The 144,179-nt window shown below is 41.8% G+C and overlaps 5 protein-coding genes across 6 annotated transcripts; 2 read left to right on the forward strand and 3 right to left on the reverse strand.

Moving 5' to 3' along the window:
• The first annotated feature begins 10,762 nt into the window (after positions 1–10,762).
• On the forward strand, positions 10,763–18,782 carry LOC138974908 (gamma-soluble NSF attachment protein-like). Its single transcript, XM_070347630.1, has 10 exons — positions 10,763–10,863; positions 11,973–12,040; positions 12,451–12,535; positions 13,026–13,043; positions 13,639–13,779; positions 14,418–14,484; positions 15,334–15,404; positions 15,935–16,093; positions 17,179–17,308; positions 17,767–18,782. The coding sequence occupies exons 1-10, from the start codon at positions 10,799–10,801 to the stop codon at positions 17,902–17,904; spliced, it is 942 nt and encodes a 313-aa protein (XP_070203731.1). The 5' UTR covers positions 10,763–10,798; the 3' UTR covers positions 17,905–18,782.
• Positions 18,783–27,753: 8,971 nt separating this feature from the next.
• On the reverse strand, positions 27,754–70,501 carry LOC138974886 (uncharacterized). Its single transcript, XM_070347611.1, has 22 exons — positions 70,466–70,501; positions 61,403–62,726; positions 58,550–58,769; positions 56,763–56,900; positions 55,987–56,213; positions 54,807–55,057; positions 53,400–53,691; positions 52,824–52,991; positions 50,343–50,496; positions 49,328–49,508; positions 41,597–41,692; positions 41,138–41,275; positions 40,435–40,566; positions 39,323–39,450; positions 38,582–38,817; positions 37,903–38,041; positions 37,260–37,503; positions 36,693–36,813; positions 36,262–36,412; positions 35,581–35,693; positions 35,015–35,222; positions 27,754–34,622 (listed from the first exon to the last, which is right to left on the reverse strand). The coding sequence occupies exons 2-22, from the start codon at positions 61,500–61,502 to the stop codon at positions 34,058–34,060; spliced, it is 4,002 nt and encodes a 1,333-aa protein (XP_070203712.1). The 5' UTR covers positions 61,503–62,726; positions 70,466–70,501; the 3' UTR covers positions 27,754–34,057.
• A 339-nt stretch (positions 70,502–70,840) lies between these two features.
• LOC138974922 (D-aspartate oxidase-like) lies at positions 70,841–101,160 on the reverse strand. Of its 2 annotated transcripts, none has more exons than XM_070347641.1 (11): positions 101,096–101,160; positions 84,364–84,587; positions 83,853–83,973; positions 83,037–83,116; positions 82,570–82,635; positions 78,720–78,774; positions 77,543–77,644; positions 76,932–77,002; positions 76,104–76,221; positions 75,111–75,209; positions 70,841–74,388 (listed from the first exon to the last, which is right to left on the reverse strand). In XM_070347641.1, exons 2-11 carry the CDS (start codon positions 84,555–84,557, stop codon positions 74,269–74,271), a joined length of 1,026 nt encoding a protein of 341 aa, XP_070203742.1. In that variant the 5' UTR covers positions 84,558–84,587; positions 101,096–101,160; the 3' UTR covers positions 70,841–74,268. The 2 variants fall into 2 exon arrangements, with proteins under 2 accessions (XP_070203742.1, XP_070203737.1); XM_070347636.1 differs by lacking the exon at positions 101,096–101,160 and adding an exon at positions 92,460–92,683.
• Positions 101,161–112,805: 11,645 nt separating this feature from the next.
• Positions 112,806–129,404, forward strand: LOC138974937 (dynein regulatory complex subunit 4-like). Its single transcript, XM_070347648.1, has 10 exons — positions 112,806–112,956; positions 115,337–115,456; positions 119,716–119,913; positions 120,533–120,739; positions 121,160–121,420; positions 121,892–122,059; positions 125,312–125,398; positions 125,829–126,038; positions 127,197–127,262; positions 127,539–129,404. The coding sequence occupies exons 1-10, from the start codon at positions 112,954–112,956 to the stop codon at positions 127,686–127,688; spliced, it is 1,470 nt and encodes a 489-aa protein (XP_070203749.1). The 5' UTR covers positions 112,806–112,953; the 3' UTR covers positions 127,689–129,404.
• Positions 129,405–135,733: 6,329 nt separating this feature from the next.
• Positions 135,734–136,900, reverse strand: LOC138980022 (uncharacterized). Its single transcript, XM_070352846.1, has one exon. The coding sequence runs from the start codon at positions 136,898–136,900 to the stop codon at positions 135,734–135,736; it is 1,167 nt and encodes a 388-aa protein (XP_070208947.1).
• Positions 136,901–144,179: the final 7,279 nt, after the last annotated feature.

Genomic DNA, 144,179 nt, shown 5'->3' on the forward strand with positions numbered 1-144,179 from the left:
GATTATGAGGCCATTTTAAGCATTTCAGATCATTATGTATCATCTCTTTCAAATAAGTTCAATAATATCAAGGATTCCACCTGTAATATTCAAGTGTACTATGCTAGTGTTTTGTTTTGAAAGAATCCAATTCGCAAGTACTGTTTGGCCCATGCTATTTGCTTTGTGGTTTTCAACAGTGTACTAAAGTATTGAGAGAACACATGGGTACCGTTCAGCCCTTGGCGGTTTGCTTTGTGGTTTTAAACTGTAATAAAGTGTTCAGAAAACCCACCAGTACTGTTCAACCCATGGCTGTTTGCTTTTTTTGGTCATAGGAGGTTTGCTTTGTGGTTTTAAACTGTAATAAAGTGTTCAGAAAACCCATGAGTACTGTTCAACCCATGGCTGTTTGCTTTGTTTGGTCATAGGAGGTTTGCTTTGTGGTTTTAAACTGTAATAAAGTTTTCAGAAAACCCATAAGTACTGCATGTTCAGCCCATGGCTGTTTGCTTATTTCAGCCCTCAGCTGTTTGCTTTTCAACAGAATACTAAAGTTTTGAGAGAACCCACAAGTACTGCTCAGCCCTCGGCTGTTTGCTTTTTAACAGAGTACTAAAGTTTTGAGAGAACCCACAAGTACTGTTCAGTCCTTACTGCTTTCTTTACGCATTTTAACAATGTACTTTAAAAAAAAAGTTTAAAAAAAAAGTTTAAAAAAAAAGCCCATTACCATAATGTATCTAAAACGGTCCTGTAACCTATTACAATAAGTTCTAATGCAACACTGCCTACCCCCCCTCCCCCTACACACACATATAGCTATCTTAAAAAAACTGTCTGAAAGATGACATACAAGAGACCTAAAAACCAAAAAAATCAAACACAAAGATGACTTACAGGGTTTAGGGACAACAAATACAAACAAAAACAAAACAATCGGAACAACAAAAAAGACAAACAAAAAAAACAATCACACAAAAAACGAGGTTTAGGGGATTCAATTTTGAGATGGGACCCAAGAAGAAAAACAAAAATTGGTTTACAGGAATCAAGGACATTTAACAAACACAACAAAACCAACAAATTACACACATACAAACACAAAACGAGGTTTACGGGATTCAACGCCACGCCAGGGACCTTAAACAGCAACAAGAAATAAAACAAAAAAACGGTTTACAGGAATCAAGGACCTTTAACAAACACAAAAAAACCAACAAAGTACACACATACAAACACAAAACGAGGTTTACGGGATTCAACGCCACGCCAGGGACCTTAAACAGCAACAAGAAATAAAACAAAAAAACGGTTTACAGGAATCAAGGACCTTTAACAAACACAACAAAACCAACAAAGTACACACATACAAACACAAAACGAGGTTTACGGGATTCAACGCCACGCCAGGGACCTTAAACAGCAACAAGAAATAAAACAAAAAAACGGTTTACAGGAATCAAGGACCTTTAACAAACACAACAAAACCAACAAAGTACACACATACAAACACAAAACGAGGTTTACGGGATTCAACGCCACGCCAGGGACCTTAAACAGCAACAAGAAATAAAACCAACAAAAAAACGATTTACAGGAATCAAGGACCTTTAACAAAAACACCACAAGAAGGGCAAAGCCCATACGACTCACATGCTTGACCTCGACCTTTACATGACCTTGACCTTCAGGGTCAAATAACTAAACCTAGCAATGACATCATACACTAAGAACTGCTTTACACATTTTTCCTACCAAAATACATGTGACCTTGACCCAAGGTCAAGTTTATCCAACACAAAGCTGTTAATTCAAGACATAGGAAGTACAATGGTGCTTATTGGCTCTTTCTACCATGAGATATGGTCACTTTTAGTGGTTCACTACCTTATTTTGGTCACATTTCATAAGGGTCAAAGTGACCTTGACCTTGATCATATGTGACCAAATGTGTCTTATGATGAAAGCATAACATGTGCCCCACATAATTTTTAAGTTTGAAACAGTTATCTTCCATAGTTCAGGGTCAAGGTCACTTCAAAATATGTATACAATCCAACTTTGAAGAGCTCCTGTGACCTTGACCTTGAAGCAAGGTAAACCAAAGTGGTATCAAAAGACGGGGCTTACTTTGCCCTATATATCATATATAGGTGAGGTATTCAATCTCAAAAACTTCAGAGAAAATGGGAAAAATGTGAACAATAGCTGTTTTTTAGACAACATTTATGGCCCCTGCGACCTTGACCTTGAAGCAAGGTCAAGATGCTATGTATGTTTTTTGGGGCCTTGTCATCATACACCATCTTGCCAAATTTGGTACTGATAGATTGAATAGTGTCCAAGAAATATCCAACGTTAAAGTTTTCCGGACGGACGTCCGGACGGACGGACGACTCGGGTGAGTACATAGACTCACTTTTGCTTCGCATGTGAGTCAAAAACTAACAAAGTAAACACATACAAACACAAAACAAGGTTTACGGGATTCTTAGTAATACAAACCATCTGTGGTTAGCCACTAAGTTTGTACAGAATGCCAGATTGTTTGGTTTGTAATACTTGTGATCGTCTCTTCAGCTGATATTGCTATTCGAATCGAGACCGATTCAATGGGTTGGTTGGTTGGGTTGGTAATGTTTGTGATTGTCTCTTCAGCTAATATTGTTATTCGAGACCGATCCAATGGGTTGGTTGGTAATATTTTTGATCGTCTCTTCAGCTAATATTGCAATTCGAGACCAATCCAATTGGTTGGTTTGTAATATGTTGATCATCTCTTCAGCTGATATTGCTATTCGAGATCGATCCAATGGGTTGGTTGGTTGGGTTGGTAATATTTGTGATTGTCTCTTCAGCTGATATTGCTATTCGAGATCGATCCAATGGGTTGGTTGGTTGGGTTGGTAATATTTGTGATTGTCTCTTCAGCTGATATTGCTATTCGAGACTGATCCGATGGGTTGATTTGTAATATGTTGATCATCTCTTCAGCTGATATTGCTATTCGAGATCGATCCAATGGGCTGGTTGGTTGGGTTGGTAATATTTGTGATTGTCTCTTCAGCTGATATTGCTATTCGAGATCGATCCAATGGGCTGGTTGGTAATATTTGTGATCATCTCTTTAGCTGTTATTGCTATTCGAGACCGATCCAATGGGTTGGCTGGTAATATTTTTGATCGTCTCTTCAGTTCATATTGCTATAGGCTGGTTAAGCCGGTAGCTCCAGTGCGGAGGAGGGTAAGGGGATGAGGGACAGGCCGATGCCTTACAACAGACTTGTAACTGTAACGTTGGCATGACTGATCACCATAGAGCACTGTCTTGTGTGACTGTAACGTTGGCATGACTGATCACCATAGAGCACTGTCTTGTGACTGTGATGTTGACATGACTGATCACCCACCATACAACACTGTCTTGTGACTGTGACGTTGACATGACTGATCACCCACCATACAACACTGTCTTGTGACTGTGACATTGACATGACTGATCACCATAGAGCACTGTCTTGTGACTGTGACGTTGACATGACTAATCACCATACAACACTGTCTTGTGACTGTGACGTTGACATGACTGATCACCATCGAGCACTGTCTTGTGACTGTAACGTTGACATGACTGATCACCAAACAACACTGTCTTGTGACTGTGACATTGACATGACTGATCACCATAGAGCACTGTCTTGTGACTGTGACGTTGACATGACTGATCACCATAGAGCACTGTCTTGTGACTGTGACGTTGACATGACTGATCACTATAGAGCACTGTCTTGTGACTGTAACGTTGACATGACTGATCACCATACAACACTGTCTTGTGACTGTGACGTTGGCATGACTGATCACCATTCAACACCGTCTTGTGACTGAAACATTGGCATGACTGATCACAATACAACACTGTCTTGTGACTGTGACGTTGACATGACTGATCACGATAGAGCACTGTCTTGTGACTGTAACGTTGACATGACTGATCACCATACAACACTGTCTTGTGACTGTAACGTTGGCATGACTGATCACCTTACAACACTGTCTTGTGACTGTGACGTTGGCATGACTCAGATCACCATACAACACTGTCTTGTGACTGTAATGTTGGCATGACTGATCACCATACAACACTGTCTTGTGACTGTAACATTGGCATGCCTGATCACCATACAACACTGTCTTGTGACTGTAACGTTGACATGAGCGGTTTTCTTTCAGTTTCAGTGTGGTACACAACAAGATGATATAATGTTTATTAGACCCTGTCAACCAATTGGTCATCTCAGGGTGACATTGTGTTCTTTTCTTTTTGTTATCAGTCCGTTTTCAGTGTGATGTGACCACGTGTGTAAAATCGGGAACAGTTGATAATGATGCCAAATTCACATCTCTCCTTTTGAGAGAAGACAGTCTCAGGACTGTCAGGCTATGTCACTGTCAGATGCAACACGGTCCAGCCCGCCCTCAAGCCCATCCAAACCAGCAGATATAATATTTATAACACCTTGTCAAGATGATATGGTATTTATAACACCCTGTCAAGATAATATGATATTTTTAACACCCAGTCAAGATGATAACATGTACAGTATTTATAACACCTTGCCAAGATGATATAATATCTACAACAGTCCCTGTCAAAATGATACAAGGGTGCATCTGAGTAAATATAGAGTGAAATAGATATTAAATGGAGCAGCAGGGCATTCTGTAAAAGCCCACTGTTAAAGTTTGGGAATCAATCATTAAAAGAAAATCATAAATTCTGATTTAAGTCACATCTGACAAGTTTGAAGTTTACTGCAAGTTTGGAACACCCACTTCCCCACGTTCTTGAAAACTGGTCCAAGATGAAATATTTTAGTAATGTACATGAATGCATACACACTTGCTGAAAATCAAGTATTCTTCATTTATTTATTTATTATATTTTGATATATTGATAACACCCTGTTCTGGTCATTTCAAGGTAACATTTTTCTTTTGCATTTTTTGTTTTTTTCCCCTCTCAAAATGAAGACTTTATTAGTCTGTTTTCTCTCTGATGTGACCTGAAGTGTGTATCGTATGGGATTATCACTGTTCTTCATGCCCGGTGTGGTACTTTAAGCAAACAGTCAAGAAAGCTGTTGTTGACCTCGGTATGAGATAACAGGGTCGAAGTACGTATAAACATTTTTTTAATTTCATTTCATAAGTAGGTGACTCATCATGTGTTCTTTCTTTATTTGGTGTTTAACGTCGTTTTCAACCATTCAAGGTTATATCGCGACGGGGAAAGGGGGGGGGGGGGAGATGGGATAGGGAAAAGGGGGGAGATGGGATAGAGCCACTTGTTAATTGTTTCTTGTTCACAAAAGCACTAATCAAAAAATTGCTCCAGGGGCTTGCAACGTAGTACAATATATTACCTTACTGGGAGAATGCAAGTTTCCAGTACAAAGGACTAAACATTTCTTACATACTGCTTGACTAAAATCTTTACAAACTTTGACTATGTTCTATACAAGAAACACTCAACAAGGGTAAAAGGAGAAACAGAACCATTAGTCGCCTCTTACGACATGCTGGGTAGCAACGGGTAAATTCTTTCTCGTCCCAACCAATATGGGACTCCCCCTAACCCGCGGGGGGTGACTCATCATGTGTGGCATCAATAGTTGTTGCTTTATATTTTTCCCTTCCACATAAGTTATGACATTGATGATTGTAGCATAAGACCATGACAATTACGACTGTATTACTTTTTGGTGATTATGAGGCCATTTTAAGCATTTCAGATCATTATGTATCATCTCTTTCAAATAAGTTCAATAATATCAAGGATTCCACCTGTAATATTCAAGTGTACTATGCTAGTGTTTTGTTTTGAAAGAATCCAATCCGCAAGTACTGTTTGGCCCATGCTATTTGCTTTGTGGTTTTCAACAGTGTACTAAAGTATTGAGAGAACACATGGGTACCGTTCAGCCCTTGGCGGTTTGCTTTGTGGTTTTAAACTGTAATAAAGTGTTCAGAAAACCCACCAGTACTGTTCAACCCATGGCTGTTTGCTTTTTTTGGTCATAGGAGGTTTGCTTTGTGGTTTTAAACTGTAATAAAGTGTTCAGAAAACCCATGAGTACTGTTCAATCCATTTGATGGCTGTTTGCTTTGTTTGGTCATAGGAGGTTTGCTTTGTGGTTTTAAACTGTAATAAAGTTTTCAGAAAACCCATAAGTACTGCATGTTCAGCCCATGGCTGTTTGCTTATTTCAGCCCTCAGCTGTTTGCTTTTCAACAGAATACTAGAGTTTTGAGAGAACCCACAAGTACTGCTCAGCCCTCGGCTGTTTGCTTTTTAACACTCCTTTCCCCTGCCTCACTGTCCTCTACACTGCCCTTCCCCTGCCTCACTGTCCTCTACACTGCCCTCCCCTGCCTCACTGTCCTCTACACTGCCCTCCCCTGGGGGCGCCCGTCCATGTTCCTCTACGTTTCTTAGCAGGGCTGTCACTCTCATCACTCCTCCTCTTTCTTCTAACAACTACCTGCTCCACCTCCTCACCACCAACTCCACCACTATGTAGTTTAAAAAAGTTGTCAAATTCGGCGATCAACTCAACAGTACAAAGTTTGACATTGAGCGGTAGCAATATACTTATCTGATTTAAACACTCCAGACTTTTACCTTTTTTATGATCTATAAAGATGGCTTACAGGGTTCAGAGACAAAAAATACAAACAACAAGAAATTCCTCCGAGGTAGGAAAAACACCCCCGTTGGTCAAAGGGAAATAACCATTCTCACTGCCACCAACTGAGAAGGTTATTTCCCTTTGACCATTAATATGTCCCTCTATAAGTCCTTGTAGAATCTTAATCCACCAATAACTCCCTAACCGTGTGTTTGACTGGTCCCAATTTTTGTAAGGACCGTCTCAGGAATGTATAGAACCTGTTCACCAAGTTTGGTGACGATCGGTCCGTTCATTCTTGAGATCTATATGCGAACACAAACAAACAAACAAACACATCGACCGAATCCTATACACACCCCTATACCGGGGGTGTAAAAACAACCTGAACAACAAACAAGTCGTGTAAGGCGAAAATACATTTACTATAAATTTAGTCAAGTAGCTGTCGAACTCACAGAATGAAACTGAATGCAATGCAACGCAGCAAGACGTATACTCGTAGCATCATCAGCTAATGTCCACCGCGCACGGCAAAGGCAGTGAAATTGACAAGAAGAGCGGGGTAGTACTTGCGCTGAGAAGGATAGCACGCTTTTCTGTACCTATCTTCGTTTTAACTTTCTGAGCGTGTTTTTAATCCAAACATATCATATCTATATGTTTTTGGAATCAGGAACCGACAAGGAATAAGATGAAGGTGTTTTTAAATTGATTTGGACAATTTAATTTTGATAATAATTGTTATATTTTTAATTTTCAGAGCTTGTTTTTAATCCAAATATAACATATTTATATGTTTTTAGAATCAGAAAATGATGAAGAATAAGATGAACGTAAATTTGGATCGTTTTATAAAAAAAATATTTTTTTTACAATTTTCAGATTTTTGATGACCAAACTCACTCATTAGTTTTTAAGCCACCAAGCTAAAATGCAATACCAAACCCCGGCCTTCGTCGAAGATTACTTGACCAAAATTTCAACCAATTTGGTTGAAAAATGAGAGCGTGACGTACAGTGCCGCCTCAACTTTCACGAAAAGCCGGATATGACGTCATCAAATTCAAAGACATTTATTGAAAAAATGAAAAAAACGTATGGGGATTTCATACCCAGGAACTCTCATGTCAAATTTCATAAAGATCGGTCCAGTAGTTTAGTCTGAATCGCTCTACACACACACACAGACAGACAGACAGACACACATACACCACGACCCTCGTCTCGATTCCCCCCTCTACGTTAAAACATTTAGTCAAAACTTGACTAAATGTAAAACGCAGACAACAACAAACAACAAAACAATCACACAAAAAAGAGGTTTACGGGACCTAAGAAGAAAGAAAAAAACAGTTTACAGGAATCAAGGACCTTTAACAAACACAACAAAACTAACAAAGTACACACATGTATACAAACACAAAACGAGGTTTTCGAGGTTTACGTGGACGCCAGGGACCTTAAGGGAAAGTAACGTTGCGCACAAAAGAAAATATTAGCTCCCAAACATTGCCTCCACGCACAATGTAAGGCATGGACTTAGAACAATGGCCGCAAGAACCGAGGGAACCGTGTTTTTGACTCGTTTCGGGAACCAAATCCTCTCAAATGTGTTCGTGTGCACACTATTGAAACTACAGAATATGAATCAAGTTTACTTATCACTGATATCTCTCGTCTGCAGCTGGATATATCCAAAGAAATATGACAGAAAAGCACTTCAAATCAGTGTCAGAGAGCAAGCGAACAACAACATACACATGTAGTACGGGATGATGGCTGACAATCGCGCGAGGTCACGCTGACCGAGCGCGGTACCCCAAGAGTTCACACGAGCGCCCTCGCTTCGCATCTCTTCAATATGTCTCTGTTAGCGCCTAGTATTGAGTAAACGCTGTTCCTCAACATTTAAATCAAAGTTATCAAAATGATTTCTCAGAATTTGTTTGTATGTTTGTGTTATTTTGTTGTTGTTGTACAGTTGTGCAACTTGTAGACATCTTCATCAAAGGGAATATTACTAGATATGCTGAGAGACAGCTAAAATGTTGATTTCATACTCTAATTGCCACTGGAGTATCTGGATGGCCCAACCCAAAGAGAAATTTGGAAAGGTCTGCATTGCTTGACACCGAACTCCTTTCTTTTTCAGATTGCTTTGATCAGTAAATATGACTGGCTACAATGACTTCTCACTTTGCGCTCTTTTAAGAATGTGTGTTCATTCACTCTCACTGCGGTTATTGGCCGTTATAAAGGTTTAAAACAAAATTACATTCTGCAAAATGTAAATGTACTCAACTATGGGAGCAAATGAACCATAAAAATCAATCTAAAAATACAAGCGAAGGTTTTTTGTTTGTGATTTGTTTTTAAACTTTAGTTGATCTGGCACTGAATCTTACACACGTAGGCTATGGAAACCCGATGTCTCATGTGGAAAATGTTGAACTGAGAATATAATAAATGAGAATCCGTCAATTAATTTCACAACAAATGTTCTTTGTAATTACAGGGACCTGTATTAAAAATAAGTAAAGAATGGCACTGGATTCTGAGCTATGAATCTAATTTTTAACACACTAAAAGTTCAAGATTACCATGATTTCCTACCATGCAAGACGGTATCATTGATCTAGCCCACCGTGACAATGCATGGTGGTTTTCATGCTGTGGCCACTCCGATGAATGATGGGACCATAACTCAAAGTAGGATTCAAAAATCTGATGGCAGTCACTAGCTGCCAGCATGTCTCTGCTGCCAGCGAGGAGTTCGCAATGAAAATATCTTTCTGAAGCCGGTAGGTGTACTGATAAATACTGTGCCTTACCTGTAATTGTTCCTTGAAGATTTTTCCTGTACTTACAGCCATCAATGTTTTTACACGTCTCGCACCCGCGGTCATTTCACACTGCAAATTGACGCTGTGCGCTTCAGCTGAGTGACTATCGCTCTCTAAGCCATGAGCTAAAGTTGCCAGTGACATGCGCGAAACTGAGTCACGTGCGACAAGGCAGTTAGAACCGAGTCATGTGTGAGTTGTGGTTCGGTGTCAAAAACCACCAAAGTGTGAAGCCTCCCCCCCCCCCCCCCCCCCTCTTTCTCTTCTTTACATTTAGTCAAGTTTTGACTAAATGTTTTAACAATGATAGAGGGGGAATCGAGACGAGGGTCGTGGTGTGTATGTGTGTGTGTCACGGGTGTGTGTGTCGGTACGTGTGTGTGTGTAGAGCGATTCAGAGTAAACTACTGGACCGATCTTTATGAAATTTGACATGAGAGTTCCCAGGTATGATATCCCCAGACGTTTTTTTTCTCTCATTTTTTCGATAAAATAATGTCTTTTATGACGTCATAAAAGTTGAGGCGGCACTGTCAGTCACACCTTCATTTTTCAATCACTGTCAGGGGCAAACGGTCCCATCACGATCACAGAAATGGAAATTTCGGCAATCACGGTCACAGAAAGGTAAAAAAAACACCAATCACGATCACGATTTAAAACCCTCTGGGGCCCTCGTGTGTGTGTGTGTGTGTGTATGTGTGTGTGTGTGTGTGCCGTCACTGTGTGTGTGTGTGTGTGTGTGTGTGTACGGTGCCGTGTGTGTGTGTGTGTGTACAAAGCATATCTAAAAAAAACCTATTGGACGTTTTATTGTGGGTGAAAATTGGTTTACACGTTTTTGAGAGCCACATGTACTTGCGCGTGTGTGTGTGTGTGTGTGTGTGTGTGTGTGCCGCGGCGTGCGTGCGGTGTGTGTGTGTGTGTGTGTGCCGTGTGTGTGTGCCGTATGTGCCCGGCTGCCGGTGTGTGTGTGTGTGCGTATGTGCGTGCCTTAGTGTACCCCCCCCCCCCCAATTCAAGACTTCCCCTGTATAAGACCTTGCTTTTTCATATACCTTATTCATGACCTGTGAAAAGGGTATACTTTTTTGTGCCAGTCGAAGGGTTGCCATTTCTAGAACGAGGCAGCTCGTTTCCGGAAATGCGACGCTTTGTTGGAAATCAAAATGAGGTTTCGGGAAATCCCGATTATTCCATCTCTGCCCCGGATTCTTACTTTGCGCCCAACAAAAAATGTGCGAGAATTCGCGAGAGGTTAGCAGACGAGCTTTCAAAATGGCGTCATCCAGCGACAAGAAGCTGTGTGAGGGACTGGAACATCTTCGCTTGGCTGACAAATGGTTCGATCCTTTACATTAAAAGGGATTTTAAGACATTGCCGACAGCAGATTGTAATTTAGAAAAGTTTTAGCTGTACAGATCTGGAATAAAGTTTTGCAAAGTCAAAAGTGAATGGAAGGAGGTGGTCACAGTCACAGTCACAGTGTTTTCATCAATGGTGTAACAAAATATTAAAAATAGGAGTGATTCATACAAATCCCTCTTAATACATGGTAAGACTAAGAATGTCAAGGCATTAAATGCACGTAGCAGGTTAAAAGTAATAATTTTACACGTGAACTGGAATGAATGTAACGCTGTGCCTGAAGCTTTTTCGTGAGTTAATAATGTTCTGCAATAATTAAGCTGTGATTTAAAAAAAAAAAAAAAAGACCATTTGCATGGTGCACATCAGACACACACAAAAATCACTCAAGTGAAGCAGACATTTGTATTTAAACTCATACAACCGCTGCTATTTGTGGATAAAATGATCCCTTCAGTTCTAATCCCACGGTTGACACATTTCTTAATTTTCTAGTATTCTACTCTTTGGTTATTTTGTGAGGGAAGCTAGGTAGCCCAGATGCTAAAATGTTCACTCGAAGTTCTGTGTGTTTGCCTGTCTGTTAGTTTCTCTTTCTCTCTGTCCCTCTCATTTCTTTTATTACAACTATACAACCAGGTACATCACTACATGCCATTTACTTGGACAGTATTTTTGTTTTTGTTTTATACTAAATAATATACCACATACATCATGTACTATTATTGTAAAATATATTTGAGTAAAACAAAACCTACAGACTTACCACGGAATATGTGACTTTCAGATTACTAATACTCTATGAAGGATCGAAGAGATGATATATTTGAACATTTTCAGATTTGACAATGGATGACATCAGTGTTACTTGTTCCGAGCCTCAGAGCACAAAAGATCTGTTGGACCTTGATTCAAAATATGTATAGGTCTGAATGTCTGGCGTTGCCCTAGTTTTACCAAATTGATGGTCAGATCTCCAACATGTCAATACTATTGGATGGTCAACCCGCCTGTTTTCAGCTGCAAATGTGTCATTATTGTTAATAAATCAATGTGTAAAACATTTCCTTCTCTGTTTTTCAGTATGAAAACATCATTTTTTAAATGGAAGCCAGATCTGGATGGCGCTGCAGATGAATATGCAAAAGCAGGTAAATCTCCTGACAGAGACATATTTTCAAGTGATCACTTTCTGTTTATTTTAACAAGAAACAAATGATTTAATTATTTTGGGCAACAAATTATGTTTACTGTTAGCTAAATGTGTGCAAAACATTCATTCAAATGAAAGGACCAAGATAAACAAGAACTGCAAAATGACACAGGCCTGTATGCTGAGTTAGTGATTGGCCAAAAAGACACGCCAGGCTTTTTACTGAGAGCTGGCTGATTTTTCTTCAAGCATTGCTTTCCAAGTTTGATCAGAGAGGTATTCATGAAATCTTTTCAATAACAATAATTCCTTGCAATATATCTTTCTTTTACCTTATTTTTTCTAGTCAGGAAAGATAATACAAACGAACTGTTTTTACTATCAGAAAATGTTTTGTTTCACTTTCAGCCACAGCATTCAAAAATGCAAAAGCTTTGGAGCAAGCCAAGGAAAGTTACATCAAAGCAGCTGAGACGCAGAAGGCAATGAACTCGTATCCTTTGTGTTTAAATTAGTGTGTGTGTTTGTGTGTGTGTGTGTGGAAATCAGAAATGTAAGTGGTGGGTGGAAACAAACGCACAAAATAAAAATAAATGCCTTTCTTAACTGATTAAAGTTGCTCTCCTGTTCAGTGTTGTGAGTTTGCATAATATTGGTATTAACGGTAACCTGTAAATGCAACACAGTCAAACATGCCCTAGCGACCACCTCTCGATAACGTCCACCACTTTCATTTATCACTACCCAGAGGATCCCCGACAAGCTTGTTTTCTGTATAATTTACCTTTCCATTGTGACGTACCCCCTGTCCATAACAACCTCTTTTTATCGTTCACTTAGGTTGTCATTATAGACAAGTTTGACTGTGGATGTCATTGAGTAGTACTTAGTCTGATAATAGTGGTATTTAGAAAATGTGATTCATTATCTGCAGTTTTAAAGGAACAACTCTGAAAAGCCTACAACTCCTTAACCGATTCCAGACCATTCCATGCTGCAAAGTAAGTAATACTTTTCTACACATACCACATGTATAATTTAAAACACCACAAGAAAAGACTAAGCTAAATCTGACAACTGAGAGACATAATTTCCTAATCATAGACAATTGTAAAAGTGGTTTTTTCTTTCAGAAAACAAACTTTGATGAATTATTTGATTTAATTCCAACCAACGTTTAAAAACAAAATTACGTTTAAAGACACCATAACAGTTACAAGAACCGAAGGAACTTTAAAGGTGTCTGTAACTCATTGCAAAGAGGTTTCTCTTTCTGGAAATTAAGTACTTTTGATGGTTTGAAGGTATTTTAGCACAACAGAATTAAGAATATGCAGCAGTAATTTTTTTGTCGGGACATCATCAGCGTATACCGTCATGGTTGTAGTGAACCGACCCTACCCCCACCTCCCATTTTAAGACTCCCTGGATTTTATATTTACACCCTTTGCAGATTTTTACAAAAAAATCCATTTGTAACCTCAGTTGATTTTCCTCCATTTTAAAACTCCTTCATTTCTGGGACCTGATTTTCTCCGATGTTTGAAGGGCTTGAAAGGGGGGTTCCACTGGACACTGATTTCATTCTTTTTAAAGGAGTTACGAGCAGGCGGGGTTACTATGCAAAGAGAACAAGGAGTATGATAATGCAGTGAAACTGATGGAGCTGGCAGCCCTGATGTTCCAAGAACACGGCACACCAGACACCGCCGCTCTCTGTTTGGAAAAGGCTGCCAAGTAAGTTTTGTTGATGATGTTTTAATGGTGTACGTGCTATTGTTTTTGTTAGTTTGTTTCTTTGGCTACTTCTCGTACATTGGCTTTATAAGAGTCACAATTCGGTACCGTCCTCAGTCACTGCCAGTGTCCAACCCATCTGATTCCCCTCTCTTCCTTCCTGAAGAGTGACTTTAGTGTGTTAAGGGCGCCAGTTCAGAGTGAAGAGAAGCCAGAGTTTTCTCACACATTGTACAGAAACTATAAGATGTCGCATAGAATTTATGTGTTTGTATTTCCTTTCCCATTTGAATGTGCGTGCATTTTACCTTCTTATTATATTTTAAGCATCTCCCCTTGCCATTGAGTGTTTTTTTCAAGTAACAATGTGCCGTGTGTTATGGATTTTGGTCATAGCTAGAAATCAGTATTTTACTTGTGCAGCTATCTCTTGTATAGCCCTGTAGAAGTGATGTCTCATACTAAAGGAAGAGTGAACATTTTGAGATTCATATTTTTGTTCAGTGTGACTGTGAGCCACAATTTACTGACAAAAATCAGGCTCTTGTACAATGATGACTATGCTTGCCCTGCCTTTTTTCTCCCAAATTAATGTATCATTCCTAAAATGGTAATCTGGATGGATGATCTCTTTTCAGGATGGTAGAGCAGGTCCACCCGGGCAAAGCCATCATGCTGTACAAGAAGGCCTGTGAAGTGGGAGAGGTCAGTTTTGTGCCTTGTGTTGAGTTTTGCTTTGTTAAATCCAACAACAACAAACTATTCATTTAAGTTCTGAATGTGCTTTCTTGGATTCAGAATTTACCAAAACCGAGAGCAGAAAGTCTTGGCATCAGTCGTGTTGATGTAATAAAAGTGACATTTGAAATGTTAACGGTTTTGTGGGTATCGGAGCACAATGTGTCAAAACTGCTTTGTTTTGTTTGCTTGTCTTTTTTGTGTGTATATGTGTGTGTGTGCAATATTTGAATTCTGAGCATGCAGTGATATACCTTTACTGATACCGATCATGTGACATGGGATAAGGAAATCTACAGATCAGTCCTGAGACATCCTGCTTGCTGGCTCGCGTACAGAGAAAATTTTTCCCTCTTTATCTTCACTCTCGCTTGCTGCAAAATCCCTCACGCGGAGTTGTTTTTTTGACAGGCCAGGCACTGGTTTTCCCTTGACTGAGATGTTTGTTTGACTCAGTGACTGACTGATTGAACAGTGGAATCCTACCTCCTTTTAAGACCCCCAATTTAATACTTTCTCACTTTTTAAACCCTGCTTTCTCAGTTTTTATGTTCATAACCTCTGTAAATTTGCCCACATTTAAAGACTCCCTCCTTTTTCAGACCTGATTTTCTTGGATTTATGGAGGTCTTAAGTATAAAAAAAAAAAAGGTCACTTATATAAAGGCTGTATAACGTCTTCTTATTTACAGATTTCTTTTGTTTTTCAACTTCGTTCATCTCACCCACAGTCATTTTGTCATTTTGTTGTTAAAATTTTTAGTCTTTCTTATTTGTTGTTATTGTGTAAAAGACTGCTTGCCTGTTTCTTATCAGTGTGAGGATCGACCAAGGCAGTCCGCGGAGGCTATTGGGAAAGCAGCCCGGTTGTTGGTAAAGGAAAACCGGTAAGACAATTAAAACTCAAACTGCCATAGTTATACATTATCGTAAGGTTGAAATAACATGTCTGTAGTGTCTGCTGATGTGAAAGAAATTATGAGTTGAAAAAGAAACAAGGGGAGAAGGGCTGTTTGGATACTTGTTATTGCAGATTTTTTTTCTCAATTTAAAATTATTTAAGGAGTTCCATTTTTATTTCGATGCAGCTATTTCATTCATTTTTTTGTCCTGTAAAGTTCTTATCAGGTTGCTGTCAAGGTTTACATCTAACAGTATGATACAGAACCTTGGTGTTGTTCTTGGAAAATAGGTTGGACATGGATTAAAAAAATGTATAGGTCCAAATGTTCCAGCTACGAAAACATTGTTCTGGCAGAATTCCTCCTTCATGTCAAAACTATCGGACGAGTCAAAACAATGTGTCAGATCAAACAAGTTAGGCATCAGTGACCACAGACTGAGACCTGAGAACAACACTGGAACCTCATAACATTATTCGCAGACCATGAAATTGCTCATTGGTTCTGTATTGCAGGTTTGATGAGGCGATTGAATGCCTGAAGAAAGAGATCGGGTACTATGCTGAAGTGGAGGGCTACGCACAGATCCGCAAACTGGTCATGGGCATCATCCTTATACACCTGCACCAAGAAGACTTTGTTGCTGCTGACCAATTCTTCAGAAGTGCTCTCAGGTAAGCTGAGCATGTTGCTCACTGGACTGTAAAATCTTTAATCTAGGTACTTAAAGACAGCTTCTTTTGAACTAGAGTTCTCTAGACCTGCCATTTTTTTTTCTTTCGGCATAGCAAATGATGTTTTAGTTTAGAACTGGCTAAAATGTATTCGCTCATCCACATTTAGGCTATTTTGCACAAGAATATATACATTTTTCAAAAGTTAATTCAGAAAAAAACCATAAAGGCCAACAAAGAGTGTCTGCAGTGTTGCTTTTCAGTGTGGACAGTGTTTTATTACACACATTCTGACAACTACACGGAGTGAGAATCAGTAATGAGTAGCAGGACTCAGAAGAAAGAGCAAACTGTTGTATGCTTGTGATTATGTGTTTGAGCGTATCATATCTAAGTGTGGCGTAACAGCATGGCAATTTGTGTTAGAATGTAGCATGCTGGTTGCTACGCTGAAAACATAACAGTTGGCAGCTCTGTCTGTTACCTGATAATTTGCCAAGTTCTAATCATTGAAGCTGGTTTTTCCAATAAAACATAAGACTCCCAAATTTCAGCTTTACCTGTGAGCACTTCAATGCTGGAAAAAATATACACTATCGGAGGATAAAAGTCGCTTGTTCATTTTAAACTTTGTTATTCTCTCAGGTGCAATAAGAGTAGTTCCGCAAAACTCTCACCTAGTTGTGTTGCATATGTCGTTTACATTTAGAGTGCTTACGTCCCTCTGTTTCTCATGTGCACGTTTTACCTAAAAGCTGCATTTTCACTCAAATTTCTATTAAACTAATAAATAATCAAACTGATAAACTGAAACACTTTGTTGACTTACACTCAATCAGAGTAAGTGTGTGTTTCTTCTTCTTCTTCTTCTTCTTCTGCGTTCCCGTTGCCATGCTAGACTGTCAAAGTTGTTGATGTGGTGAAGTCTGCAGTTTTTGCCTCAGGAACTCCACTAGGCCCCGCAGTTTCTCCTTCAGGTCCACAAGTGTGTGTTTGATTTTAAGGTGTACTATGGAAATTGATAGTTTTAGCTGTTGGTTAACCAGTTTTCTAAGCTTACTAAATAAAATGTGTTTGTGTTACAGTTTCCCAGAGTTTGGATACAGTGAAGAGGGAGGAGTCTTGCAGGACTTGTTGAAAGCTTACGATGACGGGGACGATGATGCTGTGCGCACAACACTGTCTCTCCCCCTCTTCAAGTACATGGATAATTCCGTGAGTACATTGCTTGTTTTTCTGGTGATGGTTTGGTGACCTCCAGAAATGCTGCGAGAATGTTTGACCCTTGTCAAATTTTATGGTGACACTGACAGTGGGGTTGTGTTCTAGTCAAAAACGGAAAATACGATTTTTCTCAAACGTTTTTGTAGCTACAACCTTGAAACTTCACACACGTTGGTGGTTTGATGACCTACTAACATGCTGCGAGTCTAGTCGACCCTTGGCTGATTTCAAGGTCAAAGTGGAGCTGCATTTGGGTGAGAGAAAATAAGAAGAAAAGATTATCCATTCAGTGAGCATTTGCTTTTCTTGTTAACTTTCTTATGTGCTTCAGTTATTTTAAGTCAACAGTTTTCTTTGCTTATTAATACCTCAGTACTCATATATACTTCAATGTGAAGCATTTTCTATCACATACTGTTGTTCAAAATTTAGTGTTGTTCTGTCCACAGTTTTCCAAGCTGGCGCGGGACATGAAGGTGCCCATTGGTCTTGGAGGTGGAAGTGGAAGCAAGTCACCAATGGGTACAAACAGCAGCTCTGGTCCAGCCGAAGATAATGAGGATGAGTTTCCTGATGGACTGTGCTGAGAAAAAAGCAATAAGAACTTTCCTTGGTGTGAGCAGAATCGCAGTAGTCTACAGGGAGGAGAACTAGCTGTGTGTGTTAATGGTTTGAAAAGACATTGTGTTGAGAGAACTATATCTGCACTGTATGAGTTTCAGAAGTGGAACTGTATGGTGCTGATAGCTTAAGCTGTAGAAACGGACCAATGTGCAATGGGAGTCTTATTTGTGATGATCTCTTAACCAGGTGTTTCTATGAACAAACTTTTTCCTAATGACAGATGCCATTTTCAAATTTAAAAACATTTGATAAACAAATGGCTAAGTATTACTGATTATAGGAGGACATGGTGTTAGTGCAGGCATATGGAAATTAATCCCTGTAGGAAGTCATCACTGCTGATTTCAGCAAGGTTTGTGAATACATATAGATTTAAGAGTATTTGCATTAAGGGTTGACTTATTTAGTTCCTTGACAGATTTCGTTTCCAGGATACAAGTATCTACAATCATGCATTGTACGTATAGTTCATCTTCCTGCAAGAAGAAAAGCTGTAGTATTGTATATGCACGTTTGCTTGCTCAGGTTTGCTGTCAACAGTTTAGTTCATAATATCTTCACAGCTGTGTACAGTTGCACTGTAGTTGTCGCAAGTAACATGCAATTTACTGACACCATATCACAAATCTTCCTGTCCTTACGTCCGGTTCAAATTGTTGAAAAGTCTGTGATGGCTGAGATAATAATGAAGTCCATGTTAACATCATAGTCAAAAGTCCACAGAGTTTGCTCAAACTGTCTCTGGTCCCATTATGTGTATACTTTGCAGAATTGTTTAACAAGATGAAGACATTGGTTACCGAGTTACACAATCTTGAAACCATTTTTTCTTCACAAACACAAATTAAATTACATATCTTACCCAACTCACATATAGCAATTAACCCATAGTTCAGTGCTGATACCGCTGTACGCGTCCCCTTAGCAACAAGGAAGACGCCTCTAAAAAAGAGTGACCGAGACCCGTAAGGGTATCCAGGCCAGCCCGTAAGGGAGGCTGCCTTCCATATGCGCGCGCATATGCCGCCATCTTGTCATTCTACTCTCAGCGCTCAGTGGAGCTGGTCGTGTTTGGTACGCTCCGGCTGTGTTTTCAGCCTACTTGCTTGGTCTTCCAGACCTGGTTTGTGTTCCCCTTGGTGTCTTCTTGTCACCGGACTTCGCATTTGCTGTTGAGGTGAGATCTTTCCATTTTTTACCTGAATTTTGGCGGCATTGTTGGCTTGTTTTCGGACTTACAAAATTTTTTCCAAATTTGTTTGTGAGTTGTTTTCATCATGGCCGACAATGCGGACGGGAAGAGGTCAACATCTAAACATGTAGCTGCTTCGCCCTCTCCTGTTAAGAAAAGCTCTAGAAGTTCTAGAAGTTCTAAAACGCACGGCGATACGCCCGTGTCTCTTTCGGGTTCAGAATCCAAAAAATGTAGTGATGTTGTTGTTGGCGTGCCCGGAGTTTCCGGTTCGTCTGCTAAACCTACGGAGAAGCCCTTGCTCGGGGTTAAGCATGTTGTAGGGGATGTCTCGCCTGTAGGTTCTGGGCTTGCATCTGCGGATTTTGCTTCTTTGCTTTTGACATTAAGCTCTCAGGTTTCGGCCTTAGCGGCTGAAGTTTCGTCAACTAAGGCGGAGATACGTGCGCTGCCGGCAGGTGTCGGTGGTACGTCGTCGCTGGCCAGTGTGCGTTTGCCTCCCTCTGCTACTGTTACGAGGGCGGACGTGCATGCGTCTCAGGATGGGATTTCTCAGGCTCCCGTGGGGTCTCCGGCCGGTGTCCGTTCTTCTTCACAAGGTATGTGCACTCCACGTGAGCGTTGTCTTGAGGGAGTAGCCTCGGGTCTCATCCCAGGTGAAAGTTCTGAAACATCGGCTGATATCCACCGCTTAGTCGGGGTGTCAGTGGGTGCGAAGGGCCCTGACAAGCGAACAGATGTTCCTATTCTTCCTGACCGTAGTCAGGTTGAAGGGCATCTGCTTCCGCCCAGGGGGCAGGAAGTTGGTGGTAGTATGGCTGGCTCTGGACTTGACTCTGTTAGTCAGTACGGGGACCAGTCTCCGGAGTGCATGGAAGGGCACGAAGGCTACCTGGATGACGGTGCCGCCTCTCAGGCTGAAGGTGCTGGATTCTTTTTGCCACGGCAGCTGCCAGATGCGGTGGCTCTGGCGGCTGGAGTGGCTTCGAAATATCTCGAGGAGGAGGTGGCGGTGAACAAATCTCAGTTTGTCCATCCTCCTTCTGCCTTAGGGGATTTCAGGAGTGCTAAGGAACCGAAAAGTTCGTTCCGATTCCGGGAGTCCCCCTCTGTGGCGGTCGAGATGTCGAAGGTTTTTGCGAAAGGTCGAGCTATGTCCGATGCCTTTCCGCTGTTGTCACAGCATGGGGAGGCGCCGGAGGTGGTGGGCCCTTGGTTGGCTAAAGCGGGTCAGCACGTTCCTTGTTCTGCGCTCTCAAAGAGCTCTAAACTGTCGGTTCGTCCCGTCGCTCTACTTGACTCTTTCGCTTTGCCGAGATCAGTTCTACCGGTGACTCCGGAACTGCTTTCTCTGCGGGAGGACGGGTATGCCAGGGATAGATCAGTCCCTTACACGGAGTCTGCTCTTCAGGCTTTGGAGGAGACGGGTAGATCTCTGCTCGAGTTGGGTTCCGTCTCTAGTTCTCTCCAACGCTCTTTGTCTAGGTCTATCGCTTCATCGTTAGACCCGTTTGAGTTCCGTTACGACGCCTCCCAGGAGGATGTGACAACTCTGTTGGCGACGCTTGCCAAGGTCTCTCAGGAACAATTGAGCTTGGCAGCCAGGCTTTACGGGCATGCTGTACATTCCCGCAGAACTGCCTTTTTGGCGGGTTCAAAGATCCGAGACAGGGGTACCATTGACAGACTTAAGGTATCCCCGTTTACGGAAGGGTCGCTGCTGGGTACTTCCTCTTTGGACGCTTTGCAGAAGGAAACCCAGGACGCTAGGGATCTGGCTATTGCAAGGATTGCTCACCAAGGCTTTCAGAAGGTTCAGAGCAAGCCTACCTCCCAGAGTAAGGCTCAGCCTTCTTCGTCTGGGGGGGGCAAGATGCAAAATCAGTCCACCTCTTTTCGGGGTAGGGGGCGAGGCGCGCCTTACCAGAAGAGAGGCTCCTTTGGGGGTTCTCGGGGGTCGGGGCACAAGCCTCACCCCCAATGAGGGTCTCCCGAGCCACTATTCCCAGTAACCCCCGCCGTGGTGGCGGCGGGTGGCCCCTCCAGGGCCTTGGCCGCCTGGACACGCCTGGTGTCCAGCCGGTGGATTTTGGGAATAGTGCGTTCGGGATTCCGTCTCCTCTGGGCAGAGGGGAAGGCACCTCTGTCCAGGATACCTCCGCCTTTCAGATATCCCGCGGACCCGGAAGCCAAGTCAGCCGTTCATGCGGAGGTGGCTTCCCTACTCCTGAAGGGTGCGATAGAGGAAGTTCGAGATCGAGAGTCCCTCGGCTTTTACGGCAGGCTGTTCGTGGTGCCCAAAGCCTCAGGGGCATGGAGGCCTGTTTTGGACCTGTCCACCCTGAACAAATACCTACGGGTAGTCAAGTTTGTCATGGAGACTCCTCTCTCTGTAAGGGAAGCTCTGCGTCCGGGAGATTGGGCCACGTCGGTGGATCTCACCGACGCATATTTCCATGTGCTCATGCATGTTCAAGACAGGAAATGGCTGCGCTTTCTGTGGGGCGAGAAAGTGTTTCAATTTCGGGCACTCCCCTTCGGGCTTTCCCTGGCCCCCTGGATCTTCACGCTGGTCGTTCGCCAGCTTTGCTCCCTTGTCAGACAAGAGGGGGTACGCCTACGGGCGTATTTAGACGATTGGTTGAATCTGCATCAGGACCAGTGCATGTGCAGAACTCAGACTGCGAGGGTTCTCGACCTGGCGGCTCAGCTGGGCTTTACAGTCAATCTAGGGAAGTCAGAGTTAGAACCATCCCAACGCTTCACTTACCTGGGCATGGATTTCGATACGGTGGAGTGGTTAGTCCGTCCCTCTCAAAAGAGGGTGGACAAGCTTCAGAACTTGGTTCGCTCGTTGAAAGGAAAGAGTGTGTCCACGGCCCGGGAGTTGTCCTCCCTACTGGGGCAGATGGAATCGATGGCTCCCCTTGTGCCTCTAGGCAGGGTCCACAAGAGGCCGTTTCAGGCGGCTTTGAGGAGGCAGTGGGACCAAGCCTCTCAGGGCTGGAATGTTCGCATAGGACTGGGGAGTTGGTTCAGCAACACTACAAGTGTCTGGCTGCTCCCCTGGGTCTCTCAGGGTGTTCCGATCGTTCCTCCGGCGCCGGAGAACATTCTTGTTACAGATGCATCCATGACAGGCTGGGGTGCTCATCTGGCCGATCAGACAGCCTCAGGTCTGTGGGATCTCTCCCTAGCTCCACAGCACATAAACGTGCTGGAGCTGGAGGCTGTGTCTCTGGGTTTACAGGCTTTCCTGCCGCTTCTGGGGGGCAGTCATGTTCAAGTCCACACGGACAATACGACTGTGGCCGCTTACATAAATCGGCAGGGGGGCACACGCTCGCAGAAGCTGTCGGAGAGCGCTTGCCGTCTGTTGGTTTGGTGCAGCTCGCACAACATACTTCTCTCAGCGAAGTACCTGAAGGGCACGCTCAATGTTTTGGCGGATGCCCTCAGTCGGGGGGACAAGGTTCTGCACTCAGAATGGACCCTCTCCCACCAGGCGTTGGACCGCCTTTGGGTTCAAGTAGACAAGCCTTGCATAGATCTGTTTGCAACGAGATTCTCCACCAGGCTTCCCCTTTTCGTCTCACCGTTCCCGGACCCTCTGGCGTGGGCGGTGAACGCGTTGGATCTGGATTGGTCAAATCTGCAGGCTTACGCTTTTCCTCCGTTTTGCCTGCTAGGGAAGGTAGTAAGAAAAGTGGATCTGGAAAAGCCAGCGCTGGTGCTGGTTGCTCCTCTTTGGCCCAGCCAGCACTGGTATCCGGACCTTCTGCGGCTGGCAGTGCGCCCACCCATTCCTCTAGGCGTTCGAAGGGGCGACCTGTTACAGCCCAGGTCAGGGGTCCCGCACGAGAATCCGCAAGCGTTGCAGCTTCACGGCTGGATTCTGTCAGAATCGCTCTGCGTCGTGCCGGGGCCTCGGCCACAACTTTGAAACTGGTACAGAAAGCACACAGAGACTCAACTAGCTCCGTTTACTCTTCTCATTGGGCTGCATGGGCCAAGTGGTGCTCTGAGAATAAGGTTCAACATCTTTCCCCAAGGTCCATGGAGGTAGCCAACCACCTCTCTTGGTTGGCTAGTAGGGGGGTCTCTCCTTCTTCACTGCGAGTTAGAAGGTCTGCGATTTCTTCCACTCTTAGACAGCTCGGTCGCAAGATCAATCTTGACGGTGTCATTTCAAGCGTGCTTAAGGGAGCTGCCCTTGACGCAGCTCTCTCAAGATCACAGCTCCCTGCCTGGGATCTGTTTGTGGTTCTCCGTTTCCTTGCATCGGAGGACTTTGAGCCTCTCCGGTTGGCTAGTTTACCTAATTTGACGAGAAAAACTCTGTTTTTGGTCTTGCTTGCCACGGCTAGGAGGGGTAGCGAGGTGCACGCACTTTCTGGTCTCGCTAAAGATATTTCCCTGGAGAGGGATGGCTCCTACTCTTTGAGATTTACGTCTAATTTTCTCGCTAAAAATCAAAAGCCCGGTCAGGCTTCGCCTTGCATTCGTATTCCACCCTTGAGCGATATACTCGCTCCTGGAGACCCCGATCTGTCAAATTGTCCTGTCAGGGCGTTAAGCAGCTACCTGTCTAGGTCTTCGCCGATTCGCTCGGAAACTCAGAAATTATTGTTTATATCCCTCAACACTGTGCGAGCGAAGGATATCTCGAAGGTCACCTTGACTAAATGGGTTTCACTGACCATTAAGCAAGCGTATGGATGGTGGCAACGCCAGTCTGGCGAGGTCAGGGCGGTGCTTCCTCTTACGTCAGCCAGGACGCACGAAGCGAGGGCTTGGGCGTCTTCTGTGGCCGTGCTTCGCTCAGGGCGCCTATCAGAGGTCCTGGCGGCGGCTTATTGGAAATCTGAGGACGTGTTCATCAATTTTTATTTGAGAGACATTGCTGCAAGGCGGCAAGATGGCAGTGCGGCTTTGCCGGCTCTCGTGGCTGCAGGGCAGGTCCTGCGGTCTTAAGTTGGTAAGTACCCTCCTCCTATAGTAGCAATCTGCTATATGTGAGTTGGGTAAGATATGTAATTTAATTAAAAATTTTAGTAATAAATTTTCATTTGATTAATATACTTACCCAACTCACATCGTTTATTCCCTCCCGCCTCCCCGCTGTGGGGGGTATGGGGGTCTAAAAAAGTAGTGAGTTGGGCTTCGTGTAGAATGACAAGATGGCGGCATATGCGCGCGCATATGGAAGGCAGCCTCCCTTACGGGCTGGCCTGGATACCCTTACGGGTCTCGGTCACTCTTTTTTAGAGGCGTCTTCCTTGTTGCTAAGGGGACGCGTACAGCGGTATCAGCACTGAACTATGGGTTAATTGCTATATGTGAGTTGGGTAAGTATATTAATCAAATGAAAATTTATTACTAAAATTTTTAATTACTGCTCTTACCAAGTTTGGTGACACTGTTGCATCAAGTAGGCCCAAAAAGTCAAAGCATGCAGTAATTGCATTGTACATGTACTCAAATGGGAAAAAGAGGTGAAGAAAAATATGAAGTGGTAGGAAATTCCAGTTGCTGATTTGGTTTTGTAGTTTTCAGATTTTAGTTCGAAGAACATTGTAAATTACTGATTAATGATAGGGTCCTTGCTTACAAATCCCTGATTTACTAGTACAACAGCCCGAACTCCCACTGTACCACGTTTTTCTTTTTCACAACAGAATTGTTTGACCTCGGAAATAAATGGGTCTTAAATTACTTTTTTTCAGAGGAGCGTTCTTGTATAATTTCTTATAAAGCAGTAGCAACAAGAAGTTTGCTGTCAGGAAAGAAAAATTGCTAGCATTTGCTAAAACTACAGTTTGAATATTACCATCCTGAAAGATAGAAGGCAAGGAAAACAAATCATACCAGACAGTGTTCTCAGCTGGACAAACTGTGTGCCATTTCTTTACCTCTTTACTCATGGTTTGTACCATTGTATTAGTGAACATTTATCCTCGCATACAATTCTTTTTTCATATGTAGTTTGTGCTTAGATGTTGCAAAGTTAGTTACATTTTGAGAGAAATTGAAACATAATGTTTCCCACTCATACCTCTCTGTTCATTTGATTCTGTGTGTGTTTCAATTCCATATGTAAAATCCACTGAATCAAATCTCCTTCCTTGGCATTATAGCGACACTTCTGTTGGTGACTTTGGCCTCAATGATTGATTGATTGATTGATGTTTTAGGAATTGTTTAAAGTGTGTCGTCTCTTATCTATAGCTGCTGAATTTTTAGGGATTGATATATTTAGATTACCTGTGAGTTTAAACTTTATGAATGTGGTACATGTTTACATAAACCTCAACGTTTTCAGCAACTGAAATTGTTTTTTTGTTGTTTTTTTGTAAAGAGAATTGTCCTGCCCATCTATGAAGTAAGGGTCTCCCAATAAGTGAACGGTTGGCAAAGAGGGGTATGAAGAATGTTGGTTTTGGAGGATCTAGGAATACACGCATGCAGGAGAGAAAAAAAAGGGTAGCCCCGTACTGTCTGGCAGCCCGCTTCCCCCAATGAGAAAGCAGCCTGAATTTTCATGAGGGTAATCTCGCAGGACTCTATGATACCTTTTTCTCATTATTTTTCAAAAACATGTTTTCATAATGCTTGAGGTGAGTGAACTTTTCAAGAACGGATGGTAACAGTTTCTGTTTGAGAAGAAGAATAAAAGCTTAATCGTTTTGGGTAGGTCAATGAAAAGGAGAATATGTACAAGCTGACAAATGATCCAAGTTCAATATCGAGCTTCAATTGCTAACAGCTCATTTTGTTCTGCTTTTCATTTTTATTGCATTCTGCCTGAGTTTATCGTCAACGTTTTTGCCTGAACAGATGCATGTTGGAAGATTTGCATGTGCAAAACTTAGGGTTAGGGACGATAAGGATGCCAAATGTGCTTCGAAGACTTGATAAGTTTTGCGCGGAAAAAAGCTGCTATTTCGTTATTTTCAGTGTTTTTTATTTTTTATTTTTACTGGAGCATCATGCACATCTAGAAAATAGGAAATACACCAAACTAATTTGTTAAAATTGATACACCAACTTCTAATCAGCCAGTGAAGGCAACTTTAGAAAAAAAGATTTTTAAGTTTTTTAAAACATCGGAGAAAAAAGAAAGAACAGAATTTCGGTGTATAAGTGTCAGCTAGTCTTTCCGATTATAATAGCTTTCTACGTGTAATTGTGTAGCTTTTTGATGAATTGTACATTTCGTTTGTCATTCAATTTAAGCATGTGTGTATAATAAAATCTGTAAAATTGTACATAGTTTTCAAGTGGATGTACTCCAAATGTTTGGTGTAAAAATCCTTGGTGTACATTTTTAGGCCAGGCTGTGATCAGTGACAGTGTTTTAATATGTGGTTAGTTGAAAATCCTGGTTATTTTGTTCTGTTGTACAAGAGAAATGTGGTTCTAACAGTTTCAGGTGTGTGTGGGTGTGTGTGTGTGTGTGTGTGCGCACGCATACTTGCATGTGTGTATGAGAAAGAGAGAGAGAGTTTGTTTCCTAACTTATTGCTTGTTTGTTTCAGACATGCTTCTGGTATATTAAAATATGTTCTTGGATGTTTCTAATGGGTTTTTCCTTCTTAAATACCAACAATGGTTTTGTGTCCTCAATGAGTATTCTGTTATAGCTATGCATTTGTTCATCCTTTGTTTTAACATGTTCCGAGGCAGGTGTGCATGTGTATCAGTTGTTGATAAATAGTTCAGTCTATGTACCTTTGATGTACCGGTTTCCCACTTGTCATTCCAGTCTATTTACATGTACATGCAATTTCTCTAGTCTCTTAATTGTTTCTTGAAGTCTGCTTCCTTTCCTTTCACACAGTATTTAGTTTTTTCTTTGTATGTGTGTAGTTACTTTTATTTTTTGTTAATGAACAAAATGACATTATTACAAGTTCTTGTATGTTGCTGATTCTACAAAAGATGTTTTCAACTTACCCAGAAAATGACCAAACTGTACAAATGTTCTTTTATTTTATTTTATTCGTGTATTGATTTATTTACATATTGATTGATTTATTGTCAGTTCCAATTCCCTGTTCATGTCTTTGTGTATTCATTTACTTGTTTATTCCTGAAATTGCAGAATGCAGTGACTTTTGTATGGCTGCTTATCTTAAACATCTGAATTGAAGTGCATCTTTCATTGATTTTTGTGTAGATCATAAAACTTAGCAAGACATGTAGGTTGCTCTTGCTCATTTCTGTTTGTATGCAAAGGAGGAACATTTAATATAACATTTACAACAACTTTGTAGTTTATAGAAACAATAAACATTGCTTTTTCATGCCATAATCACGTGCTTTATTTCTATTTTGCATGACACTGGTGTGCTTAGTTTCCAGTGTGTGGAAGACTTGTTCATTTCTTCTCTACGGTCGAACCTCTTTATACCAACACCTCACAGGACTGGACGATAAGCGTCATCATAAGAAGTTGGTCATTATAGAGTATCTTTTTCATAAACCTCGCTAATTGACTGATACTACTACTCTGGTTTACAGAAAACACATCTCTCTTTCTTTCTCCCACTCTTACCCCCCCCCCTCCCCCACACACACAGTTTCCCTCTAATGCTATTAGTATTAGTCAAACACATGGTCCAGTTTTCAAGTTGAGACTTTACTAAGACAACTGGCGCCTCTGGTCAGCGGTGACATGTTATGGCAATAAATAATAACACATGCCTGCTGCAGCTACATCGTCACTTTATATGGGTATTGTTATTCCACTGTACAACTTGTTCACAACTTATCAATAAACATAATCAACTCAGCCTATCTTCAAATACAGAAGAACCCCCCTTTTAAGGAGTAAAAAATCGGATCTTACAAGTAAGGGAGTCTTAATATAATGTTCTTTCTTTCTTTATTTGGTGTTTAACGTCGTTTTCAACCATGAAGGTTATATCGCGACGGGGAAGATGGGATAGAGCCACTTGTTAATTGTTTCTTGTTCACAAAAGCACTAATCAAAAAATTGCTCCAGGGGCTTGCAACGTAGTACAATATATTACCTTACTGGGAGAATGCAAGTTTCCAGTACAAAGGACTTAACATTTCTTACATACTGCTTGACTAAAATCTTTACAAAAATTGACTATATTCTATACAAGAAACACTTAACAAGGGTAAAAGGAGAAACAGAATCCGTTAGTCGCCTCTTACGACATGCTGGGGAGCATCGGGTAAATTCTTCCCCCTAACCCGCGGGGGGTAGTAAGGGAGTCTTAACATAATGTACATTTAGTTAAATTAACAGACATTGTCAACAGAATGTCTGAAAAAGTACGGTCTTAATGGGGGGGAACCATTTTTTCACACAATAAAGAGATAGTTATGTACTACAGGACTGCAACTATCAGGGAAGCTGATTAATCAAAATTCGGGTTTTTAAATTGATGGCACAATGAATGATACAAGTTTGTATGCTTTTAACAACAGCACATTTTCACATGTTTTATCCCCGATATGGGAAACAAAAATGGTAGGTATGCAAACTTACAACTGAAGGTGGACAGCAGAAACATGCTTAAATTACATACACTTAAAAAATCAACACTTCAAACTATCTACTTTTTTTGGTCTTGTTTCTTCCTTCCTTTATCTCCAGAATTTTTAACAACATTTTTAATCTTCCTTCTTTTTTTTTTATATATACCGAGAGGCATAAATTCCGCAAACTGAACTTTAAAAAATCACAAAAAATCAACTCAGTGGTGAATGTTTTCAATGTTTGAATATTTTATTTATTGGCCATTTTAGTGTTTATAAACCTTCGCTTTATTGATTTTGAATAGAACATCATGAAATGACAATTTTTCAAAAAAAGTGACTGAGTCCAAGCGCAATGATTTCGGAAAACGTTCAGTGTTCATCACGTTCAATGCTTTGGCCAGCTCAAAGCATCCCAATCGCTTGCTGTCTCTCTCCTTCATCAAGTCGTGGCATGATTGCGATATCTGATACAGCCAAACAGCCAGTTGCATTTTATAGGGCCATACACTATCTTTTTTACGTTACTGTCTCCCGTTCAGCCCATTGTCTTTATTAGCACAGTGAGCTGTGGCTGGATCAGCAATACTGCAAAGCGCACGCTGACAGCGTGAAACATTTGCTCCGACACTCAAGATGTCAACTACAAATTACAGGTTCAATCTGATTTTTGTTTGAGAGCAAAATCGTTCAATGTACTATTTGCAGAATTTATGCCTTTCAGTATACATATTTGAAATATCATCTCAGACAAAGGTCCCCGAAAATAATGAAGTTAGGATTACATGTACATGTATACTTACACTAGTATTGTAACTGTTCTCTCTCCTCCCTCAAACAGACAGAAAGGGAAAAGTAAGTTCCATTCAATTGCAATTCTTTGGAATCTAATCTGTGTCTACAAAATATTAAAAAAATAAAAAAATTAAAAACTCCGAACTGTTCATTATCGGTAAAAATAGAACTTGCAAATATTTTCAGTTAACAAATCGGCTACTATTTTTTTTTTGAAAGAAAAAAGATAATCTGCCCAAACCTACACAAATTCCACACTGTTGTTTATTTCTTGTTCCTATTCTCAGCAAATGCCAACTTCCTTCAAATCCTCGTAACTTCAAATCTTTCAAAGAAAATCTAAAACAGTAAAAGCCATTTAAATCAAACAGTTAGGCCTGATTCAATTGATTTGAAGCAACTAAATTGAAGTTAACAGTCTTCTTCAAAAGAGCCCGCAAAAAGCGCCGCGTTAAGTGACAACTATTTTCATTCTGTCATACTGGCATTTGGATGTTTTCATTAAACAATCTTGCACTGGGACAACCCTTCTGCCTTATTTCGCGCAACAAGTACATGACATCAACATATTTAAAACAATATAAATGCCACACTTTAAGACTGTCCAATATAATAAAGCTTCACACAACCACTTCATTCATATCTTGGAACCACCTGATTGGTAAAAAATTCCTTTACATATACTCACAACAACAGTAAGTGTGTGTAAAATCAATGGATTGAAGACATAAATCTGTTACCTTTAATAATTACATGTGTATCCAAAAAAAGAACTCATTCTCCTTCCCATTCCAGTTATATCCTTATCCACTTAATTGTTAAAACGGCAAAATTTACAACAAAAACACTCATCACAACCAGTACAATGCCTCCAGGAACAAACAGCAACTGTGATCACACAAGCATACCAACATAAACAGGATAAAAACCTCTGTATAACTATGTACATGCAGAGTAAATATCCTTAAATGAATGATGAGTTTGCAAAATAGTCTGGCTTTCAATTTCATAAAATTAAAGCAAACCATTTAAGTAAGGATACACGCTTCTGAATGTGAAGTAGTTCTTTCTTTCTTTATTTGGTGTTTAACGTCGTTTTCAACCACGAAGGGTTATATCGCGACGGAGAAAGGGGGAAGATGGGATAGAGCCACTTGTCAATTGTTTCTTGTTCACAAAAGCACTAATGAAAAATTTGCTCCAGGGGCTACTTTATTTACCACTCAAACACTCTGTAAGTGTTTATGTCACAATATATTTATCACAGCTTTCAGCTTTGGTATAATGTGAAATGTTGAACTCTAAGAAAATTGACCAAGGCAGGGCAAAATGAACAAGTGTGTGTTTAAATCAATGTGTATCTGCACACACAGCCAGCTCAAAATACATGTTACAAGGCACAGAAATTAAAGGCTGTGAGGAAATTTGACCAAAAAAAGGTTGCAAAAATGAAAAAGAAGAGCAAATAAAAACAAAAACAAACAAGTCGCGTTAGTCAAGCTGTCGAACTCACAGAATAAAACTTGAACGCACTGCATTTTTTCAGCAAGACCGTATACTTGTAGCATCGTCAGTCCACCGCACGTGGCAAAGGCAGTGAAATTTACAATTCAGAATAGCGCGGTAGTGGTTGCGCTGAGCAGGATAGCACGCTTTTCTGTATCTCTATTCTCTTTAACTTTCTGAGCTTGTTTTTAATCCAAACATATCATATCTATATGTTTTTGGAATCAGCAACCGACAAGGAATACGATTAAATTGTTTTTAAATCGATTTCGGAAATTTAATTTTAGTCATAATTTTCATATTTTTAATTTTCAGGGCTTGTTTTTAATCCGAATATAACATATTATATGTTTTTGGAATCAGAAAATGATGAAGAATAAAAGAAAATTGTTTTTGGATCGTTTTATTAAAAAATAATTTAATTACAATTTTTTGATTTTTAATGACCAAACTCATTAATTAATTTTTAAGCCTCCAAGCTAAAATGCAATACCAAAGTCCGGCCTCCGTCGAAGATTGCTTGGTCAAAATGTCAATCAATTTCATTGAAAAATGAGGGGGTGACCAGGCATGGGAATTGAAAGAAGTAAAGAAGGCTGAAAATCTGTAAGTAATAGCTAAGTCGACGGTGCGAATCGCCTTGCCTTACTAGGGGGGTCTGGGGGCATGCCCCACCCCCCCCCCCCCCCCCCCGGAAATTGTTTCTCTCCTAAGAACCCAAATGGTGCAATTTGGTGTCATCTGAGCTCCAAGTTTGCCATTAAATTCAGTTTTTAGAACCATTTTTGCCTCCCCCATTTATTTTTTCGGCGGACACTTTTAAGAATAATAAGAATAAGAATAAGAATACTTTATTATCTCATAGAGAAATTCAGGCGTGGTACATAACAATAGTACAAACAAGACATTGATTTTACATAAAACATATAGCACTATATAACAGGGCAGGTTATTGAAACACCTTCCACATACCTCTCTGGACATTCCTTGCATTGTTCTTACGCATTCAGACATGAACACATCCATGTCTCATTTACACATCGCACACATGGACATTCTTATACGCTCAACTTACCCATTCACACATGGACATTCCACCACGCTCCACTTACACATTCTTATACGCTCCACTTACACATTCACACATGGGCATTCTTATATACTTTTGCTTTTTCGGCGGAATAAAAAAATATTTCGGCGGAAATTTGCCTTTCGGCGGACAATTCCCATGCCTGGGTGACATTTTTACAAAAAGCCGGATATGACGTCATCAAAGACATTTATCGAAAACATTAAAAAAAAAACATCTGGGGGTATCATTCCCAGGAACTCTCATGTAAAATGTCATAAAGATCGGACCAGTAGTTTACTCTGAATCACTCTTCACACACACACACACACACACACAAACATACACCACGACCCTTGTCTCGATTCCCCCTCTATGTTAAAACATTTAGTCAAAACTTGACTAAATGTAAAAACAGTAATTTCTGACCTTGAATATCAAACCAAAGGGATGATATTGACAATTTTTGGCAGAAGATAAGCAAACATCAATTGGGCATCTTATTCCTTTCTCTCAAATTTGTTAGTTTTCTGTCACCCTCTCATGATCGATCTACAAAACCAAAACAGTGAAACCAGATGTCCATTATGTTTACCTGAATACAATGTTTGAACAGAAAATATTGTGACCTCAATCAGCTTTTCAGCTTTCTACAAGTAATGCCGGGCACCATACTAATCCTGCTTTATCAGCACATACTCCTTTGCAGTCTGCTTTAGATTTGACTGCCTCCTCGTGTGTACCACTACCAAACTACCAGTCTTATCCATCTAAAACATGTTCAGCATGTTTGGTAAGTGTTAGAGTACACATATTGCAAACCTTTCATCATTCCTTGACAAAGCTAGCAAGTACCTGTATAATAAACCTCTATGTAGGCATATATATATATATATATATGTGTGTACATGTACACATGAATTAACAAGTGCAACAACATTAAACACAAATTTACAAGTTGATTTTACATCACAACTCCTATAGTTGTGAAAGATTGAGTTGTGAAGGAATCTGGATTTAGTATTAAGTAACACCAAAAATAAGTTATAAAATATGAGCCAAAATTACAAACATTAAGACTTAAAAATATATCCATTCATTTACATAGCACTGGATATATATATATATGCCAAAACTGGAGTCAAAGTTTACAGAAAAATACCCTGTCATTTTGAAATAACATATATCAACAAGCACTGAACAATTGAAAAATCAACAAAAGAGCCGGACATTTGCTTTGGAACAGGTACCAATCAACAACATCACTATCAACAACAGAAAACATGAAAAAAAAATTTGCAGTGAAGTGAAGAAAAGTGGTCTAAATCTGTTTAAACACATTCAACATTTAGATCACTGACCAACTTAACATGCAGCAGTAACCACTTACAACCATAATCAATCTTATTTTCTGTACCGTGGGTTCAAATGACAAAACAGCTCATACCCATAATAAACAAACCACTGTTAAAACCTTCACTTGGAATGACATACTCAGCTATCTCAGTAACTTCCTGTCCAATGTACAACAAGAGCCCAAATCACAACATCATAAACACTATTTTAAGTAAAATGTATTAATTCAAGATAGCCGCTACGAACTTTAAGGATACCAGTAGTCACCTCCAATACTTTGATGCGCACTCACACAGATACTGCTGACACATGTCATACGTACTGTGGAACCATTGCTAAATTCATGCTGTAGTTGTCTGTAAAGCTCCCCAAACATGCACTAAAGCAAGCACGAAAGAGCTCCAACAGTCCAGACTATCTCACTCAGCACTTAAATGCACGTCTTGAGAACAGCCGATTTCTTCACTCACATATATGGTGGGTAGGGATTCAAACCACGGTGTACTGTACGTCCGACACAATCCTTGGACTTCTTTATCCTTCTTCACACACTTGCTTGCATGCCACTGCTAATGAAACACACATACACATAGTTTTATTACAGTCTCACACACACATCCTCATCAATCTCTCGGAGGTAAGGACCGGGTGATATTGTGACTCCAACAAGGGATGTGAAACAAACTCATACAGTGGTGATGGTCTGACACAGCTCTTTGGAATAGTCACTGAAGTAGTCACTGTCACCCCTCTCCCCGCTGTCCCCTCTATCACTGGTGCCTACAGAAGACAGCTGCTTCAAACACGAAGTACTTCGAGTCAAGTCCACATCCTCTTCACACAACAGCGACTCTGAAGCAGCGCCTGACTGCATCGCCCCTACGCTACTGCTGCGTACACGGTCCAGCACAGGAGTCGTCAAAAACGATTTGCTCCGCTCTTTAGGGCCGTGGAATTTCCCAAAGCCCGGCACAGAAAAAGTTTTCCTGGCTGCTGAAGCCAGTTTGTCCTGCCAACTGCCTGACCTTCGTGACAGGTGGGACTGAGCTGTGCCAGGGCTCAAGGACGTGTGACATGAGGAGGGCAAGGCCATCTCCAAGGAGTCTGTGTCCCCCATGACGACGGCAGATGTAGGAGCGTCAATGCAGGGGACGAGGAAGTAGCGGTTGTAGTCCAGGTAATCTAGAATGTCTTCGAGGTCAGGGCGGAATCCTTGGTCGTAGAACATACACCAGTGGATGAAGGAACACCTGAAGAGAGAGATGTACACAAAGTGTTCAGCATCGTAGATGTTCACACAACAGAAAATATTATTAGATACATATAGTCTTTCCCACTGTTCATATCACTGAGTTTTGCTACAACATTCTCAGTGGCTTGAAGCTCTTACATACTAATCCCTTCAGAATAAGAACAAAACAAGCAAGCAAACAACACACTTAACAATAGATTAAATCTTGAAAATCACAATCACTGATACAAGTTTAGCATAACAACGTTATAAATGTTACTTAATTACATCTGTTCAAGTAAAGAACACAAACTGCCTGCAGCATCCAATGTTAGAGACCAGCTACCCTCCCAACATGAAGATCACTCAAATATCAAGTTCCATCCCATAGCAGACAAAAACTGAACTCACAAATCATTAGGGCACTTGTCGGGAAGAGTGAGGCGGTTGCCAGCCTTGACGTACTCCAAGACCTGCGTGTTGGACAGACCCTGGTAAGGGAAGCTGCCGAAGGTGACGATCTCGTAGACCACAACGCCGAACGACCAAATGTCAGACTTGAAGGTGAAAATGCCATCTACTAGACTCTCCGGGGACATCCACCGGACTGGCAGCATACCTGAAATACACAGCATTTAACACAAATTTAAACAAGTCGCGTGAAGCAAAACTGATACATTTAGTCAATCTGTCAAAATCACAGAATAAAACTGAAAGCAATGCAGAATTTTACAACAAAATTTGACTAAATGTAAAAAGAAACAAGAGTTGTTTCATTCAAATTTAAGTATACTGTTTTTCCATGGCTTTCGTGTGTGTGGAAAAAATATGCCTGAAAACATTGTTACATTGCTTTGATACAAACACTGTATAATGTTATGTACATTTCTAAATAAAAACAAATACCATGTTTGCTGAACAGAATAAAAAGAATTATTCTCGAAGATCAGACTTGTAAGTATCAACTGTATGCTTACCTTTGCGATTGAAGCGATAGTAGTCGGAGTCAGAGACGTGGCGTGTCATGCCAAAGTCTGAAATCTTCACCGTCTTGTTGGCGTGCACCAGGCAATTCCTGCAAGCCAGGTCTCTATTGGAGGAAACATTTTTTTTTTTAATTATCAACAGTACCAATTGATATACAACAATCCCAAAAATCAATAAGACATGTTTAATGTTAGGACAGAATCCTCCTTTCAAACACACCAAGACATCCATGAACACACACACCACCTCCACACACCACACACCAAACAACCACTCATGTGCATGCACAAACATCAGTCTTCTTCTTCTTGTCGATCACTCAGATGGAAACGCCGGTTCTCCGCGCAAATGTTGCCGTGCGCTGTAGGTCGTCCAGACTGCCATAGAGCTTCCCTTGCACCGTGGTCGCCTCCGCCCAGATCTGGCTCCTGAGGCCATCGTGTAGTGGACAAACATCAGTGAGCAGTGGGGAGCAAAACAGTCAAGAAGCCTCTTACAGTTACAGAATACAGAATATTTATTGCCCAAGGTTGGGAATTTGCCCTGGCATTGCGGTTAAGATTTTAATTCAATCCCGCCAAGCTAGCACACCAAAACACACTCATGTATAAACCGAATCAACAATATCAAATAAAATACATGCACAAAAATGATCAACACAATACACTGACCTGTGCACGTATTTGAGATGATGCAGATACTGCAGGCCACTGGCAATGTCAATGGCCATCTGTGTCAGGTTTTCAGAGTTCAAATCTTCTCCCTCCTTGATGTTCTGTCCCACCAAGTTGCGGCGAGACAACAGGTAGGTCTTCAAGTCACCTGTAACGAGCACACAGGTATACAGCACAGGTGTTTCAGTTACCTGAACTTTCCTTCAAAACCAGGCTACTGGAGAACGCACTCACAAAAATTACAGGCAAAAAGTACTTGTAAAAATATCAGACAGAGCCATATCCATGGCTGTAACAATTTGAAAGCCTGACCTTGTGTGACTGTGCGCGGCAAGTATATACAGAAGAAAAGTCAAATTTTGTCAGCTTTGTTATAGAAAAGCAACATAAATGATAAGAAGAAAAAGAAGAAGAAGAAAGACACTCACCATGAAGCTGGAACTCCATGACAGCGTAGACAGGTTCACTGCGTGTACATACTCCAAGCAGTGGAACAATGTTCTTGTGGTTGAACCTCTTCATCATTCCCACCTCACTGAAAAAGTCCAGCTGCAACACACACAATGAATTACAATCTTTTTCCAAATACACTTTCTGAGTTTGTAAACTTAGTCCAGTCAGCAGTCTGCTTCATCATCCCCACTTTCTTAAATTAAAGGCAAATCACCTATCAAATATAAACCAGGGTTTATCGATACCTCACATTTGACAAAGTCAGTGCAGTCTTCTGCCATAAGGTAGCTTTGTTGGCTGAAAATATGCACCATGATTCTGCTTTTGCTTGCGTAATAACTTTACTTATAAGCTTATCGCAACATGCTTGCAAAGTAAATAATACATTGGCCCGGGCTGGAACTCTGCAGTTTTTTAAAACAAAGTCTGCTCTGCTTATCACTATTAAAATCGATAATGGGGAGTCTGAAGAATGATATAAACACAATGTCAGCAGATAATGCAGATATTGATAAGCACACAAAGCAAACGCGAACACCAACCTTTTCCTCCATAGAATGACGAATCTTAAGAGTTTTGACAGCAATGGCCACCCATCCCTCCGTTTCATTGCCCATCTCCCCTCCACAGACTGTGCCAAAGGCCCCCTCTCCCAGCTTGCGGTTGAGCACCACGTTTTTGCGAGGAATCTCCCATTCATCCAGCGTCAGGCAGTGAGAATAGTTGGGCGACAGCAGACCCAGCTCCTTCATACGGTCACGGGTTGCTCGCACTTTCGCATCATACCTGCAGCATCAAAATCTCCCTGTCAGTATACCTATCCTTGACAGCAAAGCATGAGCGTTCTACTGATTCTCGTTTTTGAATAGATTTTTTTCCATGAATCGCAATCAAAATAGGTTAAGTTTTGTTTTGTCTGTACTAGACGTTTCATAAACTTCCCTCTTTTGGTTTTTATTCTTGATTTTGGAACCAGTCGATCTGTTTCAGATCTAAACGTGCATAAAAAAAGAAGAAGAAGGAAGCATGTTTCACAATGTGCCTTGTTTGGTCTGTCACAGTTTCACTGTCTCGTTGCTTTCGCTAATCTGGGTGAAATTACTTTTTGTTTAGAATCTGATGAGGTGAAAACAGCATTTCATGCTAACAATACCTGTTTGCTAAAAGCTCACATATTCGTCTTACCTGCACTTGATGACGACGAGACAGATGATAGCGATAATGATGAAAGCTACAAATCCCATGACGTTGGCGATAATGATGGCAGTCTGACAGCCCACACCCAGAAAAGCTCTGAAGTCTTCCACCGCGCATGATTGCACAGCTGCAACAGGCATCCAAACAAAGTTCAACAAACAAGTCTGTGAGTCTTACTTTCAACCACTTTTTATACTCCCCTTCAACAACCATCATTAAATTGATACGCTGCACAGCTAGACAGCATGAACATTCATGAATACTCATTCTATATGTGTATATTTGCATTTGATTTTGTCAAGCTAGTGAGGCACTTACAACTGTACTAGGATTTGTGTCACATAAATATCCTTATCATTATTTTATAATTATCATCATAAAATACCAGTTATCATTCCTAACAAGAATTTCCACCAGCAAAGCCAGCAACAATACACAATCTCTCCACATTGAAGCAGCTTAAGTGAAAGCAACTGCATCTTCTTTTTGTAAACTAGTTGCAGTCCCCACACCACCTCATCCACCATGGAGTTTATGTTCAGATCTCTCTCAAGCCCTTTCTGATCTTGACTAATCCTTTTCAGCGCCATCGATTCTACTTCTAGATTCCTAGCAGACTTTTGTACCACTACCTGCCCCACAAAATCTTAGACCAACACAAACTCACCATGTGTCTGGACCTGAGAGCCAGGCCCCATAGCTGAGAGCCATCGTATCTTGTCCTTGTCAATTTTAAGCCCTCCTTTTTGTCCGGATTTCAGCGGCATGTATTTTCCCACGTTCACCGTCTCATTATGGAAAAACTGCTGTATGGTCACTGCTCCCAAACGATCGCTGCCGTCAAAGCGGATGTAACCAGACACGCCCTGAAAGTGAGTCTCGTTGATGGCTGAAACGAATGCCCTGGAAAAAAAAAAAGAATGTTGATATTTTCAATTACACCAGAACAAAAACAACTAACAACACAATTTTCAAAGAGGCTCGCCTAATTTTCCTCTAAATTAACATACTCTGATAAGTTTTTCATTGATGTTTACACAAAATAAGCTAGTGTTCGGCTGATGATTCAACAACACTGAAGCTGTCATTATCTGACTGTTGAAACTATGCACAGAAATATTTGAATATTTGACAAAGACAGAGCTCAAACATGTAACAAAAACAGAGATCTCACTGATGATGTCGCATAGTCATCCACTGTTATGTGAAGCATATGCAAACTGGTAAAGCGGAACCCCCCTTTAAAGACAGCCAAACATCTGATATTAAAAAGGTGGGAGTCTTGAATGGAGAAAACAGAAAATCTGGAAAACTAGGGTTGCAAAAACAGATGGTCTTAAAACGGTAGGACTTAAAAGGATGGGGGTTAGTTCCACTGTATTGAGAAAAGCCTATGCAATATTAGCACCTTGCTGTCTTCTCCTCACTGAGCGAGTCCAGAGCAGCAGGGTTGGTGGACAGCAGTTTCTGCAGACCCTTGGCAAACACCCACACCGCATCGTACACGAAGCTCGCAAAAGGGGTCTCCTCCACGTACTGGGCAATAGAATTAAAATTCATGCATAATCCAAAAGCAATCACTTATCTCAGTTCTCACATGTTGCATTAACTAGGCAATGGAAGGAAAGTTATCACTCAGAATTTGTGCTTGAGAACAGTCAAATGTGTTCTGAAAGACTTGCAAATTGACTCCCTTGCTCATACTGGGGCACTTAATTATTAAGACACTCACATTCTCAAAATCATATCAGCACAAGCAGTTTACTTTCAAATTAGCACCATTGGTTTACTCTCAAATCAGCAAAAATAGTTACTCTCAAATCAGCACAAGTAGTTTACTATCAAATCAGCACAAGAAGTTTACCAGTCACCATACTATGGTGAGCACAACATTTACTGTTTCAGCACATTGCTTGAATCGTGTGATCACACATTCATTTCCACGACCTGTATCTTTATCAGCAGTTACTTGCAGGTAATGGACACATTCTATACTCTTAACAACCAAAAGAAACAGTAGCTTGTAAAATCACTATAACCATTCTTCTTCTGCATTCATGGACTGCAACTCCTCCGTACAGTTGTTTTTGCATGAGCCGTTTTTTCTCATTATTTTTCATTTTCATTTCTTTATTGTTCCATTGCTGGGAAATTCGGGTCGCTTCTTCCCAGTGGAAAGCTAGCAGAAACAGAGTCGCGCTACCCAGGTGTGTGCATGTTTAGGTGTAATCAGCCACCTGCACTTATGGCAGAATGGCCGAGGCCTTGTACGTGCCACAGTGGTGAGGCGGGGTGGAACATGGATGCCGTCTCTAATTCTGCACATAAAGTTGACCCGTGTCCGTCGAGGCCCGAATTCAAACCCATGACCCTCAGATCACAAGTTCAGTGCTCTACCAACTGAGCTACCAAACGTGTATGACTGTTTTTACCCCGCCATTTTATTAACCATAAGAATGTTACTGCTGCTAAATTCACAAATGCTAACTGAAGCTTCAAGAAGTGAAATGTGAAACTCACAGCTTTGCCAACTCGTTCAGCATACTCCTTTTTGTAGTCACTGATGGTGATACCGCCTGCTGCCACCAGGTCATTGCTGTCTGTGAAACTCTTGGCCACTATGAAGTGCCCCTCTATGGCATACTCCATTTCCTATTCACAAACAACAATTGTAAACCTGTGTGGTGGACAATCAATATTAGCTACATGTATTGTATAATGCCCATACAGTCTGTCAAAAGCTTTTATAGCTTAGTCCATTTCCTACTGAAAGTAAACAATAGTAAACTTGTTTTGTGGACAATCATTGTCAGCAAGTGTAAAATGTGTAAAGAACCCTGAAGCTAAAGGGTTTCGTTTCCTTGTTAGCCAAAATCAGCACTAAAAAGTAGGTATGAACCCCAGCTTTTGCTCGCCATAAGTAATTACAATTAGCACAGTTATCGCTTACATTGGGCATAGCAGATCTGCACGAATGTCAAGAAAAAGTCCTGGGGCTGTGAACTTTTTTGAAAAATCATGAATTTACAAAAGAAAATGTATACCTGAAATGTTGCAAGTAGCACAGGTTGGGGCGTATTCAAGTAAACCTTTGTGATGATGGGTAAGTATGGGGATAAGAAGACGGATATCTAGTTGGCTAGAGAAGAGAACTCTGACTGACTAGTTGATTCTTACGTCCTCTTAGCACCCATGGCCTATCATGGGACAGAAAGAGACTGACCTCTGTGGTGCAGGGGATAGACTCCTGGGGACGGGGGTCAGAGCTGCCTGGATCACTGTTGTAGAAATCCACATCCCACCAGTCTGGGGCGTACCACGAAGACAGGAACCAGATGTAACCTTCATGGCCCGTCATTTGCTGTTACACACACATACATATTTTATGCTTCAGGGAACACTTTTGACCCCAGAATTTAAAACAAATTCTTACTTTCCGACACTGAGCTTGGAACACGAAGAATTAATGCAATATCAGTCTAAATATGCTTCTCTCAGTATCCTTTTCAGAAGTCAATCACACTTCAAGTGTAGAAAAGGGCAACCAACACATGGTCAGTTTAAATGTTTCATCTTTACATATGCGCAGTTCTATCTCATAAAATATTAAGTACTCGTACAAAGTGCCACTTTTGGAGAAAAAAAAATAATTAAACAAAAAAATACGCTTGAAGAATCTGACCTGTTTGTAAGCCTCACACATGACTGCTCGTGCCACATTAGAAAAGAAGTCAGCAATGATGATCCGCACATTGTGTTCCCTCAGTTCTCGAAACACCTGAAATCATACACATTTTCTGTACAACTCTTTTGCTAACTAACAGGGATATTGATCCTAAACTAGCTGACCAACTGCGACTGATTGGAGGGATGATAAGACATATTTCTCTAATAAAATGGGCTCATACAATCTAAATGCTGTTGACATGGCAGACTTACAATTAATTTTTGATCCACCAACTTTCAAGCGATTGTTGTCAGAACCAAGTCAGTTGAAAATCGCTGTCCATGTGAACAGCGCTAATGGGTAGTAATGCTCAGACTAGTTTTAAAGGTGGTCGTCTACATTTTTGCTTTTTTTCAATAATCTTATGGTTAGATTTCGCTAAAAAGTTATGTCAGATGATGAATGAACCATGGGGAAAAAAGTTATAGAAAAAAAAAATGTGTGAAAAAAGATTTTATTTTTGGGTAGCGTGACTCACGCTTCCAATATTTTGTTTTCTGTTTGCTGAGAACATGTGCTTTGCCTAAAAATACTGACCAATCAAATTCATGTCACTATGCTTATAGCCACGCCCAAACAAGTGCAGCAACAGTTTGACACTGGAGCGCTGTCCACGCTTTTTTTTAAACGCACGAAATGCACGGGATTTGAGAGGAGTTTTGCGCTTGGCATTTTCCAAATAAGGATATCCTACTATGAGTACTACGCTGGAATACTACAATGAATTTTCAAACGGCTACACTGGCTTCATCTTTCCTGATCGAAAGGGGGTGTATTGTTGATATTTGTAGATAATAGACTCTGCATTTTAATGGTCAAATGGCGATTTCGGTATAAAAATGTAGACAAGGATCTTTAAGCAACAATTCTCAGCTGACTTGCACATTCAGACTTGTTCGGTCGCGTTCATTGTTTCCCAGCTAGACCTAACCCAATCTGGAAGTGCGATAATAAGTTGTACAGCGCTGGGGAGTCAAACAGCGCTCAACAGCATTCAAACTGAGTTGGGAAACTTCAAAGAATGCCATATGAACAACCCTTTACTCTTTCCGCATGTGTTTTACATGGATGTATGATTCTATAAGACTATGATTCAAAATCTAACTGAACATTTCACAAGACTTACATATATCACCTTTTAAAAAATGTAAAAAACATATTCACTATTTCCCTAAAATTTGAGTACTTCAAATGAGTATCATCATAAAGTTAGGGGTATTTCTCCTTGTAAACTGTTTTAATGTGAAGACCAATCATTGTAGACGGACTGGGATATGATTCTTTTTTTAAAAATATTTGCATTGGCTTTATACTTTTGTACATACAATATTAAGGGTGTGGCTAAAAATATGTATTTTTTTACAAGTAAAATGACTATTTCTAAGAATACTCACCTCAATTTAACTAATAGGAGTTATCTTACTTACGAGTGCTAGACTGAGAAGCGTCCTATGTTACAAGTACTAGACTGTAAACAAGGTTGCTAACTCTAGATTTCTGTCAGTATATCATTTAGGGGAGTAAGTCTCCCCTTGTAGGTAGTACCTCTCTGCGCATGTGCCAATGCCCATAATCCCCAGTTTCAATTCGAAGCTATTAAGTCAATAGCGGGGTTGGTGGGAGGGTCTCTGGTTAAATTGAGGTGAGTATTCTTAGAAATAGTCATTTTACTTGTAAAAAATACATATTTCTTTCGAATACATCACCTCAATTTAACTAATAGGAGAATAGATAACAGGCTGGAGGGTTGACTTTCGATCGGTAATCTAGTGTCACCTCACCCGACTCAGCCCATTTGTCCAGAATCCCCCCTGTAAATCGGGGGAAGAAAAGGATAGATCATCGGACTGAGAAGCAAGAATCCCTGAGTCGGGCGAGTGGCAAGTTGCATTGTTGCCACTGTGTCAACTTGCTCCAGAAAGGGACTATCAAAAGAAAGTCCCACCTGTCAATGTAGAGCTGGTATCTACTCGGTGGTCGTTACTATTCCTCTGATCGCTTTGTCTTTATCAATTTTGGGTTATGGTTATGACTCGCCATTATGCGCCTTGGGCGACCCAACTCCCCAGCAACGTAAAGTTCTGCAGGCGGATCAGGTGAACGACCTAAAAAGATGAGGAATGGTCTGTGGGGCAATCAGAGATACAATTCCTCTAATACCTTGAACTTATCACCAAGGTGCGTCTCTGCGACTGATCCTCTATTAAGGGAGATTGACAGAGTTCCCAGAGATCCTGTAGAATTCTGGTCTGAGGCACCACTTTCCATGGCTATCAAATTGTGCCAGTCGCATGAATGAATATATATATTCTCTCTGAATTTACCTCTCTAATGAAGATGGTAGGCTCAGATACCAGTGTAAATTCAGGCTGACTTAGCTGTCCCTCCTGCGTGACAGGAAGTAAGCGCAAGTGCGCTCAGCAGTACAGTCACTGTCTGCACCTTTCCTGTGCCTGTCTCAACGCATGTGGGGGCTATAAGCCTACCCTTAATGGTTATAGGTATCATTTGTCCTAGAATAGCCAGTGACAGACAGCCAGCTGTATTGCCTTTACCCAAGGGGAAAACCTGCTTCTTACTTTGAAATTCCACACTTATAGCGTGAGGGGGTCCCCAGTGACCATGGGCATCTCTGAGCCCTTATTGGCTGAATGACCGCTCTTGTCTTACTCAAGAGGGTGCCATGCCTGGCATGCAACTCACTGAGAGGTCCCATTTGTGATTTCAGCAGGACCGTCTTCTGGCTTGATCAGCCAGGTCCTTGATCTAGGTTTTCTGTAAACATGGTTGTAGGCGGCAACTGCTGGGTTGTCTTCCCAGCATAGGTTTTGTGGGGTTCTGGGACACTCCAGATTTCTGTAGAGCTCACAAGTTCTTGGATGACTATGCAGTGATGTTCTCCGGCATAGGCCGGAGGTGCACTATCTTGGGCTGATGCATAGTTCTGCCCCCTGGTAGTTGAACTCACAAAGAGGTCTATGTTGTGATCTCAGTAGTACTTCTGCCTAGATCACCCAAGTCCATATCTGGATTTTCAGTAGGCGTGGCTGTGGGCGGCAAGTGTTGCGTTGTCTGACCAGCATAGCTTTGTGAGCTCTGGGGCACTTCAGCTGTTTGTGGAGCTGAGCTCTAGGGTGACTATGCAGAGTTGTTCTCAGGCCCCTGCCTGAGGCAGGAGGTGTACTCTCTTGGTCTGATGCATAGTTCTGACTTGACAAAGGTCTTAGTCAGCACCCGAGTTGCCACGTTTCTCACCCAAAAACGACGCGTAGCCGTAGACTGGGAGTGAGTGAGATAGGCTGGTGTGGTATTCCTGGCTCCAGCTAGGATCTCACTGTGTCTCTACCTCAAGCTCTTCGAGCGAGGGAGAAAGGCTGGTGTGGTATTCCTGGCTCCAGCTAGGATCTCACTGTGTCTCTACCTCAAGCTCTTATAGTGACACAACTTTTACTCACCCAATAACCTTGTGTCACCGTAGACTGGGAGCGAGGGAGATAGCCTTGTGTGGTATTCCTAGCTCCTGCTAGGATCTCACTGTGTCTCTTACCTCCAGCTCCTTTAGCTCTTGAGTCCAGGCATCTGAGAGTCTACATATGGATGGGATGGACACATTCACCCACTGTCAAAGGTATTGCCGCACTCATTATGCCTTTAGGGGGAGGAATACCTCTAGGTCTTATCTCTGTGGTCCAGGGATCTTAGAGCGCCAGTTGTAAGAGGCAAACGAAGCTTGTCCAATCCAAGGGTCGGTTGGAAGGGGTGGCTGAGCCTTCCCAAATCCAAGTGTGTCTGTGGCCGTACCCAATACCCCTATAGGCAGAGGAAGCTCTTCTTGTTCCAGGAAACTTTGACTCAATGATGGAGGGACGTATGGTTTTACCCAGTCCATGATGTCTGGCAGCACTAATTAATCCGCATGGGCTGAGAGGTCCTCCTTGATCTTTGAAATCTGGCCCATGGATCTCATAGTGCGGATGGCTGGCCAAACCTCAGACTATCTCCCAGTGTCCTTCCTGGAAAGTCCGTGGAAAACGGGCGGAGTCACCTCGGGAGACCTTCCCTCTTTAGTCAAGTCTGTCCGTCTCTGAAGCATGACGTAGGTTGAGTGCTGTCCCTGTTGAAGGGTTTTGCCTTGACTTGGTCCAAGGATGATCTCCATGAGGTTTTGTAGCCTAAGGACTGCCTGACCCTGGGGTAGGTTGTCATCCAAAAGCTGCTGATCATCTCAGGGGCACCTGCCCAGTGATCTTAAACGGCCCTCCCCTTCTCTAGGACGTCTACTGTCGTCTCTCCTGTTGATGCTTCTGCCAGAGTTGTTACCATTATCAGTCGAGATGTGACCTGTTACGGGTGTCGGACATCCTCTGTGGAGTGTCGACTGTACAATCTGGCATTTCTATCATCATCCCCTGGCTGAGGCGGGTGTCAGATGACATTCGGGAAGAAGGGGCCACTCTTACAAGTTGTTACGCTGGGTCCGTCCACAGGTCATGAAAGCATTCTGTACTTGACGTTCTCAGAGCACTTCTTCCCCCGTCTCTGCGTTATCTCCAACAGCTCCCCGCCTTGTGATGTAGCCAGACCATGCTCACCCGTGTTGCCCGACGCTTGCATGGCAAGATTCTTGGGCCTGTTACCCTGTTGAACAAGCTCCATTCCAAGTGTGAGTGATCTTCAGAGTAGTTTCCTCAGGCAAATGTCTTGAGACACTTTGATTCCTCTTATCTTGGTCCGCAGTGTCTGTCTTGTAGCTGTGTATCCGAAGGAGACATCTAGAGAGCTTGCAGTATGCATGGAAACTGATGTGACTACCATACCCTCTTCAGTTGTCCACAGTTGTTTGACTGGTGATCTGTATGCAGATTGCAGGTGCCATCTTGTTACAGGTGGGGCGGCTCCCCGCTGTAAAGGTTGTAGCCTCTAACCATTTGCTCTCCATTCCAGGTGATGAAGATAACTAGGAGGCTCTAGGCATTCTCCTCACACTCCCAGACTTCTGTGTAGCCGGGCACTGCTGAATATGGTCAGGCGTGAAGTGTTGGTCTAGTTCCAAGAGCGTTAAACATTAGGTCTTCCTCAGTCCGTCAGGAGGTGGTAGACAGGAAAGGGGGGGGGCGGGAGCTGTCCTTCCGGTGCTGATGCATCGCTACAGGCAGTTTGCAGCACTGAACACTGGTAGTCAATATGCATGAAGCCACCATCATGTTGGGGATCCCTGGCAAAGATAGTGGTGGGAGGGGCCCAGTCCTGTCACCAGCCGTGTTTCGGGGTCACCTCAAGGGAGAGGTTGCAGACGAGGCTGTAGCCACCTCAGGGAGATTCTACTCATGTTACGCCCAGTGGACGTCTTGCCTGACAGCTGGAGAGTCTGTCATAAGCTGTCGCAACGATCCTGGGAGTTATCAGGGCGAAAAGAAAGCCTATCTCTCCCTGTGCTTTCTGGAGGTATTCCCCCAGAGCGCCCGACATTGTCTGTTTGGTAATGTCTACGTATATATAAATACATGTCAATATGACTTAATTCCCCCTCGTACCGATAACGGCATGGTTGTGCCAAGAGTTTATCCAGTACCTTTCTCATGAGAGTAGCCGCTCTGTCTAGGAGGCAGAGTTAATTGTGTGTTGTAACAACATCCGTATAGCAAATATGTTATATTTTCCATAATATGGAATGATAAACATTGTATCCCTTGTATGAACCGGACTAGAGCCAGTGTTATTTATGGGCGGCCTCTTATTGTTAGGTCCTGTTGTCTACTTCTGAGACCTAGTCGTAGGATTAGGTGACAACAGTAGAGATGTGGCGGTCAAAGGATTAGGTTTTGCCTACGAACCAGGAATAAGTAGAGGCATGACAACATTATAGAAAGCTCACCTGTGAGTATTATTCAGAGCCTTGCTCGATCTTGCATGTTGTGAAAACTCAGCTGAGTGTAATACTCATGTGTTAACAACCAAGTTTATTCATGCCCCTAAGGCATGGTTTCAACTGTATATTATTCATAACATGCCATTCAAAGTGTAATGTACATCAAATTGTTGTGCACTGGAACAGAACATAAGTATATATGTGCAGCCTGTTCTATTTGAATTTGAAGAGCTGTCTACTGGCACAGTGGTATCAACAGATTTTAGCTGAGTGTAAATCTCAAAGTGTAAACACTTGAGTTTATCATTAAGTTTAATCTTTTACCACTCAGATAGCTGATTTAAACACTCTCCATGAAAATGGAATTTGTAAGATCAACTGACTTCTTTGCCGGATACCCTTTGCCAAGAAAAGGATTATATATCCCAATAAAGATGTCCCATCCTGTGTTTGCATACACTTTAATTCTTCCTTGGCAATTTAATATTTTTTAAATTTTTTTTTATAAATGTGTATGTATGCACGCATTCAAGTTAATCAAGTTAAAGTTGGTAAGAAAAAATTCTTTATCCAATTTGAAGGAGTACCACCACGTGGTCTCTGCCGAGTCCACCATGATCATGTGATAAAAATACCAAAACCATAGTCTGCCAACCGCAGAAAAACACCGTTTCCCAGAAACATGGTGAAACTGATCAGAAATGAAAATAAGGAAAATGAGGCCGGGGTCCAGGGGCCGCCCAGGTCCTGGTGGGGTGCAGGGGCAACGCCCTGCTAGGGGGCCCAGGGGGGCGAAGAAAATGAAAAATCAGGCTTTTAAGGGTAAAAGTAGGCCTTTCCTGGTATCTCAAACACACAATTTTGCACATTAAACAATGGTAACAAATGCCAAGCTGTAGTCCTATCATTCGCGCGCCCAGTGAAACAAAGACTCAGTGATGTCCGGTCACTGTATTAGGGGAAATACGGATCGGATCGCCTGCGAAAAAGAAAAAAAAAAAAAAAAAAAATTTTTTTTTTACAGATTTTCAAAATAAGGAATTCCTTATTTGACCAATTTCATTTGGCGGATTTCCGCCCTGAGGCGGAAAAGTTTCACCCATGCAGAAACATACGAGAGAGAATTACTTGCCTTTCTCTGAGAGTAAAGGAAGTTCCCTCCGTAATACTCCCGGAGGCGCATATCTCAATCTCAGTGTTTGGTTTTCTTTCCAAGCGGGCGAGGTTTGTTGTTGTTATTCTTCGATACAACCGCTTTCAGTTCTATCAGCGTTCAAGCGTACTGCGTTCCATAGCTACGCTGCCCGCAAAAGTCATCGCAGTTTGTAATGACCGAAGTATTCATACGCCGTATGTAACCTTCGCGGGCGCTCGGTACTTTGAACGCGGTATCCCATAAGCCTAAAAATTCGGATCGGAAATGCTCGCGCTTCCGGTTGGGATAACGCACATGGCAAACCTCGCTGTAGTCGATATAAATGCTGTTAAAACGCAAAAAACGTCCGGGTAATTGCGAAGTTGAAGGTCTTGTTCGTATTCCTACATTGATGTGTAGGGTGACCTGCCGTTGCTTTCCATTGAAAGCGGCAAGGTAAGTTATCGTTCGCGGAGTTCTATTGCGCCAGTGGAACCGGCCAACACCAACCGCTGTAAATATCTGTTCGATATGATGGATTTGTAAAGCGCCATGAGACAGTTATCTGGCGGTGAAGAGCGCTATAGAAGAATGTTTTATTATCATTATTATTATTGTTATTATTACTATTATTATATACACTTGTGTGATAGTCGAATCTTCCTATTTATGTGCTACCCACCTGAGAGAGATCCATCTGCTTAGGGTTGTGGAGCATCTTTCTCTTGACCAGCACCGAGATGCCCTGTTCCTGCAGGTAGTCTTGAAGCTCCAGGTGATACTCTGGCAGCTCCTGACCTCCCTCTGCCAGCGCTCCAATCTTGTTCCACTGCATCTCCTTGAAAAACTCAGCATACACATATCTGCAAAACAGGAGTCATTTCCTTTACTACTGGCACTGTACTTTTAAAATGTCCAGGAGCAGTTGGATTTAGCACAGGTTTGTAATGCATCCAGAATCATGAACAACCTTGTTTTGCATACAAAAAACCCCAAACAAATCTTAGTTACAAGACTCACAGCATGCAAAGTATGAAACTATTGTGAAGAAATGCCAACAGCTATGACCAAGTCACGCTTTGCTGCATGAAGATTATATATCTTATGAGAAAAGTTGTGCACATTTTGAAAGTGGAAAATTGAAATTTGACAATTGTTTGAGACTGTTATCTCCACCCTACTCCTTTTTCTCTCACGTTCCCATTACTATTTTAACCAAGCGGAATTTGACCCAGACAAGGTATGTACACAAGCAAAATTTGGTCCTTTCTTTATTTGGTGTTTAACGTCGTTTTCAACCACGAAGGTTATATCGCGACGGGGAAAGGGGGGAGATGGGATAGAGCCACTTGTCAATTGTTTCTTGTTCACAAAAGCACTAATCAAAAATTTGCTCCAGGGGCTTGCAACGTAGTACAATGTATTTACCTTACTGGGAGAATGCAAGTTTCCAGTACAAAGGACTTAACATTTCTTACATACTGCTTGACTTAAATCTTTACAAAAATTGACTATATTCTATACAAGAAACACTTAACAAGGGTAAAAAGAGTTGTGAGAAACAGAATCCGTTAGTCGCCTCTTACGACATGCTGGGGAGCATCAGGTAAATTTTTCCCCCTAACCCGCGGGGGGAAAAATTTGGTCCTGTAGGACCTGTTCAAGGGTACGCTGCAGCATTGAGGGAAGAATTGTACCTGTAATGATTGACCTGAGGGATGGTCCTGAAGAAGTAAGGGTACTTGTCTCTGTCAGAGAGGGAGGCAGCCTCTGCTCCATAGCTCACCATCATGGTGTGGAAGTGGCGAGTCAAGGCCGCTATAGGTTCTGCTGCATCCGAACATGCCGGACCTGACCAACAAAATGATGGAACGATAAGTGGCTGTGCTCTGATATGCTGGGTTTGCCGTTGTTATCTTTGTGTGTGCATGTGAGCAGGCATGCGTTTTACAGAAATCAAGAATAAATGAGCTACCAGAATTAAAAAACAAGTCGCGTAAGGCGAAATTACTACATTTAGTCAAGCTGTGGAACTCACAGAATGAAACTGAACGCACTGCATTTTTTCACAATGACCGTAGTCCGCCGCTTGTGCATAACGGAGTGAAACTGACGAGCCTGTTCAGCGCGGTAGTATAGTGGTTTCGCTGTGCTGCATAGCACGCTTTTCTGTACCTCTCTTCGTTTTAACTTTGTGAGCGTGTTTTTAATCCAAACATATCATATCTATATGTTTTTGGAATCAGGAACCGACAAGGAATAAGATGAAATTGTTTTTAAATCGATTTCGGAAATTTAATTTTGATCATAATTTTTATATTTTTAATTTTCAGAGCTTGTTTTTAATCCAAATATAACACATTTATATGTTTTTGGAATCAGGAAATGATGTAAAATAAGATGAACGTAAATTTGGATCGTTTTATATATAAAAAAAAATTTATTACAATTTTCAGATTTTTAATGACCAAAGTCATTAATTAATTTTTAAGCCACCAAGCTGAAATGCAATACCGAAGTCCGGCCTTCGTCGAAGATTGCTTTACAAAAATTTCAATCAATTTGATTGAAAAATGAGGGTGTGACAGTGCCGCCTCAACTTTTACAAAAAGCCGGATATGACGTCATCAAAAGTATTTATCGACAAAAAGAAAAAGAAGTCTGGGGATATCATTCCGAGGAACTCTCATGTCAAATTTCATAAAGATCGGTCCAGTAGTTTGGTCTGAATCGCTCTACACACACACGCACAGAAACACAGACACCACGACCCTCGTCTCGATTCCCCCTCTATGTTAAAACATTTAGTCAAAACTTGACTAAATGTAAACAAGTCGCGTAAGGCGAAAATACAACATTTAGTCAAGTAGCTGTCGAACTCACAGAATGAAACTGAACGCAATGCAACGCAGCAAGACCGTATACTCGTAGCATCGTCAGTCCACCGCTCATGGCAAAGGCAGTGAAATTGACAAGAAGAGCGGGGTAGTAGTTGCGCTGAGAAGGATAGCACGCTTTTCTGTACCTCTCTTCGTTTTAACTTTCTGAGCGTGTTTTTAATCCAAACATATCATATCTATATGTTTTTGGAATCAGGAACCGACAAGGAATAAGATGAAAGTGTTTTTAAATTGATTTCGAAAATTTAATTTTGATCATAATTTTTATATTTTTAATTTTCAGAGCTTGTTTTTAATCCAAATATAACACTATATTTATATGTTTTTGGAATCAGAAAATGATGTAGAATAAGATGAACGTAAATTTGGATCGTTTTATAAAAGAAATAATTTTTTTTACAATTTTCAGATTTTTAATGACCAAAGTCATTAATTAATTTTTAAGCCACCAAGCTAACATCGAACGCAGAAGAAGAAGAAGCCACCAAGCTGAAATGCAATACCGAAGTCCGGGCTTCGTCGGAGATTACTTGACCAAAATTTCAACCAATTTGGTTGAAAAATGAGAGCGTGACAGTGCCGCCTCAACTTTCACGAAAAGCCGGATATGACGTCATCAAAGACATTTATCAAAAAAAATGAAAAAAACGTCTGAGGATATCATACCCAGGAACTCTCATGTCAAATTTCATAAAGATCGGTCCAGTAGTTTAGTCTGAATCGCTCTACACACACACACAGACAGACAGACAGACAGACAGACACACATACACCACGACCCTCATCTCGATTCCCCCCTCTACGTTAAAACATTTAGTCAAAACTTGACTAAATGTAAAAAGAACAGTTATGAACTTTGAAGACAATCTTGTTTTCATGCTCCCTTCAGAAAAAAAAAACCCAGTTAAAGATTGTGTTTATGCACCTTAGAGCCCATAGAACCGAACCTCTGAGAATATATGCTACTAATCCTTCAACGTCTAGACTTGAAAATAATTTTATTACAAACAGATTTCATCCACACAAAAGTTCCTGTGGTGCATTTCGACAGTTGCTTGCACTGATGTTCCCATCTCACTCCCCTTCTCTCTCATTTCTCTTCAAAATATTGCAAACTCATTAACCTCATGCATGTACAAATCACCTCCTATGATCTTTTCTGACATAAAACATCTATGAAGAACATAAACACCTCTCTGCCACTCCCCCTTCTCTGTTTGCTATACAAAAATCCCCCACCCCTCCCCCTCCTATTCAAATTCTGATCACACAACCCACCCAGTATGCCAAGGATCTTGAAGGAATGATCCTGCATGAGCATGAGCTTGATGAAGTTGTTCATAGCAACGTCAGCCTGGCACTGCGTGTCGTTGACGATCAGCGCCAGTTCATATGACGGCAGTATGCTTGGGTCACTGTTCACTCTATCAATGGCCAGTCTAGCACCTGTAAAAAAGGCAAAACAAGCAAAACTGAATCACGTGGACATAAATTCATAACTTATTGTTTATGCTTTTTACATTGCAGCATACAACTCAGCACCCAGCAATGTTAGAACACTCTGTTTTAAATGTAATAAGAAAGTTTGCTTTGAGATCAAATAAACTTCATAGACTTCACACATGTGTCTGTTAGCCTGGAGATGACTGAAACATTTGGGTTTTTTTTAGCTACAAATACCATTGTCCACAGGATTATTGTTAAGCTGCCTTGGTAAAAAAAAACTTTTTTTCTGGCATGAATACAAATCAAATTGTTGAAATTATGGTTTCTCTATATGCTTTCAAGTAAACCATGCATTTGCTAATCATACTTCTTTCCTGCAAAAAAAGAGAAAAAATTTGAGCTTCTTACCTTCCACAAGCCCAGGCTGAGTCAAGTACCCCCCAGACAAGGGGAAAAGCCCTGCCAGGTACAGCTTGGGTTTCTCCGTAAAAGCCGGCGGGAGCCAGTCCTTCCAGGTGTCCCTGTTTTCACGGACCCAGTTGCATGCGATCCGCTCGGAGCTCAGCTGAGGCTGCTCTCTGGCAGAGACCAGCAAGGTGTAGTAGGTCTCCTGGGTCAGGCTCATCTTGGAGATGACGTGGAAGGCATCAGCTGCCCCTAATGCCACACGGTACCAGGCCACCTTGGAGAACTGGTTCACCTGGTCAAACAACACACCCTAGGCTGTTAATTCAAGAAGGACAGTGACACTGATGGGATGTAGTGTATTATATCATTCAGGCATCTCACAAAATCATTCACTGATGCTCATAGCAAGTTGTAGTTTGTTGTGTTTGAATGTATTGAATGTACGCAAGCAAAGCAACCTCCTAGTGTACTGCACATGGTTGAAATAAATCTCTGTCTTATCTTTAGCCACTAACTGAAAATGCACACAGATTTGAAGCCCCTACCTGTGTCAGGATGCTGTACAAACATGTCTTCAAAACACTAATTCTCCAACCCATTCCTAACAAGAAGGGCAAAGCCCATACGACTCACATGCTTTACACATTTTTCCTACCAAAATACATGTGACCTTGACCCAAGGTCAAGGTCATCCAAGGTCATGCAACACAAAGCTGTTAATTCAAGACATAGGAAGTACAATGGTGCTTATTGGCTCTTTCTACCATGAGATATGGTCACTTTTAGTGGTTCACTACCTTATTTTGGTCACATTTCATAAGGGTCAAAGTGACCTTGACCTTGATCATATGTGACCAAATGTGTCTCATGATGAAAGCATAACATGTGCCCCACATAATTTTTAAGTTTGAAACAGTTATCTTCCATAGTTCAGGGTCAAGGTCACTTCAAAATATGTATACAATCCAACTTTGAAGAGCTCCTGTGACCTTGACCTTGAAGCAAGGTAAACCAAACTGGTATCAAAAGATGGGGCTTACTTTGCCCTATATATCATATATAGGTGAGGTATTCAATCTCAAAAACTTCAGAGAAAATGGGAAAAATGTGAAAAATAGCTGTTTTTTAGGCAACATTTATGGCCCCTGCGACCTTGACCTTGAAGCAAGGTCAAGATGCTATGTATGTTTTTTGGGGCCTTGTCATCATACACCATCTTGCCAAATTTGGTACTGATAGACTGAATAGTGTCCAAGAAATATCCAACGTTAAAGTTTTCCGGACGGACGGACGGACGACTCGGGTGAGTACATAGACTCACTTTTGCTTCGCATGTGAGTCAAAAATACACTGTTGCTGGAAAATCTGCCTCTGCACATCAAGTCCAATAGTCCAATGCCTGAATACCTGAAATTCGCTCCTGATAGGATGTCTACGCTGAAGCAAGTGTCCAGTCTCATGGTGCTGATCAGGAAAATGGATGCGTGTGAAGTTACCGCTGAGCGTCAACTGACTAGGCACCCAGCTGAAGAAGAGGATGTGTTGTTTGGCCGCCGTCTGGTTGAGTACAAAGCTGTCCAGCGCCGCACCCAGCCACACAATGTCCACAGGCAGCTCTAGTGACTCTATCTGGTGTTTCAACAGCCCGCTGTCTAGACCTGTCAGAAAAGGAAGTCTCATTACTGATTTTGCTCCTGATACTAACAAAACAGAACAAATAGAGTGCACAGACAATGCCCTAAACTCTCTAAGATCATCCTACTCACAACAAAACTCTTTTACGTAAGACCATAGTTTTTAAAATCTTCTTTTTACAAAGGCTGGAAGTTACCTCAGTTTTAAGATTCCTCTTTCGTGAGATTTCTGAAGATCTTTAAAACTTGAGGAAACCCTTCAAACTGATATGAATGCATGGCCAGTCTTCCATATCATTCCTACATTCAACCTTCCTTCTATTTCACACTCCTCTGTTCAGCCTTCACACACCTACGTGGTACAGTGATACCTGCGACATGACGCCCCTCTGATGTGAAAAGAGGACACCTCCCATAAAAGTACACTTTTTGTTGTCCCATTATCTTGACCATAACATGCCTGTCATGACAGCCCACCTGCAAAGTACTGACACTTTTGGGTGCTCCAAAGGGTGTCCTTTCTTCTTCTTCGTTCATGGGCTTAGACTCCCGCGTTCACTCATGTTTTTAGCACGAATGGATTTGTACGTGTATGACTGTTTTTACCCCGCCATTCAGGCAGCATACGCCGATTTCAGGGGAGGCATGCTGGGTATTTTTATGTTTCTATAACCCACCGAACTCCGACATGGATTACAGGATCTTTTCCGTGCGCACTTGGTCTTGTGCTTGCGTGTACACAAGAAGGGGGTGAAGTCACTAGTAGGTCTGCACATAAGTTGACCTGGGAGATCGGAAAAATCTCCACTCTTAACCCACCAGGCGGCAGCAACCGGGATTCGAACTCACGACCTCCCGATTAGGAGGCCGATGTCTTACCACCACGCCACTGCGCCCGTCAAGGTGTCCTTTCAATTTCAGGTACCACTTTACAAAACCCTGCATGCTCTAACCTTCAACACTGGAGAAGAGAGTAGCACAGTTCTTCCTGCTTTTGGTGCAACGAGAACTTTTGTAGGCCGACGCTTCACAGTGCGGACACAGCTCTCTCCATTCTGAGCGCCCCCACCATGAGAACTGTCGAGCCACAGGTTGGATACGCAGGGACCTCCAGTGGTCCGCCGTGATGTTGCGCACCCAGAATTCATCCACTATTGATGACGGCATGAACCAGCCCATCCTGGAACAGAAAGTTTTCAAGTAACTTTGTATACACGTCTTAATGTTTTTCACCCCTTTCTCACTTCTCAAATATACAGTTTTATTTTTCTCAGCAAAATTATTAATAAAATCATTAACAAAAGTTAATTAATGTGAACACCAACATGTGACCCCACCCCCCAAGCATGTTTATAAACAGTGCCATGTGAAAACACTGCCTATAGCTTATCAATATCAAAGGGGTGGGACTCTCCTCAGTACCAAAAAGAGTAAAGTCTCCTCCCCTAGCTGAAAACACACCCTTCAAAGCAAACAGGCAATACCATGTCCATGGGCTTCAACCTTCCTAATAAAGTCCCAAAGAAATTCTTCTCCAACCCTTGCCTCTGCCCACTCCTGTTTTATGTTCTACTCCAGTGTAGAAAATTTGTCTCATTTGATAATGTCACGTACCAAAGGAATCGTAGAGGCAGAGCCTGTACCAAATACAATTCCAGGAGATTTGAGAAATGGAGACCATTTGATATTCTTAGACATGAAAAAATCTCCTGATATTAGCAACACTGACCTCCCATATGGCCCCAAAGGCCCAATATCAGTGAGTCTCTTGGTCTCTACCCAGGGCGCCTTGTCAAATCCTGCCTCCATCCATGTCTCCAGGTTGACCATGGTGGCAGGCACCGAGTCCCTTCCCACACCACTGCACCTGATGAAAAGTGGTCACACACAAATATTAAAACACACAGTTAATAATTTCAACCCAAAGAAAGTATCAGTCGCCTCCTTTCACTTGAATACAAACAAGCTCATGATGTCTCCTGGGACAAAAACTGTGAATATTCAAATGCCCAACTACCTTTGTGGGTGATCCATGCAGCCAAAAGTGACATGTTTGTGTTTTTTCTTCCGGAAATATCTTCTTTGTTATCTTTTTTAACTTTAATAAATCTGACCCCCCAACCCCCCACCCCCCCCCCCCCCAAAAAAAAAAGTTTACCATGAATTGCTAATTTTCTGAAAGGCAGGTCAATTTTAGCACTTACATGCGAAGTTACCCTGATGTAATCTGAATCTCGAGCCTTTCATACAGATTAGTGACACAGTGTGGATGCTTTTTCTTCCATTTTGGTTGTCCTGCTAATTAGGCACAACCAGCTGTGTGAAAGGAAAGGTCTGGAAAGGAATGAAATTGTCACTTTTATTGATGAATGGCTTCCGCTAGACTACCGCTCTTGCAGCTTAGCTGATAATTAAATTACATATTCTTACCCAACTCACATAGATAGCAACAACAGTGGCTTGCGGAGTGAAAAAGAACTATAGATTGGAGCAGGAATAGTAATTAACCAATGGTGAAGTCTCTCTCTCTCTCACTCGTAAACACGGACACATGCTTGCACCTCCAAGTTCCCTCAAGACTTCTCTTTCAGTTTCACACAGCAATAATTCATCAGCCCAAAGTGATTGTTATCATATAGTTATACGTATACTTTCGCTATGGAAAGTTGAATTATACAATATATATAGAAAGAAAAAACCCATTTGGGATCCTTTTGAGTGGTCTATATCGAGAAGTGGTTGCCAAAGCTGAGGTTCGACTGTCCAACAAAAACTTCCTCCAGGCAGCATGCATAATATATATCCTTCCCACTGTTACTGCTAGTGAAGTCTACTGAAAAGTGGCATAATGGTCATCAGTGTGATATGTAGTAATCCTCTTTGCCCTACCACGATCATACTTCCTTTTTTCACTGCATTCACCAGATGAAATCATGTCCGATTACACCGCAGCCAGTTAATAACAAATGAAAACGTTAAAGCATGAACAATGGATGACCCTTAGAAATGATATACATTACATGTAACTCTACATCATGTACTGTACATGAAGTGATGTAGTACTGTACATGTAGTGATGTACTGCATGGCTACTAAGTAATATACTCAATAAAACTCATAAAAAAGACCACAGTTAATCACTGAATGTCTTATCAGACTTTGTCTTTCAAAAAACAGAATGTCCTACCATTATACAAATTATAAGCACATTTTCATTGACTTGAACTCGTTTGTAATGTGGGTGGCCACTATTAGTATTATGTAGTATTAAAGTAAAGCAGTTCAAATTCAAAAAGCCTCAAAGCACCTCAAAATTTGTTTTTAACTGTTTTGAAGCCTTTCCATCCATACAAATTAAAATAGAGCCAAAATGTGCCAAATTCGCCCGCTTCAAATTTCGTTCTGTAATATAATACTAATAATATGACTGCATTTCATTTTCAGCTACATCCATAACTCCTTCAGTATCAAGGCCAGTTTGGCTGGCATTGCATGACTTTCAAGTTGCAGACTTACTTAGCAGGTGAGCATCCAGCCACCCTACTGAGCGCGGCAGAGGCGTTGATGACATCATATTTGGGCATGTGCAGCAGGGAGACCTTCTGGTAGCAGAGAACATCCTGGAGGAGGATGCGCAAGATGTGGTTGGCCACCTGGTGGGACAGGCGGTTACTGTTCTCCAGCACCAGGTTCAGCTCATGGTCGTTGTGGTAAAAGTGGTGCTGGTGAATCCGACCTGCAAACAGCATTTGTTTTGGTTGATATCCTAATTTCAAAATGTTTACTGGTCACACAATAAACAGTTGAGCCACTGATTAAACAGTGGTTTCTGTAATTTGACTTGTGAGGCCCCTCCGATGAGAGGACAACTCCCAATAAACGACACCTTCTGAGGCCCCTCTGGCTAAAAACTATCTTGACCAAAATATACACGATTTTGGTTTTTCTGTAGATCCATTCCCAATAACTCTTCCCTATCTTCTCCAGTGTTTTGCGCGTTTATCTCCCTTCCTTCGTGTGGCGTCAATCATGTACGGTATTTGCAAGAATACTGAATGAGAAAGAGCTTCTTCAAAATCTGAAGTTTGATCTTCCGATCACAGCTACGGTATCATCCTGAACTCAGGTCAAAATGAGTATGGCTCATTCTCTGAGATAACTGGCGATAGCCGTTGAGCGATGACTGATCAGAATGCTACGGTATGACAAGCAGCTTCAGATATTTCCGTTACTATTTTTAGAAGGTCACTGTCCAGAACACTTTCCTTGCACCCGTTGTCCTCACTGTAAAAGTGCAAAGGTCGAATCTATTTATAGCCACACAAAAAATCCACTGTGCCAAGGGAAACAATCTACGCAATTCAACGACGTTAGGTTGCTGAAGCAGCAGTAGCTTCCCTTCTACTTGAAACCTGCCGAGTTTTCAATATTCGTGTACAAAATCCCTCCCATCTTCAAAATAAAAAAGAAGAAGAAGTTAGTTTTGTATATTGACAATTTTCATCCCCGCCCCGCCTCCTCCTCCTCCCCCACCCCCCCCCCCCCCCCCCCCTTACGAAACTAAACACTCTTTACTCTTTTTTTTGGCTCTACTTCTTCACTTCTTTCACTTCACAACGACCACAGGTTAGTACATCTAAGTATGGCAATTCGTGTACAAAATCCCTCCCATCTTCAAAATATTGCCACTAATACTACCCCTCCCATCGTAAATATTCATTGCAACCATAAATAGTCAGGAGCTTTGCCTGTGTCTCTGTGTCTACAGTAGATGGTAGGTACGACTACTGTCTGTGTGTGTATCTGTGTGTCTGTCTGTTCGCGATGCACTGCCAAAGTTCTCGACGGATCTGCATCAAATTTGGTGGGCATATATTCAGGTGGACCCCGGGCACAAACTGGTCGATGAAAATTTTGTACACGTGCTCTAAGCCGGCGAACCGCCACGCTGCATACTCTGTCTCGCGATCCACCCGGCGAAGCCGGGTATTCATCTAGTATAATATATGTATTTTAACCATTCAGCGCTGAAACTCACTTCCACAAAATGGGGCACTCGCCTTTGGCTAGTACTTCTCATAAGTTACTAGCCAGAGAGCAAATTTTACTTGCCAAACCAACCATTTCAATTCAGTGTTTCAGCAACTTTACTCACCTTTGGCGAGTTGATTAACAATTCTACTTGCCATTTACAGATTTCTACTCGCCATGGCGAGTAAAATACTCGCCAGTTTCAGGCCTGCCATTATATTTGGACATGATCGTATACACGTATCAGCGGTCAACATACAATAACATTTGCTTGGTTGTCCAAAAATTCTACCATCCATTCCCATGCAGTTTATTTTCAAATATCTGCATAACAAAACTTTTAAACAGTAGAATTATCAATAATGACCTGCTACTGCTATATGATTTATGACTTAAGTAACATGATTAATCATAATATCTGTATCAGAGAAGGACGTTTTCCCAATGGTTTCATTTCTCATGATGATGACTGTTAAACAAACAAACAAGAGGCGAAGCCTTCAAGGCTCCCGTAAGAAATCGACAAACAGTAACACAAACTCATTCACTCTGTCACACATGCACACACACAGTAAGCATAGGTGACACGGTGAAAGAGTGGGAGACACTAGATCTAGATCTGTCTGTCTGTAGCCTAACTTACGGGGACACGACTGCCAGATCGACACTGCGCTTTCGACAGCGCTTCCTCGCGCACACACTGGAAACACGCTGTGCAGATCAACCTGTAGGAAATCTCCTTTGGTATCTTCTTTATCTATTTTTCTGGGGCTACGAAACTGAACAATGTGAAATCGTCTTCCTCGAATCGGCGAACTGCAGCTGGGTGAGAACTGTATCTATACCACAATCCTTCACGCGATCTGACTTAACCTTGACCCCTGACCTGGTCTACATACCACACACGACACAAACCCGTCACCTGTTTTTACCCCCCCACCACCCATTTTCTTTGGATACACACTTTAACTACATACGTGCCGACGAAATGTTGATCATTGCTTCAATACTTTGAAGCTGTTGCTTGGATAATAACCAGGTAAAATTAGTATTTCGGTGTTCAGTCAAATGTTAAAGTTTCTATCACACACATACACACGCACAGACAGACAAAAGTTAGCATCGCGTAGGCTACACTTACGTGAGCCAAAAAGAATCTGCATTGAAAATGAGGATTTTATCCATATTTCTGAGGCCTGTGCTTGTTGAGAGTCACCAAACCAGAAAGTACATGTATAACCAAACTATATATTTACAGAAACATGCAACTTTTTTTTCTCATCTACAATAACAAACACAATAAAAAAAAACAATAAAAAAAACCACACCAATACTTACAAGGTCCATGATTGATACAAGATGGTGATGATCCATAGGAAAACAAAAGTAGTCCACACATCCACAAGCATAACACAGTTCCCTTCATTCTGAAGATCATTCACAATCACAGTCCTTGGAAATGAATATATTCACAGCTCCACAGATCTAGTAGATCCGCACATAATCACTTTGAACACTGTCTCGCAGCCCTTTACCTTTGTTGCATTCCCTGTCGCCATCTCATTCTCTAGTTCAGCACAAAATCTGGTGTTGTTGAGTGTAACACAGTCCGTTTGTGAGAAGATCTTTACAAATTACATACAGTCTAAAGATGAGCAGGAATGACAGTCTCTGTCCTCCAGAGGGTTCAACAAACCCATTAATTTCAAGTGGATGAACAAATTATTTCACCCGAGCAAACAGATTATTTCCAGATTTGTTCACAGTCCATGAAATGCACCAACTGGCCATTAAACAGGCTAAGTTGTGTTTAAATTTAAAGGCACACGATCACTTTCAACTGGAGAAAAATCCTTGGAATGTGCAAATGAAATAGATCTATCACAGGGGAGAACAACTATCAAACAGCAGAAGACAAAGAGTTTTCCAGGAATGTTGGGATCCAGTAATTTGCTTCATGCAATTGTGAAGCAGTAAGATACGGGCAATCTATTCAAATACATAAATTAGGGCAATGCTAAAAATGAGCAGATACTATCACTGGTATCAGGAAGAGAAAGTAATATATTCAAAACATAAAGGTGGCTTTCTTTTTTAAGCAAAGTCTAAAAGTGATCAGTTTTCCCCATCAAATGTCCTGTCCAACCACAACAAATAATACAATCTTTCCTTTGAAACAGAAAGTCAACCAGAAGTCTGACAAGTTCCAGAACACTCACTTCTCCAAAAAATTGACTGCACCCATTTCTTTTTTCATGAGCTTTTATATTCTTTTAACACAAGAGCTCTCAAACATGCAACTAACAATATATGCAGGTCTTTTGTTGTTGCAAGCTGTTTCTGTTGCATCAGAAGCCTTAAGGTCTGCACTCACAAAAGTATGAGATATATGGAGTTGTTTGACAAAATGAATGTTTGTTATCATAAAACTTCTTTTTAATTTTGTGAAGCTGAGACCATCTGACGCTTCCCACCTCAGTATGTTTCACGGGACACTGCCACTGTCATCTTTCTGCTGACCACCAATACATGGCCAGGAGACAGTCTGTGTCCTTATCCCCCACTGTCTTTGTGACCCATCTCTGTTAATGCAGTCTACATGACAGCCGTTGTTCTCCTGTCCATCAGCCCATCACACAGAGGTACTTTTTGTTCCTTATATCTGCACACATAAACATGATACATGCGCTGTCAGATAATGCAAAACACGCTCTTGATATCATCACAAAATTATTTTTGAGGATAGAAACTAACATTCTTGCAAAATTCAGGAAGGAGAAAACAGTACAGTACAGTATCCAGAATTCATCTGAAATTATATATATATATATATGTACCACAAGACATCAAATACTAAATTGCTATTTGTTTTCCTATTTCCAAACAGGAAATAGGTTAAATCTGAATATTTCAGCCTTCTCTTTGCTGACATTGTCAAGGCAGTGTTTGTTCATGTTTAGAAATAATCTCTTGCTTTTGTTGCCCCAACACAGTTGTCAGCATGCAGTCCTAAAAATCTACCAACCATGAAAGACAGAAACTCAAAATTAAGAACACTACCACTACCAGTCGTGATTTGAACGGAATACCTAGCATATAAGCTGAAAAGTTATGCTGTCACACACACACACTACAACACAAAAACATGTGTGCCTATACTAATACTATCAGGACACACAATATTTTATCACCATATCACTATCAGGGGAGAAACCTGACCGTCTTCAGGTCCACATAATAAAAAAGAAACCCAGCCATACATACACTGTCCGAGACAGTATGCATTTGTGAAGCCAGTACACACCAACACACACACATAAACGAACATATTTTACCCCCATCCATCACAGTGTATGCTGTCTGCCTGCCTAACGACATTCTTGCTGGTGTGAACATAAATAACCACGGCTTTGAGCTGCCTGCTATTGCTAAACATGAATATAAGTTATAACCAAAAAAACACTCTTGCATACACTTGACTTCATTAGATTCTATTTTCATGATCTTCAGCAACCACACAGGTAAGAGTTATAAATTGCAATCACAACCTATGCCACAGAATGAACTCACACACCACCAAGGTCAGCTTATCAGTGCTTGTATGTATACAGTATGCACCCTTGCCACTTTCAATCTTTTATTGGGCTTCAGGCAACCAATGATGTGCAAATTTTGCTTACACATGCACACTGTCACTTTGTAGTCCTGTCTAGCAAGTGGGCCAATTGGGACTGGGACGGGATGCTGACAAACCTTGAGCTACCTCTCTGTCAATACCGAGTGTCATTTGTGGGACGAAATAGAACTCCTCTGACAATCTATTGTCTACATACATTTTGAAATTTGGACGAAGTATCAACTGACATGGAGGTTCTAGCTGTCATCTAATTACATGTACTTCCAAATCAAGTATAGGTCTTATCATTCAAGCATTTGAAGATTCTAGGCTAGATCTGATCACAGGCGGAAGGTATCATCCACTGGACTACTACTATCAGTGGACGATACCTTCCGCCTGTGATCTGATATAACCCTATAAAACATACTTGACTGAATTACAATTTCAATGATAATGACAGACTAATGATAAAATCTTTTTTTTCAAAATGCTTCACGGCGGGACATGAAACTTGAAAGAACCCAGACATACAAATACAACTACAAGATATATATATATATGATAGTGTAGCAAATGGACACAATATCAGCCCTAAATAGTTCTCCTACTGCAGACTAACCCTATTCCCAGAAAGCACTGCACATTGACTGCAAACACACACATTAAGCCAGAAAAGACCCCTAACAATTGTACTGCAAAAGCTGCAACCCCTGAGAGAGGGTACAAAAACACCCACCCCAGCGGTGAGAAAGAGGGTCATAGGCAGGTGCAAAGCTGAATTGGGGTAACAGACACTGTTGGACCATACCTCAGGGCTAAGTATGCCTCTAGCTCATTCAGTGCTGCTTTTGAAATCCTCCCTATTCAACTCTGCGCTTTTTTTTGGCTGAAAAGCATGCCCTTGAGGGACCCATACAAACCCGTGAATGGGTGATTCATCAACTGCTCAGTCCACCTGACACTGGACTGTGTCAGAGACTATAGAGTATACTCTATAGTCTCTGACTGTGTCATGAATTTGTCCTCTGTGATACTAACACTAGCTAGGCTGTCAAGTATCATTCACTGTTCAACTTCTTCAAGTGCTAAGAATCACATGGAACAGGGGGATTTGTAACCGTTAAAACTCAGAGGATTACCAATTACAGTTAACATAATTAAAAAGAGGCGAAGCCATCAAGGCTCACGTAAGAAATCGACAAACAGTAACACAAACTCAAACTCAATCACTCCGTCACACATACACACACACACACACACACACACACACACACACAGAAAGAGCATAGGTGAAACTGTGCAAGAAAGCGAGACACTAGATCTAGATCTGTCTGTATGCATGTAGCCTACTTAGATACTTACAGGGACACGACTGCCAACTAGTCTCGGCGCGCTCAAAATAATAATGACCGAGACTTTCAGTACTTCCTTCGCGTGACGTCTAACCCTCTTACGTCATAATGTGACGTCAATGTAATGTGACGTCTTCAAATGTTAGAGTTTCTACCACAGACATACACACACACGCACAAACACACACACACACACACACACGCACAAACAGACAAAGTTACGATCGCATAGGCTACACTTACGTGAGCCAAAAAGAGTTGTTTTAACCAGAGCAGTGCAGCAGTAACCATGAAATATCTCTCTGTACCAAAATCACATTTTCCCAGTCAGAAACGGATAGATTGTACATTACCCGCTATTACGAGCTAGTCGTGTGACAGAGAGTTTTCTTGCAAACGAGACTGTAGATGTTTCACGACGGCTTTAGCCGGAGTGAAACAGCAGCAGTCGAGTGTGCAAGAACACTCTCTGTCACACGACTAGCTCGTAATGGCGATTATGTCTCACAGCTTCAACAGAGGAGAGAACAAACACGTTTTGCGTACTCACGCTTGATAAACCTAAACACAGGAGCAGCCATTGTGGAGAGATCTACTTTTTGACGAAAGTGAACGAACAACTATGAATGACGTCTCGGTATATGTGAATGACGTCACAGTCATCGTCACAGTCTGTATCTTTTGAAGCATTCCATTCTTCATGACGTCTTTCTGTGTCTGCATCCGCGAAATGTTTGTTCTTTCCGGGGTCTTTGTCATCTATGTTCAGAACTCTGTCCTTCTAGTTTCAGACTAACAGGCCTCCTGAGCGAGCCACTTTCCAAGGGAAGCTAAACTCGCGTATGGAAACAGTACTGTAGTCTGGGATGCCGTTTTCAGTATTCTCAGCGTTGAAGAATTTGTAAAGAGAAGACACGACAACAGCAGGAGAAATAAAAGTCGTGTGTGCATTTTGGGGCTTTTGGAGGGACGATTTCGAGTTTGAATCCGTTCTTGCACATGCTCCAAAGCGCGTAACATACAATCTTGCACACGTTTGCTTTAGTAGTGGCAAAGAAGGAAAGCGTGTGACATACATGTATGTATACAGTCCGGGCACACACAAAACGCTAAATCACCCCTGATGTGTGTATACTGTACATCAACCTCTACATCAGCACAAAACTGCACAAGTTTGACAGCATAACTCCCCCCCCTGCACCAATTCACACATGCTCAATTCATGTCAGTTGTTCACCACCAAACCTTAAACTGCTAACCCTATGAACACACACACAGGCAGCCAGCACTAAGGTTATTTGGTTAACATTGCATTTGCAACAGGAAATTGGTGTCATAAAAAAGAACCTTTTGAAACAGTCTAGTTGTAAAGGGGGAGGTAAAGCATTGATGGCTTTCGTAACCTGCTCTTCGCACTGCCATGTTCTTGTCATACCTGTCAAGAGGGTTGTTGGGAGCCCAAACGCCTGTCTATCACAACTTGTATTTCCACCACTACCCTATCATAACACATGTAATGTATTGTGGCAAAGTTATAAAATCACAATTTTTTATTTGTCTTTTAGTTTACATCATACAACACCAATATATATATATATTCCCTGTGTAAACTGAAATGTTTTGTTCAGAACTCTCGAACTCTGTCATACCATTGTGTGTTTTGTGTGGGTTTTTTTTGGGGGGGTGGTGGTGTGTTGTCTAGCTTTCTGGAAAGGGTGATTGACTTCTTTTCCACACAGTAGGTGTCTTAAAAAGTGATGTGACATGTATTAGCATCCCAATTTTGCCTAATTAATATCTTGGCACTAGCAAGATAGGTTATGTTCATGATGTTAGTTACAAAGTTCATTTTAAAAGGACAGACTGACTTTGGATAATTCACTACAGATTTATCATTACCAATTACAGCTTATACCTAAAACATGTAAAAGATAGCTCTAATTCCGAACAGGAGAACTGATTCAATTTAACCTGACACAATCAATTGTTCCAATGAAATACAGGGGACTTCCACTAAATCACAGTCCAGTATATCGCGAATTCGGCTATATGTTTGTTTGTTTGTTTAACGCCCAGCCGACCAGGAAGGGCCATATCAGGGCGGTGCTGCTTTGACATATAACGTGCGCCACACACAAGACAGAAGTCGCAGCACAGGCTTCATGTCTCACCCAGTGAGTCACATTATTCTGACACCCATCAAGACTGGGGTTGTCCATTCCAGCGCGTAAGAATGTGTTTTTTTTTTGTAACAGCAGAGAAGAGAGTAGTTTTTTTGTTGGTCTTTCCCATACTGTACAACACCAAGATAAACTCTGACAGTATTCATCAAAATCAAATTCGTGTTCACATGTTAAAACCGAGACATTATATCAACTAACAACCCCGGGTAAGAAGGTCAGTGTCTCTAAACTGGGACAGGCAGCTGTGTTCAGATTGCAAGTACCGGTCATTGACCCAGGTCTCAAGGCCAACCAGCTATTACAATGCATCTGCCTTTGATCTGACCGCCCATCCAGAGCAAACATATTTCCCCTCTGTATTTTTCCTATGATGTGTGATCTATGTACCACTGATCCAATTTCTGTGCAATGTATAGGTCATTGAGACTGTTTTCTAAAATATGTTAACACCAGCTTTGCAGGGATGCAACTGCTGAATCAAAAGCATAAAGATTACCTGTAAACTATTCTAGGATCAGGAAATCTGAAAATCTGTTTGTTTTCATTAGGAAATAGAAATGAAATATAATGCTTTTGATTATTTATGACTAAAGCTGTGGTAATTAATACTAAATTTGGCTGGTATGACGCCTTGTGGCATTTTGTAATTATATTAATTACCAATATAAAGTTGACCGACATGTACATCAAATTGAAATGAGGGAACATAATTTTACTCTAAAATGGGCAATGTATAACAATTTATTTAACCAATAATATTTTCATGTTTTACATTTTACATTGTGTATAATTACTCTGCCAATGTATGTTATTGTGTCTAATCATATCATACATTCTGTACTTATTCATTTTCATTTTTGTCAACTTCGCCTGAAAAAATTGAAATAAAAAAAAATAAAAATTTGGCTGGTATGCAACATTCATACTTCTGCTTAATCTAACAGTAACATTAACAGCACACACATAGAGAAAAAAACCAAGAAAGCAACTCAGAACAAATTTTGTAGTCAGCTTTTTATACTTTTTTTCACACAACGAAAAACTTAATTTAAATAAAACCATTTTGCTGATTTACTTTTTTTTTAAGTGTGTGTGTTTATGTGGTAGGTAAAGTTCCATAGTAAATTATTTTGTAAATTGTGTGGTAGAGGGTACATAAAGGGGGTAACTTTCAGTGAGGTTTAGTGTGTGATTGTGTGACAGGGTGTGAATGTTGTTTTGATTTCTTGTTTCTTTGTGGTGGCTTTTATTTTCAATTCTTCATTAAAACAAGGTTAATTATCATTATATTAAAATATAGCATTTTAGTCATCAAGTCTTGTGTGTGTTTGTGGTAGTTATTAGTAGTGCAAATCCACATGTATGCATTATAAGTATGAATGTACGTCTTTTGTGTATGTGCTTAGCACGCGACGAGCCGCTGAGGCGGTTGTAAGAAATCCGGGCAGGTTGGGGGCCGGTTGGGATTTTGGGGGGCCGGTTCAAATTTTGACTTACCGGCCCGCCTGGCCGGTAGCAAAAAAGTTACACATACACGCATAAAACTAAAAGAGGTATAAATTCTAATATACCGTTTTGTCCCGTTTCAGAATACAAAAACAGACAACTGGTGTTCACAAAATTATCTGGAAAGGCTTCCCATTCCCAACCAAATTTGTGTGCAGACAAGTATTGCCTCGAAGAGTTAAAGCCTTACTCACTGTACAGCTGATGGAGTCTAATGGACTTCCAGCTTCTACCCTTATAAAGTTATAACTCAGGCGTTCCTGGAATGCACGTTGCTGCACTTTTTCTGTTCATTACTATCATTGCTCTTGTTGGAGTCATATATATATATTGTACCAACAGACAACTGTGACCTCAACATTCTAATGTAATAAATTTAGACTGAATAAAAAGCATGATATAATATATATATCAGGACTGAGAGTGACACAGAAACATTGATATCTTCTTCTTTGTTCATCATTTCATGGGGTTGAAACTCCCACGATCTTGTCCATTATGTATGACCGTTTTAACCCCGCCGCAGCATGCATACGCCACTTTTGGGGAAGAATGCTGAGTATTTTCATGTTTCTAAAACCCTCCGAACTCTGACATGAGTTACAGGATCTTTTCCGTGTGCACTTGGTCTTGTGCCTGCATGTACGTGTTGTACATGAAGGGGGATAAGACACCAGCAGGTCTGCAGTGCACATAAGTTGACCTGGGAGATCGGACAAATCTCCACCCTTAACCCACCAGACGCAGCCTGGATTCGAACCCGCGACCTTCCACATGGGACTGGGAGGCCGTCGTCTTATCCACTAGGCCACTGCATCCGTCAGACACATTTTAATAGATTGAACGCTCTGCCAGATCAAGGTTAATTTTTCTTGGGGATGGTATATTTCAAAACAGTAGGTGTGTTCTATCCTTCATTTACTGACTTATTGCATCAAGTTTCTTTGACTTTGAGCATCTCCCAACCACAATCTAATGTGTTTTAGTACTTTTACAAGTGCAAGAATTGTACAAGCTAGCTTACAGATCTATACCTGTCGACGTGTTTCCGACACACCCCTGGCTAGTAATTGGCAAGGGTATTCACTCTTCAAAACCCATACAAACCTGACTGAGTTATTTCCAACAATCGTCTGTATTTAAAAACTATTATCATAAAAGAATTACTGACAATGCAAGATCAGCAGCTCCCCCCCCCCCCCCCTCCACATAATCTAAAGTGACTGAAATCAAACAAGAAATCCACCATCTGTGTCATCATAAACTGACTTTCCTTCTCAGTTAGTGAAATGTGAAAATATACAACTGATACAGTTATAATAGAACTATAATAAATACTATTCTAGTCAATATCATAATGTGTGTGCAGGGACCTATATTTATAGGTCTATGGTGTGTGTGTGAACGTGTAACTGTGGTGATGCATAATGAAAGCAAAGCATACAACACCCCGTGCTACTGAATGCAAACAAGATGAAACGATCCGGCAAATCCTTACTTCGAACAAGTCTTGCCAACAAATGACAAACTGAAACTGCTCGCAGTCGCAATGGGACTTGCGAGGACACCTTTGACACTCACACTGGGATCGTAAGTTTGGTGGAAACTTTGTCAAGATTCACAACAGATCTAGCTCTGCAGAACTTCTTACGCTTACATAGTAAGATGAAGGATGGTAATTCTTGCCCTAAAACGTCCACATTCCAAGCATAACACAACCAAAACAAATAACTTCGATTACCGTGGTCAAAAGCAGACGGCTCTCCCTCGCTAGAACGCGCAACGACACCTGTTGGACAGCAATAACATTGCTCAAGGGACATAACTTTGTCGCATGCTTTCTGCGTTCTCGATAGCTCAGTGTATGTGACCGTGTTTGGTCTATCAGTATCAGTATCATTTGTGCTTTTAAGCAATTATTAATAACTTTACATGTGGCGGACTATTTCAGAGAAAGTTTCGATATATTTTTATTTTTCTACTCCTTACCACCTTCCCTGCCAGTATATCATAATCTTATTAAATGGTTGTCCTATTGATGTGTACACGGCACACACACACACATACACACACTCTCTCTCTCCCTCTCTCTCTTTACAAAAGCAACCAGGTCACATTCAGATTTCATCCTTTATTCAACAGGATAGTGGGACAAAATTAGTCTATAACTATGAGAATATATTACGTTTAATTTGTCACATACTCATACATGTATATGTACTTAATCACATAGAATATACTTTCATTTGTGAAAAATCTTGTTTTGTCAAATGTAAAAAAAAAACATATGTACTATTGTTACATGTAAAGCCCAATTGTTGTTGCATTTGTTTTCTCTCACAAATTAATCAAAACAAAAGTAACAGAAATCAACAAAACCAGAGAGAGAGAAAATTCCACATATATTTCTCATATCACTTTAATTAGGTGAGGACATGTTTAAAATAACTTCAACAATGTGTAAGACTTCACAGCATTCAAGCAATTTGCTGGGATTTTTTTTGTTTTGAAAATTAGCAAAAATGACTATTAAACTTTAAGACAAAGTTTCTTCTATGTCGCCAGTTGGTCGCCTGTCAATCGTAGACAACTGTTTGCGATGGGGTCCGGCAGCTGTAGTCTCTTGGTATTCTCTTCCGAACCTTGTGTTCACATAACAGTTTTTGTAGGGCTATTTATTTAGCTCTAAAATATCTCCCCTGTTTGACTGACTTTGCCTCCAAAGATGATTTTGGTGCTTGGGGCACTTGGTTACTAAAGGCATTTAACTGACTTACACCACCAAACAACATCCCTGCCACTGCATGTTTTTACAGATCATTTGACATATTTCAGCACCAAAACACACCCAGCTAGAAAAGGTAACAGAAGATCCAAACACAACATAGTACAGGTATCAAAAGGGATACCAAATGAAAGACAGCAATCAATGCTCATGCCATATGTAAAATCAACAGAATTTAAACAAAATTCAATCAAAAATATCTGGTTCTATAACAAATTAAAATATTGGACAATCACGCAAGTTGGTCCATTACAAAAGAGAGTAAACAAATTTATACAAATACGAGGAAGTTATTCATTATAATAGATCAACTACAGTTACAAAGACAAGAAGGAGAAAGACAGTATCATTTTATTCAGAGAATCCCAAGGCAGTCCTGTTTTAATTCATGCTCATTATGACAAAAGTTGACCAGAAGATGCAACCACAAAACAAAGCAATATAATGTATTGAAATAACAAAAAAGTCCAAAGGAAAACAAAAATGCAGAAAGGATGATCCAAAAGCAGCATATGAAATACTTCAGGATCAACAGGTTTTGATTAAATCATAAATGCCTTTACCTCTACATACAAATGCCGTTTTACTTGAACTCTAAAATTCAAATATCATAATTGGTCACATTTATTTACTGGTTAAATCTACTTGCAAGAGCACACACTAACATCAGTAACAATAGAACATTAAAAGACATAAACACACAGTATGGAATTTGTGACTGCTAAATATCAGTTACTGATTAAAAACACGTATCTAAAAACTTAAACCCTTACCTGAAAGGTTCCCAGCACAACTCACTGATTAAAATGTACAAGCACATCAGCAAACCCGAGATAGCTACAACTGGTTTTGAAGCCAGCGTCGCTACCAACTTATCTAATTCCCTGCCCGAACAGGTACATTAAAAACATAAGGTAGTAATTAAATGCTGTGGCTGAAAGTAATGCGAGATGATTAAGGAACAGGTAAGTTAGCAAAAAACTCACCCCTTTCACCAGAATCATGTGAAACAAAACAGCAACTTGAAAACAATTTGCGTCTGCATCGTTTCCTTCATTTTTGTTCACTCAAAAAATCTATAGGTCAGTTATATTTAAGTACTGGACAGTAAATCATCAGCAGAGACTGAGGCACGGTATCATGACATACAGAGATAGCTGCATGGTGCCTATACAGACTAAACAGCTGGTGTGGCACCATCACAAAATATCACTGAATTAAAGGATCACATCAAGATCAGGTAACATCTTTTAAGGCAATGGTGAACAAAATGCTTACTTACAACAGTCACCGTTTTAAATTGCTTCGTGCGTCTTTGTTTCTGGGCCAGTACTCTTGATTTTGGTAACGTTCTGTTTCTAAGACTCTGCACTTTCCTTTGACACAAGGCTCAGTGATTAACTAGATCAAACATATGTGATAGTTGCTATTGAATGAATGAATGAATTTGTACGATTGGGGTGTACATACTGTGACTATAATTGGAACCTGGCAGCGCATGTCCTGATGTACCCATGTACTTATGTTTGGTTTTGATTATCTGCTAGGGAAGTAGATATTTGCAAAATATGCAATGCAAATAATGGCGGCCAAACTTAATATTTTGCTGATATCTCTTGACAGGAAGTAAACTTGAAAGGATCAGCAATATAGACAGTTACAGCAGCACATAAGGGAACTTGGATGATGTAAAATGTTGAAGCTGTAAGCTATTAACTGCAAAATCATGTACATGTACCTAATTGGGTAAAACTAATAACTGCTTTCATGAACCATTCTCAAAATTGTCACCTTGTTATATTCACACTTGGCCAGGTATCAAAAGAAAGCTTAAATCATTAGAAACGGAACACTATCAAAATCAAGAAAACAGAGCCACACGAAGGCATCATTTAGGTTACCAGGGCGAGTTGCTTCCCTTCAATTGTATGAAACAATCTTCTTCCAAAGTATTTCTGCCTCAATTTTATTGATACTCTCTGTCCAAAAATCGAAAATTTTAATAATAAATGTTCATTTGATTAATATACTTACCCAATTCACACTGTAAATAGCTAAGATCATTAGAAAATGGCCCAAAGTTCGAACTTAAAAGTTGCAAAAATTATGACATAACAATCACAAGTGCTTTGACTTGTGGAGCTTCATGTATCTCCTGCTTGACTTACGCTAATAAACCATTATCTCCCAATACTTCATTTGCATTCAGTTCATTGGCTGACAATCCCACTTGCACTCATGTTTTTGCATGAGAGCGTTTTAACCGTACATAACCGGGTTTTTTTCTGTGCCATTAAGGAAGCCATTCTCCGTTTTCGGGGGATGCTTGCCTGGTGTTTTTGTGTTCCTATTAGCCATTGAACACCAACAGGGCCAGTAGGTTTTCTTTGCAGACCTGCCAACCCCTGTCAAGCCTCAAGTGTAGCAATTAAGATTTTTTGAGAATTTGCAGCATAGCACATGGTTTTTAAGTGTAGCATTTTCTACAATTTATTCCATCACAAGAATAGATATTTTTGATAAAGTTTCATGATAAGGCAGGAACATATAATGCCCATTTGAGAGTATCTGCGGTGCCACTTTTTAGTTTAGACAATGTTGTATGACCCATTTTGTGACCGCTACACAGAGTGAAAAGCAGAAATGACTACCAAGAGGGAACTGTTGCTTGCTTGTGATTATTTTTTTTAAGCATAGCCATTAAAACTCTAGTGTTTTCAGCCTTTATGGTGAAGTGAGTGAGGAGCCTCTGAATCCAATCACAGTCTGGCAGAAGGGGTGATCTCCTGAGCCCATTCTTTGGCCATCCTGGCAGCACGAAGACTGGTTCCCCAACTCAGTGTCACCCCATTAGCTCCATGACCGTAGTTGTGCACCACCTGGAAAGTGGAAGCAGAAGACAATGTGTAAATCATAAAAACCTCAAGTTAAAATTTGATGAACCCAGTGCTTTATTTTGTTTTTGAACATGAGGGGTCATTTGAAAGTGAAGGGTCAAGTTTGTACGATATGGGCCAATTTCATCCATGCAGTCACGAACAAATATTGTCAGATGAAACTACTGAACAGCCATATTAATTCCTGAACTTTGGCATACTACCTAATCACATTCTTTGTAACATTCTTTTAATCTCACAGAGTGGTTTAGTGATACACACTTTATACAGGATCAGATTCCACACATCCGACAGGTGTGCGCACTACTGGTGCAAATCACAGAATCCAATGTCATTTTGAAAAATAATGGCACAGGCTTGCCGACAAAAAGAATTACTGTGTATACACCCCCCTCCACCCCACCTGAAAGTAGAAAAAAAATGTCCACATCCCCCAAAGAAGGTAGGCTCCCACTTGTAGACAGTTTTACTGACTCAATCGATACAGTCTGCAAACTAAGGGCTATACATTCAGAGGGAAAAAATCTAAAAAAAAATACAAAGTTCCATACATTTTCAGGAAGCATGGTTGTTGTTGTTTTTGCGGATAAACCACTTTAACAAATCATTCATTCAATGAGCCGTAGTGGACGCAGCTTACAACAGCAGGGGTGTCAGATTCAAAGTGAAGGGTAAAAAGGCCCAAATCATTATAGTCTCCTTACCCTGAGCTTTTTGCCTCCTATGGTGAGAAGTTCTTTTTCCAGTCGCAGAGGATCTCTTGACGGTCGGATGCCAGCCCAGCTCCCCACAACCCGTCCTCCCTGCCAAAACAAAGGGACGAGTGACCAGTCAATTTAATACAATACAGCATTACAAGAAAACACAAACACACACACACACACACACTCACGCATGCACACACACATACACACGTTAGACAAACACACACACACATGAAAAACACACACACACACACACACACACACACACACACACACACACACACACACACACACACACAGATTAAGACAAATAAGAAACAAACACACTTAAAAATGAAAGAAAGGAAAATTCACTCATCTATCTATATATATATACGACTTGTGTCTGTGTCTGTGTCTGTGTATGTGTGTGTGTGTGTGTGTGTGTGTGTGTGTGTGTGTGTGTGTGTGTGTGTGTGTGTGTGTGTCCGCGATGCACGGCCAAAGTTCTCGATGGATCTTTTTCAAATTTGGTGGCCATATTCAGCTACACCCCGGACACAACCTGCTCGATGAGATATTTCAACACATGCTCTCAGCGCGCAGCGCTGAACCGATTTTGGTTTTTCTCTGGATCCATTCCCAGTAACTCTTCCTTATCTTCTCCAGTCACGGTTTTCAGCGTTTATCTCCCTTCCTTCGTGTGGCGTAAATCCATATTCCCGTTTCTATTTTTAGAAGGTCACTGTCGACAACGCTCAATCCATATTCCCGTTATACTATTTTTACTCTTCTCCAGTGTTTTGCGCGTTTATCTCCCTTCCTTCGTGCGATGCGCTGGCAAAGCCGGCGTACACCCAGCTAAGCCGGGTCCCCGGCACAGCCGGGTATTTGGCTCGACTTCTTCCCGGCGAAGCCATACCCGGCAAAGCCGGTATTCATCTAGTACAACATATATGGGCCTTACATCTTATATCACTGTACATCGTTTTCTGATCCTGTTCCATAACTGACCTTAATCTGGGGCAAGATTTCTCCTGCTCTACGCAGAATGTCTTCCTGAACCTCAGGTACAATGTCAATGCTGTAGTTGCCTTCTTCACGGGTACCTCCCACTATGATGCAGTCATCACTGCAGAAACAGAAAATATTGACTTTAGTCAAAATATAAATACTGCTAAAAAAAACACAACCTACATACAAACAAGCCAATAAAACATATATACAAACAAGCAAATAAAAAAGCAAACACACACACAAAACAAAAACCCCACTTCCATCCTACATTTCAATAAACAAAACAGGGCTGTGGTGGGTGTGAGGTTGAGGGGGGTGGGGGGGGGGGAGGAGGGGGGGGGGGTGGTGTTGTAGACTAGGGTGCCAGGACAAACAGAATTTAAGGGGATAATTTCCCACTGCCTAATAGCACCATACAAATTTTGCAACATTCTCAACAAAGAAGGTCTTGATGTTAAGAAAGCAAATGAACAAATTCAATCTGAATTAAATTTATCTTCTTTTCCATGGAGTATAGAGTGAGCATGAATTCATTTGTTATCACATCCTTGTGCCATAAGAACAATTAAATAATTTTGCAACAAAATAAAGTAACAGATGAACTCTATTGTACAAAATGGTAAGTATAATAAGCACTATTTCTTTTGAATCGGCCAATCAATAATCTACATAGGAGGGAGAGATATAAGAGGATGCGGCGGCCAGGGTAAGGTGAGGCAAGGAAGAGGGGTGGGCATAGACAACAAAAGAATGAGTAAAAAAAGGGAGTCAATGAGTAAAGTAGGTGACGGAGATGAAACTGAGTACATGTACTGTATTACTGACTGTGGTATGAAATAGGTAGGAGTTTTCTTGTCATCGCAGTAAAGGAAAGTCTTCACCCATGGGGCTTTTACCTGCACACATAAAATATGTCAAAGTCAATCAAAAAATGGTGGGTTTTTTTAGTGTTTTTTTTACTCAAACTTAATTAAACTGTATTACCACTTAAGATATTTGTAAAAGTCCAATCACTGAACATCAAGTCATCAGACATCATGCTACTGAAAAAGACCACACACACACAACACACAAAAATACCCCCCAAAACACCATAATATAATGCAAAACCTTCACTTGAACACATACAGCTAACTGCATCTTCCCCATGACTGAATATAAAATGTCTGCAGAGGGACCCTGTCATAAAAAGAGTTGTCAAAGACAAGTAAGCTCCCTATAGCTACCATTACAGTTTCTTGTTTGTATTGAAGTGTTCTCTTCTTTCTCAATCTTACTCTCAAATTTTTTTTTATAGGGGTTAGGACGTGAAATGGAAGGTTAGATCAACAAAAAACGAACAAACTTTTCCTTCATTCTAAAAAAAATAGCAGCTCTGAACATACATATAACAGGCATGCACAATGTAAGCACTATAACTTTGTCAGAGAACTTACATGAACTAGCTGCCCCTTGACTGCGTACATGGAATGGTCCTGCACCAGCTGTCGAGATCCCAAGGCACTGCAGTTGATCACGATGTCGTATGCGCCTGCAAGCTGTAAAAGTGAACTACACGTAAGATGTGATCATTCTCTGTGGTTTGGTTTTGTGTTTATTCATGTGTGCCTGCTACATGAGTCTACATTATCAAGTGAAAAAACCATTTGGATGACTGAAAGAAAGACTTTGCAAACAGATGAGAGAACTATTCAAATACTAGCATTTTGGGCCCGGCTTCGCCAGGAGTTTCTCACTTCGACTCTATATAAGAATGAGACAGTGTAAAAGTATTTAATACCAACAACACACTCTGTTTGCTGAAACATAACTTTGACTTGAGTTATCTCCCTTCCTTAGGAACGTTCTGGATACTTGAGAAGCAGTCTAACATTGACTCTTTATATTCTGTAAAGACTGATCAGGCATGCCTGCAAGAGAAGAGTTACCTCCCTTAAATTTATAACAAAGTAAGAGTTACCTCCCTTTGTTTCTAGACATTTCCTGAACTATCCGGTTGATTTTCTCTTCTTCATTGTTTCTCCTCATAGGAGCAATAGAAAGTCTGTAATATGACTGACATTATGTGCTTATTACATGTGAACACCAGGCACTGAACTGGCCTTGCACTATATAGGCTGTATTCAATAAATGGGAGGTCCATAATCTGAGAAAGGAAACAATAAATCAAGAAACTAAAACCCAGGTGCACATCTGCGGCTCCTAGGGAGTGTGCATGCACAACATCTTGTTCCTGCCTCTTGCCATCTCAGAGGTATGGCGACCACAGACAGACAGACACACACACACACACACAGACAGACAGACACACACTCTCTTTTATTTAGATGTATAGATACGCACAATGAAACATAAAGCAGCAGCTGAAAGGTTTGAGAAACAGGACACCCTAAAAATATGTGATGGAACATTGCCACCAAATATGTTTTAATGAAACAAATTTACATTTAAAAAAGAGAGAGAGAGGAGCAAGGCAACATGGAAAGTAGACGAAGAAGCAAGTATATAACTTTGAGTAGCAAAACAAAAAAGATCTCTTCTGGCCCTGGCAATTGACCTCTTAACTCGATCAATAACAAGTCAATAGCAATATCCCACAAAAGTTAAACTTACCTCATCAAGCTTACCAACAGTTCGAAATTCAACAGTTCCACCTTGTTCTTTAAACCTGCAAAAAAAAAATTGCATAATTCAGCAGTGAACAGCAAAATCAATCTGTCAAACATATACCAATTACATTGCTGTCAGATACCACCAGACACAATGCTTAAGACTTTTAAATTTTACCAATGTTTCAACACTTTGACTTTCATTCCGGCATTTGTGGTGTAAAATGTTTATATTCTAAACTGGGGCCTGTCTGGTTTTAGCAAGTTTGATCCACTTGTGAACATGCTATGTTAAAGGACAGGCTTCCTACATGTCAGTCACTCAATTGGGTAAAAGAAGGGAATGTACAGGATTGAAAGAATGCTATAGCTCTGCACTTAATCATTACGATCAGAAGTTTGGTGTGCTGCCCTTAATGCTTCAATTAAGACGTGATCGAGGAGCGCAATGGCCTTGTGGTTCAGACGTCGGCCTTCCATGTGCAGACCTGCGAACCCCTGTTTCGCACTTGGAGTATTCTCAAACAAACTTGGTGTATTTTCAGATAAATGAGCGTACTCCACGCAGCATTTGAACATCCATGATAAAACATGCTTCACAGCGTTAACTATATTTAAAGCAACCGCTTCTTTTTTAATGTTTTCTGACAAAAACTGTAATCATGTGTCAAAATACTGGATCAGCTTCGGTATGCGCTTGTGAAGAAAAGTAGTTTAGGAATTGTTTCTCGTTGTATCTTTTCCCGCTGACCATACTGATTGTATTCTGGACAATCATGCGTACAAAATACGGCAAAATCCTATGGGTTCCCAGATCTGCATGTTGAAGGTTGGGGGTTCGAACCCCAGCCGCACCTGGTCAATTTATCTGCAGACCTGCTAGTGCCTTATACCCCTCCGTGTGTACACGCCTAAAAGACCAAGTACGAATGGTAAAGATTCAATCAATATCAGAGTTTGGTGAGTCATAGAAACACAAAAACACCCAGCACACATCCCCCGAAAACAGAGTATGGCTGCCTAAATGGCAGAGAAAAACCAGCTCGTGCAAACTCATGAGGGTATGTGAGAGTTGTAGCCTATGAACGCACTCGTTTCTTAAATAAACCCTACACATATGATAAGTGTGTGACAATGTGCACATCTTCCGGCTGCGTACAGGGCACTGCGGCTTTAAAGCGCACCTGAAAAGGATCGGCGTAGCAGAGTCGGCATTGTGCGATTGTGGGGCGGCCGACCAGACAGTAGAACATGTATTGAATACATGCACAAACTTCACCTTGCTGCGGAACCAGATCTGGCCAGAAGGAGCTACACTGGAGACCAAGCTCTGGGGAACGTCAGAAGACCTGAAAGCGACGTTCCAGTTCACGACAGCAGCGGAACTACGACCCTAGACACAACCGTCGAACGCAGAAGAAGAAGAAGTGCCCTTACAGCCAAGTGCCCAAACAGACTTTTGCCCTTAGAGCAAGTGCCCTAACAAACTTTCTGCGCCTTAGCAGACGACACGAACTTCTTCTCTACACAGCTTATTTACATCTGAGCGGCGGCCATGTTTTATTCCGCCTAAAATCTATTTTTAGATTGATTGAGTTGCACGTGCTAGTTTATGTAATCTAAGGCTATATATTACTTTTAGATGTCAATAATGAATGGATATAGACACTATGTTGCTGTATGTTTGTGCTTAAGTCAACGACATCTAAAGATGTCTTTAGATGTCGTTGGCTTAAGTACAAATAAACAAGACCCCACAGTACATGCGATCATTATTTCAGAAAGCAACAGACAGATATAGCTCAACCAAATTAATTTCCCCACTACCCCGTATTGATTTATATAAAACCAGTTTAGCGTTTTCAGGCTCAACAATTTGGAATTCGCTACCATGTGAGATAAAGGGGTCAAGCACGATTAAACACTTCAAATCGCAGCTTCGCAAATATCTGTTGTCAGGAACAGTTACATTCTGAAGCTGTTTCTAGCAAGAATGCATTGCTATCACTAACCTCTATATATTTTGTTGATGATGATGATGATGTCGACGATGATGATGATGATGATGATGAAGTTGTTGTTGTGTGTGTGTGTCTGCGTGTGCATGTGTGCATGTGCGTGCGTGTGTATGTGTGTGTGCGCATATGTGTGTGTGTGTGTGTGTGTGTGTGTTTGTGTGTGTGTGTGTGTGTGTGTATGTGTGTGTGTGTGTGTGTGTGTATGTATGTGTGTGTGTGAGTGTGTGTGTTGTATTGAGTGCGAACGTGATTGCAGGCATGCGGCGCGCGTGTGTGTGCGAGTCGACTTTTCTTTTCCTTTGTTTTATATTGACATACATGTACATTTCAATGTTCTATTATGCATTATGTAGTCGTATAGGTAATGTAGTAATACTGTATGATTGCGATTGACAATTGTCCTTTTATTGTCTTAATTTTTATGTCTTAGTTTAGCAGGGACAGATTGTAAGACTAGGCGTGAGCCTAAAATCTCCATCCTTGAGTAATAAAGTTCGTTCGTTCGTTCGTTCTCTCTCTCTCTCTCTCTAGATGTTATTCTTCTGGTTGCCAGTTTGTTCTTCTTGTCTCAGGCTAGGATTTTGAGTTGTTCTCAGTTCAGGTTGATAGAATTATGAGTCAGCCCTTGCAAACTTTGGATGTATACTGAATGTAGGTCAAATACATAGCCTAGTTCAGTAGCTGCCAAATCTGTATTTGATGTGGCACTACTGACCTAGTGTAATGCTGATGCTTGTAACATAACTATGGCCCCTGTGTTTATGTGTTTGTTTGTGTGTTCTAGTTTTGTGTTTGTGATGTTTGTCATGTGCCTGTGTTGTATTCCTGTGTGTGTTCCCATCTCCCACCAGTCTTGTGCTTTGAAGAATGATTACCCTCATTTGTTACCTCCCTTGTTGTGGTAGGAAACTGATGTACAGTTTTGGTCAGTTCATAGTGCCACTTACTGACTTAGTCCATTCAGGACTTTGGTTATTTTGTATACATATATTGTAGGTCTTTTGTATTCTTTATACTAGAATCCTTTTGTGTCATTTATGCGTTGTTGTTTGTTTGTTTGTTAACTGTCAGTTTTTTTGTTTACTTGTTTGTTTTGTTGGTATTTGTATGTTTAGTTGTTGTACTGTTTATTTGTTGTTGTTCTTGTTTGTTTGGTTGGTCATTGTTTGTTGACCGATTAGGCGCTACAGTATTTGATGTACAACCCATACCCAACAGTCCCTTGGTGGTCCTGGCATAAAGCAGCTTGTCGGTGATGTGAGGAATGAGATTGAGAGTTTGCACTGTCTATAAGCTTGTGTTCTGTTGTGTTAGAAACTCTGAAAGCGACTTGAACTTACTTGTGTAATTTGCATTTGACTCTCTAGTCATGGTTTGTTCATGTTGTTTTAGTTAGGACTGCAGTATGTTGTGTTGTGTCACTCTTTGCTCTAGGGCTTATGGTGTTGTGAATAATTATGTAAATATTTCTGCTCTTGTTGTTTACAACATTACTTTGATTTTATTGCTTATTTTCATGACTTGGTTCCTGAAACTTAATACAATTTTTGTATTATGTTTTCAGGTCATTGCGTGCTAGCTCCACGTGGGGTTTGAAAAAAAACAATGAACCCCGCCATCCAGTCTGTTCGAGTTTGAGAGTGAGAGTGAACCTCCCCACAGATATAAGAAAGACCCATAATATAAGCTGTCAGGAGTAAATCTGGGGTAGCTAACTTACTGTAATATTGCCTAGAAAACAAGTGGTGTGTTGGCGGCAATGACAGCTGCAGCAGCGGTATAGTACCAAGTGCTTAAGCTGAAAAGAATCAGGTGTCTTCCAATCACTGTACTTACTTTCTCATCAGCCACGGCATGAACTTCTGGGGCTGTGTTATTACAGTCACAAAGGAGCATCCATACCTGAAACAAAGATGAATCTATTTTTCTATATCCGAAAAGATAGGGTGTGTGTGTGTGTGTGTGTGTGTGTGTGTGTGTGTGTGTGTGTGTGTGTGTGTGTGTGTGTGTGTGTGTGTGTGTGTGTGTGTGTGTGTGTGTGTGTGTGTGTGTGTGTGGGTGTGTGCTTGCTTGCGTATATAAGTTCATGTGTGTGTGTGTGTGTCTGCTTGTGTGTGTGTCTGGCTGTTTGTGCGTGTGTGTGGACCTGCCTGTTTGATCATACAAATGCTTGTACATGTACATCTGTTTTTCTAAGATTCATATCAAAAGTCTCACCATGTTTACGATATGAAACTATGTGTTCAAATGTAATTTAAAAAATGTCAGTACATGTAACACCACTCTAGCTTTCCCCAACATACTTGAAAGGTAATTTTAGACGCTTCAGGTCATCTGGTGTCAGCAGTTTGAAGTTGAAAACAATGCTCTCAAACAGTTGATTCTGCAAAATCAGTTAGTTCAAGCGAGCTTAATTATTGCTATTTTAACTATCAACCTCTATGTCTATAAGTCAACATGACTTTAACTACAACTATAAAGCAGAAGCAAAGAAAAGTAATGTATGCGTATATATAAACTGAGTAATTGATCATACATATAAATATGGTTATAATCATTGAATATTCCTTGAAAGAAATGCTTTGCTTTCAAATACCTGGTGTTATTTTTATGTGCTATTCAGCAGATTCTGTGCAGAGGATGAAAACAGACTTGGCTATAGTCTTGAATATTGTTCTTTCCTGTTTGCCTTGATCTGTCACTTGTGAAGTTTAACTTGGGGACTTTAGAAAACAAATGACACAACACAAAGGGTTAATGTTAAGAAAGCAACAGGCACTCAATCTTGAGAACATACACATACCGTTGTGTACACAAATTCATGCACGCACGTCCCATCCTTCCCTTTCTCCCTCTTAATTTTCTGTATGAATGGGATTGGGGGAAAAAATCACTGAGGATCTCAGCTGATTTGCAACTCACTTATCGTTTCTTGTATTCATTCCTCAACTAGTCTATTTTTATGAAAACATCAAACAACATTTCTTTATATACTAATACAACCAAAATTGTCAATGCCATTATGTCATTAAAGACAGGACGGAAGGTTAAAAGAGGTATTAGCAACATAGATCTAGCATTGAATACCTGAACTGACTTTGGTCAGATTCTACACACACCTGTACAGCCGACTGGTTGTCCGACAACATATATCCTGGTACTAATGTCTGTCCAGTCTCACCGGCTTCAGGAGACATTGCAAGACTGGTGTAGTAATCCCAAGTGTCCTGCACCCATTCTCTGCACAAACACAAACGCTCTTGCAAGAACCAAACAAACAGTAGCTTCAAACTCAACTGCTGTTAATTGTATACAAATCTGTATACAACTGTTACTTACTATTCTGAGCTGTGAACAAACAGAAGATTTTTTTAACTCTTTAACAAATTTGCCTGACTGTTTCAGATGGAACTCCCTTGACAAACTGTATCTGTGTCACTCTTTTAACAAAAGTAATTAAACATTAAATTGACTAATACTTGACTGTGGCAGATGAAACTCCCTGGACAAATGAAGATTTTGTTATTCTCCAACAAAATTCAAAAACCATTAATACCTGATTGACTCCGACGGAACTCCTTTGACAGTTTAATTCGAGAATGTGTCACCCTCTAACAAAATCATTAATACCTGACTGTCTCAGGTGGAACTCCCTTCACTAATGCAGCTGTCGGTCGGTAGAGGCCGCCAGCACCAGCACTGGTCGTGTCCTTGTCAAATTTGTCCGCTATGATGGTGACCTTGGCTCCCGGGATGGACTTCTGGACATTGACAGCACTCGTCAATCCCACTATGCCTGCACCTATGATGGCCACACGCACCATGCTGCTGTCTCAACCTGCCTGGCTTACCTCCTGGTCGAAAGAGTGACAAAATACAGTATTACAATACTATGGAATTAAAAATCTCTATTGCAGGGTTCAAGCTGGAAGGAAAAGAATATGAGTCGCTTGATCATGAGCCCCTCAACTAAATTTTGAAGGGACACTTAAGGCACGAATCACCAAGTAGGCAACATTGTTCTGTCCCAAAACGCTGAGTTTAAGATTTGCTATTGTATCATGTTATAAACAAATTGTGTGTGGGATGTGTGTGTTCGTGTGTATGCATAGGTGCCTGTGTCTGGGCATGTGAGTGTGCATGTATGTATACATGTATGTGTGTGTGTATGTGTGCGTGCATAGCCATATGTCCATGAATGCATGTATGTGGGTGTGTGTGTGCAGGGGCGGATCCAGGGGGGGGGGGGGGGGGGGGTTCCGGAAACCCACCCCCCCCCCCCCTAGCCTAAAAAAATAAATGAAAATAAAGAAAAACTGATGCTCAGATTGCACCAGATTGCTTCATTTTCCTTAAATTTTCATCAAAATGTTTCCTAAAAGAAGTTTGGAAACCCCCCCTTGAAAAGGATGTGATCCGCCCCTGGTGTGTGTGTGTTTGTGTGTGTGTGTGTGTGTGTGTGTGTTGATGAACCTTCTAAGAGACAAGGGTGGTACACTGGAATGCAAGCTCGATGCGCCTAATGACTAGCACAAAGGAATTTGAATAGTTTGATCATTTTCAGATTGTATGCGCCGATGTCAAATGGCGCACAGGTAAACGGAACCCTAGCTGCTACTGTTATGCTGTATCTACACAATGGCCCTCTCAAAATCATCCCCTCACCCTGATACTGGGAGGGGAGGGAGAGAAGAAGACAATGACAATGTTTTAATTTTCGAGGGTAACAAGAATAAGCTTTTTTTCATCTGGCCCTCGCCCTAAAGAGGGACTAAGTATAAACTACTTTTACTACTCTACTACTTAAATTAAGAGATCAAATCAAATCAAATCAAATCAAATCAAATCAAATCAAATCAAATTTTATTTTACGAGGGTTGTGGCATAAGCAATATAAACGAGCTTCTTTTCAACCAGCCCTCGCCCAGAGAGGGACTATTCTAATCTTAAATTTATATACAAACGTAAAACAATTACAAAAGATAAGCATGACAGTAAAAAAAAATAAAAAAGGCAGAAAAACTATTCACATGACTATATACACGTTGTAGGCTATACATACATTCTTGCGTTATGAAACACTGATGCTTTATGGACAGATATGATCAATATGAAAATAATCAGAACGAAGTCTTCCATCACTGTGACTTTTCGTAATTTGACATTAAATGTAATGCGAGGTGTTTTTTGAAAGTATTGAGACTTGTTGGGACTCGAACTGATTCCGGGAGAGAATTCCACAAAACGCTGCCAGAATAAGCTAAACTTGATTTAAAGAGATCTATCCGCGGAATGGGGACGTTGAATTTTCGGCTTGGTTTGGCTTTAAATTTTGTAATGAAAGCACTCGGTGCATGGCCGGAAAGGATTTTGTGATTTAAATCTTTCTTTTAAGGGCAAAATCTTAAGTTTTTTATAATCGTCGAAAATAAGACTGGATTGTTTTAATAGAACTGATTTTAGTGCTCGTCTGTGTAGACTATACAGTGGTTTTAAAATGTTTGCACTGGCTGAGTCCCAGATGGTCGAACAATAATCCGTGATGGTTTGTATGTATGCATTATAAAATAATAACCTTGAGTGTGGATCAAGAAAGTGTTTTATTCTGTTCAACAAATATATTTTCCTCGACATGGTTTTACACAACGATCTAACATGATGGGTCCAAGATAGATTATTATCGATATTTACTCCCAAAACTTTGTGATCTCCTACTTGCGCTATTGCATCGTTGCCAATTAATAAGGAATGAGGATTATTCTTGATGTTTTGTCTTTTTTGCCTTGTTGTAATTAACATGTATTTGGTCTTTTGGGGGAGAGAGAGAGAGAGAGAGAGAGAGAGAGAGAGAGAGAGAGAGAGAGAGAGAGAGAGAGAGAGAGAGAGAGGCTGCCAGCAGCAGCAACATCATGTAACATCAGCCGGGAAAGAGAATCCGTGATTCGAGGTCTTTCTGGCTATTGCTCCATTGGATGCAGCATCCAGCTGTGTTCTCTACAATTTCTGGTAGATGTGCAAGGAAATATTTCATCACAGCTACACGCTTTCGACCCAAGAAGCCTGTATGCATCTTGCCGGTGGTGGCGATTCACAGCGCCGTGTTCAGTTGTAATTTGCAAGCAGATCAGCAGCACTGTGCTATACCTAAGCGGATGAAGTTATCACTTTATTCAGTTATTCTGCAGAAAAACAGAAATGCTGGAGAAAAAACGTTTTTTCTCCAGCATTTCTGAATAATGTCATCATCCGCCGAAGCATGGTTTTTTTCTGCAGCAAAATACTTTTTCTGCAGCATAGTGTTTAAATGTATTTCTGCAGCATTATTGCGATTACCTTTTTCTTCGGAATAATAATTTTCTAGAGAAAAACCAACGTTCTTGTAATGTAGCGTTTGTACCCGTCTCCCCTAGGGTATAATAGCTCACTCCACAGTGGACCAATCAGAAGGCGTGTCAGTGGTCATTCACTCCCATCCATTGATTTGGAATGTCTTCTGGGTGATGCTACCGGTACAAATGAAACAACACAAAGGGAAAGTTAATTCAATAGAGTTGGTTATTTCTCCTCTGACAGTGTGTGTGTGTGTGTGTGTGTGTGTGTGTGTGTGTGTGTGTGTGTGTGTGTGTGTGTGTGTGTGTGTGTGTGTGTGTGTGTGTTTTCTTCTTCTTCTTCTTCGGCGTTCCTTCTTCTTCTTCTTCTTCGGCGTTCCAGGATTTTTGGCCTCAGGTCAGACTTCAAGTTTTGTAGCTTGAATAAAGCTAGTGGTCAGGATCAGGGAGTCTTTGGTGCCCCAGAGTTGCTCCTGCAGTGTGGCACCTTGTGGCCAGTGATCTGTTCTGGCTTCCTGGTGGAGCGGGCAGGTCTGCAGGATGTGCTCCGGGGTCTGTGGGCCTGTTTCGCACGGGCAGTTCGGTGTGTGCGACAGACCAAGGCGGTGCATGTGGGCACGCAGTCGACAGTGTCCAGTCCGTAGGCGGAAGAGGATGGTCTGCTGATGGCGCTGTAAGTTGGGCATCTGATCATCAGATGGCAGCCTGTGTTGGGCATTCCAGGTAGTTTGGTAGTGTCTTTTCACCAGGGTTTTGGCTTCACTGTAAGAGACTGTTGGTCTTGTCTGCTCCAGATGGCTGCCAGTCTTGGCCAGTCTGTCCGCTTCCTCGTTCCCTGAGAGGCCACAGTGAGCAGGGATCCACTGGACAGCGACGTTTGTGCTCTGGGAGAGAGTACAAAGAAGACGCTGGGTGTCTCGTTCCAGCTGCTCTTTGGGCGACTGCAGGCTTTGGACGGCGGATCTGCAGTCGGTCAGGAAGACGGCGTGAGAGGGTGGGTGTTCGCTGACCAGGCTAACTGCTTCTCTGAGAGCGGTGAGTTCTGCCCGGTAGTTGGATGACAGCTCTCCGGCAGGCAGGGATCTTGAAAGGGTGTGTCCGTCTGGGTAGCGTACCAGGATCCCGCTTCCTCCGTTTTTGATGGCACCATCTGAGGACCCGTCAGTGTAGATGTGAGTCCATACTGAGGCGTTGTAGTCCTGGTGCATCATCTCCAGCGTGAGGTTCTTGAGGACTGCGTCCTGCTGCTCTCTCTTGCTGGTCACTCCTGGCATGTCAGTAACAAAGAGCACCTCAGCGTCTTGGAGGGGCTCTTGTTCTTCAGGGGTGCGTGGTAGGAAGCTGGTTTGGGTTCTCTCTAGCTGCTTGGCCAGATGGTTGAAACTGCTTCTTTTCAGCCTGTTCTTCGTCATCTGTTGGGTGTGCTGGTGTGCTGGGTGAGAGGGGAGTCGTTGCAGCTTCTCGTACTGCACGATGACCTTCTCTTCTCGTCGGTGGTCCAGGGAAGGGAGTCTGGTGGTGGCTTCAAGGGCGTGTATGGGCGTAGTTTTCAGTCCCCCTGTGATGATGCGCATGCTTGCGTTCTGCACTTTGTTGAGCCGGCTGGTGTTGCTCTTCGCAGCTGTGGCCCAGGCTGCAGCTCCATACTCCATCACAGGGCGGACGTGTCCCGTATACACCTGTCTGAGGATGTTGCTGCTGGCTCCCCACTTTGTGCCAGCCAGTTTCTTTATGATGGGGAGTCTTCTCGTAGCCCTCTTCTCCGCCTCTTTGATGTGTGGGTTCCAGGTGAGCTTCTTGTCTAGCTTGATACCTAGGTAGGTAGGGGTGTCTTCCTGTGGTATTGCCTGGTTGTTGATGGTCAGTTGGAGGGTCTCTTTGGAATTGGAGAGGGAGAAGCAGGTGGCTACGGTCTTGAGGCTGTTCACGGTGACACACCAGTCTGTCGCCCACTTAGAGGTGATGTTGAGGGCCTCCTGCATCCGGACTTTGGCGGTTGCGGTGGACTCGGCAGCGCTCCACATCGCAAGGTCATCGGCGTGTAGGGCTTTGGAGATGTGTCTGGACAGGCTGTTGGTGATGTCGTTGATGAAGACGACGAAGAGGGTGGGGGATATTACTCCTCCCTGGGGGACTCCTTCCCTGATCTTCACAGCGTAGCTCAGGTTGCCGTCAAGCTTGACTCTCGCGGTTCTGTGGCACAGGAAGCTCTTGATCCAGTTGAACATTTGTCCAGCGATTCCTGCCGTCAATAGCTTCAGGAGGAGGCCTTCCTTCCACACCTTGTCGAAGGCCTTGGAGAGGTCAATGAAGGTGGCAATGACTTTCTTCTTCTCCTGGAAGGCATTCTCTATTGATTGGGTGAGGTAGATCAGCTGGTCTTCAGTACTCCTGTTCTTCCTGAAGGCAGACTGTTCATTGGTGATCAGGTTGTTGGTTTCCAGGTGCCACATCAGCCTCTTGTTGATCATGCGCTCGAGGGTCTTGCCGAGGCAGCTGAGTAGACTGATTGGTCTGTAGCTTGTCTTTTGCTTGCGGTTCTTGTCCTTCTTCAGGATGGGTATGATGATGGCCTCTTTCCATGCTGAGGGGAAGACGCCGGATCTCCACGACTGGTTCAAGAGCTCAAGGAGCTTAGTTCTGGCAGCAGGCCCGAGGTGCTTGATCATCTCGTTGCAGACTCCGTCCTTTCCGGGCGCTTTCTTGCACTTGAGTCTTTTGATCGCATCGACGAGCTCTGCCATGGTAAGATCTGAGGTCATTGGTGGGGCTGCGTTTCTCTGCTGTCGGAGTCTGGTTTCAAGTTGTTCTGCAACTTCCTTCTTTCTTTGGGGTGGGACTTTGATGGTGCTCTCGGTCTCAAAGACGTCGGCAAGGAGATTTGCTGCTCTTTTTCCAGTGTGGAAGGTTCCGCTGTCTTCTAGTACTGTAGGTCCCCGCGTGGCCATGCTGTCTTCGTTTAGAATTTTGGTGAGACGCCAGAGTTTTCCTGTGTCTGAATCGAGGCCAATGGTGGAGGTGATTTCCTGCCAGCTTTGTTGCAGTTCTTGTGTCTTGGTCTTGTTGAAATCCTCCTTCAGTTGGTTGTGCATGGTCGTTGTTTCAGCGGATGGGGACTGCTCCATGCTTTCTCTGGCTTCTGAAAGTCGCTGGTGCAGGCAGGCCAGCCTTTGACTCCAGTAAGGTTTGTAGTCCTTCCTGAAGCCACGGGGGATGGACTTCCTGGCAGCCGCTAGGATGGTCTGTGTCAGCTCTTTTACGTTGTGGTTGATGTCCTCTGTGAAGGTGGTGTTGCGAAGGCTTTCTGCGTGGAGCTGGTACTTGGTCCATTTGGCTTTCTTGAAGTTCCAGCTGGCTTTCTTTCTGTGGTACTCCAGGATGGTCTGCATGTCAGCAATGGAGAGGGTGATGGGTAAGTGGTCACTTCCTCCCAGTTGGTCGTTGACAGTTCTGGTGGTCCTTTTTTCTACCTCTTCTGTGGCTATGGCAAGGTCAGGGGTTGAGCTTTTCTTCCAAGCTCTGGAGTAGTAGGATGGCTTGTCATCTGGCTGGTTGATAAGGATGAGCTGGTTGTCGGTCATCCAGTCCTGTATGTCTTCTCCTCTTGCGTCAGTACTGTCGTAGCCCCATGCTGGGGAGTGGCCGTTGAAGTCGCCAACGATGAGATGTTTCTCGTTTGGGAGCTGGATGGTGTGGAGGTCCAGCTTGGTGGTAGGTGGGCTATAGACGTTGGTGATGGAGAGTTCTTCTCCCTGCAGGAAGGTCTTGATGGTGATGTACTCAAGGTCGCCGTCTGCCGTCTGTGCCGTCATAGCTGCCGGGATGTTGTGTCGGACTAGGGTGAGGACTCCACCCTTGTGTCCGGTCGGCCGGTCCCGTCGGAAGGTGTCATAACCTCTGACGAAGAATCTGCGGTCTTCTTTCAGGTGGGTCTCCTGGATGCAGATAATGTCGATGTTGTTGTCTCTCAGAAAAGCCTGTAGCTCTGGTTTCTTTCTCTGGACGCCTTCTGCGTTCCACTGCACAACCCTGATGGCTGTCGCTGGATGTTGAGTTCGACCAGTTGCTCTACTCTGTCTTCCCCTGGTTCCCGAGTCAACAGAGCCGCCAGTCGCTGAGGTGGACCCCCTTGAGGCTGAGGGTCCGGCACCGTTCCCGCCTGGCAAAGGTCCACGGGAACGACACCATATCGAAATATCTGTCTGAATCTGAGGCATAATCCATAGTGGTGGCGTGCGAGCTCGTCTCCCAAGAACTTAGTTTAGGTTCCCACACTGTGTCCGGAAACACAGTCAGCATCGCTCCGACTTCGTTGGGGGGTGGTTTGAATTCGGAGTGTCCTTCTCCTAGACTGGTTGCCTGCCATGGCTGATGAGTCCGGTCTGCCCACGGTTTGAATTCAGAGTGTCCCTCTCCTAGACCGGTTGCCTGCCATGGCTGGTGAGTCCGGTCTGCCCATGGTTTTATTTACATGAGTATCCTTCTCATGCCCCTTATGACTCGAGGAGAGTTTGCTGATATTAGTCTGACCTCTCTCCGTTGACCTGTCCAGCATGCGAGACGCTACCAGAAGTTTTGACACTCCCGCTGGCATAGCTCTCGGGGTCATAGAAGTACTCAAGCTCCCACACCTCGTCAAGGAATCAGCCGTGTGTGGAGTTCGGCGTTCCAGGATTGTGTGTGTGTTTTAATGTGTTTGTCACTGTGTGAGACATTGTGTGTGTGTGTGTGTGTGTGTATGTGTACATTTGTGTGTCAGTTTATATGTGTGCGCGATGGTGTGTGTGTGAAGGGTGGGGGATAGGCGCGTGCACACTATCAATTCTTTGATATCGCAACCCCATCTCAGGCTAGTACAAATGATCAACAGATGAGCCGAAGACACGGCCATACGCAACACGGCACTGCATATGCTTATCAGCGGGTACACACTGACGCATGTTGGCCCACTGAAGCGGTCAGCGAACAAAGAAATCTCGGCTTAGGCGAAGCAGAACTTGGTTGCCAGCTGCTGATTATAGTGGCGCATCTGCCGCTCGCATTTACCCAACAACACATCTGACACCTTCATTACCTTTACCTGAGGGGGATTTCACGTCTCCAATATTATAATGAGCAAGTACAAAATGCTGCAGAAAAAATGTAAGAAGTTTTTCTGCAGTAAAACAACAGTACCGTTTTACTGCAACATTCTTTATTTCAATTTTACTGTAGTAAAATGTTTTTCTGCACACAAAAAACGATGCTTCGCCGAATGATGACATTATTCAGAAATGCTGCAGAAAAGAAACAAAATCTGGAGCATTTCTGTTTCTCTGCAGAATAACTGAATAAAGTCATAATGATAATCCGCTAAGGATACTGTGCAAAGTGAAAGTGAAGAGAAAATGAGTTTACCAGATCTTGCAACCTGGCAGTGGCACTCTTGTCTATGTAAGCTGACAAATCAGGTGTGACAAGACGTCAATAATGCACTCCTTGGTTCACAACCACAAAACCTACATGTCAAAAACATCAAGACTGGAAATCGTAACATTCTCTGTGCGATCAGCTGTTATAAAACCCTTCCAGAAAGGCTGGCAGAACATTGACCTCAGAAACTTTTGAAACACACTTTCAGGGTCAGGGGAGATCACTCAGCGATTCTTTAGAGAGATCGGCGGAAAGATCAGTTGTCTGCTCTCCTTTCCGTCTCGCGGCACGGTCATTACTCGGTCATCTAGTCAGCGGTCTTACTCCTGCGCCGCGCGTGACCGCGTACAGATTCATTGAAGACACTACAAGTATGTAAGCTAGTGGTAATGAATATTATCATAATTTATAATAAATAAAAATAGTTTGCACACAACAGCAACGATTCCAATAAGGCAATACTGATAACAACACCGGCCGCTCAGCAAAAACTGACGGCCCGGTGACAAATCAGTGATATTGACCGGCCAGCCCGGCCCTGAAAAGTACAATATTGCTATTTCATATGTTACGTAGATTTTCATTGGTCAATTGGGCAAAACTGAGCTCATTGCAAAAATGATATCGACGGTCTCGATTTTGATATCACTGTCTCAACAGACCATATAGCAGAAGATAATTTTATCATCACACAGTCCGTCAATATAATTACCCAATTGGTCTGTTGAGACAGTGATATCAAAATCGAGACCGGAGGTCGAGATTTTGATGTCACTGTCGAAACAGACCAATAGCAGAAGATATCATCACACAGTCAGTCAATGTTAGATATATATTGCTAATTCTCTGGACATTTTGTATTTACTGTAAAGAAATTACAAAAGTATTTGTCTCAGTTTTGGCTGTTCCATATCCCTCCTTCTGATTATTATTTCTTTTTGTTCACGCTTTTCTAGTACTTTTCAGTATTTCAAAATGTCTTTTCTTTCAAAAAGTCTTTAGTCACTTACTCAGCTAAATTCTGGGATAATTACATTTTCATATATATTTTTTTGTTTTTAAATTTAGGTGTTTTTGTTTTTGAAGTGGGGAAGCAATAAAGAGGTCGTCGATATCAAAACTGGTATCGACGGAAATGTCGTCGATATCACTTTTGCACTGAGCTCAATTTTGCCCAATTGACCAATGGAAATCCACGTAACATATGAAATAGCAATATTGGGTACTACAAAGTTCCTGAACGAAATTTTGTAGAGCCAATAGGATATTGTGGTCGATACACAAATGTTCTAGACATGCACACCCAAAAAGCGTAATTGTCAGTTTAAAACTTTTGGTCTTGACAGCCGGTGAGCCAGTTTCGCCCGCCGCAACCGTCTCAAATGGGGTTTTCTTTTCCTTCTTTTCATATATTTTTTTATTATTAACCTTCGCCGGCACTCGTGGGTCCGTGCGGACCCAGAAGGGTGTTTGATTGCAAATATCTTTTAAACGAGTTGGAATTTTTTAATGAGCTTTTAGAAATGCCTCAGACACCTAACAAGCTATCATCTCCTAAAAGCTCATTAAATTTCAGTGATAATTAATTAATTAATTAATGGTCAAATTTAGACTACACACGGAAGCATTCGTGGGGACGTGCGGACCCATACTTCTCAAAGAAGGACAATTGTGCAAACCCTTCCGTGGCACTCGTGGGGCCATGCAGACCCATAATATTTTACCAAATACCGTGTGTAGTCTAAATTTGACCATTAATTAATTAATTAATTATCACTGAAATTTAATGAGCTTTTAGGAGATGATAGCTTTTTAGGTGTCTGAGGCATTTCTAAAAGCTCATTAAAAAATTCCAACTCGTTTAAGAGATATTTGCATCAAACACCCTTCTGGGTCCGCACGGCCCCACGAGTGCCACGGAAGGATATGCATATTTTTCTTTCTTTGAGAAGCATGGGTCTGCACGGCCCCACGAGTGCCACGGAAGAATATGCACATTTTTCCTTCTTTGAGAAGCATGGGTCTGCACGGCCCCACGAATGCGTCCGTGTGTAGTCGATAACGAGTGCCGGCGAAGGTTAAGGGAGGAGGGGGGGGGGGTAAATTGCGTCTGTGGCAAGGCTTCCTCTGCGGCCTAACTGATTAGCCAATCAGTGTGCTGTCGGTACTGCGGGACGGCGCAGCGGCTTCATGCAAGTCCCATACAGCGGTGCTCCACAGCTTGGTCAGTGGTGATTAATAAGCTTTTCTGGTCACGTACGGTTTTCTTTCTGCCTGTGTGACGATGACATCTTGGCCCCGTAGTCATATTAAGATTCTCGGCCTCGTTGATCTTGTATAATCTCCACACTGAACAAAAAAACACCCTTCGATAGTACTGATGAGCGACCTTGGGTGCCTTACATCAAGTTCATGGGGCCAAATTTGTCCAACCAATTTTTTGTATTTAAAGGCACAGTAAACCTCCCGTAAACCATCACAGAGCTCCCCGAGCGTCTACATACAGTACAAGCATACTTCCATTTGAACGCTCACCGAACGGGAACATCCTGGCTGCTTTCTGTCGAGCGTGAGAAATTTTCAAAGAACTTATTTTCGTGGACTTGCTCCTCTATAACAATAGCGCCTCGTTTTGGTGCTGGACGGCTGTTATGAATATTCAATACCGGAAATCACACCCGGACAGTAAGCCTCCCGTAAACCATCACAGATACTGTCAGGCTTTTACACACAGTAGCCTACAAACACCCTTCCATTTGAACGCTCACCAAACGGGAACATCCTAGGTGCCCTACGTAAAGAGCGAGCAATTTTTAAAGAATCATTAATTTTGCACTGTCTCGGGTCTCATTCTATCGATGTAAACTGGCGATAGCCGTGGATCGATGATTATCAGAATGTTTTTGGACCGGGGTGCGTTTTTGCGCTAGACCTAACTTTTAAAATCTAAATAATAAATTGACAGCTTGTTACACAAACATTCTTTAATTATAAAAGAATTCTTTTTCCATCAAGACAAGATCAGTACAATTCGAAGTGGTGAAAGTTTGAAAAAAGAAAAGCCCGGAAGCAGGGTCACGCAAGGGTCGTAGCAGACGACGGTTTATCAGTGCATATCGCCGTTCCTCTCAACAGTCAAAAGCCATCGCTAGAGTTCTTGTGAACCACAGCCGTTTGTTTCGTGCATAAAAACGTGCTATTGTAGATAAGCTCACATCGAGTCGCATTCAAATGACTAACTGACGACTACATTGTGAAAAAGGGAAACTGGATCACACGCCGGCCGGGGTTCACGATGGCTCAGGGGTAAGATAAACCACGCAAAAATAAATTCTTTGAAAATTGTTCGCTCTTTACGGAGGGCACCTATGATGTTCTCAATCGGTGAGTGTTTAAATGAAAGGGTGTTTGTACTGTGTGTAAAAGCCTGACCGTATCCGCTGTGATGGTTTACGGGAGGCTTACTGTGCCTTTAACTTAGAAATGTTATTCATCCTAAAATATTTCCCTTCTCATTCAAGGGATGTAGGCCTAACCACTCGGTACACGTTTTCGAAGAAATCGATTTTGGGGGTAAAATCTATTAAATTTCACCACCAATTTTCTTCGCATGCAAGAAACTGACATGCTTTTCGTCCTTAAATAATGTCACTTCTTTAATTTTACCAGGAAACAACATTTCAGTCTTGAGTATATATCGAGGGGGTAATATGACCACGGGGCCAAGATGACGGCATCGTTACCGGCCGGCCTCAGTTGTATCGTCTGCTGTATATATATATGACAATGTCAGTCCAGGACGCATCAGTGCTGACAACCTGCCGTCCAGCGGCCGACACTAGTCAGTAGCGGCCATGGACTTGCAGAGTGGCCTGTCCGGCTGCAACTCTGCGCCGGTCATGATGATGGTACATGTACTAATTAACAAGTCGCGTAAGGCGAAAATACAATATTTAGTCAAGTAGCTGTCGAACTCACAGAATGAAACTGAACGCAATGCCATTTTTCAGCAAGACCGTATACTCGTAGCATCGTCAGTTCACCGCTCATGGCAAAGGCAGTGAAATTGACAAGAAGAGCGGGGTAGTAGTTGCGCTAAGAAGGATAGCACGCTTTTCTGTACCTCTCTTTGTTTTAACTTTCTGAGCGTGTTTTTAATCCAAACATATCATATCTATATGTTTTTGGAATCAGGAACCGACAAGGAATAAGATGAAAGTGTTTTTAAATTGATTTGGACAATTTAATTTTGATAATAATTTTTATATATTTAATTTTCAGAGCTTGTTTTTAATCCGAATATAACATATTTATATGTTTTTGGAATCAGCAAATGATGGAGAATAAGATAAACGTAAATTTGGATCGTTTTATAAATTTTTATTTTTTTTTACAATTTTCAGATTTTTAATGACCAAAGTCATTAATTAATTTTTAAGCCACCAAGCTGAAATGCAATACCGAAGTCCGGGCTTCGTCGAAGATTACTTGACCAAAATTTCAACCAATTTGGTTGAAAAATGAGGGCGTGACAGTGCCGCCTCAACTTTCACGAAAAGCCGGATATGACGTCATCAAAGACATTTATCAAAAAAATGAAAAAAACGTTCGGGGATTTCATACCCAGGAACTCTCATGTCAAATTTCATAAAGATCGGTCCAGTAGTTTAGTCTGAATCGCTCTACACACACACACAGACACACAGACACACACACACACACACACACGCACATACACCACGACCCTCGTTTCGATTCCCCCTCGATGTTAAAATATTTAGTCAAAACTTGACTAAATATAAAAACACATGTTTATGCTGTCAGGCTGAGATCAAAGTGATACTGATAAGCTTGGAATATATTTGCTGAACTAGGAAATCGCGACCGTCAAGTCCACGATCTGGGCCAAGCGCCGGCTTAACATTTAATAATTAATACTGACACTATCGCCGATCAATGTCCAGCAGACGCCGAATCTACAGCCTTGTATTTCCGGGAAATGTCTCGAAGAGCATCATGCTTTTGTTGTTAGGTTACATAGTTTTATGCATTATCATCGAATCAGTCAGTATAGAGCAAACCAACACGGCCACACTGGCTTGACTGAACTTGAACTTGACATCAGTCAGTCGATCAGTCCTTACCTTTTTGCTGCGATTCAAGTTTCTGTGACTGACTCAGTGCAAGTCGAAATATGTGTGCGTTGCCTGCTCAGTGTCGAATCGGTTGGCCTGACGGCAGTAAAGGTCACTGATTGAAGTATATATATACCTGAGTTGATAAGAAACTGGCAGAAATAAATGCAGGTGTAACACGAAATTTTTACTCTACGAAAAATGTACTCCGGAGTAAATATTTCGTACGAAATTCATACTCCGAGTACACTTTTCGTACGAGAAAAGAACTCCCCAAGGCACGAAAAAATTACTCCCTCCACGAAATTTTTACTCCCCATTTTTATATTTAGTCAAGTTTTGACTAAATATAATTAACATCGAGGGGGAATCGAAACGAGGGTCGTGGTGTATGTGTGTGTGTGTGTGTGTGTGTGCGTGCGTGCGTGCGTGTAGAGCGATTCAGACCAAACTACTGGGCCGATCTTTATGAAATTTTACATGAAAGTTCCTGGGATTGATATCCCCGAACGTTTTTCTCCTTTTTTCGATAAATGTCTTTGATGACGTCATATCCGGCTTTTCGTGAAAGTTGAGGCGGCACTGTCACGCCCTCATTTTTCAACCAAATTGGTTCAAATTTTGGTCAAGTATTCTTCGACGAAGCCCGGGGTTCGGTATTGCATTTCAGCTTGGTGGCTTAAAAATTAATTAATGACTTTGGTCATTAAAAATCGGAAAATTGTAAAAAGAAATAAAAATTTAGAAAACGATCCAAATTTACGTTTATCTTATTCTCCATCATTTGCTGATTCCAAAAACATATAAATATGTTATATTCGGATTAAAAACAAGCTCTGAAAATTAAATATATAAAAATTATTATCAAAATTAAATGTTCCAAATCAATTTAAAAACACTTTCATCTTATTCCTTGTCGGTTCCTGATTCCAAAAACATATAGATATGATATGTTTGGATTAAAAACACGCTCAGAAAGTTAAAACAAAGAGAGGTACAGAAAAGCGTGCTATCCTTCTTAGCGCAACTACTACCCCGCTCTTCTTGTCAATTTCACTGCCTTTGCCATGAGCGGTGGACTGACGATGCTACGAGTATACGGTCTTGCTGAAAAATGGCAGCTACTTGACTAAATATTGTATTTTCGCCTTACGCGACTTGTTTGTACTTCCAGTAAAAATCTCGTACGCAAAAATGGGATGCGGGCGAAGGGATAATGCCAATAAGTGATCTCGCGCACACAAATGTCGCGCTACCCGGCTCCTTCCACCCCTTCCACCACCAAGACTAACAGGGGACAAGGGAGTAAAAATTTCGTACACCTGGCATGGGAAGTTAAATTGCCTTGTGTTTGGGTGAAGTAATTTATTCGTTATTTATTCGTCAGGGGAGTAACATTTTTGTACGAAATGTTTACTCGGAACTCACCTGTCTTGGGGAGTAATTTTCTCGTGAAATGGGGGAGTGCTTTTTTCGTAAAGGGAGTAACTTTTTCGTACGAAATGTTTACTCCGGAGTAAAAATCTCGTGGGAGTAATTTTCTCATGTTAATAATAATAATAATAATAATAATAATAATAATAATAATAATAATAATAATAAATGAGCATTTATATAGCGCAACATCATAACTTTACAATTATGCTCTTTGCGCTTGACACATTTAAAATTAAAAACACAGTTATACAAGCATTTACATCTACATTCATAGTCAACAACGCTTAATTAAAAGCATACACCATCACACATACATTACAAAAGATTCTTCCACTAACTTAGTAATAAAAACATGAATAAAATAGGTAGTGAAAAATAAGGAAATACCAGCTGAATACCCTTAATCAAACAGAACATGTTATCAACAATGCTGAAAACAGTCCTAGATGTTTATATACATTATCACTAAAACAACAAATACACTACATGCAGCCTACTGGTGGTCTGAGAAAACAAAATCAGGGGTTGTATTTCTTGAAGAGGTGCGTTTTAAGTGCTCGTTTGAATGCTTGGGGTGACTGAGAGTGGCGGATGTGAAAGGGGAGAGAATTCCATTGTGTGGGTGCGCAGAAAGTAAAAGTGCGTTGTCCGTATGTTTTGGTTTTGGTGTGTGGAATGGTAAGGATGCGACAGTCAGAAGAGGCACGGAGTTGTCTTGCCGGAGAATAGACGGTGAGGAGTTCAGAGGTGTACAGTTTCAATGCCTCGGTAAAACACACAGCAGTGCAAGGACGGCCACTGAGTCCGTATACTGCTCGAATTATGTGACCTTATTCAAGCGACGTAGGCAGCCAAACTGATAATTGTCGACTCTTTCTCTCGACATGACTGCGTCAGCACATAACATAGGCCTAATCATACAATCGGCTGCTCCCGTCCTAAATCAGCAACCAGCGGACGTTCCTTCTCAGTTCTCAGCCGCGCCTCAGTATCATCACGAAACAGTCTATTGGCCCGGCCTCGTTTCCCCCAAATCATTCAGGGTTTTCTTCTCCGCCCAATGGCTTGCGACGGGGTTTACCCAAGTACCATGCCCCTAATGACTCACGGCGATGTGTAGCCTACACTGATGACTGCGTAAAAGAGCAGTGCACCACGTGACCGTCTTCTAAGCCTGTGCTGCGGCATGATACACTGAGTTCGTCGAGTTTCAGCTCAGTTAAAACCACAGTCCTTCCCATGAAAACTGCCGGCTTCAGCTCAGTCACCATCAGTCTCAGATCCCGCCAGGCTTTTTCGAAATGGAAAACTGAGAACATATCAGTCCTTCCACTCAGTGCAAACACACCAAACATTGACATCCTGACTGCTTCCTGTCAAAGCAGATTGAGAATTGTTTGATGAATTAATTTCACATACCGAGTGCCACTATGATGTAGCCTATCCGTGTGCCAGAAGCACTTGCAGGCAAACCCAATCAATCACTGAGGATTCGAGATTTTAAAGCTAAATCAATAGCCCCATATAAACTGATATGTGCACGCTAAGGTTTCCAAACAGCATACCGTCATGACTCGAGATAACCGCAGGGGGAATCCATCACTAACAAATACAACCGCAGTTCTCTGAGAGGAAGTTGATATTTTGGAAAATATGAAATACAAATGGCCGCCATAATTAATATTTTGTTAGGTTTTGATTATCTGCTAGAGGAAGTAGATATCAACAAAATTTTAATTATGGCGGCCATTTGTATTTCATATTTTCCAAAATATCTACTTCCTCTCAGTTGCAGATAATTAAAACCAAACATACGTAGACGGGTACATAAGGATGTATGGGCCAACAGTTGCGGCCGGTGATACCCTCCCCACTGCCAGGTTCCAATTAGTCGCTGTATATGTACCATAAATCTGCAACTCAACAAACTCTATTATAAATAGGCTCAAACGATGGCACACTGCACTTTTACGCAATCATCATCAGTGTAGCATTGCAGGGAGCAACAACTATTACAAACATACAAATAAAAAAAAGATAAAGAAGTACCTCCGAAGTTCAAAACCTTGTCCTGTGTGCGCGCAGCACATTAAATGTGAGATCCTGGCGTCATAAAAAGCATGAATAACACGGATACTGCGCTGTACACTAATATATATACGAGATGCACCGATAGGGAGGAACTGTTCCATACCGCGGTGGTTGGGATCAATTTTGCGGCATTCCAGGTGGGAGCAGCAGAACTTCAAGGTAGGGGAAGGGCTCCTAATATGGACCGGCTCCTAATATGGACCACCTCCTGTTCTGACAAACTAACGGCGCTAGAGCGCTCAAAACAATTTCATTGGCTGTATTCACCCTCTCTGGATAACTTTCACATGTCAAAACAGTTGCAGAAACACAAACGGCCTCAAACCCGTTAGGCTTTTTCTCTTTTTTTCACTTTTGGCAGGGTTCACTCTAAATTTGCCGCCTAAAACGGACTCGTTTCTATCCCCAGTCAAAGTTTTTATCACACAAAAATTGCTACATATGACAGCTAAGACCGTATTTGTTTCATTTTAGCAGTGTTGACCCCGAGTTTCTACTGCAAACAAAAAATCTCAAAGTATGTGTGAGTCCCCTAATATGGACCACCTTCAACAAATCGAAGAAAATAAAAGCTAAATGCTATTTTTATTAATTCATTCAGAAGCTTGCTGAAAATAACCTATAACTAGCCTTCGAGATTTAAAAAAAATATCACAAATAGTCTTCTTTTCGTGGAAGTTGATAATTTCACTCATTTTCACTCTGTTTTTGATAAGCTTCTTTAGTTTCCTGGTGTGCTTCAAATAATGCTCTCATCAACCCGAAACAGATAAATCTAAAGCATATTTTGATTAGTCTGACTTGCAAACTAAGTTGTATCATGTTATTTTGAAGTATAGGTTGTTTTTTTTTACAGTGATTCGAGAAGTCCGCTTCAGTGGTCCATATTAGGCGCCCAGGCGCCTAATATGGACCATTTGTGTTTTTTTCTGTATTTAATTTTTGCTGAATATCTATCAAAGCTATTTCACTCAACCCCCCGCGGGTTAGGGGGAGTCCCATATTGGTTGGGACTAGAAAGAATTTACCCGATGCTACCCAGCATGTCGTAAGAGGCGACTATCGGTTCTGTTTCTTCTCTTCTTTTGTCTTATTTCTGCCTTACCAGTCCTTTCACCTATATTTCCTTCCAAGAAAACTCTCCCTACTATTTCCTGCAGTTTTCCAATTCTTTTCTTGTTGTCTTATTTCTACCTGACTGGATCCATCACCTTTATTTCACTTACCAAAAGTCTTCTTTTCCACATCCTTATTTCTCTGCACCCCGCATGTCCTATGAGGCGACTAACGGATTCTGTTTCTCCTTTTACCCTTGTTAAGTGGTTCTTGTATAGAATATAGTCAATGTTTGTAAAGAATTTAGTCAAGCAGTATGTAAGAAATGTTTAGTCCTTTGTACTGGAAACTTGCATTCTCCCAGTAAGGTCATATATTGTACTACGTTGCAAGCCCCTGGAGCAATTTTTTGATTAGTGCTTTTGTGAACAAGAAACACTTAACAAGTGGCTCTATCCCATCTCCCCCCCCCCCCCTTTTCCCCTATCCCATCTCCCCCCTTTCCCTCGTCGCGATATAACCTTCGTGGTTGAAAACGACGTTAAACACCAAATAAAGAAAGAAAGAATATTTCACTCTAATCAGGCCTAACGGTTAACCTAAGAGAGAAGGACTACCAAACACAAAATGAAACTTCTTCGCAAGAAAACAAGCTAGTTATCAGCGTGAAACAAAAAGTGGTCCATATTAGGAGCCCTTCCCCTACTGAACTTGTCAAATCCAGGTGCACGCAGCCCCTGGGGCTTTTAGTCATACCTCAGGCACGCAGCTCAGTATCCGTTAGAAGAACTACCAAGTTTCATTGACTTGCACCCAAAGAGTCAAGAACTGCGATTTTTTTACGAATTAATTTCGTACTCGGACCCGGCTGGTCTTGACCTATTTTTGGATCTAAATTTAGATCAGGTACATCACCACATCACGGACCTACATTCTACTGGATGGCTGTACATCATGCACAAAAAGACAGTCACTAGCAAACTATGTCAGACGTCATCATGAGTTTGTGTAAAACAAAATGGAGGCCGGAATCACTCACGAATTCCGACCAAACACCGGCACGTAATAACTAGGTTAATTTATGCACTCGCGTGAACAAGAAACTGTCGAGCTTCACAGATGTCGTCGTTGGGTAGTTTTGGGTTTGTTTTACTACCATAGGAGGATTTTTGAACTGTAAATGCACTCAGCTGCAACAAAAACGCAAAACGAAGGCTGTGAGCTGCACTGTGCCTTTCAGTTGTTCTGGATAGTGTGTGAAGGTAGGTAGGTCAGTCAGACCGGACCAAGATAATCTTGCCATCCTGTGACTTGATGTGCCAGGTACTGACATACAGGTCAGGATGATGAACATACATATACCTTTGCTCGCGGCGACCCAGAACAACTGAAAAATATCCATTGCTCCCAGTCTCACCTTGAACACAGTTGTTCCCATCCCGGCTCCACGGCATGGAACAGTCCAGGGCCGGACCAAGTTCGTTTGAGGGGGGGGGGGGGGGGGGGGGTGTTCCAACTGAAGGCAGGGGTCCAGGGGCCGCCCAGGCCCCGGTGGGGTGCAGGGGCAACGCCCCGCTGGGGTGTCTGGGGGGCAAAGCCTCCCAGAAGCCGAGAAAATTTTGCATTTGTGAGGTAATTTTTATATTTAGTCAAGTTTTGACTAAATATTTTAACGTAGAGGGGGGAATCGAGACGAGGGTCGTGGTGTATGTGTGTGTCTGTCTGTGTGTGTGTGTAGAGCGATTCAGACCAAACTACTGGACCGATCTTTATGAAATTTGACATGAGAGTTCCTGGGATTGATATCCCCGAACGTTTTTTTCATTTTTTTGATAAATGTCTTTGATGACGTCATATCCGGCTTTTCGTGAAAGTTGAGGCGGCACTGTCACGCTCTCATTTTTCAACCAAATTGGTTGAAATTTTGGTCAAGTAATCTTCGACGAAGCCCGGACTTCGGTATTGCATTTCAGCTTGGTGGCTTAAATATTAATTAATGACTTTGGTCATTAAAAATCGGAAAATTGTAAAAAAAAATAAAAATTTAGAAAACGATCCAAATTTACGTTCATCTTATTCTCCATCATTTTCTGATTCCAAAAACATATAAATATGTTATATTTGGATTAAAAACAAGCTCTGAAAATTAAATATATAAAAATTATTATCAAAATTAAATTGTCGAAATCAATTTAAAAACACTTTCATCTTATTCCTTGTCGGTTCCTGATTCCAAAAACATATAGATATGATATGTTTGGATTAAAAACACGCTCAGAAAGTTAAAACAAAGAGAGGTACAGAAAAGCGTGCTATCCTTCTTAGCGCAACTACTACCCCGCTCTTCTTGTCAATTTCACTGCCTTTGCCATGAGCGGTGGACTGACGATGCTACGAGAATACGGTCTTGCTGAAAAATGGCATTGCGTTCAGTTTCATTCTGTGAGTTCGACAGCTACTTGACTAAATGTTGTATTTTCGCCTTACGCGACTTGTTTGGTCTTTCCTTGCAATTGGGAATCAAAATTACACATTTTCAACAGTAACAAAATACTTCATATATTCATTTACCATAGTGGTTCAGTGGAATAATCCCAAAGACATATATGCCTAGTAAATAAGTCTGACAGGACTCTTTACTTTGAATATTACTATGATGATGGACTTATAACGGGGAGGGCAGGCCGTTGTCGACTTGATGTTGTTCATAATTTGAAATAGTTTTAGAAGACCAAATAAACTGAGGGAGTTGGGGGAAGAGCTTAAAAAGTCCACTTTTTATATTTAGTCAAGTTTTGACTAAATATTTTAACATCGAGGGGGAATCGAAACGAGGGTCGTGGTGTATGTGCGTGCGTGTGTGTGTGCGTGTGTGTGTCTGTGTGTGTGTGTAGAGCGATTCAGACTAAACTACTGGACCGATCTTTATGAAATTTGACATGAGAGTTCCTGGGTATGAAATCCCCGAACGTTTTTTTCATTTTTTTGATAAATGTCTTTGATGACGTCATATCCGGCTTTTCGTGAAAGTTGAGGCGGCACTGTCACGCCCTCATTTTTCAACCAAATTGGTTGAAATTTTGGTCAAGTAATCTTCGACGAAGCCCGGACTTCGGTATTGCATTTCAGCTTGGTGGCTTAAAATTTAATTAATGACTTTGGTCATTAAAAATCTGAAAATTGTAAAAAAAAATAAAAATTTAGAAAACGATCCAAATTTACGTTCATCTTATTCTCCATCATTTTCTGATTCCAAAAACATATAAATATGTTATATTTGGATTAAAAACAAGCTCTGAAAATTAAATATATAAAAATTATTATCAAAATTAAATTGTCGAAATCAATTTAAAAACACTTTCATCTTATTCCTTGTCGGTTCCTGATTCCAAAAACATATAGATATGATATGTTTGGATTAAAAACACGCTCAGAAAGTTAAAACAAAGAGAGGTACAGAAAAGCGTGCTATCCTTCTTAGCGCAACTACTACCCCGCTCTTCTTGTCAATTTCACTGCCTTTGCCATGAGCGGTGGACTGACGATGCTACGAGTATACGGTCTTGCTGAAAAATGGCATTGCGTTCAGTTTCATTCTGTTAGATCGACAGCTACTTGACTAAATGTTGTATTTTCGCCTTACGCGACTTGTTTTTCTTCTCTGAGGTACATTGGATGGCCAGGGGGGGGGGGGGGGGGGGGGGGGTTCCGGAACCCAGGAACCCCCCCCCCCCCCCAGTCCCCCTAACAGTAGATGACCAATTGAACAAAATTCAAGCCCGCTTTTATTAAGTTATTGTATCTGTGTAATGCTACGTTTAAACTATGTTCCCGGCGGCCATGGCAGCTCCGTTTCAGGCCACCGTGGACAAAACGGGATGCACGTGAGACAACGTGGGGGCACGGAATCAGTGGGCAAACGTGACAGGCCGAGATTGCCGTGGATGCCGTGCCAGATTTTTAAACTGTCAACAAATTTGCCACGGCAGTCACGGTGCGGATGAGAAACCTAGTAGGCCGTAGTAAGACGGGGTGAACGCAACAAAACGTGACAGTACGTAACAAAACTTGGAAGCGCTCCGCAGTGGGTCCGTAGTGGGACGGGAAGCATGTGTATTCCCCGGCATATATCATGGTCCTTTCAAGTTTTGTCACGTTCTGCCGCGTTTAGTGCGCGTTTTGTCACAGTTGCTTCACGGTTGCTGTGCGTTTTGTCCCGTTTTGCCACGTTTCTCACGGCAAGCTCGGGTGTATGGTAGCCATTTCGTCGCGTTCAATCACGGCGCGTCCCGGCGTGTGACGGTTTGCGGGCCCGGCGCGTTGCGTTCTAATACGGTCTGACACGGCGCGCGCGGTCTGGGAGGAAGTATATAATAAGCCGGGCTACACTGATTGATAACCTCATGTCCCAAATAGATTCTTATTCTGGGGACAAAAATAGAAATTTAGCATGGCATAGCATAGCTGATTGATACAATACAGCTAGATGATTGCTATTGCTTGGGAGGCCTTCTTTTATACCGTGGGCACAAACGTGCTCCAAAGCTGCCCGGTGTAACACGAAATTTTTACTCCACGAAAAATGTACTCCGGAGTAAATATTTCGTACGAAATTCTTACTCCGAGTACACTTTTCGTACGAGAAAAGAACTCCCCAAGGCACGAAAAAATTACTCCCTCCACGAAATTTTTACTCCCCATTGTTTTTACTTCCAGTAAAAATCTCGTACACAAAAATGGGATGCGGGCGAAGGGATAATGCCAATAAGTGATCTCGCGCAAACGAATGTCGCGCTACCCTCCTTCCACCCCTTCCACCACCAAGACTAACAGGGGACAAGGGAGTAAAAATTTCGTACACCTGACATGGGTAGTTAAATTGCTCGTGTTGGGGAGAAGTAATGTATTCGTTATTTATTCGTCAGGGGAGTAACATTTTTGTACGAAATTTTTACTCGGAACTCACCTGTCTTGGGGTGTAATTTTCTCGTGCAATGGGGGAGTGCTTTTTTCGTAAAGGGAGTAACTTTTTCGTACGAAATGTTTACTCCGGAGTAAAAATCTCGTGGGAGTAATTTTCTCGTGTTACACCGGCGTCTACGTTTCATCCGTAGAAAGCCTTGACAGAACGTGAAAAACGTGTCAGGCCTTGATCTGAACGTGGGAAACGTGAGGGACCCCATCAGAACGTGACGGGCCGGGAGGGAACGTACTGCACTCTAAACAAGTGTTCCACTCCTGAACACCCTTTGTGTAACCACTTTTGAACACCCTTATACATGTAAAAGGGTGTTCACATTGGAACACTAAAAGTGTTCTGAAAGTGTTCTGAACACAAAAAGTGTTCTAAAAGTGTTCCAAAAGTGTTCTAAATGTGTTCACATCTGAACACTTAAGAAGTATTCACCCTGCTGTAACCATTTCTGAACACATAAAAAGTGTTCAGGTCAACACTTTTGGAACACTTTTGGAACACTTTTAGAACACTTTTAGAACACTAAAAAAAGTGTTCAGGTCAACACTTTCAGAACACTTTAAGAACACTTTCAGAACACTTTCATCCTGCACTGTCGTACAATTCAGAAAGACCTAAAAATCAATATTTTTTAGCAAAGAAGTCTTTTTAATTAACAAAAATACTGAATTTTGTTCTTCTCAAGAATATCAACAAAACTTCTACCTTCTCACAAAGCAACCAATACAGTTACTCAAAACTTTGAAATGCATTCTTGCCAACATGATGTAAGAATTAAAATGCACATAGCAAGGAATGCATTTACTAAATACTTTCACATACAACATGCCACCCCCCCCCCCAAAAAATATAAAAACCACACACACACACAAATCCACATATCACTTTTAGTAAAAAATGAACTTGTCATTTCAAAAATTAAGTTTGAGCACACAGGCACAAGATGAACAAAAGAAATCCTAAGAATTCATGAAAGAATCAGAAGATTTCATAACACGTGTGTGCTACTATATATATAAGTAACAAACTTACATGTCATTTCAAAAATTAAGTTTGAGCACACAGGCACAAGTTGAACAAAAGAAATCCTGTAGAAGCCAAACAACTATAGCAAAACAGAAATTGCACAAAAACATTGTTTTTAAAACCACTTTGAATTGATTATTTTAAACACAGGCACAAGATTGAACATTGTTAAAAAATCAGTCCCACAGCCGGTTCCTGAACCTTGCGGGCCAGGAATGTGAGGGCATTTGGCAGCTGTCCAGTCAAGACCTGCTCCTCAAACAGAAATTTCTGCAGCAGTCCCAGAACAGAAGAGAATGGTTTTGGGTAGCGATTGTTAAAAACATAGTAGGTCGCTACCAACATCAGCAGACCCCTGTCAACACCATCTTGAAAGTTCACAAATGTGTGAACGCCGTCACCGACGACAAAAACGCCCTTCAGGATCAGTCGGAGTCGCGGTGACTCCAGGTCCTTTGTCCGGAGCTTCTTCACCAGATCGCAGTCCGCAACATCCTGTTCAAAATGAAAAGTTAGTTTTAGTGAATTACTATCAATTGATGCATTTCTAACTCTTAACAGAAGTAGAATTAGAGTATGTCACGCGCCAGATTGGCGTGTCCCTATTAAAAAGGATACCATTTTAAAAATGAACATTGATGGATACCAGGTACAGTAGATCCCCCTATTTACGACTTTGGAAAACCCTTGAAAATTAGGTCTTAAAATGGGGGTTATAGATTTTGGCCCGGGCGGTCATGAATTTGGTTGCAGTGTACGTACTGTTATGTACTGTCTTGTTTACACACAAACACAGTTGCAGCGGTTTACAGTCATATCAACACACAATTTTCATAAGCGCATTTGTTTGTTTGTTTGTTTGCTTAACGCCCAGCCGACCACGAAGGGCCATATCAGGGCGGTGCTGCTTTGACATATAACGTGCGCCACACACAAGTCATAAGCGCATGGGCATTCTGGAAAATCTCAATCTAAAAAATAAGGTAAGCAGTAAAACGTAATAGTAGTGGGGCGAGGCCTTCCTACGTTACTCATGTGACCTCAAGCTAAACCTTCGTGAACCCAGAACCTTCGTGAACCGTGGCATCCGTGGTACTTGGACCGCTGGCCGAACCGCAGTGCGCCTAGTTGAAGCCTCCGGGACTCTGGGACTAGCGGCCCCTTTCCCCCCACGGCCCGTCACGTGTACCGTGGTAAACCGTGAGAAAACTTGACATGACCTAACAAAACTTGAATAAAGAGAAAAAAAAATGGCCAAAATCCCACAGCGCACTACGTTTCGGGCAAACGGGGCTGCCGTGGCCGCCGGGAACATAATTTTATAGTGTAAACGTAGCATTAAAGGCACAGTACGCCTCCCGTAAACCATCTATCTATCTATATATATATATATACGACTAGTGTCTGTGTATCTGTCTGTGTATCTGTCTGTGTATCTGTCTGTGCGCGATGCACGGCCAAAGTTCTCGATGGATCTGCTTCAAATTTGGTGGGCATATTCAGGTTGACCCGGTACAGGACACAACCTGGTCGATATTTCAACACGTGCTCTCAGCGCGCAGCGCGGAACCGATTTTGGTTCCACCTCAGCTATTTTGGTTCCACCTCAGCTACCCGGGCCCCCATACCGACACACCATAGCCGCTACACCACATCACAACGCCAAAGTTCTCGGTGGATCTTTTTCAAATTTGGACACCGTATTCAGCTACACCCCGGACACAATATCATCGATGAGATATTTCAACACGTGCTCTCAGCGCGCAGCGCTGAACTCATTTTCGTTTTTGTGTTCATTTCACCATTATAAGTAACTCTTCCTTATCTTCTCCAGTGTTTGGCGTTTATCTCCCTTCCTTCGTGTGGCTTTCCCGTTCAGTTCTAAGTTACTATTACTATTTTTAGAATGTCACTGCGCTGTCCACTGCGCTGTCCACAACGCTTCCCTTGCACCCGTAAGTTGTTCTTACTGTCAAAGTGAAAAGGTCGAATCAATTTATAGCTACGCGAAAAATACACTCTCACCTATCTCTATATATTTATAGATACAGATATGCATATATATATACGGCTTCTCTGTGTGTGTGGGTGTTTGTGTGTGGGTGTTTGTGTGTGTGTGTGGGCAAAAACCTGTGTATTGTAGAGTTCTGTTTGTGATGTGGTCTAGCGGCTTTTGTCTGTCTGTATGTTCTGGCATGTGAGAAGCCACAGCAGATAATATAGGGCCAAGAAATAAGCTCTAAAATTCTCAATCCCGTTTGACAGGACTTCGTCTTCAAAGGTGATTGTGGTGAACCGCCACGCTGTCTGTCTCTGTCTCGCGCCGTTCACCCCAAATTCCCGTTTCTGAGTAACTATTTTTAGAATGTCACTGCGCTGTCCAGAACGCTTCCCTTGCACCCGTAAATTGTTCTTACTGTCAAAGTGAAAAGGTCGAATCAATTTATAGCCACGCGAAAAATACACTCTCACCTATCTCTATATATTTATAGATATAGATATACATATATATATATATATATATATACGGCTTCTCTGTGTGTGTGTTTGTGTGTGTGTGTGTGTGGGCAAAAACCTGTGGATTGTAGAGTTCTGTTTGTGATGGGGTCTAGCGGCTTTTGTCTGTCTGTATGTTCTGGCATTTGAGAAGCCACAACAGATAATATAGGGCTAAGAAATAAGCTCTAAAATTCTCAATCCCGTTTGACAGGACTTCGCCTGCAGAGGTGATTGTGATGAACCGCCACGCTGTCTGTCTCTGTCTCGCGATTCACCCCGGCGAAGCCGGGTATTCCTCTAGTCATATATATACTGTCAGGCTTTTACACACAGTACAAACACCCTTCCATTTGAACGCTCACCGAACGGGAACATCCTGGCTGCTTTCCGTCGAGAGTGGACTGGGTGGCCGTCACTGGGTGGCCGAGTGGTATAGCACTTGCGCTCGGAAGCGAGAGGTTGCGAGTTCGACCCTGGGTCAGGGCGTTAGCAATTTTCTCCCCCCTTTCCTAACCTAGGTGGTGGGTTCAAGTGCTAGTCTTTCGGATGAGACGAAAAACCGAGGTCCCTTCGTGTACAACTACATTGGGGGTGTGCACGTTAAAGATCCCACGATTGACCAAAGGGTCTTTTCTGGCAAAATTGTATAGGCATAGATAAAAATGTCCACCAAAATACCCGTGTGACTTGGAATAATAGGCCGTGAAAAGAAGGATATGCGCCGAAATGGCTGCGCCGGATCTGCTGGCCAATGTGAATGCGTACTGTGTAAAAAAAATTCCATCTCACACAGCATAAAGAAATCCCTGCGCCTTGAATATGTGCGCGATATAAATTGCATAAAATAAAAATAAAATGAAAAATAAATAAATCCCTGCGCTTATAATTACGCGCGATATAAGCCTCATATTGATTGACTCCTTCAGTCACATTCTGGAACACACCGGCGATACCCTCAAAAACACACTCAGTTAGGCTACACACCGGCACACACACACACACACGCACACACACACGGCGTGCGCACCGTGATACACACAAACGCACGCATGCACGCACACACACACGCACACAAGGCACACCGCACACAAACACACACACACACACGCACAAACAAACAAACATACACACACACTGTGACACGAACACACAAACACTCACGCACGTACACATACACATGCATACGGTGACGCACGTACACACACACATACACACACTCACAGGCTCACACTCAGTCACACTGACACACATACACACACACACCTGCACACACACACACACACTTTAGCTCGCGGGAAACCGCAGACAGTGCAGCCACGGCCGTGAACGCCAGCCTATGGCAGACGGTCTCCGATTATAGCAACAATAGAATTAGATGACCTTGGGGGTTCCACTGACTATGTTTAATGACAGGAAATTCCGCAGGAATGTGGCGGGGAGTTTTACGGGGGAGCATCTTGTATTTTATGACTCGGTCTTTGTTTAATTCTTTATCTGTGTGTGTTTACGCTTACGTGACTAGCAAAAGTTTGAGGATTGAATTGAATAAAGACTGAGAAACTTCTAAAGCATGTGTGCTTTGTGTCATGAGTCTCTGAGCTTTAAAACAGCGAGAAATTAGCATTTTCTTCAGATTAACATGATGTCTTCAGTTAGGCAACAAACACTGACACACACACCGTCGCACACACACACACTGTGACACACCGGATGATTCGGCACTGAAGTAAGAGTGACCGGCTGATCGAGTGTCGTCACAGTTTCAGTTTATTTTAATGTTATTTACTTTTGCTCCTAAAAAAGCAACGAGGCTCAATCTGTATAGATGTATGAGCCAGTAACTGATTCCTTGGAGCAAGTCAGTTCTATCTAACGCGGCAGCGGCGCTTTGCGCGAATAGTTCGAATTAAAAGCTCAGAGTGAAGTCTCTGCCCCAATTCCGAATCTGCGCCAAACACCTCCAAAGGTTATTACTTCCCCTGGAGATTGATCGATTATGTAAACGGACGGTTAATTTATTTCTAAGAAACCCAGTGTAAAACCATGTGATAGTTAAAGGTATGGCTTTCGATAAGCTAAATTAAAAAATCAAACATTGCATTAAATAATCCATCAACATTCGAAACAACGAGATATGCGCCATATTGACATCCGGGCACTGTTGCTGTGGACAACCATCTTGACGCTTCCGTGAGGTGTCTGCAAAAAATCACACATAAGACTGGATTTTATCTACCAGCAGTCAACCTAGTCAGACAAAATGGTGAGTGTGAAAACAATGGAATAACATACGAAAAACAGTGTCTTTTATCGTTCAAGTTTTAAACATGTTCTATCAAATGGTTGAAAATCTGTTGTCATGAAAGTGAGCGCCAAGGAATCATAACAGAAAGCTGTGGTAAAAAAGGTCGAGTTTTGCTTCGACTATTAGAGATTGTTTCTTTCCTTTCAGCTATTTTTGAGTTTTTGCGAATCAAGATTTTGAGTATATGATATTTTAGTTGTTACGCAGTTGCATTAATGAAGGATAAATTGGTTTGAAACACTCTGGGCTGCTTGTTCGAAGTTCGACACAGGTTGCCATGATCAATGGAGGCTGTGAGGATACCGAAATAGAAAGCGATCATCAAACTTAGAAACATCAGATATCATATTCACAAGACACCTTTGTAGTTATTTATTTCAGCACAATTGCAGATATTAAGAACCTCTTCTAAAGCTGCCATTTTAAGATTTAGAGGGGATTGTAGCTTTTGTTTCTGATGCAGGTCAGACCTGCATCAGAAACAAAAGCTACAATCCCCTCTGAATGTGTACACGCCTTTGGTTGGCAAATCAGCAGCGCATGATTGTCAGATATGCTGTCTGTAAATATTGTGTTTGCTCTTTTCGGAAGCAATACAATACAATAATCTTTATTCATCTCTAAAAGAGAAATTACAAGCTTCACTGTGTGTCTGTAAAATCAATCAATTAATCAATCAATCAACCATGCATGTAGTAACATTCACATCGCATATTCCCATCATATCGTTACATGCAAACATTGTACCCACACACTTTCTAAAATAAGCCTACAAATAGAAGCAATGCATTGCCTGTTTAAAAATTATATCACATTATCACCTTATCACACTTTAACCACATTATCTTCTCACATTTGTATCCTATAAGTCAATATAACTAACAACAGAGAAAAACAACTCATAAAAGGATGTAAAGATTATGCCGTTGTCAGAGCGACAGCACCAGCACCTAGCGCCCCACCTGAGAGTTGAAGATGTGAATTGCAGATAGAATGAATGAGTTTCTGTAGTGTGTGGTTCTTGTGTATGGCTGTCTAAATCTTAAGCTTCTGTCTATCCGTCTGCTGTCAAGTTCAGGTCTGAGTGGGTGCGTGTCATCGGTCAAAATCTTCTGTAGCCTGTCAGTCAGTCGTCGTTCCTGCGTTGATGCAAAAGTGTCCTGCTTCCTCCCAACTACCCCACCTGCTTTCTTAATGAACTTCTCTAATCTATCCCTGTCCTGCTTGCTGATGCTGCTACTCCAACACACAGATCCAAAGTACAGCACACTATTGCAGGTTGAAGTATAAAACATCTGGAGAATCTCTTGTCTAACATTAAAAGATCTGAGTTTTCTCAAAAAGTACAGGCGGGAGTGGAGCTTCTTCACAATAGCATCAATATTGGGCTTCCATGTCAACTTATTATCTATGATTATTCCCAAATACTTATACTGCTCTACTGTCTCTACAACCTCCCCCTTAATCACTATATATATCCCCATGTACATGTTCCTTCCTCCTATTGTCCATAATCATTTCCTTAGTCTTGCCTACATTAAGTTCTAGATAATTATCATCACACCAACCAACAAACTTATCTACCTCCCGCCTGTAGTCAGAGTCGTCTTCGTCAGTCATTAGTTCAACCAGTCCAGTGTCATCGGCAAACTTTGCCATGGGGCATGAGTCGCCAGAAGTACTAAAATCAGCTGTATACAAAGAAAAAAGAAAAGGAGAGAGAACTGTGCCCTGTGGTGCGCCTGTATTTGTGCACACAGTGTCAAACACTAGGTTATCTCCCATTTTCACAAACTGAGGCCTCTTCGTCAAATAGTCCATGATCCAGAGAATGGTGGAAGCTGGAACATTCATCTTACAAAGCTTGTCTGCCATTAAATGTGGCTGAATGGTATTAAAAGTACTGGAGAAGTAAAAAAACATCAAACGAATGTAAGAACCCGGCTTGTCTAAATGAGAATACATCTTATTAAGAACATACAACACTGCATCATCAACATTCCTGTTTCTTCTATAAGCAAACACCTGGTGACTAGTTTTTTTGTCAGCACTGTTGAGGCCTGTGCCTTTGCACACTGGCCCTCCCTGTGACACGCATAAAACTCTGCACAGGTATACCCACACGACAGACCTTCATAAACAATTAAGGGCAGAATTAATGCTTTATATAGTGTTCTTCCATTTTGATGCACTTCGTTCAACCACAATGCCTCTTTCAGGGCTTAATAATAATTACTACACGGTAGTCCACTTGTGAGTTGTACTTGTAGTGTGCCCATTACATTAGTTCTGCATTTTTCTGAAAGTCTGTCTTACTTTTTCTCATGTTTTGTTACAGCCACCCAAAAAGAAGAAGAGTGGGAAAAAGGGGAAGGGGAAGGGGAAGAAAGGGAAGAAGTCAGCAAAGGCCCCCACTGTCATCGATGGAATCTCTACAGAAGAAATGTCGAAAGAACAGGTTTGTTATTTCTTTTCTTTTTATTCATTGGTTAACTTGCAGGTATGGTGTAAGAAGGAAGCAACCCACATTTTTAAGCGAAGTGATTATTCCGTAAAGTACCGAGTATAAGCCCACCCCCCCTCTGCACGAATTTCGGACAAAAGTGGGGGGGTGGGCTTATACTCGGTACTTGACCCTATGCACGAACATATTCTTCATTGCAATGGAGACATGATTCATATAATCATACCAGATAAAGTGTTATGTTTGTTCAAACTAAAGCAAATGTGAAGCAACATGAAGATATTTTGTGTATTATAAAATTGTCAAACTCGCAGACAGACATACGTAAGGCTTACACACCATCACTCATAAATGAACACATTGAAAGCATGTCTATTCAACAAAAACGGCTTTTATTCAAAAACAACTTGAACTTCAACTTGAAACTTGAACTTGAAAAACAGAACAACTTGAAACTTTCAACAACAATCGTCAACTGTCTACATTGCTTCATCAGAGTCTGAAGCAGGTGATTCTTCATCACTAGTCAGACTGGCGTCGCTTGCGTTCTCCTCGGCAGCAGCAGCGGCGTCGCCGTCGTGAGGAAGTGCCACCCCGATCTCCTCTGGGAACCACTCCAGGATCTGATCGTCCCCGCTGCCGTCCAGGGCATTGGACACACCGCACCTGAGGAAGGCCTTGGTGATGACGTCACATCCTACGCCGTCCCAGGCTCTCCCCACCCAGTTGACGACGTTCTGGCGGGTGGGCTGCCTAAGGTTGCCTGCAGCAGTGGGGGGTCTGGGCTCTACCATCCACGTTACCCAGCTGTCGCGCACCCGATCCTGCACATTCAGAATCAGGAACCGCCGTCAGATCTTCCGTTGAATGTCAAAGAGAAATTATGGAGCAACAATTGTCATTCCACTGCACAACTCCAAAAAGATGACCACGCACGCACGCACGCACACACACACACACACACACACACACACACACACACACACACACACACACACACACACACACACACACACACACACACACACACACACACACACACACACACACACACACACACACACACACACACACACACACTCACTCACTCACTCACTCACTCACTCACTCACTCACTCACTCAACTTAAAGTCTCATTTACCTTGAAAGGCTTGACGATGTCGATGGGTTGGGCGAGGGCTGTGCAACCAGCAGGCACGAGCACAAGGTCCACGTCCTGCTCGTCGAGAGCTGCTCGATCATCAGCTACCCTGTGAGCGGCGTTGTGGTCCAGCAGAAGCAGGCGCCGAGTCTCTGAGGGGCCAAGCACACGTTCTGTCCAGGACAAAACTTGGTCCCGTGTCATCCAGCCATTCTGTGACGCGGATGTTGGCTGGAATCTGGAGATGCTGGCGGACACGGCGAGGAATCTCTCCAGTGCGTTCTTTGAAGATCAGAAATGCTGGGAGCTTGCTGCCGTCAGCAGCGGCACAGAGGGCGACTGTAAAACCCCTCTTCTCTGCTTTCGTTGTCTTGATGCGAACCCGCTTTGATCTCATTTGTGCGGTTGGGTGGCATGTCAAACCTGACCATTGTTTGGTCCATGTTTAGCATTTGTCCTAATGCGTACATGTGGCGGTGACGAAGTCGTAGAATATTTCTTCTGAAGTGCAGGAGCTGCTCCTCAAAATCTGCCGGCACCTTCTGGTTACAGGACGTACAGAGGCGAATGGATACATGGTGCCGTTTTTTCCACCTTTGTAGCCACATGTTTGACGCATCAAAGTCTTGAAGGTTCAGACCCGTCCCTATCTGTCGCGCTTTTCTCTGCAAGTCTTTATTTCTAACAACTCGCCCTTCGCTTCTTTCTTCTTGTAGAAACTCAACAAGTCGCGTAAGGCGAAATTACTACATTTAGTCAAGCTGTGGAACTCACAGAATGAAACTGAACGCACTGCATTTTTTCACAATGACCGTAGTCCGCCGCTAGTGCAAAAGGCAGTGAAAGTGACGAGCCTGTTCAGCGCGGTAGCGGTTGCGAGCCTGTTCAGCGCGGTAGCACGCTTTACTGTACCTCTCTTCGTTTTAACTTTCTGAGCGTGTTTTTAATCCAAACATATCAAAGCTATATGTTTTTGGAATCAGGAACCGACAAGGAATAAGATGAAATTTGTTTTTAAAACGATTTCGGAAATTTAATTTTAATCATAATTTTTATATTTTTAATTTTCAGAGCTTGTTTTTAATCCGAATATAACATATTTATATGTTTTTGGAATCAGAACATGATGAAGAATAAAATAAAAGTAATTTTGGATCATTTTATAAAAAAATAATTTTAATTACAATTTTCAGATTTTTAATGACCAAAGTCATTAATTAATTTTTAAGCCTCCATGCTGAAATGCAATACCGAAGTCCGGCCTTCGTCGAAGATTGCTTGGCCAAAATTTCAATCAATTTGATAGAAAAATGAAGGTGTGACAGTGCCGCCTCAACTTTTACAAAAAGCCGGATATGACGTCATAAAAGACATTTATCGAAAAAATGAAAAAAAAACGTCTGGGGATTTCATACCCAGGAACTCTCATGTAAAATTTCATAAAGATCGGTCCAGTAGTTTAGTCTGAATCGCTCTTCACACACGCACAGACACACACACACACATACACCACGACCCTCGTCTTGATTCCCCCTCTATGTTAAAACATTTAGTCAAAACTTGACTAAATGTAAAAAGTATCACCTCCAACTCCTCCGACTTCACAGTCCGACCAGGGTGCAGTTTCAACTTTCGCTTTTCTCTTCCAGTTTCATGCTGCAGAAGGACATCTCTGTTAGCTCGCCACATCCTAATTTGTTTTCTGTCCACACCAAACTCTTCGACCGTGGCACTGACTGTCAAGGTGCTCCAGAGCAGTCAACTTGAATTCTACTGTGTAAGATTTTCGCTTCGGCATTTTCTTGGAAACAAGGGCCAAAAGCAAGGGGAAGCAACTCTGACACGACATTCTTCGGCATTCCTTTTTTTCTCTCCCTGTTCTCGATTTTTCGTGGTTTTTGTTTTAGCCATGCAAAAGTGGGGGGTGGGCGTTTACTCGGTACTTCACCTTTTGCACGGATTTTGCTCCAAAGTGGGGGATGGGCGTTTACAATGTACTCGGTACTTTACGGTAATTATAAAGTAATGAAAATGAAATATTATTATTATTATTGTGATCATTTTTATGCGCCTAATCTAGATATAGCCCTAGGCGCTTACAAAATAATGGTGTTTCCTTTTGTAAAAAGAAAGTCTCTAAAAGTTCAACAGTGCTATGAGAATATATTTCCCCATTCCTGAAAATTGTGCTAATACTACTACATGTGAGCAGTAAATTTAGCAATCTGTGCATTGGCTATGCATTTGAACAAAAACTTTCATAGAAAATGGCTGACAATTTTTAACCCAGCTTTCCCCAAGAAGAAAGTATAAGTGAAAGAGGCAGTGAAGGAGTCACATCATTGTTAAAGTAATTATTTGTGTTTTTGTTGCAGATTACAATACAAACAATTTAAAGTTTTACAGATACTAAACATTCCTTCAGTGTTGTCGGCCAAACGTAACTTTATGCAGTTTGTCATGCAGTTCGTTGCTCCCATCAAAATGTAAATAACATTTTCCTGTGATCATGTTCTAGGGATCAAGGCTGTATGCCAAAACGGACCCAAATACCATCTTTTAAAATGTTCTTACGTAATCAAGCACAATGTGTTGAAGTAAATTACCCAAAATAGACAGAATTCTCCTTCTCCCAAAACACGCTATCATCAGACGTTTTTTTGTTTGTTTGTTTGCTTAACGCTCAGCCGACCACGAAGGGCCATATCAGGGCAGTGCTGCTTTGACATATAACGTGCGCCACACACAAGACAGAAGTCGCAGCACAGGCTTCATGTCTCACCCAGTCACATTATTCTGACACCGGACCAACCAGCCCTAGCACTAACCCCATAATGCCAGACGCCAGGTGGAGCAGCCACTAGATTGCCAATTTTAAAGTCTTAGGTATGACCCGGCCGGGGTTCGAACCCACGATCTCCCGATCACGGGGCGGACGCCTTACCACTAGGCCAACTGTGCCGGTCATCAGACGGTTGATGGAGTTCCATTTTTGCAACAAAATAATGCAACTGAAATTGTTCAATACAAATGTATGTTATCCCAAGCAAATTGCAAGCAAAGAAGTCCTTTGTATCATCAATCAATTGACTGAGGACTGTTTTGTACACAGCTGGAGGAGCACATCTCCAGGCTGCGCGAGGAGCTGGACCGTGAACGAGAAGAGCGCAACTACTTCCAGCTGGAGCGCGACAAGGTCAACACGTTCTGGGAGATCACCAAGCGTCAGCTGGATGAGAAAAAGGCGGAGCTCCGGAACAAGGATCGTGAGATGGAGGATGCTGAGGAGAGGCATCAGATAGAAATCAAGGTCAGTGTCATTTTCAACCCACACTTCGTGTATGTGTGATTTCAGAAAGGTACATTTGTGTTTCTCAAGGAGGGATAGGACATAGACATGGGCGGATTTTATTTATTACATTTTTAAGACACATAATCGTACACTTGCAAATACTTACATCAGCAAGCAAGTAGTGAATGCTAAACCTTAGGCTGGTTGTCGCGACACATGTCGCGCTACTTTACGTATACTGGCACCTGGTTGTCACGACATATGTTGCGCTACTGGCTCAGTCTGTTTGGTCGGTTCCGATTACCTCCCATGGATGCGAAAACCTATATGACCGTTTTTCTTTATTTTTCTCTCTGTTAATTCACCCGTGGCTATGTAACATGTGTTACAGAATTGCACCAGTGTAAGGGTTAATTGTATACAAAAAAAAATGAAAGACTCCCTGATTTAAGACTTCCCTGTTTTTAAGACCTTTGCTGTCTTATACTTTTTTGTTCATAACCTCTACAAATTTACCTCCCTTTTAAGATCTGGATTTCTTAAATTTTTGGAGGTCTCAGAAAGGGTGGGGTCAGATAAATCCACTGTAGGAAGAGACATATCAGGACTTATCTTCTTTCTCTCTCCTGACCTACAGGTGTACAAGCAGAAAGTGAAGCACTTGCTGTACGAGCACCAGAACAACATCGCAGAGCTGAAGGCAGAGAGCTCCGTGGCACTGAAGCTGGCGCAGGACGGCCACTCTGGCAAGGAGATGGATTTGCGTAAAGACAAGAGGGCCCTCAAGGTGGAGCTCAAAGAACAGGAGCTGTCACATGAAGATGTCATCAAGAACCTCAAGAAGGTCAGTAAACATGAAGTCTGAATGGAGTTTTCTAGGCTGAAGTGTGTGCCCAGCAAAGTTGGCGATGTTACTGTCAGTAAGATGATCTTGCCCTTTTGCTTGTCAAGCATATAATTCAGTTGCGTTTTGCACAGACGGTTTCGCTTCAAAAAGTACCATAATTATTTTAAATAACAGGTTACGTAGGAACTGCCTTGCATTTTTTTGGGGGGGAGGGGGTATGGTTATTTTGACAAACGTTTGCGCATGTTTTGCAATCTTTGTCTTCTTACCAAAGACAGCAGGCTGATCAAGAACTAAGGTTTAAATCGGACTGCTTGGTGAATTCTAAAAAAATTATACAGTCATCACCAGTAATGTGTGTCTAGTTTGTTTTATTTTTAAAACTGTGCTGATTGTGGAACCCCTGTTTTCTTTCAGAGCACTGATGAACAGATCACACAGCTGCGACACGACTTTGAGCGACAGGCTCGTGAGATCGAGGGCAAGTACGAGAAGAAGATGCGTGCCTTGAGAGATGAGCTGGACCTGAGGCGCAAGACAGAGATCCACGAGATCGAGGAGCGCAAGAACGGACAGATCAACACTCTCATGAAGAACCACGAGAAGGCCTTCAGCGACATCAAGAACTACTACAACGACATCACTCTCAACAACTTGGCTCTCATAAACACACTGAAGGTATGTGTGCAGTATTGAATGATGATCACAGCATTCTTGTTCTGACAGACTTTCATTGAGTATCATTTGTCTTGACAGAAAATCGGTGGCTCAGCATATAACCACGTTATGTCCTAAATAGACTCTAGTTCTGGGGACAGAAAAACAAAGTTAGCAAAGCATAACATAGGTGGACATGTTCGAATCGGAGCAAGTGGGCAGATTTGTTGCAGTGTACAGCGCTAAATTGCACTGAAAAGCACTACATGTAAAACCGAATGCTACTGCAAATTCAAGATGTATTATGCATACTTTGCATTGCCTGTACAATTTTTCCATTATTTTTGATTCGCTTGAAGTTACAATGCAACATTGGAATTAAACTAGGCAAACTAGAACAACCACACAAAGAATGGTAGTGAATGTTTTAGGAAGCAAGAACACAAAAGCAAAGTGAGAAGAAACCAGTAAACATGACGGTGATTGTTGCAGGAACAAGTGGAGGAGATGAAGAAGAAGGAGGAGAGGATGGAGAAGAAGATGGCAGAGCTGACAGCGGAGAACAAGCGACTAACGGAGCCGCTGCAGCGAGCCAGGGAAGAGGTGGAAGATCTGCGCAGACAGCTGGCCAACTACGAAAAGGACAAGGAGACGCTCAGGGTACGCCATGTGCTTTTTTTTTTAGATTTTAGAAAATTGCGCTATGGTTGTGCTTTTCTTTAGATTTTAGAAAATTGTTTAGCCTTGCTTATGTCTTGTTGGTTTGGCTTTAATTTGTCATGAGTGTATTTGGCTATTAAAAAAACAGTAGAATTCTGGCACAATGGGACGCTCAGGGTACACATGGTGCTTTTCTTTAGATTTTGCACAAATGTTTATCCTTGCCTGCATCTTGTTCTTTAGTTTTTATTTTGTCATGAGTGCATGTGTCTATGCCTTGAAGCAGAACTCTTGCACTTGGATAAGCTTTCAGAGTGTGGTGACAAAAGGAAAGATCTGAAGCAGGGAAGAATAGTGTTATTGACTGAAAAACTGTTCAGGCAGAGGTTACATACCGCTCATGCACCCATATTTTGTCATCAGTGACTTGATGCATTTTAGGTGTAGAGGTTCGGAAACTCTCGTTTTGTTTCTCTTCTCTTGATGTGTTACGGACTCACTCTCTCGGACACAACAGATGACATTGTGACAACAACAGCTGTATACTGGCATGACAAACTTTATTTCTGTGTCTCTCGATCTTCCCTCCTCCTCTTCGCCAACCCGACCGAGGCCGGTGGCTACAAGCCACAACATACAAAGTTGAACTACATCTCCTCAGTCAGTGGAGCCGAGACACGAACTGAATACTTATGCTGGTACCGGGATGCTATTTATACTGTCCGCGCCGACTGCACTGGAAGCGGCTCTCGAATACTCCCCGAACGGCTGTCTAGAACCGCATGCTAGCCAAATCTGTGTTTATTTAGGATCTTTGACAGCCGATAACTTTACAAAAAATGCACACATTAGAAATCGGTTTGTTGCTATAAAACCAGCATGAAAAATACTTTTAAACCATGTCATAAAATATAACTATGGAAGTCCAGATCAAAAAGTAATTATGATTAATTACTCAGAATTAATGACCGATTAACGATCGAAACCCAGCAAAATAAAGATTGCTCAAATAAACCACTCCCTGTACCATAGGTGTCAACCTATCATTGGTGTTGCCCTTATATGAGGCCTTCCAAAACCTTATTAGACAGCTCAAGACCTTATAAAATTGAGAAATATTTAATGCTGCTCAGAAATAAATGCTACCAACCCACACCCACTCCCAGTCAACAATGCTCCTTGTTGTACTTCTTGGTGGCTGACTTGGCCGACTCTTCCAATGCACTGGATGGTTGCACTTCAAAACAGGGCACATCACAGTTCATCTTCACTTGCAGGTATGAAGTGAGGGTGTCGGGAATATATTAGAGCTCACTTCTGGCGCTTTCGCTGGCTTGAAATGTTCTTCCATCGATCGAAAAGATTTCGATTTCGCCACCATGTCTTTGTGCCCACGTGTTGAAAAATGGCTCTTCAGGTCGTAAAATCCAGAGGCACGCACTTTCACATGTTTCCTGCATGGGACACAAAACGAGTAGTCTGGGCCTTCTGATGAAGATTTAATCCATCCAGCGTATGCACCGTTGTTAAAAATTGGGCTCTCCCACTCTTTAAGATGTCGTCCGGATCCACTTTGCGATGTAGTTTTCAGCTTTTTAGCTGGAGGATAACTTTGCGATGCCATGCTTGTTGATCGACGCTTGATAGAATGTACCGGAAACCGGAAGTGATTTATAGGAAGTCAAGTGGAAAAAGAGTCTGAGTATGCGCAATGACAACGTTTGAGAGTCGTCTGCATGAAAGCGTCGATCGTTGTCTCTCAATCTCCATTGTTATCATTCATTTTAACTTTGCTGTAATTTTTTCTTTTCGCCGTATATTCTTCTTTTGCCCGTATAGATTTTCCTATACACCGTATTGGGTAAAAAATGCATTTTTCCCGTACAGCAATACGGCCAAACCGTATAGGTTGACACCTATGCTGTACCAAATACAATTCACTCCATAACAAAATGAACTCCTGAACTTTCCATACATGTGTTATACTTGCGGTAAAATGGAACTTATGACAAGTTATGTGACGTAAAACTTGACAAAGAAACACAGGTCGCCAAAATGACGCGTGTGACATCACATAGCGAGACACCGGTCAAACTGAGGAAAACTTTGATTTACTTGATCCAAACATTTATTAATGCACTTTAACTCAAAAAGTATCCTTAAAGGCATACTAACGCACTCCCGTGTTTACAAAGTGTAGTTTGCCCACAATCGATGTCAAACGCACCATAAGACCATATAATGACGATACGTCACCATGCGCGGACCATAATACATGCATTACAGCTTGTTCTAGCCTCTGAAAAAGTGAGGATGTCAACAAAGCCGCGGTGTTCTCTCCCTTGCATCAACGTTACATGTGTTGCCAAATCTATAAATAGGACGATCCAGATCAAAATGAAAATTCAAATATCTCAACATTTAAGGGGTCCTAGACCACAATATTTTGCAGGGAACTTAATTTAGTCTGTCTCCAGCTGTTGGTAAAGCAATTAGCGTGTATAGTCATCGAGTACATATGGCTTTAAGGGAATAAGAAATGAAGTGCACTAAGTTAGATTTACGAAAAAGTTACAATTATGGAGATAATAAATGAATTCCAGACGTCACCTACTGGGCGCTAAAACTCAGATAGCGTCGAAGGTTTGGGTCGGAGCTGATCGAACATTAAAGCAATTTAAGGAACAACAGGGCCTTAAAAAGTACTTAAGCACGAACATACCGCAACATATAGTGTCTATATCCATTCATTATTGACATCTAAAAGTAATATATAGCCTTAGATTGCATAAAATAGCACGTGCACTCAATCAATCTAAAAATAGATTTTAGGCGGAATAAAACATGGCCGCCGCTCAGATGTAAATAAGCTGTGTAGAGAAGAAGTTCGTGTCGTCTGCTAAGGCGCAGAAAGTTTGTTAAGGCACTTGCTGTAAGGGCAAAAGTCTGTTAGGGCACTTGGCTGTAAGCACTAAAAGTGCACATTGTCACATAGGGTTGTAATGTTATTCAAGGATTTTCTAGCATAATATACATAAACCAATTTGTAATTTGAAATTAAGTGCTACTGCTTTGTCCCCCTCTTTAAAGGTATTTTTGTTTGCTTTTTTTGTTTGCCACAGTACTAATGTGTGAAGAAGCCATTCACAGATTTCTGTTTTAGCTGTTGGTGAGTCCATTGGCCAACTTGAGTTAGTGATTGTTTTGGTTCTGCCTTATTTAATGTTATGTTCTCTTGTTTCTGTGTTTCAGATGACAAAAGCAAGGTTAAAAATCACAGAAGACGATTTCAGGGCGCTCAAATGGGAGCATGAAGTGCTGGAGCAGAGATTCCACAAGGTTAGATTGGTGTAATGTTTTGCTTTTAGTCTCTCCAGACATAACATTTGTTTGTGTTCAGCTGTTGTTTTATAGAAATATCCATCCAGATGTATTCTTCGATAAATTGCCAGAATGTAAATTGTGTTCCTTGATGCATTCATTGTGAGAACTTTTTATTCTTTGTCTCGGTGTTTTTCCACCAAGTGCAGGCAGTCTGCGGGTAAAGGCCATTGTTAGAACAGGCTAACAACTTACTGATATAGATACACAACAATGAGTCTCACAATAAAAGGTATGTTTTACAATGAAAACGGAACAGAGTTGTTGATCAGTTGGCTGTATCAAGAGAGAAGACAGTCCAGATTAATCTGCTTTTGTGTTCATTTGATCTTCCGTCTCATGGGGTGCCTATAACATTTGAATTTTATATATGATTTTCTTCTCACAGACCCAGGAGGAGAGAGATGATCTGTATCGCAAGTTCGTGAAGGCCATTCACGAGGTGCAGCAGAAGAGCAGTTTCAAGAACCTGCTTCTGGAGAAGAAATTGAGTGCCCTTGCCGATACTCTAGAGAAGAAGGAAGCACAGCTGAACGAAGTGTTGTCAGCGTCCAACCTTGACCCCACTGCCCTCACTGTCGTCACCAGAAAACTGGAGGTAAGGCGGACATGCATTTGTCAGGCATGGGAATTGTCCCCGCCGAATTTTTTTTTTGTTCCGCCGAAAAAGCAAAAGTGTCCGCCGAAAAAATAAAGGGGGTTATTTTTGCACCGGTTATTTTTGCCTTTGCGCAAAAGCCCGCGAAAACTTTCTGTACTTTGTTCACGCACTGCTACCGCCCGCCTCAGTTACTTGAACTTTTATGTTTGAAAGTAAACCAGATTGCACCGATTGTGTTAGAAGTTACATTTTCCTGTTTGTCTCAACAGATCAATTTTTTAACAAATTTAAACCATATAATACATGAATATATTTTTTTTCTTCAAAAAAGCAAAAATTGGTACTAAAAACTCTGATTCTAAAAACAGAATTTAATGGCAAACTTGGAGCTCAGATGACACCAGATTGCACCATCTGGGTTCTTTGGAGACATTTTTGTCTGGGGGGGCATGCCCCCGGACCCCCCTAGTAAGACTAGGCGTCGAATTGACGCTTCGCGTCTTCAGTTATAAATGTTCAGCCTTTTTTACAATTTTCAATTCCCATGCCTGATTTGTATTGTGCAAAAGATCGAGCCTGTTGAAATTTGGCTTTGGTTGTAAGCCCTGATAAGAATCTTTTGACTTTTGGGGAAAAAAATGTTTTTGAGCCGTTTATAGTATACTGTCTCGGAATGTATTTGTTATCGTGCAACCTTTTGTCACTGACAGATTCTTTTATTAATCTCTGTTCTCATGTCTGTTAACAATTGCATATACATGTATTAGTAATTATAATGTCTTTTATGCACTGTTAGCTTTAGTAGAGAAACATGGGGGGGGGGGGGGGGGGGGGGGAGAGATACTGTTATGTCACCTAGAATATATGTTGGTATGGGCAGGGGGTTGAAGAAAGTAAAGAAGTACGAGACTTTAAGTTGAAGGCAGTCGCAACACATCTCTTTTCTGCCCAGTCTTTATTTGTTTGGTCAGATACTTTAGCTGGTTAATTTCTGTGTGTGGTTTTGAGGTGAAACAAACCTGTTCATGACAATGATTCAAAAAGGAAGTGTCACTTAAATTGTGTAACTAGTTCACTTGTTTGACGCTTCTGGTGTCTGTGGACAAATTGGGTGCTGACAGAGTTTGTACTAACATTTATCCTGTTATGTCACAGGATGTGCTGGACTCTAAGAACAGCGCTATCAAAGATCTTCAGTATGAGCTGGCTCGTGTTTGCAAGGTCAGTATTGGTGTTGATATGGAAGAAGTGTATGGTTGTGTGTGTGTGTGTGTGTGTTTTAGAGCATTTGATCTTGTGTGTAAGAGACAGAGAGATTGCATATTTTACTGTTTTGTGTAGCATATTTCAGTATGATTTAGTGTGCTTTTAAAAAGAATTATGTACATTGAGACTTCTACAAAGATCAACTTCTGTGGAATTGTGTCTACCTGCTTAAGAATATAGTCATTTTGCGAGGGAACTTAAATTAACAATTTTTCTTTTTCACAATCACAGGCTCACAACGATTTACTCCGAACATACGAGTCCAAGCTTCGACAGTTTGGCATCCCAACAGAAGAACTTGGTTTCAAACCCCTGGAAAGTACAGTCGGTGGTCAGACTCTTGGACACGGTCCCGCTGGTTTGGTTTCAGCACCATCCTAAGTTTTAATCACCCATCACGTCTCATAGGTCTTGTGATTCAGGCTGAAAAATGGAAAGAAAGAAGTAGTAATTAATATCTGGGGCCACACTTCCAGCCATGTTTTATGTTGTGGTTCCTTTGGTGGTTTTGTTGAACACCTATCTGGTGACAACCCAAATTGGTGAAAAAAGATTCATGCTAAACTGCTCAACAGCATTATTAGTAACATCTACAAGAACGAGTGGGGTTTTTTTCTGTGTAAGAGGGATGGTTGACAGTGAATGAAAAAAATACTTTTTTTTTTTAACGTAACAGTATAGATTGTGATTCTCCAGTTACAAAGATGTTTAACATTGTAAAGTCGTGAGTGAAATTTAGAAAAACGTTTGCATGGTTATAGAAAGAGAAGATGTAGAAATGTAATTTATTACTTTTGCCTTCGTTTTTCCCACAGTGCATTTTTGTGTGAAATAAAGACTGTGATATTGTGCAGTATTCTTAACATGTCTGTTTAAGTTTCTGCCTTGTTCCTCAAGTTTTAACATGTATTCATCATGTGAGCTCAAGATTATTAGTGACATGTTTTCTAGCAGGCTGTTGTTGTTCAAGGGAATAATAGCCATCTTGGTCAGAACAATTATGAACAATCACTTTTCATCACTGCATGCTTGTGAAGTTAGAAAGAAATCTCTACATAAGAAAAAATAGACTATCCTGAGCAGGGCCGGACCCAGGGGGGGGGGTTCCAGGGGTTCCGGAACCCCACCCCTGGAAAAAGCATGTACCTTGCTTTGATTGTTTTTGGTTTTTGAGTCACTTGAGAAAAAGTGACTCTATGTAATCGGTCAGTGTTAGTCTGTCCGGCCGGCCGGCCGTCTGTAGACACCACCTTAACGTTGGACTTTTCTCGGAAACTATCAAAGCGATCGGGCTCATATTTTGTTTAGTCGTGACCTCCAATGACCTCTACACTTTAACGATGGTTTCGTTGACCTTTGACCTTTTTCAAGGTCACAGGTCAGCGTCAAAGGAAAAATTAGACATTTTATATCTTTGACAAAGTTCATCGGATGTGATTGAAACTTTGTAGGATTATTCTTTACATCAAAGTATTTACATCTGTAGCCTTTTACGAACGTTATCAGAAAAACAAGGGAGATAACTAGCCTTTTCTGTTCGGCAACACACAACTTAACGTTGGGCTTTTCTCGGAAACTATAAAAGTGACCGGGCTCAAATTTTATGTGAACGTGACTCATTGTGTTGTGAATAGCAATTTCTTCCTGTCCATCTGATGCCTCATATAATATTCAGAACTGCGAAAGTGACTCGATCGAGCGTTTGCTCTTCTTGTACTAGTTTTAGCACCAAAACAATGCTGCTCTTAACCCTCAAAACAAGGCCCAGAATGCACCAGATTTTAACCGTTTTTCAAAAATTTTCCGGGGGAGCATGCCCCCGGAACCCCCTAGTTCGCGCGCCTGCAAACAGGCGCGCGCTTGTGGCTTCGCCACTTCGCTGATTTTCCCCCCCCAAAAAAAGGAGGAACCCCCCCCTTACAACTCATTTGGTCCGGCCCTGCTGAGGTAGTTCATTCTTCTGTACAGAAAAAGAGTCCAGAGAAAGAAGAAACCAAAATCAGCTGTACAAGCAAATTATTTCCAAGAGAAACAGTGGCTTTGTTTGTAAATTTGTACCTGTACATAACAGAAAAAATAAAGAGTTGGTGAAATAAAGTATCTGACTTTTCCTTGTGAAGTGTCCACATGTTTTGAATGTATAACATACAGCTATTTGTTGCATTAAACACACACAGACATATACACGCAGACAGACACACACATGCTTTCTTTCCCTCCATATTTCTCTCTTAAAGTATGCATCATGTGTGTTTGCATTTTCATTTGCTTCACATCCTTCTTAACCCTTAGGCTGGTTGTCGCGACATACGTCACGCTACTTTACCTATACTGTCACCTGGTTGTCACGACATATGTCGCGCTACTGGTTCAGTCTGTTTGGTCGGTTCCGATTACCTCCCATGGATGCGAAAACCTATATGATCGTTTTTGAGTCACTTGAGAAAAAGTGACTCTATGTAATCGGTCAGTGTTAGTCTGTCCGGCCGGCCGTCCGTAGACACCACCTTAACGTTGGACTTTTCTCGGAAACTATCAAAGCGATCGGGCTCATATTTTGTTTAGTCGTGACCTCCAATGACCTCTACACTTTAACGATGGTTTCGTTGACCTTTGACCTTTTTCAAGGTCACAGGTCAGCGTCAAAGGAAAAATTAGACATTTTGTATCTTTGACAAAGTTCATCGGATGTGATTGAAACTTTGTAGGATTATTCTTTACATCAAAGTATTTACATCTGTAGCCTTTTACGAACGTTATCAGAAAAACAAGGGAGATAACTAGCCTTTTCTGTTCGGCAACACACAACTTAACGTTGGGCTTTTCTCGGAAACTATAAAAGTGACCGGGCTCAAATTTTATGTGAACGTGACTCATTGTGTTGTGAATAGCAATTTCTTCCTGTCCATCTGATGCCTCATATAATATTCAGAACTGCGAAAGTGACTCGATCGAGCGTTTGCTCTTCTTGTTTTACTAGTTTTAGCACCAAAACAATGCTGCTCTTAACCCTCAAAACAAGGCCTAGAATGCACCAGATTTTAACCGTTTTTCAAAAATTTTCCGGGAGAGCATGCCCCCGGACCCCCCTAGTTCGCGCGCCTGCAAACAGGCGCGCGCTTGTGGCTTCGCCACTTCGCTGATTTTCCCCCCCCCAAAAAGGAGGAACCCCCCGCTTACAACTCATTTGGTCCGGCCCTGCTGAGGTAGTTCATTCTTCTGTACAGAAAAAGAGTCCAGAGAAAGAAGAAACCAAAATCAGCTGTACAAGCAAATTATTTCCAAGAGAAACAGTGGCTTTGTTTGTAAATTTGTACCTGTACATAACAGAAAAAATAAAGAGTTGGTGAAATAAAGTATCTGACTTTTCCTTGTGAAGTGTCCACATGTTTTGAATGTATAACATACAGCTATTTGTTGCATTAAACACACACAGACATATACACGCAGACAGACACACACATGCTTTCTTTCCCTCCATATTTCTCTCTTCTCTCTTAAAGTATGCATCATGTGTGTTTGCATTTTCATTTGCTTCACATCCTTCTTAACCCTTAGGCTGGTTGTCGCGCTACTTTAAGTATACTGTCACCTGGTTGTCACGACGCACTACTGGCTCAGTCTGTTTGGTCGGTTCTGATTACCTCCCATGGATGAGAAAACCTATATGATCGTTTTTGAGTCACTTGAGAAAAAGTGACTATGTAATCGGTCAGTGTTAGTCTGTCCGGCCGGCCGTAGACACCACCTTAACGTTGGACTTTTCTCGGAAACTATCAAAGCGATCGGGCTCATATTTTGTTTAGTCGTGACCTCCAATGACCTCTACACTTTAACGATGGTTTCGTTGACCTTTGACCTTTTTCAAGGTCACAGGTCAGCGTCAAAGGAAAAATTAGACATTTTATATCTTTGACAAAGTTCATCGGATGTGATTGAAACTTTGTAGGATTATTCTTTACATCAAAGTATTTACATCTGTAGCCTTTTACGAACGTTATCAGAAAAACAAGGGAGATAACTAGCCTTTTCTGTTCGGCAACACACAACTTAACGTTGGGCTTTTCTCGGAAACTATAAAAGTGACCGGGCTCAAATTTTATGTGAACGTGACTCATTGTGTTGTGAATAGCAATTTCTTCCTGTCCATCTGATGCCTCATATAATATTCAGAACTGCGAAAGTGACTCGATCGAGCGTTTGCTCTTCTTGTTCTTTCTGTTAATTCACCAGTGGCTATGTAACATGTGTTACAGAATTGCACCAGTGTAAAGGTTAATTTGTTCTTGGCTAAAGGACTTTCCTGACATTTTTAACATTTAAACTATACAGTTTATAAGAAAACAAATTCCTGTCACACAGCCCCAGGTCTTGAAAGGGAGTCAGTATTTTAATTCATGGCGTATAAGGGTTTAATTCATCGAAGAACTCTCACTCTGCACAGAAAGCAGTCAGGTTGGTGATTTCTGGTATGTGCCCAAGTGGAGGGCTTGTCTTATTCCATGTATAAAGCCTGAGTAAATCTGAGATCGTGAGCCGGATCGGGCCCGGGAGGACTGCATTGTGCCTTTCACAGAGCATTACTATACATCAAAGTTTTTTGCTGATCATTATGTGTGGGCAAATGTTCAGGGTTCATATATATAACAGTGACAGATGTTAGGCAACAGGAGTAATTTTCAACCAGAAGGTCCTATTTGGTACAATGGAACCGGGCCCCTTTTAAGACCCTCCCAATTTAAGACTCCCACCTTTTTAAGACCTTGTTTTCTCAGACTTTCTGTTCATAACCTCTGTAAATTAACCCCCATTTTAAGACCCTCTCCATTTTAAGACTTGGTTTTCTCAGATCTTTTTAGGTCTGAAAAGGGGGGTTCCACTGTACTAATTTACAAATTCACGTGCTCAATATTGACCAGCTTGCTGATGTATTTTTGGTGTAGAGGATATTTCTTTCTTAAAAGAAAGAGTTTGAAGACTAGCCAGTCTTGCGGGAAATATCTTTCCGATTTTTAAAAGACGCCAAGGTTTGGGTATTCGTTTGAAAGGTTGTGAGATTTCAGGAGCACACACAGCTACTGTGGAAGTTGCATGTGAAATAACACCCGGTATGATCATCCTGGAATGTGTAAAAACTCGCAGCAGAGTTTCAGCCGCTCTGGACACAATACTCCTGAGGTTAGCAGGAAATGACAAATGTTGGTTTGGGAATTACACAAGCACATATATATATATATCCTTTTTTTATGAGAGACACAGAGGAGACACATGCAGACATAACTCGGACACCTCCGCAGCGGACAAGCATTAATAATGGGGGATAATGTAAAAAAAAAAATAAAAAAAAAACCTGAAAATAAAATAAGATAATTACTTCTGTCTTCACTGAGGCAAGACGGTCAGACTCAAGTCCCAGGCAAACAATGCAGGCTGGCGTAACGGGCAGGGGGGAACCAGTTTAATGTGACCATTTCGCTCACGGCATTTGATGAGACGCAACTTGACGCACTATCTGGCCCGGCTACCCTGCCGTCCAGCACAAGTGAGTAAAGATCAAATGTCAGTTTCTAAGCTTTGAAAAAGCTTTTCTGATTGGCCTGAATCAATCAAAGTGAATGTTGTGATTTGGAAGTTTCACCGCACTAGGTTGCAGCGCAGGGTCGTGGTGAGTCATGTATAGTCACGGGTCAGCGCACGTGCACACACACTCACACATGTGACACATAATACGCACGTGTGCACACACACACACACACTGACACACAGCCGGATTGTGACACACACACTGAGAGACAAAGTTGGGGTAGGGTACGTGTGCTCCCCTGTCGAAGACAACTTCCACAGAGCAGCGTACAGAGTGAAATATTTGTGTTGAGATCCCCGGCCGGACTCACCCCCAACCAAGTGTCCTGTGCCTGTGGCCGGCTCTGGTCAGTTGCCAGTTCAGTGGTGCTAAACGTGTGCAGGTAGAAAGCCAACGGCTGTCATATTTCAAGAATTTTTATTTGAAGATGATTTAGTAACCATTGTGTTCACTGGTGCCCGTGGAAAATTGGCCTTCTCTATAGTGTCAAGCCGTTAGCTGGATTGTAATTCACTCTGTGTTGAACTGATACCGTCTCAGTTGTCTGAAGCTTTCTATTGGATCATGTTGTAATTCACTGCCGGAGTATGCGGGATAATTGGCCTGTTCCCACTGTTTCAAGCCTTCAATTGGAGTAATTCGCTGCTCATTGTGAGATACTGACCATCTCTGTCGTCACCAACCGCCACAAAGCACGAAGGTAAGTAAATTTAATAACCTTACAGCATGAGTGACGTCTGCTAGACTTGAAAATACACACTGTACGAGTGACATAACCGACGCGTCATCAACACTATAATGACACCGACTAAACAGAAACATTTTCTGTTTCACCACTCACAATACATTTATGCACACACACACACACACACAGTACACACGCAGGCAGGCTATCTAGCAGGTACGCACACACACACACACACACACAGGCGGGTAATCAAGCACGCAAGCACACACACACACTGCACGTACAGCGCAGTCAAAGAGGGTACACAAGTTTGTCTGAACTCTTCAACAATGGAACTGGTTGTTGCGTCCCTTTAAGTTCAGACAATCTTAATTTCCACTGATCGAATGGCTTCAAATATTTTTTTAACATTTAGTCAAGTTTTGACTAAATGTTTTAACATAGAGGGGGAATCGAGACGAGGGTCGTGGTGTATGTGTGTGTGTGTGTGTGTGTGTGTGTGTGTGAGTGTCTGTCTGTCTGTCTGTCTGTGCGTGTGTGTGTGTAAAGCGATTCAGACCAAACTACTGAACCGATCTTCATGAAATTTGACATGAGAGTTCCTGGGAACATAGACATAGATCTGCTGGGAATGATATCCCCGGACGTTTTTTTCTTTTTTTTTTGATAAATACTTTTGATGACGTCATATCCGGCTTTTTGTAAAAGTTGAGGCGGCACTGTCACACCCTCATTTTTCAATCAAATTGATTGACATTTTTGTAAAGCAATAATCGACGAAGGCCGGACTTCGGTATTGCATTTCAGCTTGGTGGTTTAAAAATTAATTAATGACTTTGGTCATTAAAAATCTGAAAATTGTAATATTTTTTTTTTTATATAAAACGATCCAAATTTACGTTCATCTTATTCTACATCATTTCCTGATTCCAAAAACATATAAATATATTATATTTGGATTAAAAACAAGCTCTGAAAATTAAAACGTAGAGAGGTACAGAAAAGCGTGCTATGCAGCACGTACAGCGAAACCACTAGTTACGCGACTTGTTTTCTATTGCTTTTCTAAGGTCACCGTCATTTATGAAAGGGTTACGTTCAGTATTGAGGTCCAAGATGTACTGTCTCCTACTTGCATGGAATGGATAGTGTGAGACTGAGAAAAACAGTGATTGAATTACCTCCAAATATCAGGTTACGTTTTGGATCCGCGTATGATGAAACAGTTTCTAATTGATACACATATTCGATCTGTAAGTCATTATTAGTGTAAGATACAAAGCTTTGCGTGCAGCCGGTTTGCACTGACGTGTGAAAACCACGACAGCAGCAGTCCTGGCACAGCTGGCAACCCGGCGGATAATCTAGATCAGGTGTGCTGACAGCACAGACAGACAAATAGACAGACATGCACACACATACACACAGGCACACACACTAACACACATACACAGCCTAACAATGACACACACACACACACACACACACAACACACACACACACACACACACACACACACCGTGGGACACTCACTCGTGTGATGGTGCACTCCAGCTTGTGCAGAGTGCACACTCACCAGGGTATATAGTTAGCTACAATGCAAGTCGTGAGTAAACCAGTTAGAACTATAGCAACAACAACAATAACAACATCAGCAGCAGCAACAACAACAACATCAGCAGCAACAACAACAACAACAACAACAACAGCAGCAACAACAGCAGCAACAACAACTTCCAATGTTATCTAAACTCGCAGAACCACAACCGTTATGTTTAAGGCTGAGGACCGATTCCTGTTGCATGTATTGCTACAATTATGCACAGACAACACCTAACTATAGAGGCAAGTTATTTTACAACATCATGCTCAGGGGGGGGGGGGGGGGTTAGGGAGGGAGGGAGTCAGTCTTAAAACGGAGATAACGGCTGGTATTATAAAGAGAAATTGGGTCTTAAACAGTATACGGGGGGACACGAAGTGTTTACTGTTCCATAAAAGCACTTCAATGTCAAGCGGCCTGTGTGCACCAGCTGATGATGATAAACACTCGAAAATGGTGTCAGTGTGCGTGTGTGTGTGCGGCGCTGCACTTTACCACAAGAAAAATGTTCATTCTTCTTCTTCTTCTTCAGCGTTCGACGATGGCTGTGTCTAGATTCTTTGGCCCGTGATGTTGACGAAGTGGGCTGTCATTTCCAGGTCCTGAGTGCTGCCCCATAGCTTGGTGTGCAGCGATGTCCCTGTGGGCCAGACATGTTTCCTCTCACTGCAGTGGAGTTGGCAGGTCTGCAGGAAGTGGTCCGGTGTCTGGTCCGCCTTTCCGCAATGGCACAGGGCCGACTGTCTGATGCCGATCCTTTTTAGGTGGCTGTTTAGTCCACAGTGGCCTGTCCGGAGGCGGAAGACAATGGTCTGCTCGTGACGAGTGAGCTGATGGAGGGCATCTCCGTGTGGATTATATCCATTGTTTTTCTTTTTGAAGGTGGATTTTTGCCTGTTTCGGATTAGGGTCCTGGCTTCACCGTAAGTGAGATTAGAGGGTTGCTGCTCAGTTTTGCTGCCCTCCTTTGCCAGCCGATCCGCCACTTCGTTGCCCACAATCCCCGTGTGTGCAGGGATCCACTGCAGGACAACCGCTGTGGTTTGGGCCAGTGTGTTGATGTTTTGCATCAGGTGTTCCATGGTCGAGTCTGGATTGCCCGAACACAAGGCCTGGAGTGCTGACAAAGAGTCTGAAAGAAAGACAGCTTTCTTGGGACGGGTTTCCCACTGCAGGACTGTCTCTGTGGCTTTGTGGAGTGCCAGAACTTCAGCCTTGTAGTTGGAGCACAATCTCCCTCCGGATGCTGAGACCGAGACTGGGGGCAGGCCTGGTTTCTTGATGAATACGCCACATCCTCCGTTTCTTGTGGCGTCTTCAGCTGATCCGTCGGTAAAGATGTGTGTCCATCTAGCTGCAGGGTAGCGCTTGTCGATCTCTTCCATTGTCAGAGCTTTCAGCACAGCGTCACTCTGGTCTCCCTTCACAGTAATGCCAGGGATGGTGGTTCTGACTTCAGCTTTAAGGGTTTTTGGGGGCCAGTTGGTTGGATCAAGTTTCTCGCACAGTTCGATGTTTGCCGTCAAGATGTCAGCCTGCATGCGTTGCTCTTCCTTGACAAGATGGTTCAAGCTTTTCCGTTTTAGCCTGTTCTTTGTCAGGCTTTTTAGTTTGTCATGCAGGGGGTGGTCTGGTAGCCTCTTCATCTTTTCGGCATGTGCAAGAAGCTTGCTTCGCTGTCGGCTCTCAAGGGGTTCAACTCCAACTGTCTTTTCCATTGCGGCAATAGGAGTAGATTTCATGGCCCCAAGGATTATCCTGAGGCAAAAGTTCATTCAAAATGAACAGCGTCGATGCAATGTCCATCAAAGATTTATTTTGGGAAGTGTTAAAGGTTAGGGTCAAAAGTTAATGAATTGCATGTTGTGCTGGATATATAAATTGTTTATTTCAGTCAATGCTTGATTCATAAGTACATTTTTCAGCATGGTGCATCTACAGGAGGGTGCTCCAACAATGATGCATAGTGCCAACATTTAGCGCAAACTTTTCACAACAGTGCATTATTACCACAATTAAAGCGCATACAGCGATTATATAGTAGCAAGTTGCACTAAACATTTGAACAAAATGCATTTTGTTCAAATGTTAACAGCACAGCACCAAGTTTTGCATAAGTGCACAACAGCACTGACCATTTCACAAAAGTGCATAACAGCTGTGACAATTTTACAAAAGTGCATTGACCATTTCAGGCAGATGGCTAACATGCAGATTTCGCTTTTGTCTGTCTTTCTTTGAAAAGTAGGCATGTTCAAGATCGATGAAGTCATGAGCAATTGGGTTAGATGACAGAAAAGATTCAAAAACGTCAGATTCAGTTAGATGACAGAAAAGATTCAAAAACGTCAGATTCAGTGTTTTGGGCACTGTTGAACAGGAACATTCTCTCCTGTTCAACAAATGTGGGTTCAATTCAAAAGCAACATTGTCACAGATAGGCTAGTGTTACATTTCTGTAAAGTTTCAAAAACATCTTCCATGTTTTGGTTACTGTTGAACAGAGGCATATTTTCCTGTTCAAAAAAGTCTGACACAAATTGTCGTAGTTGTGGGTTAAGGTTCGATCTATACTGTCCTTCAAACGAGTCGTAGAACCGTCATTGTCACAGATAGTGTTACATTTCTGTTTTACATTCAAACGAGTCGTAGAAGTAGTAGTACATTTGCGTTTGGTTGTTTTTTCTTTTAGATTCCTGTCACTCATACTAGCAGTATTGATTGAGGTACATAAATCTGTTGATGTACAGGGATGACTTGTTTGTAATGAATCCTTGTTTCCTCCACATTGAGTTTGCATTGCAGTTGGACAGAAATGAACAGGTGTTAATTGATAAACACATTGATAATGGCTTTTGAGAAAATCAATCAATTCTGCGAAGGAATTAACTTGATGACATCAAAACTGCAGCGCCATTTGAAGAATGGTTACCATTTCTGTTTCTTTGATGGGAATCAAACAAATAAAAACATTGACTATCCAAGTTACCATGAATGGCAATAGTTGACTCCTGAAAAGTAGCAAGGATATAATTTGAGACGATAAACGCCTGATGCAATCCCTCCTCAAGGTCAGTCAACTCAAAACCTTCATCATTCGCAACATCAGTAGAGGGCCCCAAAGGGGGGGTATCATCACGATCACGGGAAGGGAAATTTTAGCTTTCACGATCACAGTTACCTTGATTTTTGTTTTCACGATCACAAACACCTTGACGAATAGAGGATCATAGAGTGATACAGCTGTGAAAAATGTACGTTAAAAATAAAATGCTTTGCAATAATGCCCATCACGATCACGAAAACAAATGACGATCACGATCACGAGACTTGATTTTTGTGTCATCACGGATCACGGGCAAAGTCCCATCACGATCACAGCAATAAAAATTTCGGCAATCACGGTCACAAAAAGGTCAAAAAACGCCAATCACGATCACGATTTTAAACCCTTTGGGCCCCTCTCAGTAGGCAACACAGCGGCATTCGTATGTCCAGAAATCATGTCGAAAAAATATTACATTTCAAAAGCATGTCCAACCACAGTTGTTGGCAAGTGTTCGTGTCCGAAGTAGCCTTCAGTGTGTGTATATGTATTCATGTGACAGAGAACGTGACCTCATTGTTCAATCCTCTCTCTCTCTTCTTTCTCATTCGAACGCACACACGCAAGAACCGGCGTAGCCTACGCACGCATGCACGCGCGCGCACGCACACACACACACACACACACCCCGCTGACGCACACGGCAAACCACGCACACACACACTGACTGTCGGCAAGCATCTCTTTTTGTTTTCTTTACCTTTGTTTATTGTGTTTTCGATATTTGTGTTTATTTTTTGCTTGACTTATCTGTTTTATTTTAATGTTTGCTATCCACATCGTGTGATAAATGTTTCTTCTCAGTCTCCGAGTCAGTTTAGTTTCTGCACGCCGCTTTGGTACTCCTTGTTTTTCTAACTGGTGTATTGTGCGCGACTGATTTGCGGATTTATTTTTATTCCTTTCATATGCAGTTGAAGTGTTGTGGGTGTTATTGTCTGTATATGCTATGTTGCGTCTGTGTATGCCTACAAGAATTTTGGGTGTAATGTGCCTGTGGTCTGCTCGCAGTCGAGCACAGAAAACATGGCGGCGCCCTGCAGGCAAATTCGTGGAAAGTCTTCCCGACCGCAGATACCAGCGTCGTCCGCGACGCTGGAACAACATCAACAAACACACGTGCCGAGAGGAAAAGAACAGCCTCTTCGATTGGTTGCGAGCTTTTTAGTTTTTAGCTAAACGGCCTATGTGATGTGTTGATTGGTGGAGATGTGTGCTCAGCACAAAGGCATCATCCTGAGAGGAATGCGGTGACCGAGTATTTGTATTAGTAGTGCATGCTGCTTTTTGACTGTCTACAGTTACCAGGCCGTCCGCAGAGAGAGAGAGAGAGAGTGTGTGTGTCAGTGTGTGTGTCGGTGTGTGTTCAATGTGAGCGGTGGAACAGAAAAGTGTTTTGCTTAGTGGTGTTATTATACTTATTGTTGATGCCGCGTTGGTGTCTGTGAGTGTGTGTGTGTGTGTGTGTGTGTGTGTGTGTGTGTGTGTGTGTTTCAGCGAAAGAGAGAGAATGAGAGACAGAGAGACACAGACCAATGCCAATGGCAGAGAAAGGTAGAGAGATAATGTGTGCTTGATTGTGTGCCGTGGGTTTGGGTTTGTGTGTGTGTGTGCGTCAGTCTGTGTGCTACCGGGTGTGTGTGTGTGTGTGTGCGTCTCAGTGTGTGCCACGGTGTGTGTGTGTGTGTGTGGTGTGTGTTTACGCAGAGAGAGAAAGAGTGCATGTGAGAGAGAGAGAGAGAGAGAGAGAGAGAGAGAGAATGTGTTTCATAGAGAGAGGGTGAGAGAGAGATAGTAGAGAGAGAGTGAAGGTGAGAGAGGGAGAACTCGAACTCGAACGGCGAAAACTTTATGATTACCGAGGGATGATAGCATTAGGTCCATATGGTCCTTTCTTACAGCTAGTCCCTAATATAGCTATTCTGATGGACACGTGGGGGGATTCGGGGGCTGTGATTGGATGGTCTCACACATCCCTTTTCCGATCATCAAAGCATAACGCTACGAAAGTTGGCCATTTTTGCCGATATCCAAACGATATCGGCAATAACAAAGACGCATGGTTCCGGTTTCTTCCACGTGTATAAAGTACACGCATACCTCGCCAGGCTTGTGTCTGTGACTAGTCGACAGACGGTGCCATTTGCTTTGTGTGTGTTTTTGTTGTTGCTAACTGTACATGACATACATTACGTGTAAAATCCAGTTCTTTAACTGGCAGCAAACCTTGCAAATTTCCAGAAGCTGCAATCTGAAGCGACCTATCTCTGATTTTTGCAGACGATCTCTCCAATCACCAATGTTTAACACAAAATCAGCAAACTCTCCTGTCACATAGAACGTCCATTGTGTAGTGCAATGTTGAAATGAAGTTACCGGTCTGAAACATTTCGTCGTTTCTTCTGAGACAATCCTTGTTCTCTTATCATCTACAGATTTACCGCAGTCTTCACCACGCGAATTCCCAACAGAAGTCAGACTTTCGAACATACAATCTACGTAGCCAAGCATGATACGTCATAACGTCATATGATTCCTAAGATATTGACGTAATGCTAAGCATCCGGTTATCTTGAGTTTTCTCCGTAATACATGTCCGTGGGTTTTTCAATGTTCGGTTATTTCCGTGGCTTCATGCAGAAAGGGAACCGTCGTCTGCAATCAATGACATGGACCATTCTGGTCCTTGTTGCTGACAAAAACATGATTTTAACACAGAATTTAATGTCAGAATAGCTATATAAACGCTATTGTGTTTTCATCGTAGCAATAGGGTCCGATATTTAGACTCGAACAAGTATAATGCGACTCGTCTTCGACTCGTCGGCATTATACTTGTCTCGTCTAAATATCGGGCCCTATTGCTACGCTGAAAACACAATAGCTGTTACTATAATACACACATGAAGCGAAGAACAAGTATGAAGAATAAAAAAAGAAATCAAATAAAACACAATCATGCATGACCGTAGCATCGTCAGTCCACCGCTCATGGCAAAGGCAGTGAAATTGACAAGAAGAGCGGGGTAGTAGTTGCGCTGAGAAGGATAGCACGCTTTTCTGTACCTCTCTTCGTTTTAACTTTCTGAGCGTGTTTTCAATCCAAACATATCATATCTATATGTTTTTGGAATCAGGAACCGACAAGGAATAAGATGAAAGTGTTTTTAAATTGATTTCGAAAATTTAATTTTGATAATAATTTTTATATATTTAATTTTCAGAGCTTGTTTTTAATCCAAATATAACATATTTATATGTTTTTGGAATCAGCAAATGATGGAGAATAAGATGAACGTAAATTTGGATAGTTTTATAAAAAAATTTTTTTTTTACAATTTTCAGATTTTTAATGACCAAAGTCATCAATTAATTTTTAAGCCACCAAGCTGAAATGCAATACCGAAGTCCGGGCTTCGTCGAACATTACTTGACCAAAATTTCAACCAATTTGGTTAAAAAATGAGGGCGTGACAGTGCCGCCTCAACTTTCACGAAAAGCCGGATATGACGTCATCAAAGACATTTATCAAAAAAATGAAAAAAATGTATGGGGATATCATACCCAGGAACTCTCATGTCAAATTTCATAAAGATCGGTCCAGTAGTTTGGTCTGAATCGCTCTACACGCACGCACGCACGCACGCACACACACACACACACACACACACACACACACACACACCCACACACACATACACCACGACCCTCGTCTCGATTCCCCCTCTATGTTAAAACATTTAGTCAAAACTTGACTAAATGTAAAAAGCGACAGTGCTAGAATTTTTCAAATAACATTTTAATTTCTTTAGAAGGATCTCATGATCCACGAGGTCAAAAGCTTTTTTTTAGGTCAAAGAAAACATCCCCAGAAATGTCTAACCTATTAATGGATGAGTACCATGAATCAGTTGAATCAGTTAATCTGGCAAGGGCAGTATTACATGAATGTTGAGAGCGAAAACCAGGCTGAAGTTGATGCAAAAGGTTGTGGTCCTCTATCCTTGGCGGATGATGACTTTATTCAGTTATTCTGCAGAAAAACAGAAATGCTGGAGAAAAACCGTTCTTTTCTGCAGCATTTCTGCATAATGTCATCTTTCGCGAGAGCAACGTTTTTTTCTGCAGTAAAACAGTTTTACTGCAGTAAAATTGAAATCAAGAATGCTGCAGTAAAACGGAGATGTTGTTTTACTGGAGAAAAACTGTTTACACTTTTTCTTCAGCATTTTGGCATTATTCAGTTATTCTGCAGAAAAACAGAAATGCTGGAGAAAAACTGTATTTTCTGCAGCATTTCTGCATAATGTCATCTTTCGCCGAAGCAACGGGTTTTTCTGGAGCAAAACATTTTACTAGAGTAAAATTGAAATCAAGAATGCTTGCGCAAAAGTAATATGCTTTACCGTATACCACTATTACTCTAAATAAGACAAACGAGGAATGAATAGCTGCGAACTGAATAAGAATCGATAATCATCGAGACCGAGTTCTACATTTCAGTTCATCACAGGTCTCGCACAATGCTTTACTTTGTATTGGGCAGGACCATCATTATGATGATCAAGAGATCCCGAAGCCATCTGATTAACTCAGTTCATTTCTCAGTCACTCGCCACAATTGCGATGCCGGGAAAACCAACAAGCGGCGTTCCGCTTTGTTTCCTTGGCCTGATTATGTGCGAGGGTATCTTCTCTGTTTTGCTAGAGAGAGAGAGAGAGAGAGAGAGAGAGAGAGAGACGGAGAGACGGAGAGAGAGAGAAATATATATATGGGGAGAAAGAGGGTGGGGAGACTGAGATGGGGAAAGAGAGAATGATGGAAAGAGAGAGAGAGGGAGAGAGAGTAATGAGAGAGAGCGGCGATATGGGGAGAAAGAGGGTGGGGAGACTGAGTTGGGGAAAGAGAGAGAGTGATGGAGAGAGAGAGAAGAGAGAGAGAGAGGGGATGGGGAGAGAGAGTTCCAACGCTCAGCTTCGAGGATCAAACTACCTGAACTTAGAGCGGGAGAAATAGAGAGAGAGATAGAGACAGAGACAGAGATCTGTATGGCTGGCTGGGTTTTCTCTGCTTCAGTATTAGCCTTGACCTTACGCCGTGGGGTCAAGGCTGTGCGCTGCAGCTGTGTTTTTGTTGTCGTTCAGCTGGCTGCTCCAGATATTACCTTTTCCCCTTCCCTCCCCGCTCTTTTCCTCCGTCGCGTTTATCAATCCCACCGTGCTGCCCGCGGCCATCCATTACTCAGCCTCTTGTCGGTCTGATCGATATATCGATGCAAGCTTACGTCACTGGTATTTCCAATACAGCTGGACTGCTGTCTTTGAACGAGAAGCAGTCCGGAAACTAGACCTTCGTGTGCCTAGGATAGTGCCAGCTGGGTCTCATTTGTAATGATAGTCAGTGCAGCAGTTATTTCGGATAGGACTGTTGAGTGTCGTGCAGCCCTTTGTGCACTGAGCTATAAATAGAGCTGAGTGTAGGCCTATTATGCAGTGACCCGAATTCGCTGACATCAGCCGACCTCTTTGCTGTAGATACAAGAAAATTGGTTGATTAAAATCAACATCGCCGAAGCAATGTTTTCATAAAAGAAGCGGTATTGTACCGTGGCGGGCACATGTTGAATTTGGGTTACATGTGTTGCAGAGTATTTGAAAATCCGTAGGCATAAAAACATGCAAAGAAGAGTGATAGGTCCCTGTTGTGAATATAGCCCAAGTGGATAAATTGATTACTTATGTTTCACACTAGTTTTGCTGTTACAGCAGTCAGTCCCTCTCATGAACGGACACCCTTGGGCCGGTCTATGGCCAGTGCAAACCTGTCCGTACATTGCAGGTGGCCGGTCACGGGAGAGCCCCCCCCCCCCCCCCATCACACACACTCTGG

This window comes from Littorina saxatilis, linkage group LG1, assembly GCF_037325665.1.
Source record: "Littorina saxatilis isolate snail1 linkage group LG1, US_GU_Lsax_2.0, whole genome shotgun sequence".
Lineage (NCBI taxonomy): Eukaryota > Metazoa > Mollusca > Gastropoda > Littorinimorpha > Littorinidae > Littorina > Littorina saxatilis.

Excerpts from the sequence above, each read along its gene's own strand:
- LOC138974886 (XM_070347611.1), bottom strand. The coding sequence starts at position 61,502 with ATGATCTTCAGAATGAAGGGAACTGTGTTATGCTTGTGGATGTGTGGA. Across the intron at positions 49,509-50,342 it reads CCTCAGGTCAATCATTACAG|ATATGTGTATGCTGAGTTTT; the intron begins GTACAATTCTTC and ends CCTGTTTTGCAG. Across the intron at positions 40,567-41,137 it reads CTATCCCCTGCACCACAGAG|GAAATGGAGTATGCCATAGA; the intron begins GTCAGTCTCTTT and ends GTTTGTGAATAG.
- LOC138980022 (XM_070352846.1), bottom strand. The coding sequence starts at position 136,900 with ATGGAAAAGACAGTTGGAGTTGAACCCCTTGAGAGCCGACAGCGAAGC.
- LOC138974922 (XM_070347641.1), bottom strand. The coding sequence starts at position 84,557 with ATGGTGCGTGTGGCCATCATAGGTGCAGGCATAGTGGGATTGACGAGT. Across the intron at positions 83,117-83,852 it reads ACAACCAGTCGGCTGTACAG|AATCAACTGTTTGAGAGCAT; the intron begins GTGTGTGTAGAA and ends CTGATTTTGCAG. Across the intron at positions 78,775-82,569 it reads ATGCCGTGGCTGATGAGAAA|GTTTAAAGAACAAGGTGGAA; the intron begins GTAAGTACAGTG and ends TTTTTTTTGCAG.
- LOC138974937 (XM_070347648.1), top strand. Across the intron at positions 125,399-125,828 it reads TGGAGCAGAGATTCCACAAG|ACCCAGGAGGAGAGAGATGA; the intron begins GTTAGATTGGTG and ends TTCTTCTCACAG. Across the intron at positions 126,039-127,196 it reads TCGTCACCAGAAAACTGGAG|GATGTGCTGGACTCTAAGAA; the intron begins GTAAGGCGGACA and ends GTTATGTCACAG.
- LOC138974908 (XM_070347630.1), top strand. The coding sequence starts at position 10,799 with ATGGCGTCATCCAGCGACAAGAAGCTGTGTGAGGGACTGGAACATCTT. Across the intron at positions 10,864-11,972 it reads CTTCGCTTGGCTGACAAATG|TATGAAAACATCATTTTTTA; the intron begins GTTCGATCCTTT and ends TCTGTTTTTCAG. Across the intron at positions 17,309-17,766 it reads TCAAGTACATGGATAATTCC|TTTTCCAAGCTGGCGCGGGA; the intron begins GTGAGTACATTG and ends TTCTGTCCACAG.